The sequence below is a fragment of the Heterodontus francisci genome, chromosome 27 (genome assembly GCF_036365525.1).
Source record: "Heterodontus francisci isolate sHetFra1 chromosome 27, sHetFra1.hap1, whole genome shotgun sequence".
NCBI classification, from domain to species: Eukaryota; Metazoa; Chordata; class Chondrichthyes; order Heterodontiformes; family Heterodontidae; genus Heterodontus; species Heterodontus francisci.
Window position 1 is genome coordinate 51,368,204 of NC_090397.1, and position 144,179 is coordinate 51,512,382.

General features: G+C 43.7%; 1 protein-coding gene across 1 annotated transcript; it reads right to left on the minus strand.

The window, feature by feature from the left end:
* Positions 1-58,707: 58,707 nt before the first annotated feature.
* LOC137385022 (C-type lectin BjL-like) lies at positions 58,708-100,321 on the minus strand. Its single transcript, XM_068059762.1, has 7 exons — positions 100,285-100,321; positions 90,999-91,078; positions 75,359-75,436; positions 67,430-67,566; positions 62,948-63,088; positions 59,640-59,742; positions 58,708-58,875 (listed from the first exon to the last, which is right to left on the minus strand). The coding sequence occupies exons 2-7, from the start codon at positions 91,075-91,077 to the stop codon at positions 58,802-58,804; spliced, it is 612 nt and encodes a 203-aa protein (XP_067915863.1). The 5' UTR covers position 91,078; positions 100,285-100,321; the 3' UTR covers positions 58,708-58,801.
* Positions 100,322-144,179: the final 43,858 nt, after the last annotated feature.

The window sequence follows — 144,179 nt, forward strand, 5'->3', positions numbered from 1 at the left end:
GTTCACTAGCTCCACAGCTACACTGGGGAGAGAAGTTATTTTCTAAAGTGGGGGAAACAGGCTCATCTCCTCATTGTTAAGCAGCTGACTGGGATATATGCTGCTCTCTGTGATTGTTTTAAATTTACACAACAGTGAGGAGCATGGGGAGATGAAGTGGAAAGAACAGCATCCCTCAGGTTTGTAAATCCTTCACATTTACCTCAAATTGGAGACAGACTTGAAGGGGAGAGAATTGCAGGGTTACAGGGAAAGAGCAAGATAGTGGGACTAATTGGATAGTTCTCTCAAAGAGCCAGCACAGACATGATGGGCCAAATGCCCTTAATCTGTATCATCACATTCTCTGACTCCATGATATAGCTCTAAATTAACAACCACAAGCTCAGCCCCTTCATAACTGACCCGTGAGTGTCACATGCCCATTCTGATAATTACAGTGATCAGAAATGAGCATCTGTAAGCAATACTTTAATTTCTCGTGCTAGTTACAGTGTGAAAATAAACATGTGAAAATTACCTGCTTTTACTACAATCAGTAATGTAAAGATTGCCTGATTTTATGACAATAGTTCATTAGAAAGATCCGTCTTAGTCAGCCCACTTGTCAGTGTGAAACAAGATCTTTGCCAAAACAAACTCATCCACTGTAGAGCAGCTCAGAATCTCAAATTTCAACTCTCCATGAGCTTTGCTTAACCCTTTCCACATGCTCCCACTATGAATCCTTCACACTTCAGTACTGAAATAATTCTTGGTGATGTCAGCCGGACCCTGAATCTGTCCCTATCACACTCCAACATTCACTGCTGTGATGGTGGCCCTGACTCAGTTAAAATAGAAGGATTATCTTCTATGCTGATATTGTGGAGAGAGGAACTTGTTAACTGTTTGTCCTCCTAATATCACCAAGAGTAACTTGATGCTTTTATCTTTCCCTTGTGTACAAACTGCTGCATACGCATGGAATTGGCTGAAAGTAGCAATTGAAGAATTAACAGGAAGAGTAGACACAGGCAATGGAGTTAATGTGGAAACATGGAGGGTTAAATTGGACACTTTTTAGGTGCTATGAAGCCTCTTAAACTTGTGCACAAACTGTAGCCTCCAGGCATGGGTGGCATAGTAAAGCTTCCTCTTGACATTGAGCATGACTGAGCAAGTGAGCAGAGGGAAAGACAAAACAGGGAACAGCAGGCCAGTTGGACTGACATCATTCATTGGGAAAGTGCTGCAAACTTTTATTGAGAAAGTACCAATAATGTACTTAGGAAAACAGAGCATGATTCGCAAAAGTCTACATGGTTTTAAAAAAGGGCACAGGAACACAAGAAATCGGTACAGAAGTAGACCATATGGCCCATTGAGCCTGCTCCACCATTCAATACAATCATGGCTGATCTTGGGCTTCAATTCCACTTTTCTGTCAGCGTCCTATATCCTTTGATTCCCCGTGAGACCAAAAATCTATCTATCCCAATCTTAAATGTATACAACATTGGAGCATCCATGACCATCTGGGGTAGAGAATACTAACGATTCACAACCCTTTGAGTGTAGTAATTTCTCCTCATCGCAGTCCTGAATGTTTGGCCCCATATCCTGGGACTGTGTCCCCATGTTCTAGATTTCCTGACCAGGAGAAACAATCTGTCATTTGCTAACCTATCAAGCCCTTTCAGAATCTTGTAGGTCTCAATTAGATCGCCTCTCATTCTTCTAAACTCCAGAGAATATGGGCCCAATTTACTCAGCCTCTCATCAACAGACAACCCCTCATCCCAGGGACCAATTTAGTAAATCTTCGCTGCACCGCCACCAGTGCAAGTGTATCCTTTCTTAAATGTGGAGACCAAAACTGCACACAATATTTCAGGTGCGGTCTCACCAAAACCCTGTACAGTTTTAGTAAGACTTCTTTATTCCTGTACTCCAATCCTCTTTGACAAATTTATCAGAGTTTTTGAGGATGTAACTCTAGTAGGATAGATAAAGGGGAACCAGTAGCTGTAGTATACTTGGATTTCCAAAAGGCATATGATAAGATTCCACACAAAAGTTTAATGCACAAGATGGAGTTGAGGGTGATATATCAGCATGGACATAGGTTTGGTTAATGGACAGGAAATAGAGAGTCGGGATAAATGAGGATTTTCATGTTGACAAGCTGTGACTAGCTGAGTGCCATAAGTATCAGTGGTGGGACCTCAGCAACTTACGGGCTATATTAATGACTTAGATGAAGAGACAGAGGGTTGAATTTTACTGTGCAGGGTGGAATGGGAGTGGGGCCCGTCCACTGGCTGAAAAGTTGGTCAAAAGCCTGCCTCTGCCAGGCTTGAGGATCCATACCTAATTGTACAGTCCCCAGGACCTTACTTGGTCTTGGGCAGGAATTCCACCGTATTGAGGTAGTAAGCTCTGCCTCTTGGACTGTCGTCCAATCAGCAGGATGGCAGCTCTTTGGGTTTCCGGTGGTGCTGCTGGGACTACACCCTGCTGCAGGTGGAAGATGGCCCCAGAAAAAAGGTAAGTTTTTACGGCCTCGCCAGGGTCAATCAGTCGGGCCCTGGCGAGGCAAGAGGGGTTGGTTAGGGTGTTTGGTTAGGGGGGGTGGAGGGCATATTGTGCGTTGGAGGCAATTGGTGCTGCAGGGACAGCCCTCCGTGGGGCACAGGATGCCAATCAGGACGGCCCCCCACCCACCCAGAAGGCTGCCTCGTTTTATCAGGTGTGTTTGCTGAGGCCTCAGCCGCCCGCCAGCCAAATGTAAAATCCTTGTGGTGGTGGGCAGAGGCCCTGAAGTGGCAGTTCATTGACCTGGTGCGGGCAGGCCATTTCTCGCCATGCCCACCCTATGTAAATTGGCAGCAGAGGTGGGGGTAGGTCGGGAAGGGCCCCTCCCCACCAGCCTCCCGCTCTATTTTACACCACCCACCACCCCCACTACCAGCCTGCTCTTTTGGGGGGCGTAAAATTTGAGCCAGAGTGTAATATATTTAAGTTTGCTGACTATACAAAGCTAGGTGGGAATGCAAGCTGACAGGAGGAAAGAAAGAGTCTGTAAAGAGACATAGACAGGTCAAGTGAGTGGACAGCAATGTGGCAGATGGAGTATAACATGGGAAAATGTAAGGTTATTCACTTTGGTAGCAAGGATAGGAAAGCAAAGTATTTTTAAAATGGCATGAAACTTGTCAATGTTGATGTTCAGAGAGACGTGGGTGTGCTCATACAAGGAACGCAGAAGGTTAGCATGCAGGCACAGCAAGCAAATAGGAAGGCAAATGGCATGTTGGCCTTTATTGCAAAGGGAGTGGAGGACAAGAATAAGGAAGTCTTGCTACAATTGTACAGGGCTTTGGCGAGACCACACTTGGAATACTGTGCAGTTTTATTCTGCTTATTTAAGGAAGGATATTTTTATATTGGAGGCAGTACAACATAGGTTCACGAGATCGGATCCTGGGATGAAAGGGTTGTCCTGTGATGAGAGACTGAGTGAATTTGGTCTATACTCTCTGGAGTTTAGAAGAAGAAGAATAAAATTGGTCAGACCATGCAGTATCAACCGAGGCACTGGAAACGACAAAGGTTCACTCTTGTTACGGAAACGTGTTATTCCAAACGATGATTATTTTTGAACCACAGGCTGGAAACCTGAATTAAATTTTAGAAAAAGAAAGAAGGAACAGATAAAAGGTGACTTTACTAGCAGCTACGATGTCCGCCGCGTCACTACACCCTACCTTCCAATAAATCGAGTTGGAGACGCAATGTCTGCCCAGTCCCGGCAGGAACAATTGCCTGGGGAATTTGAGTGAACTACCTAGCCTGATCCCATTAGCAAGGCATTAAGGCAATCACTTGGGACATTAAATTGGTGGAGATAAACCGTTCAAACCTAATCACTTGAACAATGGGACACTGGTTGAGAGAAAGGAATTCCTAGACATAAGCTGATTAAGTTGCAAGAGGGAATACGCACTGATAGCAGCCATGTTGAATCACTGGCTGGTGATCATGTGACAGGCCCACCATCTGTGTGTTTAAGATGGGGTTTTCTCTGCAGCAACCAGATAAGCAGCTAGACCCAAATGGGGTCCCTCCTCTCTCTCCAGTCCCTCTTGCAAGCTTCATACCCTGCCTTCTGACCATAACCACCTAGGCCTATCACTGCTGCAGACAGAGACCCCATGAAGGTATTCATCTGCATCACTCTGTCCAGCCAAACCACTGAACCAGCTGTCCACATCGGCAAACCGTAAGCCTCAGGACCACCGAGTTCAGCCTGAAGCCAGCTGAGTCACCAAACTCCACAGACTGTATACCCCTTTTTATTGTTCCAGACAATAAATTGTCACTAGTATAGGTAGGTGGTAAGGAAATATAGGGACAGGTGGGGATGTTTGGTAGGAATATAGGATTAGTATAAATGGGTGGTTGATGGTCGGCACAGACTCGGTGGGCCGAAGGGCCTGTTTCAGTGCTGTATCTCTAATCTAATCTAATCTAATCTAATCTATCCTTCCCCACTCTGTAATCTATTTGTGTGTGTGTGTGAAAGTTGGAGCATCATTTATTGTTTTACTTAGATTGGCTTAAGTACAATAAAGCTAACCTCTTTCTTTGTTCAACTCAAGAAAACCTGTCTAATTGGTTCTTCTATGATTAAAACATGTGAATAGTGTTATAGCCAGGCAAGAAAGGTGTCTAGAGGTCTTTTACAGTCTTCACCTGGTCGTATTACAACAAGATTTGATTTTTAAACACATTGTGTTTTGAGCTCCTCCTTTGTGAATCCTTGTTCACAGCTTTCCAATTATCAGGCAAAGAAATGAGCATAAACAGGCCTTCTTAGGTTTAAGGAAGAAAAGCGAAATTTATTAAACCTTAAACTTAAATTCTAATATGGTTAATGCCTTAGGATATGCAACACGCCCTCACTAGCATGCACACATGACACACACATGCACATAAGGACAGAAAAGAGCAGAAGAAAAATCGAATGGAGGGGTTTGAGGCAATCTCTAAAGGGAGTTTCTTGTTACTGTTTCTGTTGTTCCAGCTCGCTGTAGAGTTCTTGATTGTAGACAGCTCTTACTTTTTGTTGGGGCCCGGAATTCTTCTTAAACCTTGTTCACTGCAGGAGAATTTTCTCTCTTGCTTTTCATAGGTCTTCAATGGATTCCAAAGCTGGTAAGAGCTGGATGAGACCAGACAGGAGAGAGATGCTCTCAAACCAGGAGCCAGGAGTTTTCTGACTTCAAACACTGTTTTTTCCAATTTAAAACTCTCAGTTCAAACCTCTGCAACAGCCAGTTGTTCATGTGACTAAAACTAGCCTGACCACTTCTTCTGTGTATTGGGAAGCAACAACTGGTCCACATTGTTCCAACACTGTCTGTCACTATACAAATGTCTTTCCTGTCAGGGGCTTGCAATTTTTAAGTTTTAATGTTCATGTGGTGAAATAATGTGTGCCTCAGTCTTGGCAGGTGGGGGGTTTGCCTGACAATAGTTAAACACTCACTGAATTGGCAAGTATAGCCACTTTAAAGGAGAAATAAACCTGCTGTGGTCAAACAAGGAGCAGGACAAGAGGAGAGGCCTTCGAACCCTCCACACCTGATTTTAACACCCTGCCCAGTCGCTCCAGCAAATTTTTAAGTATGTCATTAAGTGGATATCTGTATATATCATCAGGCAGGATATGATGTCATCTGTCACATGATGCCATAGTTGGAATATGTTAGTTGACCAAGCAAGATGTACTGGTAAGAGCTGTCCAGAAATGATTATATACGACTGTAATCTTCAAATAAAGGTCTCACAGTATAGTTTACCAGTCCTACTTGAGTGATTGGTGAGTTTGTGTTTGAAGGATAGAAAGAAATACAACAAATTCCTCCTTATTTACATTTGGGGACTTGTGTCAAAATTGGGAGAGCTGTCCCACAGACCAGTTCAGAAACAGCCTGGCATATTTATACTCAGCATATCATATCTTACGGCCAATGACCCAAGCTCATCCATCACCATCTCTGGGCATATCCTGTCCCACCAGCAGGACAGACACACCAGAGGTGGCAACACAGAGGTATACAGTTGGGAGGGAGGGAGGGCCCTAGGACTGCTCAACATTGAATCCCAAGAAGTCACAGATTATCATGTCAAAAATGGGCAAGTAAACCTCCTGATGATTATCACCTACCGCCCTCCCTCAGCTGAGGAATCAGTACTTCTCCATGTTGAACACCACTGGAAAGAAGCACTGGAGGTAGTAAGGGCACAGAATGTACTCTGGGTGGGGGACTTCAATGTCCATCATCAAGAGTGGCTCGGTAGCACCACTAATGACCAATGGCTGCATCCTGAAGGACATACCTGTCAGGTGATAAGCGAACAAACAAGAGGGAAAAACCTACTTGACCTCACCCTCAGATGCATCTGTCCATGGCAGCATTGGTAGAAGTGAACACTGCATAGTTCTTATGGAAACAAAGTCCTGTCTTAACACTGAGGATACCCTTCATCAGGCTGTATGGCACTACCACTGTGCTAAATAGGATATATTCAGAACAGATCTAGCAGCTCAAAACCAGGTATTCAATGAGGCACTGTGGACCATCATCAGCAGCAGAATTCTACTCAACCACAATCTGTAACCTCATGGCAGGGCATATCCCTCACTCGACCATAACCATCAAGCCAGGGGATCAACCCTGGTTCAATGAAGAGTGCAGGAGAGCATGCCAGGAGCAGCATGAAGCATACCTAAAAGTGAGGTGCGAACCTATTGAAGCGACAACACAGGACTACGCGCATGCTAAACAGCAAAAGCAGCATGTGATAGACAGAGCTAAGCAATCCCAGAAACAATGGATCAGATCAAAGCTCAGCAATGCTGCCACATCCAGTCGCAAATGGTAGTGGGAAATTTAACAGCTAATGGGAGGAGAAGATACTTGAATATCCCCGTCCTCTACGATTGTGGAGCCCAGGTGTTGAGACAGGCCTGAAGAATTTGCAACCATCTTCGACCAGACGTACCAAGTGGATGATCCATCTCGGCCTCCCCCTGAGGGCCCCAGTATCACAGATGCCAGTCTCCAGCCAATTCGGCTCACTCCACATGATATCAAGAAAAAAGCTGAAGGCACTGGATACAGCAAAGCTTATGGGCCCTCACAACATCTTGGCTGTAGTACTGAAGACTTGTGCTCTAGAATTAGCCATACCTCTAGCCAGGGTATTCCAGTACAATAGTGGCATTTACCCGACCATGTGGAAAATTGCCCAGGTATGTCCTGTACACAAAAAGCAGGTCAAATTCAATCCGGCCAATTACCGCCCCATCAATCTACTCTCAATCATCAGCAAATGGTGGAAGCTGTCATTGACAGTGCTGTCAAGTGGCACTTACTCAGTAGTAACCTGCTCATAGATGCTGAGTTTGGGTACTGTCAGAGCCACTCAGCTCCAGAGCTCATTACAGCTTTGGTCCTAACATGAATAAAAGAGCTGTGTTCAAGAGGAGATGTGGGAATACTGCCCCCGATATCAATGCAGCATTTGATAAAGTGTGTCATTCGGGATCCCAAGAAAAATTGAAGTCAATAAGAATCAGATGGGAAATGCTACTCTGGTTTGAGTCATACCTAGCACAAAGGAAGATGGTTATGGTTGTTTGCGGTCAACCATCTCAGCTCCAGGACATTGCTGCAGGAGTTCCTCAGGGTGGTGGCCTCAGCCTAACCATCTTCAGCTGCTTCATCAATGCCTTCCTCCATCATAAAGTCAGAGGGGGAATGTTCACTGATGATTGCAATGTTCTGTTCATTTCCCAGCTCCTCAGATACTGAAGCAGTATGTGCCTGCACGCAGCAAGACCTGGACAACATTCAGGCTTAGGTCGATAAGTGGCAAGTAACATTCCAGTTAAGCAAATGCCAGCCAATGACCATCTCCAACAAGAGAGAATCTAACCATCTCTCCTTGACGATCAATGGGATTACCATCACTGAATTGACCACCATCAATATCTTGGGGTTACTATTCACAGAATCACAGAATCACAGAATAATACAGTGCAGAAGAGGCCCTTCGGCCCATCGAATCTGCACCGATGCATTAAAACACCTGACCTGACTATTGACCAGAAACTGAACTGGACTGACTATATGAATACAGTGGCTACAAGAGCCGGTCAGAGGCTGGGAATTCTGCAGCGAGTAACTCACCTCCTGATTCCCCAAAGCTTGTCCAATATCTGCAAGGCGCAAGTCAGGAATGTGTTGGAATGCTCTCCACTTGACTGGATGAGTGCAGCTCCAACAACTCTCAAAAAGCTCGATACCATCCAGTACAAAATAGTGCACTTGATCAGCATCCCATTCATCATCTTATACGTTCACTCCCTCCAGCACCAGCGCACAGTAGTAGATGCACTTGTAAGCCTCCTTAGACAGTTCCTTCCAAACCAGTGACCTCTTCCACCTAGAAGAACAAGCACAGTAAAGGTAGGGGAACACCACCATCTGCAAGTTCCCCTTCAAGTCAGATACCATCCTGACTTGGAAGCACATCGCCATTTCTTCACTGTCGCTGGAACTCCTTTCCTAACAGCACTCTTGGTGTACCTACACCACATGGGCTCCAATGGTTCAAGAAGGTGGCTTACCACCACTTTGACAAGGGCAATTAGATAAGGAAAATAAGTGCTGGCCTTGCCAGTGACCCACACATCCCATGAATGAATTTAAAAAATAATCAGAGACTGAGAGTTGGGTCACAGCAGTGGAGGTACCACTGAATGCCAATGGAATTGGTGAGTCTTTTCTTCTTAAAGATGGTCATTACCTGCCATTGATGTGGTGGAAATGTTGCCTGTCTTTTGTAAACCCATGTCTGGACACAATTCAGGTTCCCCTGGAGGCTGGTATGGGCTGTTTCATTATCAGAGGAGTTGCAAATGAAGCTGAAGAATGTGGAATCATCACTGAACAGCTACTCCTAACCTCATGACCTGGAGGGTGGATCATTCAGGAAGAAGATGAAGATGTTTGTGCCGATGCTGCTTGGCTGAGGAAGTCCTGCACTGATGTCCTAGGTCTGCGATAATTGGCCTTTGATAATCAAACTTCTTTGAGTCCAGTGTGGCTCCAGTCACTGGAGAGGTTTCACTTTGATCCCCATTGACCACAGTTTTGCTCAGGCTCCTTGGTGCCACACTCAGTCAAATGCTGCCTCTATATGTTGACTAGCTCCTCTCACCTTTCCCCGGCACTCAGATCTTCTGACCATGACTGGATCAAGGCTCTGAGAAGGTCTGGAGTCTCTCAGAGTGAAAGAGGATGGAAGTGCAGACCCTGCTGAATGATGTTTCAGTTATTGGTTTGATGTATCTGCGGGCAGCTAACTGGCCGAGAATGCAGATGATTTGTATGTTATGGAGACAGAAAAGCTGAGAGGAAGTGACCTGGACTACAACTGGCAGTGCCATCCCTGGGGTATCTGTGGGTTAAAAATTAATGTTGATTAACCAACACTAAAATGTGAAGGGTTTATAGTGGGAGCATATAGAAAGGGTAAAGCGAAACTCATGAGAATTTGAGTCGACAGATTTTGATTTGAAGTTGAGCCTGCTTAGATGGTGATGGCTCTTTGTCTATTGCATTGACAGCAGCTCATTTTCATAAAATCTTGTGTGCAACTTGATTCCTTGTTGTAAGAGGACCAGCCTGTATGGATACATATAACAGGTTGTGTGAATGATGTTCCACCTCTTGCTCACGCAAGGACATTTTTCAAGCAGAAATATTTTGGTTTCTGTAAAATTGCCAGTTGAGTGACAATTCCTTAGTCGATTGTTCTGCTAAGATTATTTATTGCTGATTCTTATTAACTCGGAATAGCTTCAGGGCACTTTCCCAGCTGCTGATCTTGGTAAATACATAGGCCACAGTCATGTTATACTGGGTGATGTGGCTGTCTCAGCGATAGGGTTAGAATCATGAGGCATTATTTTAACCCCTTCTCCACCTGGCACTAACAGTACAGGCGTGGGTGAGGCGTAAGATGATAACATGATTTCATGCCAAATTGCCAATTCACTCTTGCCCCCCAACATTGTAACTCTCCTGAATCAGGGGTGGGAAGGCCACCTATCCCAGAGGAGAGGGGGTCCTAGTTTAAATAGCAACGTGGCATCCTGATTATAACATTGAAACATGCCCGCCATTTTAACCATGGGCCTGACTAAGGCCCATGCAGTCACAAACACACCAGATAAAGCTGGGAGCAATAAAGATCCTGGGAACAGGAGGCCCTGTAAAAGATAGTTTTAGACTTTTACAGGTTTCTTATTGGTCATGAGAATCTGGAGTGCCCCGCCTCACCCCACAAGGAGACCTCTGACCTCCACTGCCACAGGCTTTACCCCTCCCCCAACCGCGGACCATTTTCCCCACAATTCCTTTCTTCATACTTCTGGGCAACAGTTCTGTGGGGACAAAGAGAGAGACAGACAGAGAGTAAGACGGAGAGACAGAGAGGGAGAGACAGTCGGCAAGATGGAGAAACAAAGAGTGAGAGCGAGAGAGAGACGGAGAAGAACAGAAATAGAGAGAGAGAGAGAGAGAGACAGGGCGACAGCAAGAGACAGTGAGATGAAAAGATAGAGAGACAGATATAAAGAGAGAGAGTGTGACAGACAGAGAGAAAGAGTGACAGATAGACAAAGACAGAGCGAGAGAGATACAGGGAGACAGAAAGAGACAAAGAGACACAGACAAAGAGAGACAGAGAGAGACAGGGAGAAATAGTGACATAGAGAAAGAGAGGGACAGAGAGCATAGAAACACAGAACATTTGCAGTACAGAAGGAGGCCATTCAGCCCATTGTGTCTGTGCCAGTCAAAAAAGAGCTATGCAACCTAATCACACTTTCCAGCTACTGGTCTGTATCCCTCTAGGTTACGGCATTTCAAGTGCATATCCAAGTATTTTTTAAATGTGATGCGGGCTTTTGCTTCCACCATCCTTTCAGGTAGTGAGTTCCAGATCTCCACCACCCTCTGGGTAAAAAAATAACTTCTCCTCATCTCCCCTCTAATCTTCCTGACAATTACTTTCAATCTCTTCCCCCTGGTTATTGACCTCTCTGCTGAGAGGAATCAGTCTTTCCTATCCACTCTATCAGGATGCCTCATAATTTTATACACTTTCATTAAATCTACCCCAGAACTGTATGTGGTACTCTAGCTGCAGTCCAACTAACCTTTTATGCAGTTCTCGCGTAACCTCCCTCACATGTGACACAGGAGTAAATCCAGAGATTATTGCTTTCCAGGTCCTACTTTTTAATTTCTTATTTAGCTCCCTAAAATCTGCCTGCGGGACGTCATCCCTCTGTCTACCTATGTTATTGGTACTGATATGAACCACGACTTCTGGCAGTTCACCCACTCGTCTCAGAATGCTTTGCAGCTGTTCAGTGACATTCTTGCTGGCACCCGGGAGGCAACTTATCAAATTAGAATCATGTCTGTGTTGCAGAAGTGCCTGTCTGTTCCTCTAACTAATGAATCCTTTATTACTATTGCTTTTCTGACCTTCCTCCTACCCTCCCACTCCTCTGACCATACTGCTGAGTTACCTATGGTGCCCTGGCCTTGGCTCTGGCTGTAGTCCCCAGAGTAAATACTGGTCAGAGAGAAAGATGCATTAAGGAACCTCTGCACTACTCTCTACTTCTCCTTGTCTATCTGGAGGTCACCCATTCCCTCTTTGCCTACACACTTTTAAGCTGTGGGGTGACCACCTTCAGAAATGAACAATCAGTGTAGCCCTCAACCTTGCGGATGCACTGCTACGATGTCAGCTGCTGCTCAAGCGCTGAAACCCGGAGCGCGAGCTGCTTCAGTTGATGACACTTCCTGTGCGTGTTTGTCCAGAGTGTGAGAAGCATCCTGGAGTTCCCACATGGAATAGGATGTGCTATCGATGGGACTGAGCTGCCTGCCATGCTTCTATTTATTGCACGATTAATTACCTTACCATAAATAAGTGGAAGATCATAAGATCATAAGATCATACGAACTAGGAGCAGGAGTAGGCCGTCCGACCCCTTGAGCCTGCTCCGCCATTCAATAAGATCATGGCTGATCTTTTCGTGGACTCAGATCCACTTACCCGCGCTCTCACCGTATCCCTTAATTCCTTTATTGTTCAAAAAGATATCTACCTTAGCTTTAAAAACATTTACTGAAGAAGCGTCAACTACTTCACTGGGCAAGGAATTCCATAGATTAACAACCCTCTGGGTGAAGAAGTTCCTTCTTAATTCAGTCCTAAATCTACTCCCTCTAATCTTGAGGCTATGCCCTCTTGTCCTAGCTTCACCTGCCAGTGGAGACATCCTCTCTACTTGTATCTTATCTATTCCCTTCATAATTTTATATGTTCTATAAGATCCCCCCTCATTCTTCTGAATTCCAATGAATATAATCCCAATCTACTCAGTCTCTCCTCATAAGCCAACCCCCTCAACTCCGGAATCAACCTAGTGAACCTCCTCTGCACCCTCTCCAGTGCCAGTATATCCTTTCTCAAGTAAGGAGACCAAAACTGCACACAGTACTCCAGGTGCGGCCTCACCAGTACCTTATACAGCTGCAACATAACCTCTCTGCTTTTAAACTCAATCCCTTTAGCAATGAAGGACAAAATTCCATTTGCCTTCCTAATTACTTGCTGTACCTGCAGACCAACCTTCTGCGATTCATGCACAAGGACACCCAGGTCCCTCTGCATAGCAGCATGCTGCAACTTTTTACCATTCAAGTAATAATCCTTTTTACTGTTACTCCTAACGAAATGAATGACTTCACATTTATTAACTTTTATTAAATCAATTATTTTATTAAATCAATTATTTTAGTTTTATTGTCATTTTATTAATTAATTAGTTTATCTGGTTATCTAGTTTAAGTTATGAATTTAATGAAGTAGTTTCTAGGCTCTGAGTTTAACCCACTGCCCCAGCTTGGAGAGCAAAATATATCCTGGAATAATCACCAACCACTTATCTTGTGATGTTACTCCTTGATTTTATTTTGTAGTTTTTGAATTCTCCGAATATTTTCTGCCATCGCTCAAGAGAGAAAGTGGAGTAACAGAGAGAGAGAGAGAGAGAGACAGAGAGCATGAGCAAGAGCCAGACAGAGTGCTGAATTTTACCAGCTCTTTGGAGATGACCTGGAAGGCAGAAGGTCTCGTAAAACGGTGGCAGAAAGCATCAGGAGGGGAGCTCGATGTCTTCCAGGCATCATGGCTTATTCTCAATGGTGGGAATGTCAGCGGGACGGCTACCTGCCAACTGGATACGGACAGCCAATTAAACAAACTAAATGGCCAATTAACAGCCACTTCATGCCCCCAGCATCGGAACCAGCCCCCTCCACACGGGGAGACCTCCAGGTAAACCCTGGTGGCCTCTAAGCGGGTTCCCAGTGGGAGGCCTTCCTTAATGGCTGATCCATGAATCACGGAGCTGGCCCTTAATGGTAATGTTTGCTGGATGGTTCACCCCTCCCAATCACCAGGACCTGCCTGCCTGGCCCCAGCACAGGAAAGAAAAATTTAACTGGCCTTCGAGGGCTCCTCAACATGGAGACACCCTCTCCCTCTCTCTGCAGCCTCAACAGCGGTCACCTTTATCAGTGGAGCTGCCGAGACTGCTGAGCTGCTGTCCCTCTGATTGGACAGGCAGCTCTGAAAGGCAGGTTACCACCCTCAATTGGACGGTGGTCCCGGCGGCCCCAGCGGCTGCCTCTTAATTGGCCACAGCTGGTCAAATCCCACCCAGGGTTTCGCCATCTATCCGTGCAGGCTTAGGACCCAGTTTCTGTCCCGGTGGCTGGACTTCCGAGATTCCTAGAGAACAAGATAGGGAGTGAAAAACAGAGAGAGAGAAAGAGACAGAGAAAGAAAAACAGACAGACAGAGGGACAGGCAGACAGATGGACAGACAAACAGCGAGAGAAAGGCAGAGAGAATGAGAGGGACAGAGAGTCACAGAGAGAGGCAGAAAGAGAGAGAGACAGATAGACAGAGAAACAGAGAGACACAGGGATTGAGATACAGAATGACAGAAAGAGAGAGTCATATAGAAAGAGGCAGCAAGAAAGAAGAGAGAGACGGAGAGGGAGACAGAGAGAGGGAGAGAGAGAGAGAGAGTGTGAGAGAAGCAGAGTCAGAGAAAGAATGATAGAGAGAGTGAGAGAGAGGTAGCAAAGAGTGAGACAGAGAGACAGCCAAAGAGTGAGAGAGAGACAGACAGGTAGCGAGAGAGAGAGGCAGAGGGACAGAGAGGGACTGAGAGAGACATGGATAAACAGAAAGGTAGACAGATAGAGAGACAGAGAGAAACAAATAGACAGAGAGACTGAGATCGAGAATGACAGAGAGAGGGAGCGAGACAGACAGAGGGAAGATAGAGAGCGGCAGTGACAGAGAGAGAAGAATAGAGTTAGAGGGAGTGATTGAGAGAGAGATGGAGAGAGGGAGAGAGAGAGACAGAAAGGTTCAGGACAGGACAGAATTACTCTGGGAACTTCTCACATACCAGTAACAAAGAATTGAAAACTCTTTACTCTTCTAACATGTTGGCTCTGATTTGTAGCCTTGTTAACTCATGTTTACCGATTCTGACAGAAATTCTTTGCTTTATAATTTCTCTTTTTCCCAGAATTAAGCAGGAATGTAAAAATTCAATTCTGAGGACATCTTTATGACACTTCTTCGGATCACATAAAATTACATAAAATTCGGCCCAACTAGCCTATGTCAGTGCTTATGCTCCACACGAGCCTCCTCCCAGTACAGGCCCTGCTCAGTGATGTATCAGTTACCTGTTTGATGTATCTGCGGGCAGCAAACTGGCCGAGACTACAGATGATCCGTATGTTAGTCTGGAGGCAGAAAAATTGAAAGGAGGTAATCTTGACGACAGCTGGCAGTCCATCCCTGTGATGACTGTGGGTTAAGAATTCATCTGAATAACCAACAGTTATTTCCACACTAAAGTGTGAGGGCACAAAGTGAGAGCATGTGGAAAGGGTTAAGGCAAACACTTGGTAATTTGGGTCGATAGATTTTGGGTTGGCTCAGTTTGTTTTTGGTGACAAAATTGTTTCTGACTGGCAATTAACCATCTGCAACAAAAGGACGCCCCAATATGCTCCCCACAAGTTTCAGTTGACACCATCACTGCTGAGTCCCCGGCATCAACAGCCTGGGGGTCACCATTGACCAAAAGTTTAATTGAATAGAGACTGGAAAGTCAGTGAGGAATCATTCACATCCTGATCCCTCATAGACCCTTCACCATCTACAAGATTCAGGTTAGGTGTGTGATGGAATACTCACCACTTGACTCGCCAGGTCCAGTTGCAGCAACACGAAGATCTCTACGTGCTGCCAATTCTGGCAGCTTGAGCATTCCCAATCTTAATCGCTCCATCATTGGGGGCTGTACATTCATCTGCCAAGGTCCTAAGCTCTGTCCTTCCTTTTCTAAGCCTCTCTGCTTCTCGTTGCTCCTTTAAGACACTCCTTAAATCCCACCACTTTGACCAAGCTTTTGGTCATCTGACCTAATATCTCCTTATGTGACTCAATGTCAAACTTTCTTTGATCATACTTGTAAAGCAACTTGGGACATCTTATTCTAAAGGCACAAGATGAATGCAATTTGTTGTTACTACTTTGCTACTTACAAATCCCTGTTTCTCTACCCCACTAAGACAATTAGGGCTGGATTTTACCAAGCCCATGACATCGGGCTCCTTGCCGGGGGAGAAGGGGGGAGGGTGGAAGATGCTTGTGGCAGTGGCCCGCCACGGAGATCTATGTTGGGCGGGCCCGGCCTGATTCTCCCAGCACCGGCGAGGCTCTGTGGTGACCCTACAGTCGCCGGACAACAGGACCTCAATTTCAATATATAAATTATTTTTATTTTTAGATACAGCACTGAAACAGATCCTTTGGCCCACCAAGTCTGTGCCGACCATTAACCACCCATTTATACTAATCCTACATTAATCCCATATTCCTAACACATCTCTACCTTCCCTCAATTTCCCTACCACCTCCCTATACTAGAGGAAATTTATAATGGCCAATTTACCTATCAACCTGCAAGTCTTTGGCTGTGGGAGGAAACCGGAGCACCCGACGAAAACTCACGCGGTCACAGGGAGAACTTGCAAACTCCGCACAGGCAGTACCCAGAATCGCCAGTAGCTAGAAAATTAACGAGAGGAATAAATTTAAATGAACTTACCCGCAATTATCCGGGCCCGCCGTGATCCTTAGTGCAGCGGCCAGCACTGCTGCGCCTTCAATTCCCCGTCTGAGTAAAGCCAACGTGACAGCGGTGGGGGCAGAGGGGGAGCAGTTAAGATTTCCAGTGCGGGGATGGGGGGAGCATGTAGGGAACAGGGTCAAATAAATGTAATGAGTGGAGGGGATGGTGGGAAGGGGTGAACTTTAAACTTTGTACAGTCTGTGGGTGAAGGTTGGATTTAAAAGTTGTGTTTTGGGGGTTGAAGGGGAAATAGTTAATGTAATTGTTATTGCGGGGCGGGGGGAAGTGGTGTTAGAATTTTATTTGATAAATTTTGGGTGCAGGCGTATCTTTAAAAATTTAAACATGCTGGCAGGGATGGCTGGTCTTTAAGTAGGGCACCAGAGCCTGTACACAGGCAGATGACACCGTTGCTGGCATTGGACAGCCCTCTCCCCCATGTGATTGGTGGGTGGGGGGGAGCGGGTCACCCGGCTATTTTTGAGCTCGCTGTCGGGAGTGAAGGTAGGCTCTTAAAATCCAGCCCTGATTTTCCAAGGAATAAGTGGCCTCCTGATAGATCCTGCGAAATTATACCACTTCGCTCTATCTATATTGAAGTTTATGTGCCAATTGTACACCTACATTGCAAGTCTATTTATGTCTTCCTGTATTCTGTTGCAGTCTCCCTCTATATTAACTACACCCCCAATCAGGTGTCATCTGCAAATTTTGAAATTGTAATTCCAGTTCCCAAGTCAAAACCATTTCTGTAAATGGTGAATAACAGGGGTCTCAGCAACCATTCTCGTGAAACACAACTTCCCAACTTTTGGCAACCTGAGTAATGACCTTTAACCCCTACTCTTTGTTTTGTAGCCAGCTTACTATCCATTCCGTTACTTCTCTCCTGACTCCACATATTCTGATCTTAGTAATGAATTTATGTGGTACCATATCGAAAGCTTTTTCACAATCCAAATAAAGTGCATCTACTGATCCAGCATTTCTGCTATTTCCTCAAAGAATTCAACAAGTTTGTTCAAACATGACTTTCCCTGTTGGAATCTATGCTGATTAATCTTTATTATATTTTTAGTTTCTAGATGATTTTCTATGACATCTTTAATTAACAGTTCTCTCTCTTCAAGTGTTATTCCTCTATCCTTTAAATATGCCGTTATCACCTCACTCCTCAAAACACCAACCAAACCTTTACCCCACCCATCCTTGCAAACCACCACCCGATCTCCAACCTCCCTTTCATCTCCTGAAGCATGTTGTTGCCTCCCAAATCCCTGCCTTCCTTCCTGGAACTCCATGTTTGAATCCCTCCAATCAAGTTTCCATCGCTACCACAGTACCGAATCAGCTCTTATCAAAGTCACAGATGACTTCCTATGTGACAGTGAAAAAGGTAAACTTTCCCTCCTCTTCCTTCTCAACCACTCAGCAGCTTTTTGACATGGTTGACCACACTAGGCTCCTCCAACGCCTCTCCACTGATGACCAGCCGGGTGGGACTGCTCTCACCTGGTTCCATTCGTATCTATCTAATTGTAGCCAGAGTAACCTGCAATGGCTTCTCTTCCTACTCCCACACCGTTACCTCTACTGTCCTTCCATAGATCTATCCTTGGTCCCCTCCTATTTCTCATCTAAATGCTGCCCCTTGGCGCCATTGTCCGAAAGCACAGCATTAGATTTCGCCTATATGCTGATGACACCCAGCTCTACCTCACCACCACGCCTCTCAACTCCTCCACTGTTGCTAAATTATCAGACTGCTTATCCAACCTCCAGTACTGCAAAGCCGAAATTATTTTCAGTTAAATATTGGAAAGACTGAAGCCATTGTTTTGGTAACAAAAACAGAAAATGCTCAAAGTACTCAGCAGGTCAGACAGCTGACCTGAAATGTGAACTCTGTTTTTCTCTCCACAGATGCTGCCTGACTAACTAAGTACTTCCAGCATTTTCTGTCTTTGTTTCAGATTTCCAGCATCTGCAGTGTTTTGCTTTTTTACCATTGTTTTCTGTTCCCACTCTAAATTCCGTTCCCTAGCTACCGACTTCAGCCCTCTCCCTGGTAACAGTCTGAGACTAAACCTTGGTGTCATATTCGACCCCGAGATGAACTTCTGACCACATATTCGAGCCATCATTAAAACGCCTATTTTCACCTCATAACATCGCCTAACTTTGTTCCTGTTTCAACTCATCTGCAGCTGAAACCCTCATTCATGCTTTTACCTCTGGACTTGACTATTCCAATGCACTCCTGATTGGTGTCCCACATGCTACCCTCCATAAACCTGAGGTCATCCAAAACTCTGCTGCCTGTGTCTTAACTTATGCCAAGTCCCATTCACCTATCACCCATGTTCTCACTGACCTATGTTGGCTCTCGGTCAAGCAACATCTTGATTTAAAAATTCTCATCCTTGTTTTCAAATCCCTCCATGGCCTTGCCCCTCTCTCTGTAAGCTCCACAAGCCCCACAATCCTCTGAGATATCTGTGCTAATCTAACTTTGGTGTCTTCAGCATTCTCAATTTTGATCACTCCACCATTGTTGGCTGTGCCTTCAGTTGCCTTGGCCATAAGCTCTGGAATTCCCTCTCTACACCTCTTTGCCTCTCTACCTCACTTTCCTCCATTAAGACACTCCTTAAAACCTATCACTTTGACCAAGCCTTTGGTCATCTGACCTAATATCTCCTTCTTTGACTCTGCACTATCTTTTGCTTTAAAATGCTCCTGTGAAGCACCTTGGGATGTTTTATTATGTTAAAGGAGCTATAGGAATACAGGTTTCTGCCATTGTTATAAGGATTCCATTATCTTTCCTACAGCTGATGTTAAGCTAATTGGCTGATAATTTCTTGGGCTTTTCTATCTCCCTTTTGATGTATAGGAATCACATTAGCTGTCTGCTAGTCCTCTGACACTATTCCATTTTCTGATGATATATATGTAATAGTGCCTCTGCTATAGCTTCTCTAACTCCTTTCAATATGCGCAGACATAATCCATCCAGACCTGGGAATTTATCCTCTTTAAGTTTGATTAGTTTATCAATTACCTCTCCACTTTTTATTTTAAATATCTTTATATACTTTTGGATCTCGGTTCACAGTGGGAGCATGTGGAAAGCGTGAAGCAAAGTTTGTGGAGATCTGAAGGGACTGTTTCTGAGCTGGTTTCAGCTTCTCTACAGTGGCTGATATAATATCACTTGATCCTTTGGTATCTGATATATTGTCAGACTCACAGGGCTACAAGTAAAATCAAAAGTAAACATGGGTTTTATTGTACTTTAACTGAAGCACATATGTACAAACAGTTACTGCACAAGCTACATCTAAACATGTCTTGCTCTCTCTGGCTCCACCCACAACTGACTGGTTATGTGTGACACAACATCACTTCCTCTGGTGATCTTCACTTACAGGTCCTCTCTTGAGGTCATCCCGCAACATCTGAGTTTGTTTTGGCAAAAAGATCCTGTTTCCCACTGATAAGTCTCATAACTCCACCTACCCGCTGTGGTCCTATATTCCTTAATACCCTTGTCTAAAAAGAATGTATCAATCTTTATCTTGTAATTTTCCATTCACCCAGGCTTAACAGCTTTCTGGGGAAAGTGTTCCATATGTCCATCACCCTTTATGTGAAGCAGTGCTTTCTGACATCACCCTTGAATGGTTTAGACCTAATTTTAAGGTTTGCCCCCTTATACTGGATGCCCCCCAACAGAAAAAATAGTTTCTCTCTATTCACCCTACTATTTCTTTCAATCATCTTAAGTACCTCAATTAGTTCAAAATGGAGCCTTCTATTCAGAATACAAGACTAATTAACCTCATAATCTTCAGCCAGCAGTGCCGAATGGATGATCCACCTCGGCCTCCTCCAGAGGTCCCCAGCATCACAGATGCCAGTCTTCACCAATTCGATTCATTCCATGTGACATCAAGAAAAGGTTGAAGGCACTGGACACTGCAAAGGCAATGGGTCCTGAAAACATCCCCGCTCTTATACTGAAGACTTGTGCTGCAGAACTAGTTGCACCCAAAGCCAAGCTGTTCAAATGCAGCTACAACTCCAGCATCTACCCGACAATGTGGAAAATTGCCCAGCTATGTCCTCTCCACAAAAAGCAGGACAAATTCAATCCAGCCAATTACCACTCTGTCAGCCTACTCTCGATAATCAGCAAAGTGATGAAAGGAGTCATTGACAGTGCTATCAAACGCTACTTAAACAGCCATAACCAGCTCAATGATGCTCCGTTTGTCTTCCGACAGGCTCACTTGGCTCCTGACCTCATTACAGCCTTGGTCCAAATATAGACATAAGAATTGAACTAAAGATGTGAGGTAAGAGCGATTGTCCTGGATATCAAGGTAGCATTTGACAAGTGTGGCATCAAGGAGCCCTAGCCAAATTGAAGTCGTTGAGAATCGGTGGGGGGTGAAATTCTCCACTGGTTGGGGTCTTCCCTAGCACAAAGGAAGATGGTTGTGGTTGTTGGAGGCAAATCATCTCAGCCTCAGGACATCAAGGCAGGAGTTCCTCAGGGTAGTGTCCGAGGCCCAACCATCTTCAGCTGCTTCATCAATGACCTTCCCTCCATCATTAGGTCAGAAGTGGGGATGCTTCCTGATGATTGTACGATGTTCAGTACCAGTCATAACTCTTCAGATACTCTAGCAGCTTGTGTCCATGTGCAGCAAGACCTGGACAACATTCAGGCTTGGGCTGATAAGTGGCAAGTAACATTTATGCCACACAAATGCCAGGCAATGATGATCTCAAACAAGAGAAAATCTAACCAACATTCAAAGGCATTACCATCGCTGAAGCCCCCACCATCAACATCCTGGGGGTTACCACTGACCACAAACTGAACAGGACCAGCCACATAAATACTGTGGCTGCACAGGCTGGGAATTCTGCAAAGAGTAACTCACTTCCTGACTCGCTAAAGCCTTTCCACCATCTACAAGGTAGAAGTCGGGAGTGTGATGGAACACTCTCCAATTGCCTGGATGAGTCTGGCTCCAACTGTCAGGAAGCTTGACACCATACAGCACAATGCAGCCCCCTTGATCAGTGCCCCACCCACCATCTTAAACATTCACTCCCTCCATCACATGCACACAGTGGCAGCAGCGTGTACCATATAAAAGATGCAGTGCAGAAGCTCACCACACCTCCTTTGACAGCACTTTCCAAACCCACGACCTCTTCAACCTAGAAGGACAAAGGCAACAGACACATGGGAACACCAGCACGTGCAAGTTCCCCTCCAAGTCACACACCGTCCTTATTAGGAAATATATCACCATTCATTCACTGTCACTGGATCAAAATACTGGAATTCTCTCTCAAACAGCACTCTGGGTGCACCGACACCAGATGGACCGCAGCGGTTCAAGAAGGCAGCTCACCACCACCTTCTCAAGGGCAATTAGGGATGGGCAACAAATGCTGATCTTGCCAGCAACACCCACAGCCCATGAAACAAATTTTAAAAAAATTAATCCTTTTCACCCCGGTATCATTCTGCTGCATCTGTGCCGTACCCCTACCAAGGTCAATATATTCTTCCTGAGGTGTGGTGCCCAGAACTGAATGTAGTACTTGAAATGGGTCATGCAATCATAAAATCATAGAATGAACCAGAGCCAAACGAGGCCATTGTGTCTGTTTTGCCTGTGTCAGGACTTAGAAAGAAGTGTCAAATTGGTCCCACTACCCTGCCCTTTCCCCATATTGAAAGGGTTAAGTAGACATAAAATGTGAATTAAGAAGGCAGCTCAGCAGAATATGGTTAAGTCAGGATGGGAAAAAGACAAACAAACTGCGAGGGCAAAGGGCAGAATTAGGGATTGAAGGTTAGAGCTGGGATTCGTCCAGGCTGCACAATCAGCAAACTATGGAATGTTTGACCAGTGTGAAACAAAGAGATGAAGGACCAAGACTGGCGACACCTATTATGAGTACTGATAAGACTAGAACTTTGTATTCATAAAAGTATATGATCAATTATCCATTGTTTGACCATATTGTGTGACAAGAACAGTATATAAGTTTGTATCTATGAGTGTAAAATCATAGTACGACCTCAGACTGCCCAAGGTGGTCTCTCCCTGCGTACGCTTGAATAAACAATCAAAACCTGTACCTGAGTCTCCTCGTGTGGTGATTGAGTTGTCCCACAATAGTTTGGCGTAGTCGGCAGGATACTCGCTCCGGATCATTGGAGCGGCACTGCAAGCAGGTGAGTATATTTATTTACCATCTGTAGTCAGGGCAGTAAGCCTACCTGAGTGAAGGTCTGGTAGAGTGCCCAAAGAATCTAAAGGAGGACTCAAGTCAGGAGGTGCCGGGTAAGGAGGCGGAACCGCGCTGGCAGGACAGTAAGTCCGAAGACGCGCAGAGGTCAGAACCACTTATCGTAAGGTATACAGGACATAAAGCTGTGCTGGTTGGGAGAGACAAGGGGATAGGTGACCATGCTGGGTGATGTCAGGAGGCTAGCAAAATATCAGAGAAGAAGTTGATTAGTGAAATGGACTTTGACTGGGGGCCGGAGGGCTCCATGGCTAAGTAAAAAGACTATGTTTTTAGTGAAATTTCAAGTGAATAAAAAAAAGTTACTGTGTCTTTGTTCGAGTCTGCATGGATCTTGGAAGCTTCCATTTGTCTTTGTAGCTGTGTGCTGTGAAGCTGACAGTCGTTAACTCTTTATTGTCTGGCTTTAATGTTGAAAGCATTACAGGAATCAATTTTTCTAAGTTGTTTGGAATTGAATGAGTGGGAAAGTGATTGTCGAATGTGTTCATTTCAATTTAAGATTGTGCACTCAGGAATGGGATATATATATTGAATTACATTTTAAATTAAAACTTTTATTTTTATTTTAAAAGTTGGTTTTGCAACTGTCAAAAGGCAATGAACAATTTTGTAAGAGATAAGCTTCAGCCTTGAATGTCTGAACATGCCTGGCAGAATGCTGTAAGAATGTTAAATAACTTTTTCTTTAGTTTTTGGTTTTATTACAGTCATTTAAATAGCTGCCTGAAGAAAGAACAAGAAAAAATGACGGAATTTACTTTTCCTTCAAAAAAGCACACACTATTCTGTTCTGTGTGTAGTTATAAGTTAATAAGTCTGAATTAAGTTTATACTATTAAGGTTAACTAACTGTAGCCACAATGAATTCCAAGTATATTATGTCAAGTTTTGAGGGAGGCTTTAATTCTGGATACCTTGCTCATATAACATTGGCAGTTTTGAATTTTAAATGTTTATTGCCGTAAACTGGAATTTGAAATCATCTTGGTTGTATCCAAAAAAAAATCCTTGGTTTAGAAACCTTTTACAAATGATGATAAAAGTTTGGAAACAATTGGAGTTTTATCTAAAATGCCACTTCTGTACATCCCTAGCTCACTGCTAGCCCTGTGTGCAGAGCTTGGGTGCCATCTGCCCTTCCATGCATCTTTCATGTTGTAGGTCCTCAGCATCCTCATAGTCCGAGGAGGAATCCTGTTAATGTCTCTCCTCATCATGCATTTAATGTCTCTCCTCATCTGGCCCCTATTGGGTGCGTAGTTCTGCAGAGCAGCAAAGAAAGGAGCTGGCTTTTTCAGCCCATAGTACAGGGGTATCTATATTACCCTATCCATACAGGCATTGGAGGCGCTCATTCAGCATGCCGATCTCCTGCTCAATGGTGGCACATGTAGCTCTGTGGTTGGTGTTGTATCTCTCCTCTGCAGCAGTGGTGGGGTCTCTCACTGGTCTCGGGATTCACCTCTGCAAATGATAGCCCCTATCTCCAAGAAGCCACCCCTCCATCTGAGCCAGTTCAGTGAACAGCGGTGGCAGCCGGGACTGGCGCAAGACCAAGGTATCATGACAGCTGCCGGAGAAGAGGTCACACATTCGCAGCAAGCATCTGAGGTGATCACATACCAGCTTCACCTAGATTGAGAGGGCTCCTTTAATAGTGACATCAGCAGGTGGTAGCCTGGTAGTAGGCCTGATGGCCACATGAATGCCATCTATGAACATTACAACCTATGGTTCTCTGGCAATGGTGCCAGAACCAATTGCCCTCTGGGCCTGGCTCTGAGAGTCCGTCCTGATGCGGACATACCCACCGGCCCTCCGGTGCAGGGCATTGGTGACCTCCCTGATGCAGGGGTGCACTGCTGACTGTGTGACCCCACAAAGGTCTCTGATGGACCCTAAAAAGCTGCAGAGGTGTCAAACTTGAGAACCGCTGTCACTATCAGGAAAAAAGGCATGGGATGTCCACTGGAGCCCATGGGCTGCAGGTCATCCTTGAGCAGGACACACAAACATGTCACCACCCGCTTTACATGCGCAAACGCATCTGACACTGGTGCACTGACATCCGATGGCATTTCATGTGGGGCCTGTAGATGCACGGCAATCACACTGGCGAGCTCCCCTTGGGGGCTGCTGCTCACGACCGGGGACCTCTACTTGGACCGTACCTGCCTGTTGGTATTGCCTCTGGCGCATAAGGATCCTCACGAGCAGAGGATCAGCCAATGTAGGATGAGCCACATCTATTTCCATGTGATAAACAAAGTTGAACCCTGCATGTATTTGAAGGTTCCTAACAAGGCATGGACTGGTGTCGACGGGTACATCAGCTGCTTTCCTGGATCAACCATGTGGTGTGCCATGGCATTGCCCATCCTGACCAACACTCAGAGTAGCACAGCATGACCACATCACGATTCTACCAGCTGAATTGATTACTCCCACCATCCATATATCCTTAATGCTCCTGCCCTTTCTGACTTCCTCCCCACAGGTGCCTGGTGTACCATTGCCCCCTCACAAACACAAACAAACACAGAGCGTACACTGTTAACAGAGGGCTGGTACACAGTACCTCCCTTCATTCCAGAAAGATTTCCCTCCAGTAATCCCAGACCCCCTTCATTTAAGAATGCAGAGTGAGACCCCTGTGTATTCCCCCTCCCACCCCCCTTCCAGTATGCAGAGTGAGACCCCTGTAAGGCCCCTGTAATGCTCCCCTCCCTCCTCCATTTAAGAATGAAGCGTGAGACCCCTGTGTATTCCCCCTCCCTTCTCCCTTCCAGTATGCAGAGTGAGACCCCTGTAGTGCCACCCTCCCTTCTCCCTTCCAGTATGCAGAGTGAGACCCCTGTGTATCCCCCCTCCCTTCTCCCTTCCAGTATGCAGAGTGAGACCCCTGTGTATCCCCCCTCCCTTCTCCCTTCCAGTATGCAGAGTGAGACCCCTGTGAATCCCCCCTTCCTTCTCCCTTCCAGTATGCAGAGTGAGACCCCTGTGTATCCCCCCTCCCTTCTCCCTTCCAGTATGCAGAGTGAGACCCCTGTGAATCCCCCCTTCCTTCTCCCTTCCAGTATGCAGAGTGAGACCCCTGTGTATCCCCCCTCCCTTCTCCCTTCCAGTATGCAGAGTGAGACCCCTGTGTATCCCCCCTCCCTTCCAGTATGCAGAGTGAGACCCCTGTGCATCCCCCCTCCCTTCTCCCTTCCAGTATGCAGAGTGAGACCCCTGTGTATCCCCCCTCCCTTCCAGTATGCAGAGTGAGACCCCTGTGTATCCCCCCTCACTTCTCCCTTCCAGTATGCAGAGTGAGACCCCTGTGTATCCCCCCTCCCTTCTCCCTTCCAGTATGCAGAGTGAGACCCCTGTGAATCCCCCCTTCCTTCTCCCTTCCAGTATGCAGAGTGAGACCCCTGTGTATCCCCCCTCCCTTCTCCCTTCCAGTATGCAGAGTGAGACCCCTGTGTATCCCCCCTCCCTTCCAGTATGCAGAGTGAGACCCCTGTAGTGCCACCCTCCCTTCTCCCTTCCAGTATGCAGAGTGAGACCCCTGTGTATCCCCCCTCCCTTCCAGTATGCAGAGTGAGACCCCTGTGTATCCCCCCTCACTTCTCCCTTCCAGTATGCAGAGTGAGACCCCTGTGTATCCCCCCTCACTTCTCCCTTCCAGTATGCAGAGTGAGACTCCTGTAATGCCCCCCACCCTTCTCCCTTTAGGAATGCAGAGTGAAACCTCTGAAAATAGACTTACTTTCTGCCGTGTAGCCTTCTGCCTCTGTGGACCCACCAGCTTTTCCAATCATGAACAGGACGGCACGTGACAGCCACCCGTTCATCGAAAAATCAGGAAGTGTCAGTGGAGAGGCAGCGGGCTGTATAATCAGTAAAGGTAAGTACCGTTTACCATATGCTAATTGTGGTGCTGCTACCATGCGGCGAGGGGGCCGCACCGAGGTCCCCCCACCGCCAGTAATTTGTGGTGGGCCCTTCTCGACACTGTGGGTCGAGGCGGGCTTCTCTCTGCAGCATTTTACCGACCCCCGCACTGCAATCCACGGCGTCGAGGAGCTGGTAAAATTCCGCCCAAGGTTTTCTTTTGCTGTTCACACTGTGTTTTAAAACCTACCATGTGAAACTTCTGATTAACTACCTCTAACCATTAACTTTCAATCCGAGCACCTTTCCCTGTCCCTTGCCCATAACCTGCTGTAATGCGGCAACCAGAAATTTGAAACAAAAACAAGAAATGCTGGATTCACTCAGCAGGTCTGGCAGCATCTGTGGAAAGAGAAGCAGAGTTAACGTTTCAGGTCAGTGACCCTTCTTCGGAACTGACAAATATTAGAAAAGTCACAGATTATAAACAAGTGAGGTGGGGGTTGGGCAAGAGATAACAAAGGAGAAGGTGCAGATTGGACCAGGCCACATAGCTGACCAAAAGGTCACGGAGCAAAGGCAAACAATATGTTAATGGTGTTTTGAAAGACAAAGCATTAGTACAGATTAGGTGTGAATATACTGAATACAGAACATCAGCAAGTGCAAACCTGAAGAAAAACAACCTGAAAAAAACAGTGGGTAAGCAAACTGAACAAACTAAGATGAAATGAAATAAATGCAAAAAAAGATGGTAAAAAATGTAAAAAGGAATGCAAAAAAAAAAAGGAAGAAAAAATAACTAAAAATGACTAAAAATGAAAGTAAAGTGGGGGGCTGTCATGCTCTGAAATTATTGAACTCAATGTTCAGTCCGGCAGGCTGTAGTGTGCCTAATCGGTAGATGAGATGCTGTTCCTCGAGCTTGCGTTGATGTTCACTGGAACACTGCAGCAATCCCAGGACAGAGATGTGAGCATGAGAGCAGGGGGGAGTGTTGAAATGGCAAGCAACCGGAAGCTCAGGGTCCTGCTTGCGGACTGAGCGGAGATGTTCCGCAAAGCGGTCACCCAGTCTGCGCTTGGTCTCCCCAATGTAGAGGAGACCACACTGTGAGCAGCGAATACAGTATACTACATTGAAAGAAGTACAAGTAAATCGCTGCTTCACCTGAAAGGAGTGTTTGGGGCCTGGGATAGTGAGGAGAGAGGAGGTAAATGGGCAGGTATTACACCTCCTGCGATTGCAAGGGAAGGTGCCCTGGGACGGGGACGAGGTGGTGGGGGTAATGGAGGAGTGGACCAGGGTGTCGTGGAGGGAACGATCCCTTCGGAATGCTGACAGGGGAAGGGAGGGGAAGATGCGACTGGTAGTGGCATCACGCTGGAGGTGGCGAAAATGGCGGAGGATGATCCTTTGGATATGGAGGCTGGTGGGATGAAAAGTGAGGACAAGGGGAACCCTGTCACGGTTCTGGGAGGGAGGGGAAGGGGTGAGGGTAGAGGTGCGGGGAATGGGTCGGACACGGTTGAGGGCCCTGTCAACCACACTGGGGGGAAATCCTCGGTTGAGGAAAAAGGAGGTTATATCAGAAGCACCGTCATGGAAGAAGACTGGGTCTTCTACTCGCTCTTTCTCTGCCTCTACTGCCCACAGTTAGAACAGGAGAAAAGGGAATCAGAGAACAGGCCGAGTGACAGAGAGGCTGAGGGATTCCCACTTCCTGGTTTCCCACCTTTCGGAGACTTACACTCCCTACTCCAGTGTCCCGTTTTCCCACAATTGAAACATGCCTGGGATCTGTCCACATTATCATCTTCTTGCTTCCACTCCTTTCGACCACTCACGTTTCCCTTTATTTCAAGCACCTTTCCTTTTTGTTTATTCTCCTTCCCCCAGTCAGATTTAAAAACCAGAGTCAGTTTCCTCAATACACCTGCCTCTGTATTTGTCTCATCCTCAGGGTCAAACCACGATTCTGCCCTTGCCCTGATCCGTGGCAAGCTGTTAGCCAATAGGGTCCTCAACCAATGATTCCTGGGAGCCCCTATCAGCTGCGCTCGGGCTGGCTTTCACCAAGTAACTTTCATATATTTGGGCCATAACCTATCCACAAACGCCTCCGGTGCCTCGCCTGCTAGCTGTCTGGTCTGATCAACCTGCAAGAATGGACTCCCCTTATTATGTCCCAGCGCCACTAAGATTTCATCCTTCAAACTGTCCGTGGTTCCCCGTCCCAACTTAATAGCTGGAGACAGACTCTGAAACAGCTTCCCAACTAGGGTGAACAGGATCAGTTTCTTCATTTCCTCATCACAGTTATTAATTCCCCAAATCTGCACTATGTGAGCAAAATGGACAGAGGCATCACTCCCACTCTTCGGTTTCAGCACACTGGCCAGCATTTCCTGCAACTGAAGGGTCATATAGGGGAGCACAGAATCACTCTACAACAGCGCTGGACCACTACCTGCCGAGGGTGGACTCGAGTTTTGCTGTTGCAGGGGGCACATTGGTCTCGGTGGTCCCAGTATCTCGGGTGCCGGCTGACACACTCTATACTGGGTCCCATCATCTGACATCCTTCTCTCCACATCTCAGTCTTACCCAATTTCCCCTGCTTCCATAAGACAAGCCATGTCCCTGGCGCCAGATAATGCTAGGGTCTGTTTACAAATTTCCTGGTTACATAACCGTTGATCAGCCTCGTCAAGTATCCAACTCTGAGCTACCCTGTATGCCACCTTGATATCCTTCAGTTGCCCCTCAGCCTTGTCAGCTTTCTCCAAGGTCTTGGTACTTTCCTCGTGCTGAGCCTGACACTCCCTTTTACTCTCTGTGACCACCTGGCATTATAAGTACTCTATCGTATTCTTGAACATTTCTTCCTGCGCCTTCCTCCTGCCTTTCCTTACTTAGATCTGCCATTAGCCGATTCACTACAGCCTCTCTGTTACTCGCCCTGTTCTCTGATTCCCTTTTCTCCTGTTCTAACTGCTCAACCCTTTCTGTGAGAACCTGAATTTGTTTCTGCATACACAGTAACCAAATTGCTTTTCCATTTGATTTCTTGTACTTGCTCCTACGCTTCCACTCTGCTGTCCTCTCCTGGGGATTGCCAGAATGCATAATTACCAGCACCCATGGCTCATAAAGGTTTAACTTCCCATACACATACTGATATACCCTATCTTCCATTGAGGGTTTCTTGCTTATGACCGTGTCCATAGTTTTAATTTTGTTCCCAATTTTGTAAAGACCTGCCACGGTCGCCGATTCTGTAAGAGGTTCTGTTCCCCTACCCCCTCACAACAGTGCTTGAACTTTAGGAATTACTTTAGGTATTCTAAGTGTGTCACGAATAATACTCACGCTGAGCCTCTGATAATCCTCACTCTGTGTCTGCTTATCCTCAATCTGTGCCACAAATAATCCTCACTCTGTGTCACTGGTAATACTCAATCTCTGTCCCTGATAATCCTCAAATTTTGGTCTGATAATCCGCACTCTATGTCACTGATAATCCTCATCTATGTCACTGATAATCTTCACTTTGTGCATCTGAAAATCCTCGCTCTGTGTCTATGATAATCCTCCCCCTGTCACACTAATAATCCTCAAACTGTATGCCTCTGATAATCCTCACTTTGTGTCACTGACAAACCTCACTCAGTGTCACCGATAAAACTCACTCAGTGTCACTGATCATCCTCACTCTGAGACACTGATAAACCACACTCAGTGTCACTGATAAAACTAAGCCAGTGTCACTGATAATCCTCACTCTATGTCTTGGACAAACCTCATTCTGTGTCACTAATAATCCTCACTCTGTGTCACTGATAATCCTCGCACACTGTCTCTGATAATCCTCACTCGGTGTCACTAATAATCTTCAATCTGTGTCTCTGATAATCCTCACTCTGTGTCCTTGACAATTCTGACTCTGTGTCACTGATAATCCTCAATCTGCTTCACTAATAATCCTCACTCGGTGTCACTAATGATCCTCACTCTGTGTCTCTGATAATCCTCACTCTGTGTCTCAGATAATCCTCACTCTGTGTCTCAGATAATACTGACTCGGTGTCAAGAATAATTCTCACTCTGTGTCTCTGAAAACCTTCACTCTGTGACTCTAATAATCCGTACCTTGTGTCTCTGAAATTTCTCTCTCTGTGTCATTAATAATCCTTGCTCTGTTTCTCTGATAGTCCTCACTCTGTGTCACTAATAATCCTCACTCTGTGTTTCTGATAATCCGCACTCTGTGTCTCTGATAATCCTCACTCTGTGTCTCTGATAATCCTCACTCTGTGTCTCTGATAATCCTCACTCTGTTTCTCTGATAGTTCTCACTCTGTGTCTCTGAAAATTCTCTCTCTGTGTCTCTAATATTCCTCACTCTGTGTCTCTGATAATCCTCACTCTGTGTCTCTGATAATCCTCATTCTGTGTTTCTGATAATCCTCACCCCTTGTCAGTAATAATCCTCACTCTGTTCCTCTGATAGTCCTCACTCTGTGTCTCTGATAATCCTCACTCTGTTTCTCTGATAGTTCTCACTCTGTGTCTCTGAAAATTCTCTCTCTGTATCAAGAATAACCCTCACTCTGTTTCTCTGATAATCCTCACTCTGTGTCTCTGATAATCTTCACTCTGTGTCTCTTATAACCCTCACTCTGCGACTCTGATAATCCGTGCATTGTGTCTCTGAAAATTCTCTCGATGTGTCAAGAATAACCATCACTCTGTGTCTCTGATAATCTTCACTCTGTGTCCTTGATAATCCTCACTCTGTGTCTCTGATAATCCTTACTCAGTTTCACTAAAAATCCTCACTCTGTCTCTCTGTAATCCTCACTCTGTGTCTCAGATAATACTGACTCGGTGTCAAGAATAATTCTCACTCTGTGTCTCTGATAATCCTCACTCTGTGTCTCTGAAAACCTTCACTCTGTGACTCTAATAATCCGTACATTGTGTCTCTGAAATTTCTCTCTCTGTGTCATTAATAATCCTTGCTCTGTTTCTCTGATAGTCCTCATTCTGTGTCACTAATAATCCTCACTCTGTGTTTCTGATAATCCTCATTCTGTGTCACTAATAATCCTCACTCTGTTCCTCTGATAGTCCTCACTCTGTGTCTCTGATAATCCTTTTCTGTGTCTCTGATAATCCTCTCTCTGTGTCTCTGAAAACCTTCATTCTGTGACTCTAATAATCCGTACATTGTGTCTCTGAAATTTCTCTCTCTGTGTCATTAATAATCCTTGCTCTGTTTCTCTGATAGTCCTCATTCTGTGTCACTAATAATCCTCACTCTGTGTTTCTGATAATCCTCATTCTGTGTCACTAATAATCCTCACTCTGTTCCTCTGATAATCCTCTCTCTGTGTCTCTGATATTCCTCACTCTGTGTCTCTGATAATCCTCACTCTGTGTCTCTGATAATCCTCATTCTGTGTCACTAATAATCCTCACTCTGTTCCTCTGATAGTCCTCACTCTGTGTCTCTGATAATCCTCACTCTGTTTCACTGATAGTTCTCACTCTGTGTCTCTGAAAATTCTCTCTCTGTATCAAGAATAACCCTCACTCTGTTTCTCTGACAATCCTCACTCTGTGTCTCTGATAATCCTCATCTATGTCACTGATAATCTTCACTTTGTGCATCTGAAAATCCTCGCTCTGTGTCTATGATAATCCTCCCCCTGTCACACTAATAATCCTCAAACTGTATGCCTGTGATAATCCTCACTTTGTGTCACTGACAAACCTCACTCAGTGTCACTGATAAAACTCACCCAGTGTCACTGATAATCCTCACTCTATGTCTTGGACAAACCTCATTCTGTGTCTCTGATAATCCTCACACAGTGCCACTTATTATCCGCACTCTGTGTCACTAATAATCCTCACTCTGTGTCACTGATAATCCTCGCACACTGTCTCTGATAATCCTCACTCTATGCCATCAATAATCCTCACTCTGTGTCACTAATAATCCTCACTCTGTGTCACTAATAATCCTAAATCCGTGTCACTAATTATCTTCACACACTGTCTCTGATAATCCTCACTCTATGCCATCAATAATCCTCACTCTGTGTCACTAATAATCCTCACTCGGTGTCACTAATAATCTTCAATCTGTGTCTCTGATAATCCTCAATCTATGCCATAAATAATCCTCACTCTGTGTCTCTGATAATCCTCACTCTGTGTCCTTGACAATTCTCACTCGGTGTCACTGATAATCCTCAATCTGCTTCACTAATAATCCTCACTCGGTGTCACTAATGATCCTCACTCTGTGTCTCTGATAATCCTCACTCTGTGTCTCAGATAATACTGACTCGGTGTCAAGAATAATTCTCACTCTGTGTCTCTGATAATCCTCACTCTGTGTCTCTGAAAACCTTCACTCTGTGACTCTAATAATCCGTACATTGTGTCTCTGAAATTTCTGTCTCTGTGTCATTAATAATCCTTGCTCTGTTTCTCTGATCGTCCTCACTCTGTGTCACTAAGAATCCTCACTCTGTGTTTCTGATCATCCTCACCCCTTGTCAGTAATAATCCACACTCTGTTCCTCTGATAGTCCTCACTCTGTGTCTCTGATAATCCTCACTCTGTTTCTCTGAAAATTCTCTCTCTGTATCAAGAATAACCATCACTCTGTTTCTCTGATAATCCTCTCTCTGTGTCTCTGAAAACCTTCATTCTGTGACTCTAATAATCCGTACATTGTGTCTCTGAAATTTCTCTCTCTGTGTCATTAATAATCCTTGCTCTGTTTCTCTGATAGTCCTCATTCTGTGTCACTAATAATCCTCACTCTGTGTTTCTGATAATCCTCATTCTGTGTCACTAATAATCCTCACTCTGTTCCTCTGATAATCCTCTCTCTGTGTCTCTGATATTCCTCACTCTGTGTCTCTGATAATCCTCACTCTGTGTCTCTGATAATCCTCATTCTGTGTCACTAATAATCCTCACTCTGTTCCTCTGATAGTCCTCACTCTGTGTCTCTGATAATCCTCACTCTGTTTCACTGATAGTTCTCACTCTGTGTCTCTGAAAATTCTCTCTCTGTATCAAGAATAACCCTCACTCTGTTTCTCTGACAATCCTCACTCTGTGTCTCTGATAATCCTCATCTATGTCACAGATAATCTTAACTTTGTGCATCTGAAAATCCTCGCTCTGTGTCTATGATAATCCTCCCCCTGTCACACTAATAATCCTCAAACTGTATGCCTGTGATAATCCTCACTTTGTGTCACTGACAAACCTCACTCAGTGTCACTGATAAAACTCACCCAGTGTCACTGATAATCCTCACTCTATGTCTTGGACAAACCTCATTCTGTGTCTCTGATAATCCTCACTCAGTGCCACTTATTATCCGCACTCTGTGTCACTAATAATCCTCACTCTGTGTCACTGATAATCCTCGCACACTGTCTCTGATAATCCTCACTCTATGCCATCAATAATCCTCACTCTGTGTCACTAATAATCCTCACTCTGTGTCACTAATAATCCTAAATCCGTGTCACTAATTATCTTCACACACTGTCTCTGATAATCCTCACTCTATGCCATCAATAATCCTCACTCTGTGTCACTAATAATCCTCACTCGGTGTCACTAATAATCTTCAATCTGTGTCTCTGATAATCCTCAATCTATGCCATAAATAATCCTCACTCTGTGTCTCTGATAATCCTCACTCTGTGTCCTTGACAATTCTCACTCGGTGTCACTGATAATCCTCAATCTGCTTCACTAATAATCCTCACTCGGTGTCACTAATGATCCTCACTCTGTGTCTCTGATAATCCTCACTCTGTGTCTCAGATAATACTGACTCGGTGTCAAGAATAATTCTCACTCTGTGTCTCTGATAATCCTCACTCTGTGTCTCTGAAAACCTTCACTCTGTGACTCTAATAATCCGTACATTGTGTCTCTGAAATTTCTGTCTCTGTGTCATTAATAATCCTTGCTCTGTTTCTCTGATCGTCCTCACTCTGTGTCACTAAGAATCCTCACTCTGTGTTTCTGATCATCCTCACCCCTTGTCAGTAATAATCCACACTCTGTTCCTCTGATAGTCCTCACTCTGTGTCTCTGATAATCCTCACTCTGTTTCTCTGAAAATTCTCTCTCTGTATCAAGAATAACCATCACTCTGTTTCTCTGATAATCCTCACTCTGTGTCTCTGATAATCCTCACTCTGTGTCTCTGATAATCTTCACTCTGTGTCTCTTATAACCCTCACTCTGTGACTCTGATAATCCGTGCATTGTGTCTCTGAAAATTCTCTCGATGTGTCAAGAATAACCCTCACTCTGTGTCTCTGATAATCTTCACTCTGTGTCCTTGATAATCCTCACTCTGTGTCTCTGATAATCCTTACTCAGTTTCACTAAAAATCCTCACTCTGTCTCTCTGATAATCCTCACTCTGTGTCTCAGATAATACTGACTCGGTGTCAAGAATAATTCTCACTCTGTGTCTCTGATAATCCTCACTCTGTTCCTCTGATAATCCTCACACTGTGTATCGACTAATCTGGACTCTGTGTCTCTGAAAATTCTCTCTCTGTGTCACTAATAATTCTCACTCTGTGTCTCTGATAATCATCACTCTGTGCCACAAACAACCCTCACTCTGAGTCTCCGATAATCCTCAGTCTGTGTCATTAATAATCCTGAGTCTGTGTCTCTGATAATTCTTACTCTGTGTCATTAATAATCCTCGCTCTGTGTCCTTGACAATCCTCACTCTGCATACCTGATAAAACTCACTCTGTGTCAGTAATAATCATCACTGTATTTCTCTGATAATCCTCACTCGGTGTCACTAATAATCCTCACTCTGTGTCTCTGATAATCCTCTTTCTGTGTCCTTGATAATCCTCACTCTGCATCACTCATAATCCTCACACTGCGTCACTGATAATCCTCATTCTGTGTCACTAATAATGCTCACTCTGTGTCTCTGATCATCCTCACTCTGGCTCTTTGATAATACTCATTTTGTGTCTCTAATAATCTGGAGTTTGTGTCTCTGAAAACTCTCTTTCTGTGTCACTAATAATCCTTACACTCTGTCTCTGATAATCTTCACACAGTGTCTCTAATAATCACACTCAGTGTATCTGAAAATTCTCGCTCTGTGTCACTAATAAACCTCACTCAGTGTGACTGATAAAACTCACTCAGTGTCTCTGATAATCCACACTCTGTGTCATGGATAAACCTCATTCTGTGTCTCTGATAATCCTCACTCAGTGCCACTTATTATCCGCACTCTGTGCGACCAATAATCCTCACTCTGTGTCACTAATAATCCTCGCTCTGTGCCACTAATAATCCTCACACTTTGTCTCTGATAATCCTCACTCTGTGTCACGGATATTCCTCAATCTGCGTCACTAATAATCCTCACTCTGTGTCACGGATATTCCTCAATCCGCGTCACTAATAATCCTCACTCTGTTTCACTGCTAATCGTCACTCTGTGTCTCTGATAATACTCACTCTGTGTCAAGGATAACCCTCACTCTGTTTCTCTGATAATCCGCACTCTCTGTCACGGATAATACTCACTCTGCGTCACTAAAACTCCTCACTCTGTTTCTCTGATAATACTCACTCTGTGTCAAGAATATTCCTCACTCTGTGTCTATGATAATCCTCACTCTGTGTCTCTGATAATCCTCACTCTGCGTCACTAAAAATCCTCACTCAGTTTCACTGACAATCCTCATTCTGTGTCACTGATAATCCTCACTCTATGTCTCTGATAACCCTCACTCTGTGTCTCTGATAATACTCACTCTGTGTCAAGAATAATCCTCACTCTGTGTCTATGATAATCCTCACTCTGTGTCTCTGATAATCCTCACTCTGCGTCACTAAAAATCCTCACTCAGTTTCATTGACAATCCTCACTCTGTGTCTCTGATAATCCTCACTCTATGTCTCTGATGATCCTCACTCTGTGTCCTTGATAATCCACACTCTGCGTTACTAAAAATCCTCACTCAGTTTCTCTCATAATCCTCACTCTGTGTCTCTGATAACACTCACTCTGCGTCAAGAATAATTCTCACTCTGTGTCTCTGATAATCATCACTCTGTGCCACTAATAACTCTCACTCTGTTTCTCTGACAATCCTCAGTCGGTGTCATTAATAATCCTGAGTCTGTGTCTCTGATAATCCTCAATCTGTGTCTCTTATAACCATCACTCTGTGTCACTAATAATTCACACGCTGTTTCTCTGATAGTCGTCACTCTGTGTCTCTGAAAATTCTCTCTCTGTGTCATGAATAACTCTCACTCTGTTTTTCGGATAATCCTCACTCTGTGTCTCTGATAATCCTCACTCTCTGTATTTTATAATCCTCACCCTGTGACTCTGATAATCCGTGCATTGTATCTCTGAAAATTCTCTCTCTGTGTCAAGAATAACCATCACTCCATTTCTCTGATAATCCTCACTCTGTGTCTCTGATAATCCTCACTCTGTGTCTCTGATAATCCTCATTCTGTGTTTCTGATAATCCTCACCCCTTGTCAGTAATAATCCTCACTCTGTTCCTCTGATAGTCCTCACTCTGTGTCTCTGATAATCCTCACTCTGTTTCTCTGATAGTTCTCACTCTGTGTCTCTGAAAATTCTCTCTCTGTATCAAGAATAACCCTCACTCTGTTTCTCTGATAATCCTCACTCTGTTTCTCTGATAGTCCTCACTCTGTGTCTCTGATAATCCTCACTCTGTTTCTCTGATAGTTCTCACTCTGTGTCTCTGAAAATTCTCTCTCTGTATCAAGAATAACCCTCACTCTGTTTCTCTGATAATCCTCACTCTGTGTCTCTGATAATCTTCACTCTGTGTCTCTTATAACCCTCACTCTGCGACTCTGATAATCCGTGCATTGTGTCTCTGAAAATTCTCTCGATGTGTCAAGAATAACCATCACTCTGTGCCTCTGATAATCTTCACTCTGTGTCCTTGATAATCCTCACTCTGTGTCTCTGATAATCCTCACTCTGTGTCTCAGATAATACTGACTCGGTGTCAAGAATAATTCTCACTCTGTGTCTCTGATAATCCTCACTCTGTGTCTCTGAAAACCTTCACTCTGTGACTCTAATAATCCGTACATTGTGTCTCTGAAATTTCTCTCTCTGTGTCATTAATAATCCTTGCTCTGTTTCCCTGATAGTCCTCATTCTGTGTCACTAATAATCCTCACTCTGTGTTTCTGATAATCCGCACTCTGTGTCTCCGATAATCCTCAATCGGTGTCATTAATAATCCTGAGTCTATGTCTCTGTTAATTCTCACTCTGTGTCATGAATAATCCTCACTCTGTTTGCCTGATAGTCCTCACTCTGTGTCTCTGAAAATTCTCTCTCTGTGTCAAGAATAACCATCACTCCATTTCTCTGATAATCCTCACTCTGTGTCTCTGATAATCCTCACTCTGTGTCTCTGATAATCCTCATTCTGTGTCTCTGATAATCCTCACCCCTTGTCAGTAATAATCCTCAATCTGTTCCTCTGATAGTCCTCACTCTGTGTCTCTGATAATCCTCACTCTGTTTCTCTGATAGTTCTCACTCTGTGTCTCTGAAAATTCTCACTCTGTATCAAGAATAACCATCACTCTGTTTCTCTGATAATCTTCACTCTGTGTCCTTGATAATCCTCACTCTGTGTCTCTGATAATCTTCACTCTGTGTCTCTTATAACCCTCACTCTGCGACTCTGATAATCCGTGCATTGTGTCTCTGAAAATTCTCTCGATGTGTCAAGAATAACCATCACTCTGTGTCTCTGATAATCTTCACTCTGTGTCCTTGATAATCCTCACTCTGTGTCTCTGATAATCCTTACTCAGTTTCACTAAAAATCCTCACTCTGTGTCTCTGATAATCCTCACTCTGTGTCTCAGATAATACTGACTCGGTGTCAAGAATAATTCTCACTCTGTGTCTCTGATAATCCTCACTCTGTGTCTCTGAAAACCTTCACTCTGTGACTCTAATAATCCGTACATTGTGTCTCTGAAATTTCTCTCTCTGTGTCATTAATAATCCTTGCTCTGTTTCTCTGATAGTCCTCATTCTGTGTCACTAATAATCCTCACTCTGTGTTTCTGATAATCCTCATTCTGTGTCACTAATAATCCTCACTCTGTTCCTCTGATAGTCCTCACTCTGTGTCTCTGATAATCCTTTTCTGTGTCTCTGATAATCCTCTCTCTGTGTCTCTGAAAACCTTCATTCTGTGACTCTAATAATCCGTACATTGTGTCTCTGAAATTTCTCTCTCTGTGTCATTAATAATCCTTGCTCTGTTTCTCTGATAGTCCTCACTCTGTGTCACTAATAATCCTCACTCTGTGTTTCTGATAATCCTCATTCTGTGTCACTAATAATCCTCACTCTGTTCCTCTGATAGTCCTCACTCTGTGTCTCTGATAATCCTTTTCTGTGTCTCTGATAATCCTCTCTCTGTGTCTCTGATATTCCTCACTCTGTGTCTCTGATAATCCTCACTCTGTGTCTCTGATAATCCTCATTCTGTGTCACTAATAACCCTCACTCTGTTCCTCTGATAGTCCTCACTCTGTGTCTCTGATAATCCTCACTCTGTTTCACTGATAGTTCTCACTCTGTTTCTCTGAAAATTCTCTCTCTGTATCAAGAATAACCCTCACTCTGTTTCTCTGACAATCCTCACTCTGTGTCTCTGATAATCCTCATCTATGTCACTGATAATCTTCACTTTGTGCATCTGAAAATCCTCGCTCTGTGTCTATGATAATCCTCCCCCTGTCACACTAATAATCCTCAAACTGTATGCCTGTGATAATCCTCACTTTGTGTCACTGACAAACCTCACTCAGTGTCACTGATAAAACTCACCCAGTGTCACTGATAATCCTCACTCTATGTCTTGGACAAACCTCATTCTGTGTCTCTGATAATCCTCACTCGGTGCCACTTATTATCCGCACTCTGTGTCACTAATAATCCTCACTCTGTGTCACTGATAATCCTCGCACACTGTCTCTGATAATCCTCACTCTATGCCATCAATAATCCTCACTCTGTGTCACTAATAATCCTCGCTCTGTGTCACTAATAATCCTAAATCCGTGTCACTAATTATCTTCACACTCTGTCTCTGATAATCCTCACTCGGTGTCACTAATAATCTTCAATCTGTGTCTCTGATAATCCTCAATCTATGCCATAAATAATCCTCACTCTGTGTCTCTGATAATCCTCACTCTGTGTCCTTGACAATTCTCACTCTGTGTCACTGATAATCCTCAATCTGCTTCACTAATAATCCTCACTCGGTGTCACTAATGATCCTCACTCTGTGTCTCTGATAATCCTCACTCTGTGTCTCAGATAATACTGACTCGGTGTCAAGAATAACTCTCACTCTGTGTCTCTGAAAACCTTCACTCTGTGACTCTAATAATCCGTACATTGTGTCTCTGAAATTTCTGTCTCTGTGTCATTAATAATCCTTGCTCTGTTTCTCTGATCGTCCTCACTCTGTGTCACTAAGAATCCTCACTCTGTGTTTCTGATAATCCTCACCCCTTGTCAGTAATAATCCACACTCTGTTCCTCTGATAGTCCTCACTCTGTGTCTCTGATAATCCTCACTCTGTTTCTCTGATAATCCTCACTCTGTTTCTCTGATAGTCCTCACTCTGTGTCTCTGATAATCCTCACTCTGTTTCTCTGATAGTTCTCACTCTGTGTCTCTGAAAATTCTCTCTCTGTATCAAGAATAACCATCATTCTGTTTCTCTGATAATCCTCACTCTGTGTCTCTGATAATCCTCACTCTGTGTCTCTGATAATCTTCACTCTGTGTCTCTTATAACCCTCACTCTGTGACTCTGATAATCCGTGCATTGTGTCTCTGAAAATTCTCTCGATGTGTCAAGAATAACCCTCACTCTGTGTCTCTGATAATCTTCACTCTGTGTCCTTGATAATCCTCACTCTGTGTCTCTGATAATCCTTACTCAGTTTCACTAAAAATCCTCACTCTGTCTCTCTGATAATCCTCACTCTGTGTCTCAGATAATACTGACTCGGTGTCAAGAATAATTCTCACTCTGTGTCTCTGATAATCCTCACTCTGTGTATCGACTAATCTGGACTCTGTGTCTCTGAAAATTCTCTCTCTGTGTCACTAATAATTCTCACTCTCTCTGATAATCATCACTCTGTGCCACAAACAACCCTCACTCTGAGTCTCCGATAATCCTCAGTCTGTGTCATTAATAATCCTGAGTCTGTGTCTCTGATAATTCTTACTCTGTGTCATTAATAATCCTCGCTCTGTTTCTCTGATAGTCCTCACTCGGTGTCAAGCATAATCCTCACTCTGTGTCTATGAGAATCCCCCTTCTATGTCATTAATAATCCTCACTCTGTGTCCTTGACAATCCTCACTCTGCATACCTGATAAAACTCACTCTGTGTCAGTAATAATCATCACTGTATTTCTCTGATAATCCTCACTCGGTGTCACTAATAATCCTCTTTCTGTGTCCTTGATAATCCTCACTCTGCATCACTCATAATCCTCACACTGCGTCACTGATAATCCTCATTCTGTGTCACTAATAATGCTCACTCTGTGTCTCTGATCATCCTCACTCTGGCTCTTTGATAATACTCATATTGTGTCTCTAATAATCTGGAGTTTGTGTCTCTGAAAACTCTCTTTCTGTGTCACTAATAATCCTTACACTCTGTCTCTGATAATCTTCACACAGTGTCTCTAATAATCACACTCAGTGTATCTGAAAATTCTCGCTCTGTGTCACTAATAAACCTCACTCAGTGTGACTGATAAAACTCACTCAGTGTCTCTGATAATCCACACTCTGTGTCATGGATAAACCTCATTCTGTGTCTCTGATAATCCTCACTCAGTGCCACTTATTATCCGCACTCTGTGCGACCAATAATCCTCACTCTGTGTCACTAATAATCCTCGCTCTGTGCCACTAATAATCCTCACACTTTGTCTCTAATAATCCTCACTCTGTGTCACGGATATTCCTCAATCTGCGTCACTAATAATCCTCACTCTGTGTCACGGATATTCCTCAATCCGCGTCACTAATAATCCTCACTCTGTTTCACTGCTAATCGTCACTCTGTGTCTCTGATAATACTCACTCTGTGTCAAGAATAACCCTCACTCTGTTTCTCTGATAATCCGCACTCTCTGTCACGGATAATACTCACTCAGCGTCACTAAAACTCCTCACTCTGTTTCTCTGATAATACTCACTCTGTGTCAAGAATAATCCTCACTCTGTGTCTATGATAATCCTCACTCTGTGTCTCTGATAATCCTCACTCTGCGTCACTAAAAATCCTCACTCAGTTTCACTAACAATCCTCACTCTGTGTCTCTGATAATCCTCACTCTATGTCTCTGATGATCCTCACTCTGTGTCCTTGATAATCCACACTCTGCGTTACTAAAAATCCTCACTCAGTTTCTCTCATAATCCTCACTCTGTGTCTCTGATAACACTCACTCTGCGTCAAGAATAATTCTCACTCTGTGTCTCTGATAATCATCACTCTGTGCCACTAATAACTCTCACTCTGTTTCTCTGACAATCCTCAGTCGGTGTCATTAATAATCCTGAGTCTGTGTCTCTGATAATCCTCAATCTGTGTCTCTTATAACCATCACTCTGTGTCACTAATAATTCACACGCTGTTTCTCTGATAGTCGTCACTCTGTGTCTCTGAAAATTCTCTCTCTGTGTCATGAATAACTCTCACTCTGTTTTTCGGATAATCCTCACTCTGTGTCTCTGATAATCCTCACTCTCTGTATCTTATAACCCTCACCCTGTGACTCTGATAATCCGTGCATTGTATCTCTGAAAATTCTCTCTCTGTGTCAAGAATAACCATCACTCCATTTCTCTGATAATCCTCAATCTGTGTCTCTGATAATACTCACTCTATGTCTCTGATAACCCTCACTCTGTGTCTCTGATAATCCTCAAACTGTGTCTCTGATAATCCTCACTCTATGTCTCAGATGATACTCACTCCGTGTCTCTGACAACCCTCACTCTGTGTCTCCGATAATTCTCACTCTGTGTCATGAATAATCCTCGCTCTGTTTCTCTGATAAGCCTCACTCTGTGTCTCCGATAATCCTCAATCTGTGTCAAGAATAATCCTCACTCTGTGCCTTTGATAATCCTCACTCTGTGTCTCTGATAAGCCTCACGCTGTGTCTCTGATAATCCTCAATCTGTGTCAAGAATAATCCTCACTCTGTGTCTCTGATATTCCTCACTCTGTGTCTCTGATAATACTCACTGGGTGTCTCTGATAATCCTCACTCAGTGTCACTGATAATCCTGACTCTGTGTCTCTGATAATCCTGACTCTGTTTCTCTGCTAAACCTCACTCTGTGTCTCTGGCAATACTCACTCTGCATCACTAAAAATCCTCACTCAGTTTCTCTGATAATCCTCACTCTGTGTCTCTGATAATCCTCACTCGATGTCTCTGATGATCCTCACTCTGTGTCCTTGATAATCCTCACTCTGTGTCACTAAAAATCCTCACTCAGTTTCTCTGATAATCCTCACTCTGTGACTCTGATAATCCTCACTCTGTGTCTCTGATAATACTCACACTGTGTCTCTGACAACCCTCACTCTGTGTCTTCGATAATCCTCAGTCGGTGTCAATAAAAATCCTCGCTCTGTTTCCCTGATAGTCCTCACTCTGTGTCACTGATAATCCTTGCTGTGTCTCTGATAACCCTCACTCTGTGTCTCTGATAATTCTCAGTCTGTGTCTCTGATAATGCTCACTCTGTGCCTCTGATAACCCTCACACTGTGTCTCTGATAATCCTCACTCTGTGTCTCTGATAATCCTCACTCTGTGCCTCTGATAACCCTCACTCTGTGTCTCTGATAATCCTCACTCTGTTTCTCTGATAATCCTCACTCTGTGCCTCTGATAACCCTCACACTGTGTCTCTGATAATCCTCACTCTGTGTCGCTGATAACCTTCACTCTGTGTCTCTCATAATCCTCACTCTGTGTCTCTGATAATCCTCACTCTGTGCCTCTGATAACCCTCACACTGTGTCTCTGATAATCCTCACTCTGTGTCGCTGATAACCTTCACTCTGTGTCTCTCATAATCCTCACTCTGTGTCTCTGATAATCCTCACTCTGTGTCTCTGATAATCCTCACTCTGTGTCTCTTATAATCCTCACTCTGTGACTCTGATAATCCGTGCATTGTGTCTCTGAAAAATCTCTCGATGTGTCAAGAATAACCCTCACTCAGTTTCACTAAAAATCCTCACTCTGTGTCTCTGATATTCCTCACTCTGTGCCTCTAATAATCCGGACTCTGTGTCTCTGAAAATTCTTACTCTGTGTCACTAATAATCCTCACTCTGTGTCTCTGATAATTCTCACTCTGGTTCTCTGATAATCCTCACTCTGTGTCTCTGATAACCCTCACTCTGTGTCAGTAATAATCCTCACTCTGTGTCCATGATAATCCTCACTCTGTGTCAATAATAATCCTGACTCTGTGTCTCTGATAACCCTCACTCTGTGTCTCTGATAATCCTCACTCTGTGTCCTTGATAATCCTCACTCTGCGTCACTAAAAATCCCCACTCAGTTTCTCTGATAATCCTCACTCTGTGTCTCTGATAATACTCACTCTGCGTCACTAAAAATCCACACTCAGTTTCTCTGATAATCCTCACTCTATGTCTCTGATAATCCTCACTCAGTTTCACTAAAAATCCTCACTCTGTCTCTCTGATAATCCTCACTCTATGTCTCTCATAATCCTCACAATGTGTCTCTTATAATCCTCACTCTGTGACTCTGATAATCCGTGCATTGTGTCTCTGAAAATTCTCTCGATGTGTCAAGAATACCCTCACTCTATTTCTCTGATAATCCTCACTCTGTGTCTCTGATAATCCTTACTCTGTGTCTCTGATATTCCTCACTCTGTGCCTCTAATAATCCGGACTCTGTATCTCTGAAAATTCTTACTCTGTGTCACTAATAATCCTTACTCTGTGTCACTGTTAATCCTCACTCTGTGTCTCTGATAATTCCCACTCTGGTTCTCTGATAATCCTCACTCTGTGTCTCTGATAATCCTCACACTGTGTCCTTGATAATCCTCACTCTGTGTCAGTAATAATCCTCACTCCGTGTCCATCATAATCCTCACTCTGTGTCAATAATAATCCTGACTCTGTGTCTCTGATAATACTCACTCTGCGTCACTAAAAATCCTCACTCAGTTTCTCTGATAATCCTCACTCTGTGCTTCTGATAATCCTCACTCTGTGTCACTGATAATCCTGACTCTGTGTCTCTGATAATACTCACTCTGTTTCTCGGCTCAACCTCACTCTGTGTCTTTGATAATACTCAATCTGCATCACTAAAAATCCTCACTCAGTTTCTCTGATAATCCTCACTCTATGCCTCTGATAATCCTCACTCTGTGTCGCTGATAATACTCACTCTGTGTCAAGAATAATTCTCACTCTGTGTCTCTGATAATCATCATTCTGTGCCACTAATAACTCTCACTCTGTGTCTCTGATAGACCTCACGTTTTGTGTCTAATAATACTCACTCTGTGTCACTGACAAACCTCACTCTGTGTCTCCGATAATCCTCACTCTGTGTCATGAATAATCCTCACTCTGTGCCTCTGATAATCCTCACTCTGTGCCTCTGATAATCCTCTCTCTGTCTCTCTGATAATCCTCACTCTGTGTCTCTTATAACCCTCACTCTGTGACTCTGATAATCCGTGCATTGTGTCTCTGAAAATTCTCTCGATGTGTCAAGAATAACCCTCACTCTGTGTCTCTGATAATCCTCACTCAGTGTCCTTGATAATCCTCACTCTGTGTCAATAATAATCCTGACTCTGTTCCTCTGATAGTCCTAACTCTGTGTCTCTGAAAATTCTCTCTCTGTGTCAAGAATAACCCTCAGACTGTTTTTCTGATAATCCTCACTCTGTGTCTCTGAGAACCCTCACTCTGTGTCTCTCATAATCATCACTCTGTGTCTCTTATAACCTTCACTCTGTGACTCTGATAATCCGTGCATTGTGTCTCTGAAAATTCTCTCTCTGTGTCAAGAATAACCCTCACTCTGTTTTTCGGATAATCCTCACTCTGTGTCTCTGAGAACCCTCACTCTGTGTCTCTCATAATCCTCACTCTGTGTCTCTGAGAACCCTCACTCTGTGTCTCTTATAACCCTCACTCTGTGACTCTGGTAATCCGTGCATTGTGTCTCTGAAAATTCTCTTGATGTGTCAAGATTAACCCTCACTCTATTTCTCTGATAATCCTCACTCTGTGTCTCTGATAATCCTCACTCAGTGTCTCTCATAATCCTCACTCAGTTTCACTAAAAATCCTCACTCTGTCTCACTGATAATCCTCACACTGTGCCTCCAATTACCCGGACTCAGTGTCTCTGAAAATTCTTACTCTGTGTCACTAATAATCCTCACTCTGTGTCTCTAATAATCCGGACTCTGTGTCTCTGAAAATTCTCTCTCTGTGTCACTGATAATCCTCACACTATGTCTCTGATAATTCCCACTCTGGTTCTCTGATAATCCTCACTCTGTGTCTCTGATAACCCTCACTCTGTGTCTCTGATAATCCTCACTCTGTGTCACTGATAATCCTCACACTGTGCCTCTAATAATCCGGACTCTGTGTCTCTGAAAATTCTCTCTCTGTGTCACTAATAATCCTCACTCTGTGTCACTGATAATCCTCACTCTGTGTCTCTGATAACCCTCACTCTGTGTCTCTGATAATCCTCACTCTGTGTCCTTGATAATCCTCACTCTGTGTCAATAATAATCCTGACTCTGTGTCTCTGATAACGCTCACTCTGTGTCCTTGATAATCCTCACTCTGTGTCAGTAATAGTCCTCACTCTGTGTCCATGATAATCCTCACTCTGTGTCAATAATAATCCTGTCACTGTGTCTCTGAAAACCCTCACTCTGTGTCTCTGATAATCCTCACTCTGTGTCTCTGATAATCCTCACTCTGTGTCAATAATAATCCTGACACTGTGTCTCTGATAAACCTCACTCTGTGTCTCTGATAATCCTCACTCTGTGTCTCTGATAATCCTCAATCTGTGTCCTTGATAATCCTCACTCTGTGTCCTTGATAATCCTCACTCTGTGTCAGTAATAATCCTCACTCTGGGTCCATGACAATCCTCACTCTGTGTCAATAATAATCCTGACTCTATGTCTCTGATAACCCTCACTCTGTGTCTCTGATAATCCTCACTCTGTGTCCTTGATAATCCTCACTCTGTTTCTCTGCTAAACCTCACTCTGTGTCTCTGATAATAATCACTCTGTTTCTCTGCTAAACCTCACTCTGTGTCTCTGATAATACTCACTCTGCGTCACTAAAAATCCTCACTCAGTTTCTCTGATAATCCTCACTCTGTGCCTCTGATAATCCTCACTCAGTGCCTCTGATAATCCTCACTCTGTGTCTCTGATAATACTCACTCTGTGTCATGAATAATCCTCACTCTGTTCGTCTGATAGTCCTCACTCTGTGTCTCTGAAAATTCTCTGTCTGTGTCAAGAATAACCCACACGCTGTTTTTCTGATAATCCTCACTCTGTGTCTCTCATAATCATCACTCTGTGTCTCTTATAACCTTCACTCTGTGACTCTGATAATCCGTGCATTGTGCCTCTGAAAATTCTCTCTCTGTGTCAAGAATAACCCTCACTCTGTTTTTCGGATAATCCTCACTCTGTGTCTCTGAGAACCCTCACTCTGTGTCTCTCATAATCCTCACTCTGTGTCTCTGAGAACCCTCACTCTGTGTCTCTTATAACCCTCACTCTGTGACTCTGGTAATCCATGCATTGTGTCTCTGAAAATTCTCTTGATGTGTCAAGATTAACCCTCACTCTATTTCTCTGATAATCCTCACTCTGTGTCTCTGATAATCCTCACTCAGTGTCTCTGATAATCCTCACTCAGTTTCACTAAAAATCCTCACCATGTCTCACTGATAATCATCACACTGTGCCTCCAATTACCCGGACTCAGTGTCTCTGAAAATTCTTACTCTGTGTCACTAATAATCCTCACTCTGTGTCTCTAATAATCCGGACTCTGTGTCTCTGAAAATTCTCTCTCTGTGTCACTAATAATCCTCACACTGTGTCTCTGATAATTCCCACTCTGGTTCTCTGATAATCCTCACTCTGTGTCTCTGATAACCCTCACTCTGTGTCTCTGATAATCCTCACTCTGTGTCCCTGATAATCCTCACACTGTGCCTCTAATAATCCGGACTCTGTGTCTCTGAAAATTCTCTCTCTGTGTCACTAATAATCCTCACTCTGTGTCACTGATAATCCTCACTCTGTGTCTCTGATAACCCTCACTCTGTGTCTCTGATAACCCTCACTCTGTGTCTCTGATAATCCTCACTCTGTGTCACTGATAATCCTCACACTGTGCCTCTAATAATCCGGACTCTGTGTCTCTGAAAATTCTCTCTCTGTGTCACTAATAATCCTCACTCTGTGTCACTGATAATCCTCACTCTGTGTCTCTGATAACCCTCACTCTGTGTCTCTGATAATCCTCACTCTGTGTCCTTGATAATCCTCACTCTGTGTCAATAATAATCCTGACTCTGTGTCTCTGATAACGCTCACTCTGTGTCCTTGATAATCCTCACTCTGTGTCAATAATAATCCTGACTCTGTGTCTCTGATAATCCTCACTCTGTGTCCTTGATAATCCTCACTCTGTGTCAGTAATAGTCCTCACTCTGTGTCCATGATAATCCTCACTCTGTGTCAATAATAATCCTGACACTGTGTCTCTGATAACCCTCACTCTGTGTCTCTGATAATCCTCACTCTGTGTCTCTGATAATCCTCAATCTGTGTCAGTAATAATCCTCACTCTGTGTCCATGATAATCCTCACTCTGTGTCAATAATAATCCTGACACTGTGTCTCTGATAACCCTCACTCTGTGTCTCTGATAATCCTCAATCTGTGTCCTTGATAATCCTCACTCTGTGTCCTTGATAATCCTCACTCTGTGTCAGTAATAATCCTCACTCTGGGTCCATGACAATCCTCACTCTGTGTCAATAATAATCCTGACTCTATGTCTCTGATAACCCTCACTCTGTGTCCTTGATAATCCTCACTCTGTTTCTCTGCTAAACCTCACTCTGTGTCTCTGATAATAATCACTCTGTTTCTCTGCTAAACCTCACTCTGTGTCTCTGATAATACTCACTCTGCGTCACTAAAAATCCTCACTCAGTTTCTCTGATAATCCTCACTCTGTGCCTCTGATAATCCTCACTCAGTGCCTCTGATAATCCTCACTCTGTGTCTCTGATAATACTCACTCTGTGTCATGAATAATCCTCACTCTGTTCGTCTGATAGTCCTCACTCTGTGTCTCTGAAAATTCTCTGTCTGTGTCAAGAATAACCCTCACACTGTTTTTCTGATAATCCTCACTCTGTGTCTCTGATAATCCTCACTCTGTGTCTCTGAGAATCCTCACTCTGAGTCTCTCATAATCCTTAGTCAGTGCCTCTGATAATCCTCACTCTGTGTCTCTGATAATACTCACTCTGCGTCACCAAAAATTCTCACTCAGTTTCTCTGATAATCATCACTCTGTGTCTCTGATAATCCTTACTCTATTTCTCCGATAATCCTCACTCAGTTTCACTAAAAACCCTCACTCTGTCTCTCTGATAATCCTCACACTGTGCCTCTAATAATCCGGACTCTGTGTCTCTGATAATCCTCACTCTGTGTCTCTGAGAACCCTCACTCTGTGTCTCTCATAATCCTCACTCTGTGTCTCTTATAACCCTCACTCTGTGACTCTGATAATCCGTGCATTGTGTCTCTGAAAATTCTCTCGATGTGTCAAGAATAAATCTCACTCTATTTCTCTGATAATCCTCACACTGTTTTTCTGATAATCCTCACTCTGTGTCTCTGATAATCCTCACTCTGTGTCTCTGATAATACTCACTCTGCGTCACCAAAAATCCTCACTCAGTTTCTCTGATAATCATCACTCTGTGTCTCTGATAATCCTCACTCTATGTCTCTGATAATCCTCACTCAGTTTCACTAAAAACCCTCACTCTGTCTCTCTGATAATCCTCACACTGTGCCTCTAATAATCCGGACTCTGTGTCTCTGATAATCCTCACTCTGTGTCTCTGATAATCCTCACTCTGTGTCTCTGAGAACCCTCACTCTGTGTCTCTCATAATCCTCACTCTGTGTCTCTTATAACCCTCACTCTGTGACTCTGATAATCCGTGCATTGTGTCTCTGAAAATTCTCTCGATGTGTCAAGAATAAATCTCACTCTATTTCTCTGATAATCCTCACACTGTTTTTCTGATAATCCTCACTCTGTGTCTCTGATAATCCTCACTCTGTGTCTCTGATAATACTCACTCTGCGTCACCAAAAATCCTCACTCAGTTTCTCTGATAATCATCACTCTGTGTCTCTGATAATCCTCACTCTATGTCTCTGATAATCCTCACTCAGTTTCACTAAAAACCCTCACTCTGTCTCTCTGATAATCCTCACACTGTGCCTCTAATAATCCGGACTCTGTGTCTCTGATAATCCTCACTCTGTGTCTCTGATAATCCTCACTCTGTGTCTCTGAGAACCCTCACTCTGTGTCTCTCATAATCCTCACTCTGTGTCTCTTATAACCCTCACTCTGTGACTATGATAATCCGTGCATTGTGTCTCTGAAAATTCTCTCGATGTGTCAAGAATAAACCTCACTCTATTTCTCTGATAATCCTCACTCTGTTTCTCTGCTAAACCTCACTCTGTGTCTCTGATAATACTCACTCTGCGTCACTAAAAATCCTCACTCAGTTTCTCTGATAATCCTCACTATATGTCTCTGATAATCCTCACTCAGTGCCTCTGATAATCCTCACTCTGTGTCTCTGATAATACTCACTCTGTGTCAAGAATAATACTCACTCTGTGTCTCTGACAACCCTCACTCTGTGTCTCCGATAATCCTCAATCGGTGTCATTAATAATCCTGAGTCTATGTCTCTGTTAATTCTCACTCTGTGTCATGAATAATCCTCACTCTGTTTGCCTGATAGTCCTCACTCTGTGTCTCTGAAAATTCTCTCTCTGTGTCAAGAATAACCCTCACACTGTTTTTCTGATAATGCTCACTCTGTGTCTCTGATAATCCTCACTCTGTGTCTCTGAGAACCCTCACTCTGTGTCTCTCATAATCCTCAGTCTGTGTCTCTTATAATCCTCAGTCTGTGTCTCTTATAACCCTCACTCTGTGACTCTGATAATCCGTGCATTGTGTCTCTGAAAATTCTCTCGATGTGTCAAGAATAACCCTCACTCTATTTCTCTGATAATCCTCACTCTGTGTCTCTGATAATCCTCACTCTGTGTCTCTGATAATCCTCACTCAGTGTCTCTGATAATCCTCACTCAGTTTCACGAAAAATCCTCACTCTGCCTCACTGATAATCCTCACACTGTGCCTCTAATAATCCGGACTCTGTGTCTCTGAAAATTCTTACTCTGTGTCACTGATAATCCTCACTCTGTGTCTCTGATAATACTCACTCTGCGTCACTAAAAATCCTCACTCAGTTTCTCTGATAATCCTCACTCTGTGCCTCTGATAATCCTCACTCAGTGCCTCTGATAATCCTCACTCTGTGTCTCTGATAATACTCACTCTGTGTCATGAATAATCCTCACTCTGTTCGTCTGATAGTCCTCACTCTGTGTCTCTGAAAATTCTCTGTCTGTGTCAAGAATAACCCTCACACTGTTTTTCTGATAATCCTCACTCTGTGTCTCTGATAATCCTCACTCTGTGTCTCTGAGAATCCTCACTCTGAGTCTCTCATAATCCTTAGTCAGTGCCTCTGATAATCCTCACTCTGTGTCTCTGATAATACTCACTCTGCATCACCAAAAATCCTCACTCAGTTTCTCTGATAATCATCACTCTGTGTCTCTGATAATCCTTACTCTATTTCTCCGATAATCCTCACTCAGTTTCACTAAAAACCCTCACTCTGTCTCTCTGATAATCCTCACACTGTGCCTCTAATAATCCGGACTCTGTGTCTCTGATAATCCTCACTCTGTGTCTCTGAGAACCCTCACTCTGTGTCTCTCATAATCCTCACTCTGTGTCTCTTATAACCCTCACTCTGTGACTCTGATAATCCGTGCATTGTGTCTCTGAAAATTCTCTCGATGTGTCAAGAATAAATCTCACTCTATTTCTCTGATAATCCTCACACTGTTTTTCTGATAATCCTCACTCTGTGTCTCTGATAATCCTCACTCTGTGTCTCTGATAATACTCACTCTGCGTCACCAAAAATTCTCACTCAGTTTCTCTGATAATCATCACTCTGTGTCTCTGATAATCCTCACTCTATGTCTCTGATAATCCTCACTCAGTTTCACTAAAAACCCTCACTCTGTCTCTCTGATAATCCTCACACTGTGCCTCTAATAATCCGGACTCTGTGTCTCTGATAATCCTCACTCTGTGTCTCTGATAATCCTCACTCTGTGTCTCTGAGAACCCTCACTCTGTGTCTCTCATAATCCTCACTCTGTGTCTCTTATAACCCTCACTCTGTGACTCTGATAATCCATGCATTGTGTCTCTGAAAATTCTCTCGATGTGTCAAGAATAAATCTCACTCTATTTCTCTGATAATCCTCACACTGTTTTTCTGATAATCCTCACTCTGTGTCTCTGATAATCCTCACTCTGTGTCTCTGATAATACTCACTCTGCGTCACCAAAAATCCTCACTCAGTTTCTCTGATAATCATCACTCTGTGTCTCTGATAATCCTCACTCTATGTCTCTGATAATCCTCACTCAGTTTCACTAAAAACCCTCACTCTGTCTCTCTGATAATCCTCACACTGTGCCTCTAATAATCCGGACTCTGTGTCTCTGATAATCCTCACTCTGTGTCTCTGATAATCCTCACTCTGTGTCTCTGAGAACCCTCACTCTGTGTCTCTCATAATCCTCACTCTGTGTCTCTTATAACCCTCACTCTGTGACTATGATAATCCGTGCATTGTGTCTCTGAAAATTCTCTCGATGTGTCAAGAATAAACCTCACTCTATTTCTCTGATAATCCTCACTCTGTTTCTCTGCTAAACCTCACTCTGTGTCTCTGATAATACTCACTCTGCGTCACTAAAAATCCTCACTCAGTTTGTCTGTTAATCCTCACTATATGTCTCTGATAATACTCACTCTGTGTCAAGAATAATACTCACTCTGTGTCTCTGACAGCCCTCACTCTGTGTCTCCGATAATCCTCAATCGGTGTCATTAATAATCCTGAGTCTATGTCTCTGTTAATTCTCACTCTGTGTCATGAATAATCCTCACTCTGTTTGCCTGATAGTCCTCACTCTGTGTCTCTGAAAATTCTCTCTCTGTGTCAAGAATAACCCTCACACTGTTTTTCTGATAATGCTCACTCTGTGTCTCTGATAATCCTCACTCTGTGTCTCTGAGAACCCTCACTCTGTGTCTCTCATAATCCTCAGTCTGTGTCTCTTATAATCCTCAGTCTGTGTCTCTTATAACCCTCACTCTGTGACTCTGATAATCCGTGCATTGTGTCTCTGAAAATTCTCTCGATGTGTCAAGAATAACCCTCACTCTATTTCTCTGATAATCCTCACTCTGTGTCTCTGATAATCCTCACTCTGTGTCTCTGATAATCCTCACTCAGTGTCTCTGATAATCCTCACTCAGTTTCACGAAAAATCCTCACTCTGCCTCACTGATAATCCTCACACTGTGCCTCTAATAATCCGGACTCTGTGTCTCTGAAAATTCTTACTCTGTGTCACTGATAATCCTCACTCTGTGTCTCTGATAATACTCACTCTGCGTCACTAAAAATCCTCACTCAGTTTCTCTGATAATCCTCACTCTGTGCCTCTGATAATCCTCACTCAGTGCCTCTGATAATCCTCACTCTGTGTCTCTGATAATACTCACTCTGCGTCACTAAAAATCCTCACTCAGTTTCTCTGATAATCCTCACTCTGTGCCTCTGATAATCCACACTCAGTGCCTCTGATAATCCTCACTCTGTGTCTCTGATAATACTCACTCTGTGTCAAGAATAATACTCACTCTGTGTCTCTGACAACCCTCACTCTGTGTCTCCGATAATCCTCAGTCGGTGTCATTAATAATCCTGAGTCTGTGTCTCTGTTAATTCTCACTCTGTGTCATGAATAATCCTCACTCTGTTTGCCTGATAGTCCTCACTCTGTGTCTCTGAAAATTCTCTCTCTGTGTCAAGAATAACCCTCACACTGTTTTTCTGATAATCCTCACTCTGTGTCTCTGATAATCCTCACTCTGTGTCTCTGAGAACCCTCACTCTGTGTCTCTCATAATCCTCACTCTGTGTCTCTTATAACCCTCACTCTGTGACTCTGATAATCCGTGCATTGTGTCTCTGAAAATTCTCTCGATGTGTCAAGAATAACCCTCACTCTATTTCTCTGATAATCCTCACTCTGTTTCTCTGCTAAACCTCACTCTGTGTCTCTGATAATACTCACTCTGCGTCACTAAAAATCCTCACTCAGTTTCTCTGATAATCCTCACTCTATGTCTCTGATAATCCTCACTCAGTTTCACTAAAAATCCTCACTCTGTCTCTCTGATAATCCTCACACTGTGCCTCTAATAATCCGGACTCTGTGTCTCTGATAATCCTCACTCTGTGTCTCTGAGAACCCTCACTCTGTGTCTCCCATAATCCTCACTCTGTGTCTCTTATAACCCTCACTCTGTGACTCTGATAATCCGTGCATTGTGTCTCTGAAAATTCTCTCGATGTGTCAAGAATAACCCTCACTCTATTTCTCTGATAATCCTCACTCTGTGTCTCTGATAATTCTCTCTCTGTTTCAAGAATAACCCTCACTCTGTTTTTCGGATAATCCTCACTCTGTGTCTCTGATAATCCTCACTCTGTGTCTCTGATAATCCTCACTGAGTCTCTGAAAATTCTTACTCTGTGTCAAATATAATCCTCTCTCTGTGTCACTGATAATCCTCACACTGTGCCTCTAATAATCCGGACTCTGTGTCTCTGAAAATTCTCTCTCTGTGTCACTGATAATACTCACACTGTGCCTCTAATAATCCGGACTCTGTGTCTCTGAAAATTCTCTCTCTGTGTCACTAATAATCCTCACTCTGTGTCTCTGATAATTCCCACTCTGGTTCTCTGATAATCCTCACTCTGTGTCTCTGATAACCCTCACTCTGTGTCTCTGATAATCCTCACTCTGTGTCCTTGATAATCCTCACTCTGTGTCAATAATAATTCTGACTCTGTGTCTCTGATAATCCTCACTCTGTGTCCTTGATAATCCTCACTCTGTCAGTAATAATCCTGACTCTGTGTCTCTGATAATCCTCACTCTGTGTCAGTAATAATCCTCACTCTGTGTCCATGATAATCCTCACTCCGTGTCAATAATAATCCTGACTCTGTGTCTCTGATAATCCTCACTCTGTGTCCTTGATAATCCTCACTCTGTTTCTCTGCTAAACCTCACTCTGTGTCTCTGATAATACTCACTGTGCGTCACTAAAAATCCTCACTCAGTTTCTCTGATAATCCTCACTCTGTGCCTCTGATAATCCTCACTCTGTGTCTCTGATAATCCTCACTCTGTGTCCTTGATAATCCTCACTCTGTGTCTCTGATAATCCTCACTCTGTGTCCTTGATAATCCTCACTGTGTGTCAGTAATAATCCTCACTCTGTGCCTCTGATAATCCTCACTCTGTGTCTCTGATAATCCTCACTCTGTGTCCTTGATAATCCTCACTGTGTGTCAGTAATAATCCTCACTCTGCGCCTCTGATAATCCTCACTCTGTGTCTCTGATAATCCTCACTCTGTGTCCTTGATAATCCTCACTCTGTGTCAGGAATAATCCTCACTCTGTGTCTCTGTTAATCCTCACCCTGTGACTCTGTTAATCCTCACTCTGTGTCTCTGTTAATCCTCACTCTGTGTCGCTAATGTTCCTCACTTTGAATCACTAATAATCCTCTATCTGTGTCATTGATAATCCTCCCTCTATATCACTGATAATCCTCAATCAGTGTCACTAATAATTCTCACACTCTGTCATTGATAATGTTCACTCTGTGTCTCAAAAAATGCTCACTCCAAGTTGCTGATAATCTTCACTCTGGTTCTCTGATAATCCTCACTCAATATCTCTGATAATCCTCACTCTGTGTCTCTGATAATCCTCAATCTGTGTCTCTAATAATCCTCCATCTGTGACTCTGATGATGCTCCATCTGTGTCATTCATAATTATCACTCTGTCTTTCTGATCATCCTCAATCAGTGTCACTAATAATCCTCATTCTCTGTCTCACATAATCCTCACTCTGTGTCGCTGATAATCCTCACTCTGAGTCTCTGATAATCCTCAATCTGTGTCTCTAATAATCCTCCATCTGTGACTCTGATGATGCTCCATCTGTGTCATTCATAATTATCACTCTGTCTTTCTGATCATCCTCAATCAGTGTCACTAATAATCCTCATTCTCTGTCTCACATAATCCTCACTCTGTGTCGCTGATAATCCTCACTCTGAGTCTCTGATAATCCGTGCATTGTGTCTCTGAAAATTCTCTGTGTGTCAAGAATAACCCTCACTCTATTTCTCTGATAATCTTCACTCTGTGCCCTTGATAATACTCACTCTGCGTCACTAAAAATCCTCACTCAGTTTCTCTGATAATCCTCACTCTGTGCCTCTGATAATCCTCACTCTGTGTCAAGAATAATTCTCACTCTGTGTCTCTGATAATCATCACTCTGTGCCACTAATAACTCTCACTCTGTGTCTCTGATAATCCTCACTTTTTGCCTCTAATAATCCTCACTCTGTGTCTCCGATAATCCTCAATCGGTGTCATTAATAATCCTGAGTCTGTGTCTCTGATAATTCTCACTCTGTGTCATGAATAATCCTCGCTCTGGGCTGAGGCACTGCAGGTCTGCTGGTGCCTGTGGAGTTGCAGGAGAGAGGTAAGTGCTTGAACTAAATAAATAAAGCTGCTGTTAACTTTACTGCAGAACATGTCTTGTCATCAGTAATACCACTGGATAGAGCAGTTCAATAGAGAAGATTTTGATTTTTGATTTTGATTTAGATATACAGCACTAAAACAGGCCCTTCGGCCCACCGAGTCTGTGCCGACCATTAACCACCCATTTATACTAATCCTACACTAATCGCATATTCCTACCACATCCTCACCTGTTCCTATATTCCCCTACCACCTACCTATACCAGGGGCATTTTACAATGGTCAATTTACCTATCAACCTGCAAGTCTTTTTTTTGGCTGTGGGAGGAAACCGGAGCACCCGGAGGAAACCCACGCAGACACAGGGAGAACTTGCAAACTCCACACAGGCAGTACCCAGAATTGAACCCGGATGCAGCTGACCAGGTCGGGAGGTCTCTCCGCCACCTCCAGGTTTGTTGTTTCTTGATGTGTGCTGCAGATAACAGCCTGACTGTACCCACCCCTCAGTTTCTGCTGCCTTGGAGATCCAGGACCCACTGATACACAGCCAGAACAGAAAGCTACTCCCTTGGTCAGACTGTGTGTGTGAGATGCTCCCCAGCCCGTCTGCACATGTGTGCGTGAGTTTGTAGTTTGGTGACTGAACTTGGAGGACTGACTCAAAGCTCAGTAAATAAATAGAAAACAAGAGTGACAAGTGTATATTCCCAGTGGTTAACATTGGAGCAATGTGGCTATTCTTAAAATTTTCTTTAATTCATTCACGGGATGTGGGCGTCACTGGCAAGGCCAGGGTTTATTCCCCATGTTTTATTCCCAACAATATCTTTTTCATCTGTTTCAGTAAATTCTTGTACTCCCAGAGCTCCATTTTCCATGCATTCCTGTGTGGTTTGTTGAACTTTCTTCCCATTTTAATTCCCTGTGCTCTCTGGGACCTTTGTTTAGTTTAGTTATTTTTGGGTGTATATATTCATCTTGCACACTCAGAGCAGGTTTACCTGTGTTCCATCTTCCAATGAAAGTCCTTTCAATAATATTTACCAATTCATTTATTTTCATTTGATTTCATCCCTTTAAAATTTAAAGACATATAGAATCCAACAATGGTATATCAGTGAAGGAAGTCATTCAACCAATTATGTCTGTACCAGCTTTTCTAAGAGCAATTCAGTTCATCCTATGTCCCTGCTCTTCCCCATACCCTTGCAACTTTTTCTTCAAGTATTTCTCGAATTCCCTTTTGAAGGTTACTATTGAATCTCTTTCCAACACCCTGTCATGCAGTGCATTCCAAATCATGGAAAAGTTTTTCCTCATGTTGCCTCTGGTTCTTTTGCCAGTCACCTTAGATCTGTGTCCTCTGGTTATTGATCCTTCAGCCACTGGAATAAGTTTCTCTCTATTTAAATTCTTCATGATGTTAAACACCTCTTGCTAATCTGCTGTTAACCTCCTGCTCCAAGGAGAACAACCTCAGTTACTCCAGTCTATCCTCATCCTTGAACCATTCCAGTAAATACCTACCTTCTCCAAAGCCTTCATATTCTCCTTGAAGTCTGGCCCCTAGAATTGGTCATATCACTCCAGCTGGGGCTGAACAATATATTGCAAGTTAATTTTATGATATCTGTGTCGCTTTCTCCCTAATGCAGTATTGAGTGAAGATGTGGGAAGGAAGCTGCAGTGGGACAGGAAGGCTGTGATAAACTAGACTCACACAGCATTAAACACATCGCTCAAGATGCAATCACATTTATTATTGGCTGAAAGACTAAGTCATTACAGGCTACAAACAAATTAAGACACTGACTCTGCTTCTGAAAGGGATCTGTGGATCATCACTACATTATTTTAACGTCAGTCGTATTTGTAGGAACAAACAAAAGGCAATTTCCATTCACACGGTAGATCATTCCAAAAATCACCACTGCCTGGAAGAGAAAAATTGAATCAAACATTTACTCCTGAGTAAATCAGGCTACTATTTGTGAAATATTTGCATTGGACCAACTTGTTTGAGTCAGTGTCTGTCATGCATTAATTTTACCTCCGTCTTGATCTGAGTTCATTTTGTAAATAGCGTGCGGCATTTGAATCTATAATCCCAATTGCAAGCCATGTGTGCGCCACTGAAAAGGATTTAGCCAGCTCCTGTGTGAAGATGCTGAGCTCACCATGGGCTGGATTTACCTGTGTGGGGTGGACAACAAGGCCTCACACCCAGGGTTAAACAGTCTCCCTCCCCATTGATTGATCCATTAGTTCTGATGAAGGGTCACTGACCTGAAATGTTAACTCTGCTTCTCTCTCCACAAATGCTGCCAGACCTGCTGAGTATTTCCAGCATTTCTTTTTTACTCCTTCCCCATTGCATGGACTTCATACAATTAGAGTAAAGTCTGTGTTTTCTGGAGGTAGAATGTCTGTGTCCTGATTATATCATTTTAAATTTGGGAATTGTACTATACTCCCAGCATGCATTCCTCTATCTGCAGTGCTGCCCAAAATGTATGTTCCTCTATCTGTAGTGTTACAAGCAGTCTGCACAATCCTGCAATGTGTGGGCACTGACTGAGTTGGTTCACATCCTCTGTGTATCATCAGGCTTATTGAGATAACCTCCAGTTCAAATCTGAATGAAGATTAGTTAATCTGTGTCTAAAATTAATTTACCAGTAAACTATGTTACACTTACGAATGTGCACACAGTGTTCCTTTCCCTGGTAATTGTCGGGTTGATTGCTGGCCCATTTGCTGAAACTTAACGAAGAGCCATCTCTCCACTTGAATGTCCCTTCCTGCAAGGTATTAATCAATCTTTATTTCTGTTATAATACTGAATATTTTTTCTATTTCATGAGATAGTGGCCCTGTACTGGGCAAGCAAGGAGCTGTACCACTGGGATGGGCACCACTTGAGCAGGAATGGGACCAGAATCCTAGTGGAATGGATAAATAGGGCTGTGGATAAGACATTAAACTTGTAAAATGGGTAGCAGGATCTGGTGGAAATAACATAATCCAGAGGATAAAAGAAATAGGTGACAGCAAAGGGGTAAGGGGAACATAAAGTGGGAGATACAATTCATAAAAATAAATTGAATTTCCATCGGAACCAAAACAGGAACTGGAGGCAATAATTCATAGCGAGGAATCAGATGTATTAAGAATAACTGAAACATGACAACATGTAGGGAAGGAAGGACAGGAGGCGACATGTGGGAGCTGTGCTAATTATAGATAATATAGCAGTACAAAAGGGACATAATTAACATGTAGTTATAAAGAGATTCTGTATGTATTGAGATAAAGGATAAGGGATTAATCACGTTAATAGGGGTATGCTACAGACCACCTAGTAATGGAAGGGAAGTGTAGGAAGAAATATGTGAGCAAATCTATGAAATGAGTAAAAGACAAAATAATCATGGTAGATTACAACTATCCTTGCCTGAACTGGAAAGATGTGGTCATTAAAGATGCAAATAAGAGGCTTTTACAGTCTGCACAGAACTCCTTTCGTACCCAGTATGTAAGAAGTCCAGCAGGAGAGAAATCACTGCTGGACCTAGTGATGGGAAGTGAACCAGAGCAGATAAAAGAAATACATTTGGGGAGCATCTGAACCATAGGGATCATGACAAACTAAGGTTTAAAATAATGGCAATGACCAAAGCCATAGATTGGAACTAGGGAAGATAAACTTGAAAAAAAAATGGCAAAAGATATTGTGGGAAAGATTTAAAAAGTTGATCAGTTGAGTTCAGGAGAAATAGATTCTGCTACATGCAGAGAACCAATTAGCCAATAATGAAACACTGACTGGATAGAGAGATGAGGGTAAAATTGCAACGAAAGAAAAAGACATACATGAAGTACATGGACAACAAAGGCAACGCAGAATACAAAGGAAAGGAGTCAAAAAATTAGGAAAGCAAGGAGGAGCTGTGACATTAAATTAGCAAAGAATATACAAAAAAAAATTCTGCAGACAAATAAATAACAAAAGAAGAATCAGGAATAGGGCCACTAAGGGACACACAAGATAAACTCAGGTAATGACAGCAAAATGTCAGAATATTGAATAATTACTTTGCCTCCGTCTTTAGCAGTGAGAACAACAAGATCAACATGACAGTAAAAGGAGAGATTATAGACGGTATAATGGCATTGAGATAGAAAGCGGGTGTGGGGTTGGGGGTAAAGATAATTGATAAACTAATCAAACTGAGGATAAAATTGCTGGTCCAGATGGTTTGCATCCACACATTTTACGGAAGCTAGGTCAGAGATAGCAGAGGCACGATTACATATAAAAATTGATTAGAGAAGGGAATGGTGCTAGAAGACTGGCAGACAGCTATTGTTATTCATCATTTTAAAAATGGAGATAGAACAAGTTCAGGGAACAATAGACCAGTTAGCTTAATGTCAATGATAGGAAAGATAATGAGATCTTTACTCAAAAATGTAATAGAAAAAGCTTGAGAATAATAGAACAGGCAGCACTGATTTCAAAAAGGAAGGCCATGCTTGACCAAACTTCATGTTTTTTTGAAGTAACAATAAGCAAGGGTAATGCAGATGTAATATATTTAGATTTTCAACACCTTTTGATAAGGTGCCACATAGTAGACTCAGTTGTAAAGTAGAATGGATAGTAAGCTGGCTACAAAAAAGAAATGTAGTTGCTCAGATGGGCAAAAGTTGGGAAGAATTGCTCGAAAAGGATCAGGGTTGGGACCATCGTTTTGTCTCAAGAATCAAATAAAATTTCAAAATTAGCAGAAGATACTACATTGGGGGTATAGTTAATGAGAAGGACTGCAATAGTATAAAACAAGACATCAAACTTGGCGGCACAGTGGCGCAGTGGTTAGCACCGCAGCCTCACAGCTCCAGCGACCCGGGTTCGGTTCTGCGTACTGCCTGTGCGGAGTTTGCAAGTTCTCCCTGTAACCGCGTGGGTTTCCGCCAGGTGCTCCGGTTTTCTCCCACAGCCAAAGACTTACAAGTTGATAGGTAAATTGGCCATTGCAAATTGCCCCTAGTGTAGGTAGGTGGTAGGGGAATGGTGGGGATGTGGTAGGGAATATGGGGTTAATGTAGGATTACTATAAATGGGTGGTTGTCGGTCAGCACAGACTCGGTGGGCCAAAGGACCTGTTCCAGTGCTGCATCTCTAAATAAAATAAAAATAATAAATAAATGGAGAACGTAATCAGCAAATGAATTTCAATATAGATAAATATGAGGTGGTCCATTTAGTAGGAAGAAAATGATGGCCGCCTAAATCCTTGGAAGATAAGAGTCAAAATGGAACAAAGGGACCTAGGGATGGTAAAATCTAGGGCTACAGGTTAATAAGTTCATATAAATGCAAACAAAGCATTGGGGTTTGTTTCTTGATGGATAGAATTAAAAACAGAGAAGTTATGTTAAACTTGTTGAGACTACATTTGGAATACTGTGCACAGTTTTGGACTCAATATAATAAAAAGGATATTGAGGCACTGGTGAAGGGCAAAAATATTTGCAAGGGGATGATACCAGAACTTAACGGCAAAGATCGACCTGGCTGGGGCCATTTTCTCTTGAAAATAGAAGACTGAGGGGTGATCTGATAGCAGTCATTAAGATTATGAAGGTTCAATAAGGTAGACATCTAGAAGTTGTTTCTACTTGTGCAGGAGACCAATACTTGCACCAGAAATGTAAGATAGTCACTAATAAACACAACAGGAGATTCAGGAGAAATCTCTTACCCCAGAGAGTGTTTAGAATGTGGAACTTGACAACACAAGGAGCAGTTGATGTGGATAGAATTGATGCATTTAAGGGGAAACTAGATAAACACATAAGGGGGGAAAGGGAAATATAATTATACTGAGAGGGTTAGATGAAGTAGAACAGAAATATGCTGGTGTGGAGCACAAATGTTAGCATGGATCTGTTGGGCCAAATGTCTTGTTTCTGTACTTCTATGTAATGTGGAAACTTTACCTTGCATCTGTCACTTAAGCCGATCCAAGCAGAATGATCTGTTATGCCTTTTTGCTCAATCAATTTTCCAAGGAAAGTGTTGTGCTCTTCTGTCATCACTGATGCCAGGTGGGCCGAATGTTCATCATCCTCGCAGTATTTCTTTAAATAAAAGAAATAGTTCATTGTTGAGGATTTGTATTTCAGCATCTTTCATCGTCCTACAAGTGCATCAGTAAATAGTGTGATCCTGCAGTTGGAAATTATGGCAACTCTCATACAGACATATGAAAATATGAATTAGGAGCAGGAGTTGACCATTTGGCCCTTTAAGCCTGGGCCACCATTTGATGAGATCATGATTGATCTGATTGTGGCCTCAACTGTACTTTCCTGTCTACCTGCTGTAACCTTTTGACTCGCTTGTCAATCAAGAATCTATCTAACTCCGCCTTAACAATATTCATTGACCCTGCCTCGACTGCTCTCTGAGGAAAAGAATTCCACAGACTAACAACCTTCTGACAGAAAATTTCTCCTTGTCTCTGTCTTAAATGGGAGACCCGTAATTGTTAAACTGTGCCCCCTAGTTCTAGTTTCACCCATAAGGGAATACATCCTTTCAGAATCCACCCTGTCAAGTCCCTCAGGATATATATTTCAATAAGATCGCCTCTCATTCTTCTAAACTTCAATGGATACAGCCGCAAGCTATCCAAACTTTCCTCATAAGAAACCCTCTCATCCCAGGAATAAGTTGAGTGAACCTCTGAAGTGCTTCTCATGCAATTATATCCTTTCTTCAGTAAAGAGTCCAAAACTGTACACAGAACTCCAGATGTGGTCTCACAAACGCACTGCATGACTGTAGCAGAACTTCCCTACTTTTATACTTGATTCGCCTTGCAATAAATGACAACATTCCATTTGCCTTCCTAATCACTTGCTGTATCTGTTTTGTGATTCATGTACAAGGACATCCAGATCCCTCTGGACTGCAGTGTTCTGCAAGCTCTCTCCATTTAAATATACTGCTGTTCTATTCTTCCTGCCTAAGAGGGCAAGTTCACATTTTCACACATTATACTCCATCTGCCAAAGTTCTGCTCACTTTCTTAACCTATCTACATCCCTTTGCAGACTCCTTATGTCCTCTTCACATCTTAGTCTCCTACCTATCGTTGTGTCATCAGCAAATTTAGCAAGCATACGCTCAGTCCCTTCATCCAAGTCATTAATATAGATTGTAAAAGTTGAGGCCCCAACACTGATCCCTGTGGCACTCCACTAGTTACAGCTTGCTACCCTGAAAATGTCCCATTTATCCCTACTCTCTGCTTCATGTTAGCTAACCAATCCTCAATCCATGCTACTGTGTTACCCCCTACACCACGAGCTCTTTTGTGTACTAACCTTTGATGTGGCACATTACCAAATGTCTTTTGAAAATCCAAGTACATCTACATCTACAGGTTCTCCTTTATCCAACTTGCTTTTTCCTTCCTCAAAGAACTCGAATAGTCATGCGCCATTTCCTTTCAGAAAACCAATGTTGACTTTGTCTGATTGTATTAAGAATTTCTAAGTGCCCACCTATAACCTCCTTAATGATAGATTCTAGCATTTTCCCTATGACACATGTTAGGCTAACAGGCCTGTCATTTCCTGCTTTCTGTCTCCCTCCTTTCTTGACTAGAGGAGTTACATTTGCTATTTTCCAATGTGATGGGATCTTTCCAAGGAATTTTGAAAAATTGCAATCAGTGCATCTACTATTACAGAATCAAAGAATTGTTACAGCACAGAAGGAGGCCATTCGGCCCATTATGTCTGTACTGGCTCTCCGAATGAGCAATTCACTTAGTGCCATTTTCCCGCCTTCTCGTAACCCTGCACATTCTTCCTTTGCAGATAACCGTCTAATTCCCTTTTGAATGCTTCAATTGAACTGCCTCCATGATACTCAGGCAGTGCATTCCAGACCTTAACCACTTGCTGTGTGAAAAAGTTTTTTCTCATGTTGCTTTTGCTTCTTTTACCAATCACTTCAAATCTGTGCCTTCTCGTTCTCGATCTTTTCATGAGTGGGAACATCTTCTCCCTATCTACTCTATCCAGACCCCTCATGAGTTTGAATACTTCTACCAAATCTCTCAGCTTTCTTTTCTTCAAGGAAAAGAGTCCTAACTTCTCCAATCTATCTTCATAATGGAAGTTCCACATCGCAGGAACTATTCTCATGAATCTTTTCTGCACTCTCTCCAATGCCTTCACATCTTTCCTAAGGTACGGCACCTAGAACTGAATGCAATACTCCAGCTGAGGCCGAACTAGTGTCTTATACAAATTCAACATAACCTCCTTGCTTTTGTACTCTATGCCCCAATTAATAAAGCCCAGAATACTGTGTGCTTTATTAACCGCTCTCACAACCTGTCCTGCCACCTTCAATGATTTTTGGACGTATACACCCAGGTCCCTCTGCTCCTGCACCCACTTTAGAATCGTACCCTTTATTCTATATTGTCTCTCCATGCTCTTCCTACCAAAATGTATCACTTCACATTTCTCTGCATTGAACTTCATCTGCCATCTGTCCACCCATTCCACCAATTTGTCTATGTCCTTTTAAACTTCTACACTATCCTCCTCACAGTTCACAATGCTTCCAAGTTTTGGGTCATCTGCAAACTTTGAAATTTTGCCCCATATACCGAGATCTAGATCGTTAATATATATCAGGAAAAGCAAGCGTCCCAACGCTGGGTCTCTGGGGAACTCCACTACAAACCTTCCTCTAGCCCGAAAAACATCTGTTAACCACTACTCTTAGTTTCTGTCACACAACCAATTCCGTATTCATGTCGCTACTGTCCCTTTTATTCCATGAGTTTTTTTTTATTCATTCATGGGATGTGGGCGACGCTAGCCAGGCCAGCAGTTATTGCCCATCCCTAATTGCTCTTGAGAATTGCCCTTATAACTTTGTTCACAAGTCTGTTTTGTGGCAATGTATCAAACGCCTTTTGGAAGACCAAGGCCGGGATCTTGTTCTCCTCCATGTTGGGCTCCGTGGCGGGGTGGGGCTGGAAGTTCGGAGTGTCGGTAGCCCACCACAGAACCCGACGCCAGGATTGCCAGGACCAATCTTCCCGGCTGTGGGGAAGCTCCATGACGGGCCCTTCGTCGCTCTGCGACTGGACCTGACTTTACATATTTAAATTACCTGTTTGCACGAGTTAAAATGAAAACCAGAGCAATCTTGCATGCAGTTCCGAATCCTCAGCGTGACGTGCATCGCTCACGCACTTTCACTTTCCCGTCCAGGGAAAGCTGATGCCACTGATATGGGAAGGGGAGAACACTGCATTTGTATTGTCACAGTAGTGGCATGGAGGTGGTGGGGAGGTGAGGGGTGATGTCTGCATTTGTTGTGTAGTGGGGTGGTTGGGGGGGAAGGGGTCAACTCTGCAGTTTCTTTGTATGTCTGCCAGCCCTTTAAAAATGACACCAGCGCCTGCGCAGAAACAGTTGACTGTTCATGCCATTGCCAAGCATGCCCCCCACGTGATAGTGGTGGGGGGGTGGCCTCCCTGCATGTGGTAATGATCCACTGGCCTCAAGATTGCAGTGGCGTGGCAGCTGGTGGCCTGTGCGTGCCAGTTGCAATCTTTCATGCTCACCCGGGACCACAAGATTCAACCCCAAATCTCAGTAACTACTTCTTTTAAGACACTTGGATGCATGCCATCAGGTCCTGGGGGCTTGGCATCCACTACTTCTAACTCTCATTCTCTTAAAAAAAGAGTTCCCGCTGTTGAAACTATTTAGGTGGCAGAGCCAAAATATATATAAACATGCAGCTTCCCCAGACTCAGCAATATTTCACCTGTTAATCTGATCAGTAGAAACTGGTGCCCATGGTTCCATTGATACACATCCAGAAACTTATGGACACATTGCAGGCCTGGGTTGAGCACACAAATCATCCAGAAACAATGAATGAATGGGAATGAGCTAATTTGGGGACCAGTATTCCCTGGCCCTCCTGGAGCAATTCACCTAAAACTTCAGTTAAAGCAATCTGGATATACTGGGTATCCACAGGCATCCCTACCAGAGGGTGAGGCTCTGGGGGCTCCCTATACCTCACTAGGATTTGGTGTAAATGAATGATGAATATAAAGTATTTATATCACAAAACTATGTACATCATGCTATCAATTGTAGCTGATAGCACTCTGGCCACTGGTCAGGGGCTCATGTCCCACTCTAAGATTGGAGAATATGCTGACATGGAGGCAGTACTGGTGGAGTGCTGTACTGTCAGTTATGTTTTGGATGAGATGTTAAACTGAGACCCCATCTGCCTTCTTAGACAGAAATGAATCTATGGCCACTAATCAAAGAGCAGGAGAGTTTTCCTTGGTGTCCTGGTCTATATTTATCCCTTAACAAACATTAGTCATAACTGATTATGTGGTCATTGACTCAGGGACTTACCTCAGCAGTTTTCCAAGATTCTTTGTCATCGAAAACCTGATAACAGGAGGATAGTGCAGCAAAATTAACCCAGCCTTCGTCACAGGGTCCTTGCTTGGGGTTTGCTTGTCTCTTAGCTGGCTGCTTCCACAAGGTTCCTTTCAGAGAATCAATTAAAGAGAATTTGGTTAAAACAGGTTCTGTAAATCACAACAGCAATCCCCAAACCTTCAGTTTATTTCTGGTTTGTGGGCCTGGAAATTTGATGGTCACACAAAGGGTGGGCCCTGTGCAGGGAGACAGTACACTGGGGAGGGCACACAGGTGCAGGATTTACAGGGGAGAGATCCACCATTGACATGCTGTTCTGCCTTCACCAGCTATAGGAGAAATGCCGCGAACAACAGATGCCCCTCTACGTTGCTTTCATAGATCACACCAAAGCCTTTGAACTCATCAGCAGACGTGGACTCTTCAGACTGCTAGCAAAGATCGGATATCCAAAGCGACTAAGTATCATCACCTTATTCCATGACAATATGAAAGGCACAATTCAGCAGAGCGGTGCCTCATCAGACCCCTTTCCTATCCTGAGTGATGTGAAACAGGGCTGTGTTCTCGCACTTACACTGTTTGGGATCTTCTCCCTGCTGCTCTCACTTGCGTTCAAGTCTTCAGAAAAAGAAATTTTCCTCCACACATGATCAGATGGTAGTTTGTTCAACCTTGTCCATCTAAGAGCGAAGACCAAAGTTCGGAAGGTCCTCATCAGGGACCTCCTCTTTGACGATGCTGCATTAACATCCCACACAGAAGAGCGTCTACAGAAACTCATTGACAGGATTACGGCTGCCTTCAATGAATTTGGCCTCACCATCAGCCTCAAGGAAACGAACATCATGGGACAGGACATCAGAAATCCTCCATCCATCAATATCGGCGACCACGCTCTGGAAGTGGTTCAAGAGTTCACCTACCTAGGCTCAACTATCACCAGGAACCTGTCTCGAAGCAGAAATCAACAAGTGCATGGGAAAGGCGTCCGCTGCTATGTCCAGACTGGCCAAGAGAATGTGGGAAAATTATGCACTGACACGGAACACAAAGGTCCGAGTGTATCAAGCCTGTGTCCTCTACTGCAGCAAGGCCTGGACAACGTATGTCAACCTAGAGCGACGTCTCAATTCATTCCATCTTCGCTGCCTCCGGAGAATATTGTAATATTGATCACAAGTCATGGGAGTCAGTTGCCAGTGATCGCCAGAGCTGGCGGACAGCCATAAAGGCGGGGCTAAAGAGTGGTGAGTCAAAGAGACTTAGCAGTTGGCAGAAAAAAGGACAGAAGCGCAAGGAGAGAGCCAACTGTGTAACAGCCCCGACAAGCAATTTTATCTGCAACGACTGTGGAAGAGTCTGTCACTCTAGAATTGGCCTTTATAGCCACTCCTGGCACTGCTTCACAAACCACTGACCACCTGCAGGCACTTACCCATTGTCTCTCGAGACAAGGAGGCCAAACAAGAAGAAGATGCAGGGGGCAGGTGGGGAGGCAGCCCATGGGGGAGAGGTTGGCGTTAGGTGCTTTGGGTAGAGTGGCGTTCGGGCAGGGAGGGGGGTAGTGCATACAGGAAGGAGCATGCAGAGGAGAGGTGTGCAAGGTTGGGGCATGTCGGCTGGAGGTGCGCATGGGAGGGTGGCAGGGATGTGGTGCAGTGTTGGGTCATGTGGGAGGGTGCACAGGCAGAAGGACACAGGTAGGACGATGCACAGGATGGGTAATGAAAACAAAAAGTGCTGAAAATACTGAGCAGGTCAGGCAGCATCTGTGGAGAGAGAATCAGAGTTAATATTTCAGGTTTAGTTTAGTTTTAGTTTTAGAGATACAGCACTGAAACAGGCCCTTCGGCCCACCGAGTCTGTGCCGACCATCAACCACCCATTTATACTAATCTTACACTAATCCCATATTCCTACCACATCCCCACCTGTTCCTATACTTCCCTACCACCTACCTATATGAGGGGCAATTTGTAACGGCCAATTTACCTACCAACCTGCAATTCTTTTGGCTTTCATCAGAACTTTGTGTTTTTCTTTCAGATTTCCAGCATCTGCAGTATTTTGCTTTTATTACAGGATGGGTACATGGGTTAACAAATGTCTTAAATTTAACAATTGATTCAGCATCAATTGCCGTTTGTGGAAGAGAATTACCAACTTTTACCACCCTTTGCATGCAGAAGTGTTTCCTAATTTTACTCCGGAAAGGTCTGTCTTTAATGCTTAGACTGTGTCCCAGTCCTGGATGCCCAACCTAGTGGAAGTAGTTTCTCTTTGTCTGCCCTATCTATTCCCCTTAATACCTGAGAATCTTCATTCAAACCTTCACCTTCCATATTCCAAAGAATACAACCCTTGTTTGTGTAATCATCTCTCATAACTTAATGCTTGGAGTTCAGGTATCATTCTGGTAAATCTACACAGCACTCCCTCCAAGGCCAATATATCCTTCTGGAGGTGTGATGCCCAGAACTACTCACAATACTTCAGGTATGGTATAATCTGTGCATTATATAGTTGAAGAGTGATGTCTACCCCTCGCATTCTATCACTCTAGATATAAAGGCCAGTGTTTCATTTGCCTTTTACATTATTTTCTGTACTTATTCATGGCATTTTAATCATCTATGTAGTTGGAACTTCAAGACTCTTTGGACTGCCATGGTTTTTAGCTTTTCACCATTTAGCACATAACCTTTTCTATCCTTTTTAGGTGCAAAGTGAAGGACCTTGCATTTACCTACATTTTCCACAGTTTATCCTATTCACTTAATCTATGAATATCTCTTTGAAAAGTTACGTTTCCGTCTACTCTGCTTATCTTTGTGTCATCGACAAATTTGGATATGTGCTTTCTATTCCATCATCTAAATTGTTAATACATACCTGGAATAGTTGAGACCCCAACACAGATCAATAATTGGCCTTCAATTCCATGAGTTTCAACTTTATCCAAAAGCCTCTTATAAGGGACCTTATCAAATGCCCTCTGGAAGTCTATATAAATAACATCCATCCTGCCCACTACTTTCGTCAGCTCTTCAAAAAATTCGATCAGATTTGTCAGGCATGACCTACCCTTTACAAATCCATAATAAAAACAGAAAATGCTGGAAACACTCAACAGGTCAGGCAACATCTGTGGAAACATTTAACTTTTCAAGTCGATGACCTTTCATCAAAACCCTTTTTATAAAATTGGAAATTGAACAGCAGGAGACAGAGAGTTTGGATAATGGGCAGGACTCTACTTGATAGAATGTGACTAGTGGTGTCCTGCAAGAATCTGTATTAGGGCCGCAACTAATCACTATATTTATGAAAAGGTCATCGACCTGAAACGTTAACTCTGTTTCTCCCCAGATACGGCCTGACCTGCTGAGTGTTTTTCTGTTTTTATTTCAGATTTCCAGCATCTGCAGTATTTTGCTTTTGCAAGGTATTCAGTCACCCCGATCCTGAATTATAGACTAGTAATTTCCTGACAACCGATATTAGGTGAACTGGTCTATAATTCACTGCTTTCCCTGTGTCCTTTTTTAAATAGTAGGGGGACATGCAGAATTTTCCAATTTAAAGGAATGGTTCATGAATCGAGAGAACTTTGGAAGATTCTTGTTCGAGCATCTGCAATGATCTCATCAACTTCCTTCAAAAACCTGGGATGGAAACCATCTGGTCCTGGGGATCTGTCACTCTTTAGTACTTTAGTGCCGCTATTTTCTTCATTACTGTCATTTTGCTTACGTTAATTTGGGTGAGCCCTGTCCCTGATTCAATATTAGTTTCCTTGGGATGTTTGGCATGCTGACCTCTTCCTCTACTGGAAATACAAATGCAAAGGAATTATCCAACATGTCCGCCATTTCTTTTTTTCATTGAAAATCAGTCATCAGTTTTTAAGGGGCCTGTGCTAATTTTGCATTTTTGTGTGCTTTCACTTTTATTTTTATGATGTTCCTTAGCTCTTTAGTTATCCATGGCTGTCTTATGGGAAATAGAGATCTTGCCTCTTAAGAGTATAAACTTGTGCTGTAGCACATTAAATTCTTTTTGAACATCTCCCCCTGATCTTCTGTATTTTCCCCCCTGCTTCCCACTCGATTTTATGTTCCCCCCCCCCCAACCTTCCAGCTCACTCCCAGGGTTTGGGTGGGGTGGGACCAAGAATTCTGCCTGTTGTTGCAGAAAACTATCCCACACACTCAGGAAATTCACTATCTTGCTGAAATGTGCGAGCTGCTTATCCCAATCTATATGAATTAAAACCACTCTGCCTTTGCTACATGCTTGTCTAATCTCAGCATTTATACAATGTACCACCTCACAGCTGTTACCGGGGGCCTCTACAAAACTCTCACGACAATTTAAATCCTTTTCTGTTTCTCAATTCTATTCATAAAGTCACCAGTGCCTGCTTACCACTCATTATATCCTCACTTATAAGTGAGTTCATCCTTAAACATTAAGACTGCTCCATTTTCCCGATCTTTTCTGTCAACCTTATAAATTGGTATATTTAGTTCCTAATCCTGACCACTGTGCTGTCATGTCTCTGTAATGGTGACCATATCATACTCTCCAAGTTGAATTTGCACCCGCAATACATTCAGTTTGTTTCTTATACTCTATGTTTATATAAAGAATGCTTATTTGAGCCACACACCCTACCTGTGCTTCTGCTCTAATGCGGTACTCACACATTTTTAGTTTTCGCTCCTGGTTTAATTACTTAACATCTTTTAGTTTCTTTTACCTGTAATGTCTAAAGCACAATATCTGATCATTAATTTACTCTGCCAATTTTTTTTGTGGACCCTAACCTCCCCGTCCACCTCACTTACTAATTTATTGTGACTGCCCTATTATCATTTCCGCTGGAACCGTGATTCCAGTCCGGTGTAGATGGAGCAAGTCCAACAGTACAATTTTGTCCTGTCCCAGTACTGCTGCCAGTGTCACATGAAATGGAACCCCTCGTTCCCATACCATTCCTTCAACCCCGTGTTCACCTCCCTAATCTGTTTATCCCAACACCAATTTACACATGGCTCTAGTAATAATCCAGAAGGGCCTTTTCTTTAATTGAGATCCTAGTTCCTGGTACTCTGCAAACAAGACTGTTTGCCTATGCACTGGTCCTCACGTGGATTTCAATGACTGGATCCTCCCCTTCCTCTCCAATATCCTTTCAAGTCAGTTCAAGATGTCCCTCACCAGGAAGGCAACATACCCCGTGGGATTCTCCATCCTGATTACAAACGATGCTGTCTGCACCCTGCCCCGCCCACCCACAGCAGCTAATTGATGAATGTAATAAACTACCACTCAAATTACCACAATAATATAATAAAAGCAAAATACTGCGGATGCTGGAAATCTGAAACAAAAACAAGAAATGCTGGATTCACTCAGCAGGTCTGGCAGCATCTGTGGAAAGAGAAGCAGAGTTAACGTTTCGGGTCAGTGACCCTTCTTCGGAACTAAAATTACCACATTGGGTTTTGCTCCTCTTCCTCCTGCCTCCCTTTTGGACAGCCTCCTGCTCAAAGGTACCAGGGTCCACATCTTCACAGCCCCTCCAACAGTCTTTATCCTTACTATAGAATCATAGAATGGTTGCAGAACTGAAAGGCCATTCAGCCCATCTTGTCCTTGCCAGCTTTCCACTAGAGCCACTCTGTCAGTTCCACTCCTCCACCCTTTCCACATAGCCAGCATTTTTTTTTTGCTCTTCAGGTACTTAGCTAATTCCCTTTTGAAAGCCGTAATTGAATCTGCCTCCACAACACTCACAGGCAGTGCATTCCAGATTGTAACCACTTGCTGCATAAAAATGTTTTTCCTCATGTCATTGCTTCTTTTGCCTATCACCATAAATTGGTGTCCTTTGGTTCTCGACCCTTGGGACAGTTTCTCCCTGTTTACCCTGTCGAGATTCCTCAGAATTTTGAAGACCTCTGTCAAATCTTCTCAACCTTCTCGAAGGAGAACAACCCCAACTTCTCCAATCTATCCTGGTAGCTGAAGTCTCTCATCCATGGAACCATTCTTGTGAATCTTTTCTGCACCCTCTCTGAAGCCTTCACATCTTTTCTAAAGTGCAGTGCCCAGAATTGGACACAATAGTCCAGTTGAGGCCAAACCACTGTCTTATAAAAGTTCATCATAACTTCCTTCCTTTTGTGTTTTATGCCTCTATTTCTAAAGCCCAGGATCCTAAATGCCTTTTTTAACCACTTTCTCAACCTGCCCTGCTACCTTCAATGAATTGTGTACAAATATCCTCAGGACCCTCTGTTCCTGCACCCCCTTCAGAATTGTAATTTTTAGATTGTACTATCTCATTCTTCCAACCAAAGTATCACTTCAGACATCTCTGTTTTAAATTTCGTCTGCTATGTGTCCACCCATTCCTCCAGCTTGTCTATATCCTCTTGAAACATATCACTATCCTCCTCACAGTTTACAATACTTCCAAGTTTTGTGTCATCTGCAGATTGAGATTATGCCTTGTACAACTAAGTCTAGGCCATTAATATATATCAAGAAAAACAATGGTCCTCATACCAATCCCTGGAGATCCCCATTGTATACCTTCATCCAGTCGGTAAAACAACTGTTCACCACTACTCTCTATTTCCTTCACTCAGCCAACTTCGATTCCATGTTGCCACTGCCCTTTTAATCCATGGGCTTCAAATTTGCTGACAATCCTATGACGTGGCAATTTATCAAATGTCTTTTGGAAATCCATGTACACAACATAAACCCCATTACTCTCATCAACCCTCTCTGTTACCTCATCAGTAAAACTCAATCAGGTTAGTTAAACACAATATACCTTTAACAAACCTCTGCTGTCTTTCCTTATTTAATCCACATTTCTGTTCATTTTAACCCAGATTATTGGTGCTAAAAGATTTCCCACCACCAGGGTTTAACTGACTGGCTTGTAGTTGCTGGGTTTATTTTACGCCCTTTTTAAACAAGGGTATAACATTTGCAAATTGCCAGTCCTCAGGCACCACCCCTGTATGAGGAGGATTGGAAGGTTATGGCCAGTACCTCTGCAATTTCCATCCTTACTTCCCTCAGCATCCTCAGTGCATCCTATCTGCTTCTGGCGATCAACTTTAAGTACAGCCAGCCTTTCTAATAACTCCTGTTTATCAATTGTTCGCCCAATCATTCTCACAGGTTGCAAGTATATCATACAGTTGGATCGGATCCATTTCTGAGGTTCCTCATTCTCCAGCTCACCTGGGTTCCCCTTACTCTGCACACTATCAGTCACACCAACCTCGTTCTGAACTTGCTTCTCTCCACAAAGTCTGGAGCAAACTGTCTAGATACTGTGTTAGAGTGTCTCCAACTTGCACTCCAGCGTAATGACTCTGAGCCAGAGATTGGAGACAGAGACAGCAACTATAGATGTGTTCGCTCGGCAGGGTCATGCTGTACACAAACTCACACATGCTGCAGTCCAGTCATGCAACCTGCTCTGCCATATCTTAGTCCAGATTATTTATATTATTTATATCTACTTTTTCATTTGCTGTAAGTTTTTTTTTCTACACTCTAACTTGCACGAAGCACCAAAACACTGGACAAAAGTTTTAAATATTTATTGCCTCAAGCTTACATGATCAATACAAGTACTGGAGGCAAAAAGCAGCACCTCCTTCCCCCGCTACACCAAATTCCTGCTCTCACCTAATTCCCAACTTTTGCACTCTATTCATGCTGCACTCTTTTCATAACCATTCTGTGGTCTTACCTAAGCCCTTTATAATTGCAGTAAGGCTCCTTACTCTTATACTCCAACTCTTCATTATTCATTATTAACAGTACTATATTTGTAATAATATTAGAATCACTTGCCCCTACCTGCCACAGCACTGGCAAGCAATGCACTCAGCAGCAAAACCTTTACTAGCAACATATCTGCAGTGAAGTTCCTCAAACCTGAAATACAAGAAAAAGATACATCAGTTTCAAGGTTTCAAATTAAAGGTGGGGACTTCCTGCTCCCATTCCTACCTCTCTCTCTCTCTCCCAGTTGTCTGATGCGATGAGGTTTCGAGTATTACTGCTTATATATAAAAATAGCGCAAATCTTGAAACTATTGAAATCAGATCCAATTGGCTGGACCAGTAATGATGTCAACATTTATGCTGACCAATGAGTGATTGACATCTCAGAACAGGACAGGCTGACGACATGGGACTATTTTGTGAGCTGCATGTGAGTCTGTACAACGTGGCACTGTAACTGCTCACTGGGAAGTGGAAATTGCATTGTTGGTTCTTGACGCCATTAATCAGACTGTAAGAGAATGCACTGATGATATCAAAATTTAATTAATATTATCAATGAGGATTTGGTGAAGATTATATTCAGGTGAAATTGCCAAAATAAAGAGCTAACAGCTACAAAATCAAGATTTTTATACCATTCAATCCCTTTTGTAATAAAACTGCACCCCATCATGTCACCCTGTCTCACATCATGTCGGAAGGTCTCCTTCATGCACTGGCTGCAGTGAGATTGTTATCCATTTGTAAAAAGAAAAAAGTCAATTAGGTATCATTATCACCATTGATAAAGGAGCTGGGTCGATGTCTCTTGAAAAGTCGACTCAGGGATGTTGAGATAACAGAATTCCTTGACGTTTCTCCAGGCACAGAACCAATAGGTGGTGTGGGAGAGAATCCATGATGGAATAATGAGACCTGGACCTGGAATGGAGAGGGGGCAAGAAGCCAGCATGGGCCTTGAAGCTATGTACATAAGCCTTACATGTTGTGTGCCTCATTTTAGGGAGAAGTCAGTTTCTGACATTTTGAAGACAACACTGGTGCTCAGTACATTGGCTCACAGCCAAAGTGTGTCTCCCAGGGACTGAAATGAATCCGTCACATAAAAACCAAAGGCTGTAGCAATCTTCACTGATACTAGCTGGGAGGTGTAGGCAGACATCACAGCAAGTCCACTTCTATCAGAGAGACCACTGAGTTACATGATTTTTTTGATTTGTTTCATGGGATGTGAGCATCACTGGTAAGGCCAGTATTTGTAGTGCTTGTCTAATTGCTCCTGACAACTGATTGGCTTGCTAGGTCATTTCAGAAGGCAGTTAAACATCAACCAAATTGCTGTGGGTCTGGAGTCACACATAGACCAGATCAGGTAAGGAGCGCAGATTTCCTTCCCTAAAGGGCATTACTGAACCAGATGGTTTTTTTATGACATTCATTGATAGTTTCATAGCACTTTTTCTGAGACTAGCTTTTAATTCCAAATTTTTAATTAATTAACTGCATTTATTAATTAATTGAATTTAAATTCCACCAGCAGCTGTGATGGAATTTGAACCCGTATCCCCAGGGTATTACCCTAAGCCTCTAGATTACTAGTTCAGTGACGGTACCACTATGCTACCATCTTCCCTTGATGCCAGTAAGGTGCACAGGGAGCTAAACTACAGCTTCCCCATAGATGGTAGGATATTCATTCGATTTTGTCCCACCATCAGTTATATGCTTCTCATGTCAACTTTTCTGAAGACAGCAGGGTGGTATCTTTGGATTATTATACATTTTCCTATGGCCCAATAACCCTGAAGACAGTGAGAAATGTTATTGAAATATTGGAATAACTTTCCAATCAGCACATCAGGAGCAGCCCCTCCATCCATTCTGCACAGTACCTTCATTTAAGTATTTTGAAAAATCTCCCTGACGTATTGTCCAGTCCATCCTATGAGTTTCACATGTTGCTGAACAGACTGGGTAGAATCACAAGTTTGCTACTTTACTGATAAATGGTTCAGAGAATGACTGCCGGTTAATAATGTCATTTTTATACCTCTTTTTAAAAACTTAATAAGCTTCCGGTTAGCCCAAAAGGGAGGAACTAAGTACCCCTAATGTAGGGGCACCATTAAGTGTCAGTAACAAAAACCCAAAAATTGAAAGGAAACTTAAAAATTAAAATTAAAATAACATTTCTTGGGCTGTTGATGCAGTCCAGTCCCCCTGTTTCCCCTCCCCAGTCACAGAGCCTTCAAGTGTAACAGCAGTCACCGCATGCTCCTTCTCCAGGGACACACAGGCAAGGCGGTAACTGGAGAAGAGAGGCAGGCAGGTCGGCCGAATGACCTTCCCCAACCGCCTGCTGCCCGGACCTGTTGATGGCAACCTTGGCCAGGCTCAGGAACAATCCCACGAGGAGGTCCTCTGATCTGCCTCTTCTGTGTACCAGGTTGCCAAAGGTCAGGAATGTGGAACTGGAGTGCAGCCAGAATTTGAGAGCAGCCCCCTCAGATAGTCAAATGGGCTGTAACCTTGTGCGTTTGGTATAAATATGAAACACAATCTGCTCCTGGTAACAGAAATTACAGGCCATGAATCAACTTAACCATCTATTGCACAGGACTGCCGCATGCAACACCCTCCAGGCCAAGTTACCAATAGACAATGGGAGGACTCCTATATAGAGTGCCTCCCACTGCGAACACCCGCCTCCTCGACACAGCAGGACAGAGCGCTATGGCGTGTCCGAATGACCAATGAGGGTGAGGAAAAGAACAGCACGCAAGGGCAGCCTGTACAGGAATACCCTCCATGCAGAGTTGAATGGCACAAAGGGAATTTCCGAGAGATGGCTCAGGTTGTGGTGCTGAAGATCCCAAGGAAGGTTTCGGGACCTGGCACCGATGAGAAATCCTGTCTGAATGCAGTCCAGCTCTAACGGGAGCACTGCACCTGCCCTAGCTACCTCAGCACCTTGTGTACAGTCAGGGAAGAGTACCACATTTTTAAGATTCTGTCTGGCTTTGGCCCCGAGCTGGAAGCTAATCAAGGATGCACGTTGTGTCAGTTCTTCCCACAACATCCAGCCTATTCCTCCACCATCCAGAACATCCCTGACTCTGGTCACCTTGGAACCAGTGCTTCTCCTCCACCAGCCTGATGAGCTGTACTGAAGGAGGTGCGGATTCCTGCGCAGTGGCTCCAGGAGGATAGCAATCACTCCTGACGGGGGAAGACTCCAGATGGAGATCACCAAGTTCCATGATCCTGCTAAAAGACATTTAGCCCCCACAAGGAGCTATGTCATTGATATATGATGGGCGAGGTTGAGTAGTGGAAATAAAAAGCTGGTCTCAGTAAAAATGACCGTGAAGCTATTGGATTGTCATAAAAACTCAGCTGATTCAATAAAGTCTTTTAGGGAAGGAAGCCTCATGTGCTTACCTAGTCTGGCCTATTTGTGACTCTAGCCCCTCACTAACATGGTTGACCCTGAATTGACCTCAGAGATGGCTTAGCAAAACACTCAGATGTGTCAAAAACTGTATCGCCTCATTCTCAAGGCAACGAGGGATGGACAGAAAAGTCTGGCCATGCCAGCAATGCCCAAATCATGCGAATGAATAAAAAAATGCTAGTTACAGTGGAAAAATAAACAAACTGACAACCATGTGATAACAGAAGGAGGTGAGCTACGTAGAATAATCTTATGCAAATTAACTGTTGTTAGTACACCAGATGAAGGTCAGTCTTGGACTTTTTAAATCAGCTTAGAAACTGTCCAGTCAGCTCCCCATGAGCTTTGCTTAACCTTTTCCACATAATTCCCACAACTTCACACTTTGGCACTGAAATATCCAATAACACTGGACCTGTGCCTATCACAATCCATTATCCACTGCTGTCATTGAGGTCTTGATCCAATTAAATTGATTATCTCCTGTGCTAAAATTACAGAGAGAGGAATGTATTAAACATTTGTCCCACTAATAACACCAACAGGCTTTTAACTCAGGCTTTATCTTTCTTTTGATACAAACTCATGGGATTGGCTGAGAAAAGCAATTGACAAAGTAACAGAAGGAGTCATCAAAGGGAACACAATAGATGTGGAAACATGGCTTTTCAAATGGCCTTTGATAATGAATGATGACAAAGGTCATGGTGTGTGGAGGCAGGGACAAGGAGGAGAATAGATTGAAAGATGGTTGTAAAATAGGAAACAGAGGGTAGGGGTAAAGGGCAATTTATCGGATTGGCAGAGATGCGAAGCAGCAGAAATTTGGACTCAAATATTTGAGGTATGCTGTTGAATTTCCAGATGATACCAACTTAGGCATCATCGATAATAATGTGGAGGAATACCTCAAAATAAAGAAAGCTATCAACTGCAGAGTGGGTGGATAAAGTGCTGGAAAATCTCCACACTCTAATGTTCCTGAACAGGACAGCTGAGGAGGGTGACATCACTGACTAACTGACTGACACTAGATAGAAAATTTACTTTCATTCCTCAGTTCTCACTTTTCATTCCTCAGTTCTCACTTTTCATTTTTCAGTTTTCACTTTTCATTCCTCAGTTTTCACTTTTCATTCCTCAGTTCTCACTTTTCATTCCTCAGTTTTCACTTTTCATTTCTCAGTTCTCACTTTTCATTCCTCAGTTCTCACTTTCCATTCCTCAGTTTTCACTTTTCATTCCTCAGTTCTCACTTTTCATTCCTCAGTTCTCACTTTTCATTCCTCAGTTTTCACTTTTCATTCCTCAGTTTTCACTTTTCATTCCTCAGTTCTCACTTTTCATTCCTCAGTTTTCACTTTTCATTCCTCAGTTCTCACTTTTCATTCCTCAGTTCTCACTTTTCATTCCTCAGTTCTCACTTTTCATTCCTCAGTTCTCACTTTTCATTCCTCAGTTTTCACTTTTCATTCCTCAGTTCTCACTTTTCATTCCTCAGTTTTCACTTTTCATTCCTCAGTTCTCACTTTTCATTCCTCAGTTCTCACTTTTCATTCCTCAGTTCTCACTTTTCATTCCTCGGTTCTCACTTGTTCTTTAACAGAAGATGTAGAATTAGAAATATAGAAAAACTTATGGCACCGAAGGAGGCCATTTGGTCCATCATGTCCATGCTGGACTTTCAGTCACTGCTTAAAGGCAAACCAGATCTGGCCAATCGATTGCGTAAGGCGATTAGCTGGAACTGAAATTCCAGATTTGATTCCCGATCATGGAAAGGGACATATTTTTTTAATCTGTTCTCAGAATGTGGGCATTGCAAGCATGGTTGCATTTATTGCCCATCCCTACTTGCCCTGGAAAGGTGGTGGTGGGCCTTCTACTTGAGCATGTGGTGATGGTGCTCCCATAATGGAGTAGGTAGAGAATTGCAAGGTATTGATGCAATGACTATGAAGAAATGGAGGTATATGTAAAAATCAGGATGGTTTGTGAGACTTGAGAGGAACTTGGAGGCGATGTCCCACAACAATGCTGTTTGTGTCCTTTTCAGTGGTAAAGGCCACAGGGGATGGAGATACTGTTGAAGTGGCCCTAGTGTGTTGCTGCATCCTGTAGATCACTGTAATCACAATGTGCTGATGGTGGAGTGGGTGGATATTGATTACAGTAGCAGGGGTACTGAACAATCATACTACTTTAATAATAAAAGCAATAGTACTACTTTGTCCTGCATGATGTTTGGATTTGGTTGAAGCACATAAAACACTATTAGGTCCTGTTCTCCTCTGCTAAAACTGCTCACTATTTCAGGATCATCCTGAAATGCAAAGATAACCCCGGCTTCTTTTCTATACAAACCATTTTTCAAGCCCCTGTCCCCTGCACCCTCATCTCCAATAACAAGTGTGAGGAGCTCATGGATTTCTTTGTCACTAAGATTGATATCATCCGTTCAGCTGACCCTCCCTTCCCCTAGACCACCTGGCTAAACTTCCTCTAAGGTTCTCCCTGCCCTAACCCTGAACTCTCATCTTTGTCTAGTTTCTCTCCTATCTCCCCGTGTGCCATCTCTGAGCTCATCTTGTCCATGAGACCCACCTCTTCCTCCCTCAATTCTATTCCCATGAAACAGCTGACCATCCATCTCCTCTTAACGACCCCCATGTCAGCTGATATTGTTAATAGGTCCTTCTCCTCAGGTACTGTCCCCCTCCCCTTCAAATATGCGATCATCAGCCCTCTCTGAAAATCCCTTGCAAACTAGCACCCCATCTGCAATCTCCCTTTACTCTCCAAAGCTCTTGAATGTGTTGTCACTTCACAAATCCAGACCCATCTTTCCCTGAACTCCATGTTTGAACTCCTCCAGTTTTCTACCTCATCCAAAACTCTGCTGCCCATATTCAAACTCACGTCAAATACCACTCACCCATCACCCATGTGCTCGCTTACCTACATTCTCTCCCATTACAGAAATGCCTCGATTTTACAATTCTTATCTTTGTTTTTGAATTTCACGATGACTTTGTCCCTCAGTATCTCTGTAATCTCCCCCAGACCTACAACGCTTTGAGATATCTGTGTTCCTCCAGTTCTGGCCTCCTGCGCATCGTCGATTTTAATCGCTCCATTATTGGCAGCCATGCCTTAGCTGCCTCTGTACCTCTCTTTTCCTTTAAGACACTCTTTATAATCTACCTCTTTAACCAAGCTTTTGGCCATCCGTCCTAATATCTCTTTCGAGTCATAGAGTCATTTGTGTGTCTTGGCATCAAATTTTGTTTCCTAACACTCCAGTGAAGCGTGTTACGATGTTTTCTCACATTAAAGGCATAATATAAATGCAAGTTTTTGTTGTTGTGGTTGATGTTGAGCTTCTTGAGTGTTGTAGCTGCTCCCATTAGGTGAATGGTGGGTTATTAGAACCTCAGTGAGACCATTAACTTTAAAACACGATATATGAACTACTCAGACCAATTTAATGAATTACCTGACAAGATTTCACATTTTAAGACTTTCATTAGAACAACTAAATGAAAAATCACCATTAATTAAACAGCACTTTGTAAGTAGTTAATACTCCAAACTACAGAGAAAGGCATTTTTCCTTCATTTATTAAAAACATTTGAAAACCCCACACCACGTTTATATGTTACACAGTCCTCCCTTGAAATGACATCCTTGCAGCTAAAAGTCCCAAACTCCTCTCAGTTGCATTGCATTGGACCTCCCAGTCCTTCACAAAATCAATGTCCTCTCCGCTCACTTTTTCCGAGCACGTTCAACCTTGATATCCGTGAATACGGTGATTTCTGGTGATCCTGTTTGTCTTTTCTTCTCTGCAAACCACGACTTTCAAATTTTGTTCAAGTCTTTGCCGCCTTTCGTTGTGTCAGTGTTCAGAGAGGAGGTGTTCCCTCTCTCTCTCTCTATCTCTCTCTCTCTCCTCCCCTCTTCCGAGGCTGCCATCTTTGCCATCTGTCTTTGTCTTCTGCTTTTCCTTACAGCCTGCAGATTTCTCAAAATCTGTAGAATTTATCCAGAAGTAAAAGTCAGTAGTCATTTGCTTTTTCAATCTGCAGAGCCCACAAGTCTGGTGACAGCAGAATCACCTGGGTTTTGTTTCCAGATGTTAGCAATTGCAACTCGCATTGACATTTTCAGATCCATTGACTCCTTGTTTACGATCTGAAAGTCTGGGAGGCCTAGCAAGTCACTCAGTTGTACCTAAACGCTACAAAGTCTGTAAAAAGGAATGAAACCGGACGGACCACACGGCATCGACCTCGGCACCAGAAACGACAACGGCAAACCCAGCCCTGTCGCCCCTGCAAAGTCCTCCTCAATGATATCTGGGGGCTTGTGCCAAAGTTGGGAGAGCTGTCCCACAGACTAGTCAAGCAACAGCCTGACATAGTCATACTCACGGAATCATACCTTACAGCCAATGTCCCAGACTGCCATCACCATCCCCAGGTATGTCCTGTCCCACCGGCAGGACAGACCCAGCTGAGGTGGTGGCACAGAGGTATACAGTAGGGTGGGAGTTTCCCTGGGAGTCCTCAACATCAACTCAGGACCCCATGAAGTCTCATGGCATCAGGTCAAACATGGGCAAGGTAACCTCCTACTGATTACCACCTACCGCCCTCCCTCAGCTGATGACTCAGTAGTCCTCCATGTTGAACACCACTTGAAGGAAGCACTAAGGGTGGCAAGGGCACAAAATGAACTCTGGGTGGGGGACTTCAATGTCTATCACCAAGAGTGGCTCGGCAGCACCACTACTGACCGAGCTGGCCGAGTCCTAAAGGACATAGCTGCTAGACTGGGTCTGCGGCAGGTGGTGGGGGGAACCAACACGAGGGAAGAACATACTCGACATCGTCCTCACCAATCTGCCTGCTGCAGATGTACCTGGTGAAGCTACAACCCAGGACTACTTGTATGCCAAACTGCGTAAGCAGCAATGCGATAGACAGAGCTCACCGATCCCATAACCAACGGATCAGATCTAAGCTCTGCAGTCCTGCCCCATCCAGGCGAGAATGGTGGTGGACAATTAAACAACTAACTGGAGGAGGTGGCTCCCCAAATATCCCCATCCTCAATGATGGGGGCGCCCAGCACATCAGTGCGAAAGATAAGGCTGAAGCATTTGCAACAATCTTCAGCCAGAAGTGCCGAGTTGATGATCCATCTCGGCCTCCTCCTGAAATCCCCAGTATCACAGATGCCAGACTTCAGCCAATTCGATTCACTCCACGTGATATCAAGAAACGACTGAAGGCACTGGATACTGCAAAAGCTATGGGCCCTGATAATATTCCAGCAATAGTACTGAAGACCTGTGCTCCAGAACTTGCCGCGCCCCTAGCCAAGCTGTTCCAGTACAGCTACAACACTGGCATCTACCCTGCAATGTGGAAAATTGCCCAGGTATGTCCTGTACACAAAAAGCAGGACAAATCCAACCCGGCCAACTACCGCCCCATTAGCCTACTCTCAATCATCAGTAAAGCGATGGAAGGTGTCATTAACAGTGCCATCAAGCGGCACTTGCTTAGCAACAACCTGCTCAGTGACGTTCAGTTTGGGTTTCGCCAGGCCCACTCAGCTCCTGACCTCATTACAGCCTTGGTTCAAACATGGACAAAAGAGCTGAACTCAAGAGGTGAGGTGAGAGTGACTGCCCTTGACATCAAGGCAGCATTTGATCGAGTATGACATCAAGGAGCCCTAGCAAAACTGGAGCCAATGGGAATCAGGGGGAAAACCCTCCGCTGGCTGGAGTCACACCTGGCGCAAAGGAAGATGGCTGCGGTTGTTGGAGGTCAATCATCTGAGCTCCAGGACATCACTGCAGGAGTTCCTCAGGGTAGTGTCCTAGGCCCAACCATCTTCAGCGGCTTCATCAATGACCTTCCTTAAATCACAAGGTCAGAAGCGGGGATGTTCGCTGATGATTGCACAATGTTCAGCACCATTCGTAACTCCTCAGATACTGAAGCAGTCCGTGTAGAAATGCAGCAAGACCTGGACAATATCCAGTCTTGGGCTGACAAGTGGCAAGTAACATTCGCGCCACACAAGTGCCAGGCAATGACCATCTCCAACAAGAGAGAATCTAACCATCTCCCCTTGACATTCAACGGCATTACCATCGCTGAATTCCCCCACTATCAACATCCTCGGGGCTACCATTGACGAGAAACAGAACTGGAGTAGCCATATAAATACCGTGGCTGCAAGAGCAGGTCAGAGGCTAGGAATCCTGAGGCGTGTAAGTCACCTCCTGATTCCCTAAAGCCTGTCCACCATCTACAAGGCACAAGTCAAGTGTGTGATGGAATACTCTCCACTTGCCTGGATGTGTGCAGCCCCAACAACACTCAAGAAGCTCGACACCATCCAGGACAAAGCAGCCCGCTTGATTGGCACCCCATCTACAAACATTCACTCCCTCCACCACCGACGCACAGTGACAGCAGTGTGTACCATCTACAAGATGCACTGCAGCAATGCACCAAGGGTCCTTAGACAGCACCTTCCAAACCCGCAACCTCTACCAACTAGAAGGACAAGGGCAGCACATACATGGGAACGCTGCCACCTGCAAGTTCCCCTCCAAGTCACACACCATCCTGACTTGGAACGATATCGCCGTTCCTTCACTGTCGCGAGGTCAAAATCCTGGAACTCCCTTCCTAACAGCACTGTGGGTGTACCTACCCCACATGGACTGCAGCGGTTCAAGAAAGCAGCTCACCACCACCTTCTCAAGGGCAGTTCGGGATGGGCAATAAATGCTGGCCTGGCCAGCGACGCCCACATCCCACGAATGAATAAAAAAAAAAATTGTCTGTCAGGTGTTATAACATTGCCTTCTGCCTTTCAAACAGGTCTTTGCTATGGGAGGTGGTGGCATGGTGGCAATGTCACTAGACTAGTAATTCAGAGCCCCAGACTAATGCTTGGGGGACAGGGGTTTGAATCCTACCATGGCAGCTGGTGGAATTTGTATTGAATTTATAAATGTGGAATTAAAAGCTAGTCTAGTCTGACCATGAAACCATTGTAAATTGTTGGAAAAACCCATCTGGATCACTATGTTTTTGAGGGAAGGACATCTGTCATCCTTACCTGGTCTGGCCTACGTGTGACTTCAGACCCGCAGCAATGTGGTTGACTCTTAAATGCCCTCTGAAATAGCCTAGAAAGTTACTCAGTTGTATCAAACTGCTACAAAGTCTAAGAAAAGGAATGAAACCAGCACTGTTAGTGTATCTGCGGCCCAAGGATTGCAGTTCAATCTCACCACCACCTTCTCAAGGACGATTAGGGATGGACAATAAATGCTGGCCTCGCCAGAGATGCCCACATCCCACGAACAATTATAAAAAAATCGTTCTGGGTCATGGTGTCCTTGTATGATATCAGTGTTGCAGGACTCAGCAAACTGGCTGAGAATACAGATGATCCCTATGTTAATCTGGAGTCAAGAGAGTTGAGAGGAGGTGACCTGGATTACAGCTGGCAGTGTCATCGCTGTGGTGTCAATGGGTTAACAATTCACCTGAGAAACCATCACTGCAATACACTGAAGTGTGAAGGGTTCATAACAGGACCATTTGAAAAGGGTTAAATAAAGCTCATGGAGAGTTGAATGTTTAGATTCTGAGCTGGTTTGAGCTGCTCGACAGCGGCTGAGTTTGTTTTGGCAAAGATCCTGTTTCACACTGACAAGTGGGCAGACCAAGACGGATCTTTCTAATGAACTATTGTAATAACATCAGACAATCTTTACATTACTGATTGTAGTAAAAGTAGGCAATTTTCACATGTTTATTTTCACACTGTAACTAGCATGATAAATTAAAGTGTTTTTTACAGATGCTCATTTCTGATCATTGTGATTATCACAATGGGCATGTGACACTCACAGGTCAGTTATGAAGGGGCTGAGATTATGGTTGTTAATTTGGAACTATCTCATGGAGTCAGATAATGTAACTGGACGGCAGTTGGCCCATCGTGTCTGTGCCAGCTCTTTGACCGAACCATCCAATTAGTCCCACTAACTTGCTCTTTCCCTGTATCCCTGCAATTCTCTCCTCTTCAAGCCCATCTCCAATTTGAGGTAAATGTGAAGGATTTACAAACCTGAGGGATGCTGATCTTTCCACTTCATCTCCCCATGCTCCTCACTGTTGTGTAAATTTAAAACAATCACAGCAGAGCAGCTTATATCCCAGTCAGCTGCTTAACAATGAGGAGATGAGTCTGTTTCCCCCACTTTAGAAAATAACTTCTCTCCCCAGTGTAGCTGTGGAGCTAGTGAACGACTGTAGCCGAAATGTAGTGTGCAATAACAACAACAAATTACATTTATATAGCACCTTTAAGCTAATAAAACATCCCAAGGTGCTTCACAAAAGCATTATAAAACAAAATATGACAGCAAGCCTAATAAGGAGATATTAGGGGAGAAGCAGGCTTGGCACTCTTGATTATTTCAGGGGTAATGTTGTCCTTCCCAGGGGCTTTTCCGCTGGCTAGAGAATCAATGGCATCACTGAGTTCCGATTTGGTTGGCTGTATGTCCAGCTCATCCATGACTGGAAGAGGCTGGGCTGCATTGAGGGCAGTCTCAGTGACAGCATTCTCCCTGGAGTACAGTTCTAGATAGTGCTCAACCCAGCGGTCCATTTGTTTGTGTTGGTCAGTGATTATGTCCCCTGATTTAGATTTGAGGTGGGCGATCTTCTTGATGGTTGGCCCAAGAGCTCTCTTCATGCCATCATACATTCCTCTGATGTTTCCGGTGTCTGAGGCCAGCTGAATATGACTGGATAGGTGTTGCCAGTAGTCGTCTGCGCAGCGCCTAGCTGTTCTTTGTGCAGTGCTTCTGGCTGCTTTAAGTGCTGCGGATGTTAAATCGCTGGGGGCTTTCTTGTAGTTCAACAGTGCGATGCGCTTAGCGGCTATGACAGGTTCCAGCTCTTCATTATGAGATTGAAACCAGTCTGCATTTCTCTTCGCACTTTTGCCGTAGGTGGTCAAAGCTGACTCATAGATGGCATCTCTGATGTGGGCTCACTTGGTCTCAGCATCCCCTGTGGGAGTGTTTTGAAGGGCTGTTACAAGTGAATTTAGAAATTTTTGTAACAGCTGTGGATGAGAAATTCTGCTCGTGTTGATGCGCGGGTGGCCCTTCTGCTTGGAATGATGCAACTTCTTTGGTCTGAGTCTAACCTTGCTGCACACCAGGGAGCCTGCTATACTCTCAGCACTGCATGAACTGCTATGCCTGTGCTGGGACGAGGGAGCAGTACCTCAGGACATGCGCGATGCCAATATCATCACCCTCTATAAAAACAAAGGTGACCGCGGTGACTGCAACAACTACCGTGGAATCTCCCTACTCAGCATAGTGGGGTAAGTCTTTGCTCGAGTCGCTCTGAACAGGCTCCAGAAGCTGGCCGAGCGCGTCTACCCTGAGGCACAGTGTGGCTTTCGTGCAGAGAGATCGACCGTTGACATGCTGTTCTCCCTTCGTCAGATACGGGAGAAATGCCGTGAATAACAGATACCCCTCTACATTGCTTTCATTGATCTCAACAAAGCCTTTGACCTCGTCAGTAGACGTGGTCTCTTCAGACTACTAGAAAAGATTGGATGCCCGCCAAAGCTACTACGTATCATCACCTCATTCCATGACAATATGAAAGGCACAATTCAACATGGTGGCTCCTCATCAGAGCCCTTTCCTATCCTGAGTGGTGTGAAACAGGGCTGTGTTCTCGCACCTACACTTTTTGGGATTTTCTTCTCCCTGCTGCTTTCACATGCGTTCAAGTCCTCTGAAGAAGGAATTTTCCTCCACACAAAATCAGGGGGCAGGTTGTTCAACCTTGCCCGTCTAAGAGCGAAGTCCAAAGTATGGAAAGTCCTTATCAGGGAACTCCTCTTTGCTGACGATGCTGCTTTAACATCTCACACTGAAGAGTGCCTGCAGAGTCTCATCGACAGGTTTGTGGCTGCCTGCAATGAATTTGGCCTAGCCATCAGCCTCAAGAAAAAGAATATCATGGTGCAGGACGTCAGAAATGCTCCATCCATCAATATTGGCGACCACGCTCTGGAAATGGTTCAAGAGTTCACCTACCTAGGCTCAACTATCACCAGTAACCTGTCTCTAGATGCAGAAATCAACAAGCGCATGGGTAAGGCTTCCACTGCTATGTCCAGACTGGCCAAGAGAGTGTGGGAAAATGGCGCACTGACACGGAACACAAAAGTCCGAGTGTATCAGGCCTGTGTCCTCAGTACCTTGCTCTATGGCAGCGAGGCCTGGACAACGTATGCCAGCCAAGAGCGACGTCTCAATTCATTCCATCTTCGCTGCCTCCGGAGAATACTTGGCATCAGGTGGCAGGACCGTATCTCCAACACAGAAGTCCTCGAGGCGGCTAACATCCCCAGCTTGTACACACTACTGAGTCAGCGGCGCTTGAGATGGCTTGGCCATGTGAGCCGCATGGAAGATGGCAGGATCCCCAAAGATACATTGTACAGCGAGCTCGCCACTGGTATCAGACCCACCGGCCGTCCATGTCTCCGCTATAAAGACGTCTGCAAACGCGACATGAAATCCTGTGACATTGATCACAAGTCGTGGGAGTCAGTTGCCAGCGTTCGTCAGAGCTGGCGGGCAGTCATAAAAACAGGGCTAAAATGTGGTGAGTCGAAGAGACTTAGTAGTTGGTAAGAAAAAAGACAGAGACGCAAGGGGAGAGCCAACTGTGCAACAGCCCCGACAAACAAATTTCTCTGCAGCACCTGTGGAAGAGCCTGTCACTCTAGAATTGGCCTTTATAGCCACTCCAGGCGCTGCTTCACAAACCACTGACCACCTCCAGGCGCGTATCCATTGTCTCTCGAGATAAGGAGGCCCAAAAGAGGGGAGAAGACCAAAAGCTTCAGTCAAAGAGGTAGGTTTGATGGAATGTCTTAAAGGATGAAAGAGAGGTTGGAGAGGTGTAGGGAGGGTATTCCAGAACTTAGGGCCTTGGCAACTGAAAGCACGGCCACCAATGGTCATAGAGTCATAGAGTCGTACAGCATAGAAACGGGCCCTTTGGCCCACCGCGTCCATGCCACCCATAATGCCTATCTATACTAATCACACCTGGCTGCATTAATTCTATATCCCTCTATGCCTTGCTCATTCAAGTACCTGCAGAGATTACATCAGGGATGCTCAAGAGGCCAGAATTAGAGGAGTGGAGATATCTCAGAGGGTTATCAGGTGGAGGAGATTATAGAGATAGGGAGGGTTGAGGCCATGAAGGGATTTGAAAACAAGGTTGAGAATTTCAAAATCAAGAGATTACTTCACTGGGAGCCAATGTAGATCAGCGAGCACAGGGGTGCAAGTGGTCATCTGTGTGGAGGATCACATGTAGCAGGCAACCAAGTGCAGGCTTGCCGTGACCAATGACCTGCACACTCAGTCTGCCACTTTACACAGGATGGAGAAGAGTCTCACCTTGGCCACTCAGCACCTCCCTGACCTGCAGCAAAGTGATCTCCTTCTCCCAGCTAGCAGGAAAGTGTGGGTGAACCATGAGGGGGAAGATGAAGAAAGGGCACATGGAAATGGGGACTCTACTCCCAATTCTCATCCCTAATACCCCCAGCCTCAGTCATGCTGTCTCCTGCCCTATTGATTGTGTCTGCCCCTGCACAGGAACAGGTAGGGGCATCTTTGGTGCAGCTGTCATTGGCCTCGAAAGCAGTGGATCTCTGCCATGGGCATCTCAGCTTTTGGAGCAGGGGAACGAGCAGCCTGCCTCTAGCTCTGCTGAAACCGCAGGGGTTGCAGCTCATAGAAATAATAGGGAAAGGAAGGAAAATACTTTTTTCACTTGGATTTATTTGGTATCTTATGAAAATGTCAGTGTGATAATGTATTGCAAAATGTTAATAAATGCAGCACTTTATTTCAAGGCTCCATTGTCCAGTCATCTCCAATCATCCTGCCTTCTAAATGGACAGTAGTCTTGAGGAGAATGACACCCAGATTGGAATGGGTGTGAATGAGATGGTGGGTTTTTTGACTCTGGGAATCATTTGTATTGTGGAGTGAGGGGGAGGTGGTGGATGCGGGGGCTGGTGGTGGGGGGCAATGGGTTAAACATTGTTGTGTCATGAGGCTTCACACACTCAAGTTATCTGAATTGTACCTGATTGCGTCCGTCGCGAGCTTCTCTGGCAGCTGGGTGAGTGGCTGCAGGCGCCTGGACACACCAGGTTTCTCCTCATCCTGCAAGGCACAGCAGACCATTACCATTCTGGAGACACTTGCTGGTACATACTGAAGATCTATCCAAGCACCTGAATTGAATTTTTAGCAACCCAATAGCTTTCGCTCTGAGTGTCTTCGTGCTCATGTGACTCTGGTTGTATCTTTTATCTGCTTCACAGGTAGGCTTACTCACTGGTTTTATCAGCCAGGTCGTCCTTGGGTAGACCTTGTTTCCAAAGAGCCATCTATTCACTCTGTGAAAACCTGTGGGAAATGTGACTGGCGCAGAATGAAGGCATCATAGAATAATAAGCATCATGGTAGCTTCCACGATATCTTGCACAGACATGCATGGAAAGATTCCAGTGATTGCATGTCAGCTATTGTCAGGCAAACACCCCACCACCCCCCCACCTGCCAAGAGTGAGGCCCACATTATTTCGCCACATGAACAGAAACTTAAAATCGCAAGCCTTGACTTGAAGGACATTTGCATAATACCAGACAAATAGTAAAACAATGGTGGCCCCAGCAGTTGCTTCCCCAATACACAGAAGTGGTCAAACCAGTTTTAGTCACATGAATAGCTGGCCGGAGTTTTGAATTTGAACTTCCAACAAAGATGAAGCAGAAAAAGCCTCAATGAATGCTCATTGAGTAAAGACCTCTCCTGGGACTGAGAACTGCTCCTCTCCTGTCTGCCTGCCTTCATCTCTTTCCACAGAACTGAATCTTGTGAAAACACGTGAAACTCAAGAGAGAACCGTTTCCAACATCAACAAGGCTTTTAAAGATGAATACTGGGCCCCAAAGAAATGCAAGACCATATCTTCAATCAAGGACTACAGCAAGCTTGAGAAACAGTAACAAGATATTGCCTCAGCCTGTTCTACTTCTCTTTTTTTCGACTCTTTTCTCTCCCTATTTTGCATGTTTATATCATGAAGTGATATATGACTATAACCCCTTGTAGGGACTAAACCAAATCAGGAGTACATTACCACAAATCTCCCTTAAACAGGTACAAACGAGACAAATTCTCAGACATGATTTGGGTCCAAAGAATTGCACTAGCTTTCCCTAAAAGAAAGAAAACCAACAGAGAATTTTACCACCTTTCGGATGGCCTATTTCTAATATTTTTACGGCTAAGTCATAACTATCCCAGATATTATAAGGGTCTGGGAACCTCTCTTCAATACATATCTCTCCACTTCAAGAGATACAGAGAAGAGGGTTCTTGTAGTTGTATACAGAATACTATGAGAAGATTTATTAATTTTTATATATTTATTAAAGAATTTAGCATGAAATAAACTTCTTAAGTGGATAAGTATACCACAATATCAAATATTACTGAGAGATGTAACACATATTCTCATTTCTGTTATAGAATCCAAAAGTTTAACCTTGCTAATGTTACAACAAAATTATCTTAGAGTATCCAGAATATCCATCAAAATTTAAAGTAAATTTGTACCTTAAATCCCCGAATAAGGCATGGGATGAGAAGTGCTGTTGAGGATTTGACACTCCTAAGTGTTTGCTTCAGAACCTTGTATTTTTATACTACTTCTAAGTTGTCATATGACTTTTACATTGGATGTGACTTTCCTTTGTTCCTCTTAAAATCCATATCTTTAATGATTTACTGGAATTTGAAGTTGTGAGCTTTTATCTGGTCAAAGTGTTTATAATTGTCTTTCCTTGATCTCACTTGTTCCTGTGAGTGCATTCCATTTCTTGTTAATTACCCTTTCCATGGCACTCCAAAGCAACCTCTGGAGCTGATCTGTCTGAACAGCAACTCTATAAACCAATTAGGTTTTGTTGCTACCTTTTACTGAGGTCACACAGGATATTTCAATGTGTATGTTTATCTTCCAAACCCCTGACAATAGCAGTTCTATTCTAACAGAGACCTTGAAATGTTTAACTCTACCATCTTAAAGAGGAACTTCAGTGAGCTCTGAAAAGTAACCATTATTCAATCTTTAACTCTCGAGGCATAATACACTAACTATTTCCAAATTCTACTTAATCAAGCCTACTATACCTATATTCCATTACACCCCACTCTTGATGTGTATAAAGACAAGAAACAAAGATAGGTTGTTTAACTAAACAATGCCTAAAATGTAAACATTCAGTAAAATGTTATAACCTATTATGTGTAACAGGACAATAATACAAAAGAATACATTGACAGCAATCATGGTCCGCATTTTTACATGGATCATCTAAATTCTCCCAAAATAAATCTTGTAATTCCAGTACGCAGTTCCGAATAAAACTATGGGGAGCGTCCACGATCTGAGGTCGCAAAATGTTCAATAAGATGACTGCAGCTCGACATGTCAAGCATCAAGGAACAATTGATGAAATTACATAGAGATGTAGTGAAGTAAGGATCCATAGCTGCCACTCGATCTTGAACCAATTAAGTCCTGTTGCGATAAACTAAAATGTGCTTGCGTCTATTGTCAGTAACATTCCAGCCAATGTCCTCATACCAGGAATAAAATGAAAAGAGATTAACATCAGGGAATTCTAAGGTCACATGGATAGAAGTGTTATTCAGAACCTGAGTATCTGTATAACAAGTGTACTTTCCATCAGAAGTTAACTTGGCGATACAAAGAAAAGCCATTCCACCATGTTCTCCTTGGTACCAGCACACTTTTCCAATGTTGCGATGAATAAGAACATTAGTTGCATTGCCTCCCCTCCAAAAGTCACTCAGGGCAAATGCAGTAAAATGTTTTATTCCGGCTTCTCTGCAAGAACTCGCATAGGGTAAGGTGTTCAAGTAGTAAGACATCTCTGGCATGTCACATGCACTGCTTGCATCCAGAAGATCTTTAACAAAAGAGTCTAGCAGTACCTTAATCGTTGCTTTACTCAAGAGCAAGTCTTATCACTGAGAGTCCGCAGTACGTCATTCCATTCCCATAGTGCTTCCTCCTTTTGTCATTGTGACTTAACTATCACTCATTGGTCCGAGTGTGGTTCCCTGTGAAATCCACCTTTGAGGTGCTGTGAGGTCCTGCATGGGTGAGGAACATATGTTGACGCAGTTGGTTTCAGTTCGATTAGCCCGTTTGTGATGCCAGCCTCCAGGCTGGATCCTGAAAGCCAGTGTACAACTGCACCTTGTACTGTTCCTCCATGCCTGTACCCTTCAGGACAGCTCTTCAGGTTAGCTACAGAGACAATTTTAAAAGAGTTCTTGCCATTTGGCTGGTTAGCAAAGATTTTGGCTATTATTTCATTAATAACAGAATGTATTTGAATAGGTTTCTTCCACTTAGGTCTCAAACCAGGTTTCTGTTCAAATTTTCTCTCCTGAACCCACTCCCCAGTTACTGGTTGCCAAGCTTTGTTAGTTATCTGTTTTTGTCTATTCTTCTCTCTGATCCTCTGATCAATTTCATGAATTTGATCTATTTCATGTTTCAAATCTAATTGTTGCTGCTGAGTCAAGGAGTCAGAAAGCATAGGGGCAATAAAACAACTGCGAGTAAGTGGTGTATGCATTTCAACACCATACGTTAAATAATATGGTGTTCTAGGGAACACTGTCCCTGATGTGCACATGGGCACATTATTTAGTGATAACTATATTTCTGGAATGATGGCAGCCCACTTATTCCCTCTGATTCTCAACAGTTTGGTCAATAGCTTTTTTACTTCCTGGTTTTTACATTTCACCAGTCCCGCTGATTGCGAATGATATTGTGTGCTGAACTTAAACCCAATCCCCCTTTGCACACAAAGTTCCGAAGAAGGGTCACTGACCCAAAACGTTAACTCTGCTTCTCTTTCCACAGATGCTGCCAGATCTGCTGAGTGAATCCAGCATTTCTTGTTTTTGTCCCCCTTTGCACACAATGGTCTTTAAAAACCTTGGAAACAAAGGCTCCGCTTTGATGAGAGTGTAGGATTTTGGATACACCAGCTACAGTAATAATATCAGTAATAGCATTGACAAGTGTGGTTTCTGAAACAGTTTTTTTGGGGACCAGCCAGCAGAAAGAAGTGCAGGCATCAACACAAATGAGAACATGTTTATACCCCATTGATGGGGGTCGTGGTCCAATGAAATCAACAAAACATTTCTCCGTTGCTTTATTCGGCTTCACAGGAGCCAATGGTGGCAGTTGAAGAAGTGGTGATTTGTTGATCAAATTACATGGCTCACAATTAGCCACATATGTTTCACAGGCTTTAAGCATGCCTGGCCACTAATATAAAGGAGTCAATTTACAGAATAATAATAATAAAAGCAAAATACTGTGGATGCTGGAAATCTGAAATAAAAACAAGAAATGCTGGAACCACTCAGCAGGTCTGGCAGCATCTGTGGAAAGAGAAGCAGAGTTAACGGTTCGGGTCAGTAACCCTTCTTCGGAACTGCATCAATTTACAGAATGTTGTTCGGGCACCACTATTTGCCTGACCTATACCTGCGTGAGCTTCTTTTACAAGCTGTTCTCGTGTGTGATTCAGGGGTACCTCCTGGAGATCCCTGGGCTACCTAACCAGTACAATACCAGTCGGGGTCTCCGGACAGAAGTACTTTGATGGATATTCTTTTGGATTCTCTTTTGTCAGCTCTAATAGCTGAATCAGTTCCTCAGCCTGGTTAGCTGCCCTTTCTGCCCAGTGATTATATTAACTATGGCAGGCCCCTCTCGAGGGGGTGTCATGCATACTGAATGTTTTGCTTGTCCAGTGGCAAGACTGTTGCCCTTTGAGTGTACTGAACCAGTGGTATGCCCGGGTACATGAATTACCTGACAATTATGTTTCTCCTTCTGCAAATGGAAAATATCTTCCAGCAATGACTTGTGTTTTATGGGTTTACCTTTATGATTGGTAAAACCTGTTTGCTCCCAGAACACAAGGTTTTGATTGTAAGCCCATTTACAATAGTCACTATCTGGACAAATTAATGCAACCTTAATAGGGTCTGCCTTTTCTAAAGCATACCCCGTAATGCTACAGCTTCAGCATACTGTGCTGTCTGTTGGCCAAGGGGTATGGACAGTAATTCTTCTGGATAGAAAGAACAAGAATCCCAAAACGTACCTATTACTATTCCCATCCCAGCTGAGGATGGTTGGGATATCCCTTTTTTAATCATCATTGATGACCCATCACAGTAAATAAACTGATGATAATCTATAAGTGGTTTCAGAGGTACTTGTTTAACTCCTCCCTCAGTATCATGATCTTCCAAATCAGGGAGGTGTTCTAAGTCCATTTCTGAGGATAGAAATTTAAAAATGAGCGTATGATCATTCAAAAAGGAGGCCCAGTTGTCTTTTCGGATTTGAGCGGCCCTTCTCTCATCAGAGGCCATTCGCAAAACTGATCTCAAATCTGGTACTTCAGTATAAATTGTAATGGGGTGTATCCCTTGAAGCGGTTGTGCATTAATGAGGCACTGAACTATCATCGTCATAACCCTTTCCTTTTTATTGTACCGTGCAACATCGAGGGCCGAAGGGCCTGTACTGCGCTGTAATGTTCTATGTTCTAAGGAATAGTGTATGTCAGATGGTTTCACAGGTCGGTGCAACATCGAGGGCCGAAGGGCCTGTACTGCGCTGTAATGTTCTATGTTCTATGTACCGTCTTTCAACATTGGAAAAATTATAAGAATGAAACTGAACCAGCACAATTCGATCCTCATTGTAAAAAACTGCAATTGCTACTTTCGGAGATGTTTTAACATGAAGATAAAGTGGGACATGCACGGCCCTTTGTTCCAAATCTACAGCCTTCTGTACATCATGGCACAGCTGTTGCAATTTCAAGTAATCATCTGGCGAAAAAATGAACTGGCCTTTTACTCTCTCGCCTACTCTAGCATACAGAGATGCTGAGAGCTCAGCAAAGGTCAGGGTAAATGATCGAGCAAAGTTCAGGAGTCCTAAACTGGCCTGCAAATGTTTCAAAGTTTGGAGATTTTGAATTGTATCTAATTTCTCTTTATGATTTGAATAGGCCACTGTTTCCTGGGCTTGTGTCAGACTACATCAAGAGAATGAGGTTCTATATCTACCTTGCCACATTGATTTGAATGACGCTGTAGATAAGGATAGTACTTGTTTAGCAGCTGTTCCAATAGACCTTTATCACCCTCCTTCTAGGCAGATGCGGTCTAGCTGTGCCTGACTATTTCTGTTGGTTATCCTGGTCCGTGGATGCTTCCACAGGCCTGAATGTGATCTTAAGGAAGTATTTAATATCAGGTTGTCCTATAATAAGAGGGCAAACCAAATCAGGCACTAAACCCACCTCCAGGATGGCTGTAATACCGTGAATAGTAACAGGAATTGCATAAAAGGCAATTCGCTGTGCCTTACACTGTGTAAATCCCCCTGATGATAAGTGATAAAGCGGGCTTCCCAAATCTGACCACTGAGATTTTATGAGTACAGGATCCATGAATGAGTAATCAGCTCCTGTATCAAAGAGTGACTACCTGTTCAGCAGTGGGCAGTGTTGCCAGGGCATCGGGGAATTCAAGAGACCCTGGCTGGGTGCCAACCGTTCACTGTGGAGAGTCAAATGCTTCTGAGTCCTGACTATCAGCCCTGCCTTGATTTCTGATGACTTTAACTGAAGTCTGCCTCTCCCTTTTAGGAGTCTCATGCTTTACCGATCCCTTAGGTGGTCCATCAGAAGGTTTACAGTCACAACGATCGCCCCCTTGGAGTGGATGCCAAATCTGTTGGGAGTCTTTCAGATCCCTGCCTCTGTCAGCACTGGAACCTCCCATTACTGTATGATAGGAAAGGCCAGTGTAAAATTAGGGCAGCACAGTGGTGCAGTGGTTAGCACCGCAGTCTCACAGCTCCAGCGACCTGGGTTCAATTCTGGGTACTGCCTGTGTGGACTTTACAAGCTCTCCCTGTGACTGTGTGGGTTTTTGCCGGGTGTTCCGGTTTCCTCCCACAGCCAAAGACTTGCAGGTTGATAGGTAAATTGGCCATTATAAATTGCCCCATGTTTAGGTTGGTGGTAGGGGAAGGTGGGGATGTGGTAGGAATATGGGATGAATGTAGGATTAGTGTAAATGGGTGGTTGATGGTCGGCACAGACTCGGTGTGCCGAAAGGCCTGTTTCAGTGCTGTATCTCTTAAAAAAAATAAAAATAAAGAAATAAAATTTATCCCATGGGGATTCCAGCTGACCCTGCTATCTCTGTGAGGTGTAATGCTAGACTGTTCCCACCATTCTGAGGAAATATGCTCCTGGCGAGATGGCAGTATAGTCCAACCAGAGCGCCCATTCAGGGGCCCAAAGGAACAAATCTGCGGGCAACTGGAACGAGAAGGAGTACATGTCCTATTCTATCCCTGTGTGCATGAAACAGAGACAATGTCCATATTATTTTTAACCTTAGGATTCGGTTGGACCACAGGTTTAGTATGGGGCAGATCCAGCAAGGCACGGTTAGATCGGATAATGCGTTCAAAATTGTCCCACCTCTGCTGGTCATCGGGATAAGCAGACAATGTCCCTTCATAGGCTAGTTTAAGCGCAGAATTCTGATACTGGTTAGCCAGGAAACCGTGAACAATTTCCCAGTTGCCATCTGTAAGGTCCTTACCTAATCGATAGGCAGCTAACAAACCATTCGACTTAACATTATATTGAAGGATTTCTTTGATTGAGCCCATTACATGCCCTCCCTGAGTTGTGATCAGGAGTTGGGAATATCTTTGTATCCAGCTGTTGCACTTATTAATTGGGGGGACGAGGTCAGAGTTTAACATCATCGAGAGGAGCTGCCATAAATGTGCAGCACTCCAGCCTTGACAACAAGTGTCAAGTCTATCAAGTTATTTAAAATCCACCTTGTTTTATCTTTGTTAGTGGAACTGGGCTTGCCACACATGGCGGATATAGAGTTAAGATTCACATTGCCTCAACGTGTAATTTGAGTCTGCACTGGCTGTCCCACAGACAGAGGAAAGCCTGCAGCACCATCATTAGCAAAAGCCTGGAGAAGTGCCTGTTTCATTTGAAGGTGATGTATCAGAAGCTGTCTATAATCCTCCCACAAATTCTGATCCGAACCTCACTGTGAGGAAGCCATCTAATCCAAAACCCATGGCCACCACGAACATAGGGAGACCCAGGACCTACAATTCTACCATGGATACCCCCACCCTGTCGTGCACCAGTCATTAGGCCACCCAATTGTGCAGGTGTGCACTTTATCATGAAGGAATATCGTGGGTCCGGGGTATCAGTCTGATTATCCCACTGAATACGTGCTGTCCCTTCCTCCTGGGGGGGTCAGCCACAATAGTACCATCGGCATCAAAATCATCTATCTCAAAGACTACCACCTGATCTGCCTGTGGCAGTGGAATGGGATTCTGTAATCCACTAAAACAAGTTGTTGGATCACCCAACAGAAAAATTAAACCAATCCCTTCTTCATTAGCCATACTCTTGGAACGGAACCTGAATTAGGAATTAAAATATGTCAGGACCTAATCTCAACTAGGATTTAAAGTGAACTTTAAAGGAAATTTCCAAAACTCAAAAGTAGAATGAAGGAGTTCTGATTTAAGATCCACAAACCATGATCAAGAGTTTGCCATCTCTAGATACTTAAATCAGTGTCTTAATACCACAGACAGAAAACATTCCTTCCGTACTTACAAATCTAAAATATCCATTAAAGACTAACCGAAAAGTACAGGATTCTGTTAATAAGACCATGTTTTTGGGTGCCAACTGAAGTGATAAATGACTTTAACCCCTTGTAGGGACTAAACCAAATCAGGAGCACTAGCTTTCCCTCAAAGAAAGAAAACCAACAGAACATTTTACCATCTTTCGGATAGCCAATTTCTAATATTTTTATGGCTAAGTCATAAATATCCCAGATATTATAAGGGTCTGGGAAACTCTCTTCAATGCGTATCTATCCAGTTAAAGAGACACGGCGATGGGGTTCTTGTAGTTGTATACAGAATACTACATGAGCCATTTTATTAATTTTTATATATTTGTTAAATAATTTAACATGCAATAAGCTTCTTAAGTGGATAAGCATATCACAATATCAAATATTACTGAGATGTAACATATATTCTTATTTCTAACAGAATCCAAAAGTTTAACCTTGCTACTGTTACAACAAAATTATCTTGGAATATCCAGAATATCCATCAAAATTTAAAGTAAACTTGTACCTTAAATCCCCGAATAAGGCATGGGATGAGAAGTGTTGTTGAGGATTCAACACCCATCAGTATTTGCTTCAGAACCTTGTATTTTTATACTATTTCTAAGGTGTCATATGACTTTTGCAATAGATGTGACCTTCCTGTGTTCCTTTTAAAATCCATATCTTTAATTTAATGATTTTCTGGTCAAAAGATTTATAGTTGTGTTTACTTGACCTCACTTGTTCCTGTGAGTACATTCCATTTATTGTTAATTACCCTTTCCATGGTACTTCAAAACAAACTCCAGAGCTGACCTGTCTGAACAACAACTCCATAAACCAATTAAGTTTTATTGCTACCTTTTACTGAGGTCACACAGGATATTTCAATGTGTATGTTTATCTTCCAAGTCCTTGACAACAGCACTGCTATTCTAACAGAGACCTTGAAATGTTTAACTCTACCATCTTAAAGAGGAACTTCAGTGAGCTCTGAAAAGTAACCATTGTTCAATCTTTAACTCTTAAGGCATAATACACTAACTATTTCCAAATTCTACCTAATCAAGCCTATTATACCGACTTTTCTTCACAGCGTGTGCCTGCTAACGTGGGCGCGTCGTAAATCCGTAGGCTTGAACCGTATTAAAGTTTAAATTTCATCTTTCTGCGTTAAACCAAAGAAAGCTTGTTTGTGCTCATTTTTTTGCCTTATAATTGGAAACGGTGAACAAGGATTCACAAAAAAAAGGAGCTCAAAACACAGTGTGTTAAAAATAAAACCCTGTTACAATAAGACCAGGTAAAGACAGCAAAAGATCCTTAGACACATTGCTCACCTGTTTGTAACAGAAATTGGGTGCTCGCATCCGGTTTGTGACCCACAGACAAACGAGTGAAATTTGAAGTGGGAAGCCAAATTGTTCCCAATCAAAAAGAGCAAATCAGTACAGGTTTTCTTGTGGTTGTGTGTGATTGAATCTGCAACTGAAGCAAGTAGCTCTCCAAGCCAGGGTGAAGTAACTTGGGATAAGTTAAAAGCACTGTCTATGGAGGAGTTGAGAAAAATGGCTGAGCAGTGTGGGATCACTGTATGTAGCAAGACTAGGAAGTCTGAACTCCTGAGACTAGTGGCCCACCATTTTTCCCTTGAATCTGAAGAAGTAGAAACAGGCTTAACAGCAGAATCCGACAGGGTAGTGTTAGCAAAGATACAACTAGAACAGAGGAAACTTGAATTAGAGGAAAGAGAGAAGGAGACAGGCAGGAGAGGGAGAAAGAGCCTTCCAGAAGGAATGTGAAGAAAAACAAATACAGGAGAGGGAACGAGAGAGAGAGGAGAGAGATAAAAGAAGACAGGAGAATGAAAAAAAGAGATAGAGAGAAAGAAAATTCTGGAAAGAATCTGAAGAGTGAGAGCTGAAGCGGCTTGAGTTAGCTAGGGGGCGACAGAGTAACCCCAGTGAAAGCATGGCCATTATGGAGGATCAGAATTCAGGACTGGGTACAAGATTGCGAAAACTTGCCCAGCTAATCCCAAAATTCAATGAGGAAGATGTGGAAATGTTTTTCGTGTCCTTCGAGAAACTAGCAAGGCAGCTAAAATGACCAGCTGACACCTGGTCTCTTTTACTGCAAAGCAAACTAACTGGAAAAACCCATGAGCTCTATTCCTTGCTGCCAGATGAGAGTTCATCAAACTATGAACTGATCAAAAAATGCTATTCTCGGGGCACATGAATTCGTATCCGAAGGCTACCGCCAGAAGTTTAGAACCCTCAAAAAAGCAAGTTAATCAAACTTATCTGGAGTTTGAAAGAAGCAAGCAGCTGGCTTTTGACCAGTGGCTGAGGGCTTTAAAAATAAAGCTCAGCTATGAGACTCTCAGAGAAGTAATCCTGTTGGAGGAATTGAAAAACTCTCTCCCATTCTCAATAAAAACTCATGTTGAGAAGCATCAGGTTCAGGGAGCCCGGCAAGCGGCCATTCTGACTGATGAGTTTGCTTTAACGTATAAATCAGTTTCTCAGGGGAGAACCTTTCCCAATCACCCCCACAAATCCAAAAAAGAGAAAGGTGGGAAGGTGATATCTGCCCAGGCAGTCCTGGAAGAGAAAAGAAAGCAGGAGACACAGGGGGCACTCCTTCAACCAAAAAGGAAGATGCTGTGAGCAAGAGTGAGACCCAGAGACCTGTGTGCTTCCATTCTAATAAGGCAGGATATTTAAACACCGACTGCTGGAAATTAAAGGGGAAACCGGTAGGGTTAATCAGGGCACAACTGCTCAATGAAGATGAGGGCCTGATGGAAAACACGGAACGGGCTGTGGCTTTGACTGCAGTAAGGGTACAACCCAGGAGGCTTACCACGGCCAGTGCAGCAAACGTTGATAGGATTCCTGAAGGTTATCAGGGTTTTGTATCTGAAGGGAAAGTAACCTCATCCCTCGAGTGGGGCAAGCAAGCCCATAGTGATTCTCAGGGAAACAGGGGCCACCAGATCCGTTTTACTGGGAAAAGGCCTGACCTTTCCCCCAGGAGTGCATTGAACACCAAAATGGTGGTGAATGGTATTGGAGGGCAGTGTATGTCTGTACCTGTACACCGGGTGCACCTGGAGTGTGACCTAGTTTCGGCACCGGTGACTGTAGGGATTGTCTCTAGTTTGTCTGTGGGCTGGGTTGACCTGCTGCTATGTAATGATCTGGTGGGGGTGAAGGTGGTAGCACCCCCAGGAATGAAAGAAAGACCGCAGGAGGTCAGAGAGACAGGGCGGTGGCAGGAGACGATCTCCTGCAGAGTCCGCGAATGTGTAGTGGGTCAGGCCATGATCAAACCATCTCCCCCAGAGGAGACTGCATTGACACTGCAGGCAAATGACCATGAGGTCTGCCGAGCCGTTACTTTCTTTGGAAAGTTAGGAGACCCAGGGAATTAATTAAATGAATTTTCCCATGTGAGGTTTAGTGAGCCGACCCAGTAGTGTGAGGGTTAGCACTGGCTGCCCAATCTGAAAGTGAAGCAGAAGGAGTCCCTGATTGCTACTTTTTAAACAATGAGGTACTGATGCGGAAATGGAGTTCTCCTCACAGACCTGAGGGCCAGGAGTGGACAGTAGTTCACCAGTTAGTGGTGCCACAGAAGTCCCGGGGTGAAATATTAAGAAAGGCCCACGAGACTACAGTGGCTGTACATGCTGGTAAATGAAAGACCAAAACCCGCGTACGGCAATAATTTGACTGGCCACAACTCCACAAAGATATGGTGGAGTACTGCAAGAGTTGCCACATGTGCCAGGTTGAGGGAAAACCCCAACGTACAGTGAAACCTGCACCCCTAAATCCTGTACCGGTGTTAGGAGGACAGTCCAGCAGAGGGCTGGTGAACTGCAAGGGACCCCTGCCGAGAACAAAAGGGGACAGGCAGGAACATGGCTGGTAAAAGTTTAGAAAGATAAGAGGAAAAAGCGACCCAGAGGGCAGGTTAAAGGAAGTCCGGGAAAAATCCGGGTTGAGAGCCCCTCCCACCCGGTCAACCAACCCAGAAAAATGTGAAAAGTTAGACCTCACATTCTCCGATACATTGATGGAGTGGACTCCCTTCTGATTGTCAAAGACTGCTACTGGATCTGAGAGCACCTTGATTGCCACATGTGTCCAGTCCATGACTCCCTGTACCTGTGGGAATCCAACCACTACAGCAAATCTGAAAACCCTTTGTATCTGACCGGCCTGATCAGTAGTAGCAAAGTGGACATAATTGTCAGCTCTGGCAAACATGGCTCGTGGGCAGATGATTGTGAAATCTTGCAGATTTCACCAGCAGATCCCTGAAAGGAGCCGGAGGTGAAGAAATTCAGAGCGGAGGTGACCTTGATGACCATTGGTATTGCGTGACTACCTGGTCCACTGGGAAGGAGGAGACCAGAACGTCAGTGTAAAAGACAAGGCTGAAACCTTTGTAACCATCTTCAGCCAGAAGTGCCAAGTGGATGATCCATCTCCTCCTGAGGTCCTCAGCTTCACAGATGCCAGTCTTCAGCCATGCAGTAACAAGAAATGTCTGGAGGCACTGGATACAGCAAAGGCTATGGCCCTGCTGACATCCCGGCTGATGCACTGATGCACTGAAGACTTGTGCTCCGGAACTAGCTACATCCCTAGCCAAGCTGTTCCAGTACAGTTACAATACTTGCATCTACCCAACAATTACCCAGGTATGTCCTGTACACAAATCAGGACAAATCTAATGTGGCCAATTATCACTCCATCAGTCTAGTCTCGATCATCAGTAAAGTGATGGAAGGTGTCGCGACAGTGCTATCAAGTGGCACTGATTTGGCAATAACCTGCCCACCATTGTTCAGTTTGGGTTCTGCCAGGGCCAATTGGCTCCAAACCTCATTACCACCTTGGTCCAAACGTGGGCAAAAGAAGTGAATTCAAGAAATGAGGTGAGAATGACTGCCCTTGACGTCAAGGCAGCATTTGACCGAGTGTGACATCAAGGAGCCCTAGCAAAATTGAAATCAAGGGGAAAACTCTGCACTAGTTAGAGTCATATCTAGCACAAAGGAAGATGGTTGTGGTTTTTGGAGGCCAATTTTCTCAGCCCCAGGACATCGCTGAAGGAATTCCTCAGGGTAATGTCCTCGGCCCATCTATGTTCAGCTGCTTCTACAATGACCTTCCCTCCATTAGAAGGTCAGAAGTGGGGATGTTTGCTGATGATTGCACCATTGAGAGTTCTCAGATACTGAAGTAGTTCCGTGCCCCCATGAAGCAAGTCTTGATGACTTTCAGGCTTGGATTGATAGGTGAGATGCTGATTGAGTTCTACAGGCTGTTGCTGAGTTAGTAGAAGTGGTTGGCAGTTTGTACTGCTATTTAAAGTTGGTGAAGTCTGGAGGAGGTGACATAGCATGTGGTGAAGGCCTTGGTTTTCACTTCAAGGGTTGTGTTCAGGCGACCTTCTCCCAGTCATGGGTGCTGTATTTTCTATCCCCCTTGCCCTACAGCATGACAGGGAGACTGAGAGGAGGACAAGCTTCTTGAAGAGGTAGGAGGAGGAGAATGGGTTAGAAGGGCTCTCAGCAGGAGGCCATATTCACCCAGGCTCTTCAAGGAACAATTCTCCTACCTCAACTTCGGCGAGGAACAGCGTGTATCATGTCCCCACTTCATAAGGATCTGCTCACTGAAATCTAGCGCTAATTGCAGGCAGATCTGCAGAGTCAGGGCAGGGTGTGGATGGCATTGCCAGTGGCTGGTTCTGGTTGTGTGCCATCTTGTCCTGCAACAGGGAGAGAACTGTGTCATTGAGTGTGGTGCAATGTGTTTCGATGATATGGCTGTCATGGTTGAATAGCTGGTAGTTTGTGCAAGCTGTGAGATGTGGGTGTGCGGCTTATACCAGTGCTCCATGTGTGAAGGTGAGGTGCAGCGATGAATGTGAGACTTGAGTCATGGTTGACAGAGACAGTTGGCACGTGTGTAATGGAGGAGGTGGGGAATTGAGCACTGTATGCAGCTCGTGGTTTGGTTGTAAGGTTGTGGTATTGAGGATGAATTCACTGACCTTGGCCACTCATGTGAGGTCACTAAACATCTTCCTGTACTGCGCCCAGGTCCTCGGGGCCAGACTGCTTGCGTTGACAGTGACAACTATCTGCTCACAATGCCTTTGCAGTTGTTGTCTGAAGGGACCCCTGGAGGGCCACAAATTGGCACGGCCTTTGAGCACATTCCAGCTCCAGGGTATGGGGAGTGAGCCTGAAAGTGTGATTAGATTAGGTGAGATATTAAAGGGTTTGGGGAGTGAGCAGGGGAGTGTGATTAGTCTGGATTGGCTGACTTGCTTGATATTTTTTCTTTTATTCATTCATGGGATATGGGCGTCGTGGTAAGGCCAGCATTTACTGCCCATCACTAACTTTCCTTGTAAAGGTAGTGGTGAGCTGCCTTCTTGAACTTCAGCAGTCCATCTGGTGTAGGTACACCAACAGTGCTGTTCAGAAGGGAGTTCCAGGATTTTGACCCAGTGATGGTGAAGGAACGACGATATAATTCCAAGTCAGGATGGTGTGTGACTTGGAGGGAAACTTGCAGGTGGTGTTGTTCCCATGCATCTGCTGCTCTTGTCCTTCTAGGTGGTAGTGCTCGCAGGCTTGGAAGGTGTTGTCAGAGGAGGTAAGGTGAATCGCTGCAGTGCATCTTGTAGATGGTACACAGTGCTGCAACTTTGTGCTGCTGGTTGAGGGACAGAATGTTCAAGAGGGTGGATGATATGCTGATCAAGCGGACTGCTTTGACTTGGATGGTGGTAAGTTTCTGGAGTATTGTTGGAGCTGCACTCACCCAGGCAACTAGAGAGTATTCTATCATACTCTTGACTTGTGCCTTGTAGTTGGTGGCAGGCTTTGGGAATCAGGAGGTGAGTTAATCACGCAGCATTCCCATCATCTGACCTGCTCTTGTGGCCACAGTATTTATATGGCTGGTCCAGTTAATTTTCTGATCAATGGGCACCCCCTCACCCCACCCACTCCCCCCTCCCCAGAATGTTGATAGTGGGGGATTTCAGCGATGGTACTGCAGTTGAATGTCAAGGGAAGCTCACTCTTGTTGGAAATGGTCTTTGCCTGGCAAGTTGGCAAGTTTGTGGCACAAATGTCACTTGCCACTTATTAACCCAAGCCTGAATACTGTTCAAGACTTGCTGCATGTGGATATGCATTACTTCAGTATCTGAGGAGTAGCAAATGGTACTGAACATTGTGAAATCATCAGTGAACATCTCCACCTCTGACCTTACAATAGAGGGAAGGTCATTGATGAAGCACTTGAAGATGGTTGGCCTTAGGACACTACCCTGAGGAGCTCCTGCAGTGATGTCCTGGGGCTGAGATGGCTGGCCTCCAACAACCACAACCATCTTCCTTTGTGCATGATATGACCCCAGCCAGTGGAAATTTTCCCCACAATTTCCATTGACTTCAATTTGGCGAGAGCTCCTTGATGCCACAGTTGGTCAAATGCTGTTTTGATGGCAACGGCATTCACTCTCACCTCACCTGTGGAATTCAGCGGTTTGGCCCATGTTTGGACAAGGGCTGTAATGAGGTCAGGAGCTGAGTGGCCCTGTAGAAACCCTAACTGTCCATCGGCGAGCAGGTTGTTGCTGAGTAAGTGCTACTTCATACAAATGTCGGAGGCACCTTCCATCACTTGGCTGATGATTGAGAGGTGACAGATGGGGCAGTAACTGGCCAGACTGGATTTGTCTTGCTGTTTGATTCTGTGCTGGAACTCTCCAGTGAGAGACTTATCAAACACTAGGTTTAGTAGATGAAGAAATCAGCTGACTGATGCCATTCATCACTTGACTGTATCTCAATTTTCGTCATTTCTTCAGTTGCTGCTGCTTTCTGTTCCCTGTAATTTACACAGCAGGTAATCCACTAACTCCTCACCTCACAGCACTAACCTGTCCTCACACATCATGTTTGATTGACCCTAACTGTCACATAATTGACGAGGAAATCACCAAAACCATCACCAGCATCATGTCTGCAGTGAAAATCCTTTCCTCAAACATGAAACACAGCAAATAGATTCAACATTAGTGTCAAAGTTACAAATTAAAGGTAGGGATTTCCTGCACCCATACCTACCTCGCTCTCTGATAATCCTCTCTCTGTGTCTCTGATAATCCTCACTCTGTGTCTCTGATAGTCCTCACTCTGTGTCTCTGATAATCCTCACTCTGTGCCCCTGATAATTCTCACTCTGTGTCTCTGATAATCCTCACTCTGTGTCTCTGATAATCCTCACTCTGTGTCTCTGATAATCCTCACTCTATGTCTCTGATAATCCTCACTCTGTGTCTCTGATAATCCTCACTCTGTGCCCCTGATAATTCTCACTCTGTGCCCCTGATAATCCTCACTCTGTGCCCCTGATAATCCTCACTCTGTGTCTCTGATAATCCTCACTCTGTGCCCCTGATAATTCTCACTCTGTGTCTCTGATAATCCTCAGACCATCTCTGATCATCCTCACTCCGTATCTGTGACAGTCAGGAATCTGTGTCTCTAATAATCCTCACTGTGTATCTCTGATAATCCTCACCCAATGTCCCTGATAATCCTCTCTCTGCGTATCTGATAATCCTCATTCTGTATCTCTGATAATGCTCACTCTGTGTCTCTGATTTAGTTTTTTTTCATTCATTCATCTGATGTGGGCATCGCTGGCCAGGCCAGCATTTATTTCCCATCCCTAATTGCCCTTGAGAAGGTGCTGGTGAGCTGCCTTTTTGAACCACTGCAGTCCATGTTGGGGAGGTGCAACCACAGTGCTGTTAGCCTTACTTCGGTTGTGGGTAAAATGTTGGAAAAGGTTATAAGAGATAGGATTTATAATCATCTTGAAAAGAATAAGTTCATTAGCGATAGTCAGCACGGTTTTGTAAAGGGTAGGTTGTGCCTCACAAACCTTATTGAGTTTTTCGAGACGGTGACCAAATAGGTGGATGAGGGTAAAGCAGTGGATGTGGTGTATATGGATTTCAGTAAGGCGTTTGATAAGGTTCCCCATGGTAGGCTATTGCAGAAAATACGGAGGTATGGGGTTGAAGGTGATTTAGAGCTTTGGATCAGAAATTGGCTAGCTGAAAGAAGACAGAGGGTGGTGGTTGATGGCAAATGTTCATCCTGGAGTTTAGTTACTAGTGGTGTACCGCAAGGATCTGTTTTGGGGCCACTGCTGTTTGTCATTTTTATAAATGACCTGGATGAGGGTGTAGAAGGGTGGGTTAGTAAATTTGCGAATGACACAATGGTCGGTGGAGTTGTGGATAGTGCCGAAGGATGTTGTAGGGTACAGAGGGACATAGATAGGCTGCAGAGCTGGGCTGAGAGATGGCAAATGGAGTTTAATGCGGAAAAGTGTGAGGTGATTCACTTTGGAAGGAGTAACAGGAATGCAGAGTACTGGGCTAATGGGAAGATTCTTGGTAGTGTAGATGAACAGAGAGCTCTTGGTGTTCAGGTACATAAATCCCTGAAAGTTGCTACCCAGGTTAATAGGGCTGTGAAGAAGGCATATGGTGTGTTAGCTTTTATTAGTAGGGGGATCGAGTTTCGGAGCCACGAGGTCATGCTGCAGCTGTACAAAACTCTGGTGAGACCGCACCTGGAGTATTGCGTGCAGTTCTGGTCACCGCATTATAGGAAGGATGTGGAAGCTTTGGAAAGGGTGCAGAGGAGATTTACTAGGATGTTGCCTGGTATGGAGGGAAGGTCTTACGAGGAAAGGCTGAGGGACTTGAGGTTGTTTTCGTTGGAGAGAAGGAAGAGAGGTGACTTAATAGAGACATATAAGATAATCAGAGGGTTAGATAGGGTGGATAGTGAGAGTCTTTTTCCTCGGATGGTGATGGCAAACACGAGGGGACATAGCTTTAAGTTGAGGGGTGATAGATATAGGACAGATGTGAGAGGTAGTTTCTTTACTCAGAGAGTAGTAGGGGCATGGAACACCCTGCCTGCAACAGTAGTAGACTTGCCAACTTTAAGGGCATTTAAGTGGTCATTGGATAGACATATGGATGAAAATGGAATAGTGTAGGTCAGATGGTTTCACAGGTCGGCGCAACATCGAGGGCCGAAGGGCCTGTACTGCGCTGTAATGTTCTAATATTCTAATATAATCCTCGCTCTATGATTCTGAAAGTCCTCACTCTGTGCCATGATAATTCTCACTCTGTGCCTCTGATAATTCTCACTCTGTGCCTCTGATAATCCTCATTCTGTGTCTCTGATGATCCTCACTCTTTGCCCCCGATAATCCTCATTCTGTGTCTCTGATAACCCGTAAACTCTGTGTCACAGATAATCTTCACTTTGTGTCTCTGATAAATTCAATCTGTGTCACTGAAAATCCTCACTCTGTATCACTGATAATTCACAGTCTGTGTCTCTGATATTCCTCACTCTGTGTCTCTGATAATCCTCACTCTGTGTCTCTGATAATCCTCATTTTGTGTCTCTGATAATCCTCACTCTGTGTCTCTGATAATCCTCACTCTGTGTCTTTGATAATCCTCACTCTGTGTCTCTGATAATCCTCATTTTGTGTCTCTGATAATCCTCACTCTGTGTCTCTGATAATCCTCACTCTGTGTCTTTGATAATCCTCACTCTATGTCTCTGATAAACTTCACTCCGTGTCTGTGATAATCCTCAATCTCTGTCACTGATAAACCTCACTCTGTGTCTCTGATAATCATCGAACATAGAACATAGAACAGTACAGCACAGTACAGGCCCACGATGTTGTGCCGAACCTTTAACCTACTCGAGGATCAAACTACCTACATACCCTTCATTTTGCTATCATCCATGTACCTATCCAAGAGTCGCTTAAATGTCCCTAATGTATCTGCTTCTACTACCACCACTGGCAGTGCATTCCACGCACCCACCACTCTCTGTGTAAAGAACCAACCTCTGACATTTCCCCGAAACCTTCCTCCAATCACCTTAAAATTATGCCCCCTGCTGATAGCCCTTTCCACCCTGGGAAAAAGTCTCTGGCTATCCACTCTATCCATGCCTCTCATCATCTTGTACACCTCTATCAAGTCACCTCTCATCCTTCTTCGCTCCAATGAGAAAAGCCCTAGCTCCCTCAACCTTTCTTCGTAAGACATGCCCCCCAGTCCAGGCAGCATCCTGGTAAATCTCCTCTGCACCCTCTCTAAAGCTTCCTCATTCTTCCTATAATGAGGCGACCAGAACTGAACACAATATTCCAAGTGTGGTCTAACCAGGGCTTTATAGAGCTGCAGCATAACCTCACGGCTCTTAAACTCAATCCCCCTGTTAATGAAAGCCAACACACCATACGCTTTCTTAACAACCCTATCAACTTGGGTGGCAACTTTGAGCGATCTATGGACATGGACCCCAAGATCCCTCTGTTCCTCCACACTACCAAGAGTCCTGTCTTTGAGCCTGGATTCCGCATTCAAATTCGACCTTCCAAAATGAATCACTTCACACTTTTCCAGGTTGAACTCCATCTGCTACTTCTCAGCCCAGCTCTGCATCCTGTCAATGTCCCGTTGCAACCTACAACAGCCTTCCACACTATCCACAACTCCAACAACCTTCGTGTCATCAGCAAACTTGCTAACCCAGCCTTCCACTTCCTCATCCAAGTCATTTATAAAAATCACAAAGAGCAGAGGTCCCAGAACAGATCCCTGCGGAACACCACTGGTCACCGAGCTCCAGGCTGAATACTTTCCATCTACTACCACCTTCTATGGGCCAGCCTATTCTGTATCCAGACAGCCAACTTTCCCTGTATCCCATGCCTCCTTATTTTTCTTATTAATGAGTCTACCATGGAGAACCTTATCAAACGCCTTGCTAAAATCCATATACACCACATCCACTGCTCTTCCTTCATCAATGTGTTTTGTCACATCCTCAAAGAATTCAAAAAGGCTTGTGAGGCATGACCTGCCCCTCACAAAGCCATGCTGACTGTCTCTGATCAAACTATGTTTTTCCAAATAATCATAAATCCTGTCTCTCAGAATCCTCTCCAATAATTTGCCCACTGCCGACGTAAGACTGACTGGTCTATAATTCCCAGAGTTAACCCTATTCCCTTTCTTGAATAAGGGAATAACATTTGCCATCCTCCAATCATCTGGTACTACTCCAGTGGACAGTGAGGACGCAAAGATCATCGCCAAAGGCGCGGCAATCTCTTCCCTCGCTTCCCATAATAACCTTGGGTATATCCTGTCTGGCCCCGGGGACCTATCTGTCCTCATGTCTTTCAAAATTTCCAGCACATCCTCCCGCTTAACATCAACCTGTTCGAGCATATCAGCCTGTTTCACGCTGTCCTCACAAACGACCAGGTCCCTCTCACTAGTGAATACTGAAGCAAAGTATTCATTTAGGACCTCCCCTACCTCCTCCGACTCCAGGCACAAGTTCCCTCCACTATCCCTGATCGGCCCTACCCTCACTCTGGCCATCCTCTTGTTCCTCACATAATTGTAGAACGCCTTGGGATTTTCCTTAATCCTACCCGCCAAGACTTTTTCATGTCCCCTTCTAGCTCTCCTAAGTCCATTCTTCAGTTCCTTCCTGGCTACCTTGTAACCCTCTAGAGCCCTGTCTGATCCTTGCTTCCTCAACCTTAAGTAAGCTTCCTTCTTCCTCTTGACTAGCTGTTCCGCATCGCTTGTCATCCAAGGTTCTTTCACCCTTCCATCCCTTCCCTGCCTCATTGGGACAAACCTATCCAGCAGTCACAGCAAGTGCTCCCACAACAACCTCCACATTTCTGTCGTGCATTTCCCTGAGAACATCTGTTCCCAATTTATGCTCCCCAGTTCCTGCCTAATAGCATTGTAATTCCCCCTCCCCCAATTAAATATTTTCCCATCCCGTTTGCTCCTGTTCCTCTCCATGACTATAGTAAAGGTCAGGGAGTTGTGACCACCGAAATGCTCTCCCACCGAGTGATCTGCCACCTGGCCTGATTCTTTGCCAAGCACCAAATCCAACATAGTCTCCCCTCTAGTCGGCCGATCTACATATTGAGTCAGGAAACCTTCCTGGATACACCTGACAAAAACTGCTCCATCCAAACTATTTGCACTAAGGAGGTTCCAATCAATATTAGGGAAGTTGAAGTCACCCATGACAACAACCCTGTTACTTCTGCACCTTTCCAAAATCTGCCTCCCAATCTGTTCCTCCATGTCTCTGTTGCTATTGGAGGGTCTATAGAAAACTCCCAATAAAGTGACTGCTCCTTTCCTATTTCTGACTTCCACCCATAATGACTCAGTAGACAAACCCTCCCCGACGACCTCCCTTTCTGCAGCTGTGATACTATCCCTGATTAGCAATGCCACTCCCCCACCTCTTTTACCTCCCTCCCTATTCCTTTTGAAACATCTAAACCCCGGAACATCCATTATCCATTCCTGCCCCTGTGATATCCAAGTCTCCGTAATGGCCACAACATCGTAGCTCCAAGTACTGATCCATGCTCTAAGTTCATCACCCTTATTCCTGACACTTCTTGCGTTAAAATAGACACACTTCAGCCCATCATACTGGCTGCAACTTTGCCCTGTCAACTGTCTAACCTTCCTCACAGACTCTCTGCACTCTGTATCTGCCTGTTCAACAGCTACCCCATCCACTGATCCGTAGCTCAGGTTCCCATCCCCCTGCCAAACTAGTTTAAACCCTCCCGAAGAGCTCTAGCAAACCTCCTGCCCAGGATATTGGTGCCTCTCCAGTTCAGATGCAACCCGTCCTTCTTGTCCAGGTCCCACCTTCCCCTGAAGGTATCCCAATGATCCACATATCTGAAGCCCTCCCTCCTACACCAGCTCTGTAGCCACGTGTTCAGCTGCACTCGCTCTCTGTTTCTAGACTCACTAGCACGTGGCACCGGTATCAATCCTGAGATTACTATCCTGCTCGTTCTGCCTCTTAGCTTCCAACCTAACTCCCTATATTCACTTTTCAGGTCCTCATCTCTTTTCCTAGCTATGTCATTGGTACCGATGTGTACCACGACTTCTGGCTGCTCCCCCTCCCCCTTAAGAATCCTGCAGACTCGATCCGAGACATCCCTGACCCTGGCACCCGGGAGGCAACGTACCATCCGGGAGTCTCGTTCGCGACCACAGAATCTCCTGTCTGTTCCTCTAACCATTGAATCTCCTATCACTATCGCTCTCCTATTCTCCCCCCTTCCCTTCTGAGCCACTGAGCCAGGTTCAGTGCCAGAGACCTGGCCACTGTGGCTTTGCCCTGGTAGGTCGTCCCCCACAACCGTATCCAAAACGGTATACTTACTATTGAGGGGAACGGCCACAGGGGATCCCTGCACTGTGCGCCTATTCCCTTTCCCTCCCATGACGGTCACCCAGCTACCTTTATCCTGTGACTTAGGTGTCATTACTTCCCTATAACTGCTCTTTATCACCCCCTCAGCCTTCCGCATGATCCGAAGTTCATCCAGCTCCAGCTCCAGTTCCCTAACGCGGTCTGTGAGGAGCTGGAGTTGGGTGCACTTCTCAAAGGACACAAGTGGTGACCCTTACTTCTCACATCCTGCAAGAGGAGCATGCAACTGCCCTAGCTTCCATCCCCTCTGCTCTAAATTGACAACAGAGAATAAAAACAAATAAAGGAAAACCTTACCTTACCAAACCCTCCACACAAGAGTCCTTTTTTTTTGGTTAGAGGAGGAGGATGGGTGGGAGACACTACACGTGAAGTGTTTCGGGTTTAGCCACTGCCCGAATATATAAATTCACTTACCCAGCAGTCCCCGTGTCCGCGTCCGCCGAATCGCGAGGTAACTTTATAGTGAAACTTACCTTCCCGGCTGCCCCCCGGCTCGCACTCTCACTGCTACCGCTGATCAAAAAGAAGCTGCCGAATCGCTAGGTAAGTACTTTATAATGAAACTTACCTTCCCGGCTGCCCCCTGGCTCGCAATATCACCGCTACCGCTGATCAAAAAGAAGCTGCCGAATCGCGAGGTAACTTTATAATGAAACTTACCTTCCCGGCTGCCCCCTGGCTCGCAATATCACCGCTACCGCTGATCAAAAAGAAGCTGCCGAATCGCGAGGTAAGTACTTTTATAGTGAAACTTACCTTCCCGGCTGCCCCCTGGCTCGCACTCTCACTGCTACCGCTGATCAAAAAATCCTCACTCTGTGTATTTGATAATTCTCACTCTGTGTATTTGATAATCCTCACTCTGTGTCTCTGATAATCCTCACTCTGTGTCTCTGATAATCCTCAGTCTGTGTCTGTGATAATCCTCACTCTGTTTCTCTGACAATCCTCAATCAGTGTCTCGATAGTCCTAACACTGTGTCTCTGATAATCTTCACCCTGTATCTCGCATAATCCTCACACTGAGTCTCTGATAGTCCTCACTCTGTGTCTCTGATATTCCCCAATCTGTGTCTCAGATAATCCTCACTCTGTGTCTCTGATAATCCTCACACCATCTCTGATCATCCTCACTCTGTATCCCTGATAGTCGTGAATCTGTGTCTCTAATAATCCTCACTGTGTGTCTCTGTGTAATCTCTCTGCCAACAGTGTAACAGCCCCGACAACCAATTTTATCTGCAGCACCTGTGGAAAAGTCTGTCACTCTGGAATTGGCCACTCCAGGTGCTGCTTCACAAACCACTGACCACCTCCAGGCGCTTAACCATTGTCTCTCGAGACAAGGAGGCCAAAGAAAAAAGAAAGTATCTCAGATAAACCTCACACTAACGTAAATTTATAAATAATGCCCGTATAACTGAACAATTGGTCAACAAAAACTTTAAAAAATCTTTTCACAATTGCAAGGCAGTTTAAGAGCAAAGATGACAGGAAAAAAAAGGTTCTTGGGGAAACAACGGTTTCAACTAACATAACTGTTGCCAACACATCAGCAGTACTCCGCCAAGATGCACTCGCTGCATGACCAGTCAGTCCGCAGTGCATCGTCATCACTGGTCAAGTTCTACCAGACTCCAGATTCAACAATGATCATGTCTCACAGGACATGTTTAAAAAAAATCTACAGCCTTTATCGTCTAACTTCATCATATACCACGATCACCTGTGTACAAAGAACTTTTTAAAATTATCAGTGTCCCTGATAATTCTCTCTCCGCGCATCTGATAATCCTCACTTTATATCTCTGATAATGCTCACTCTGTGTCTCTGATTTTGTTTTTTTTCATTCATTCATCTGAAGTGGGCGTCGCTGGCCAAGCCAGCATTTATTGCCCATACCTAATTGCCCTTGAGAAGTCGCTGGTGAGCTGCCTTCTTGATCCGCTGCAGTCCATGTGGGGTAGGTACACGCACAGTGCTGTTAGGAAGGGAGTATCCAGGATTTTGACCCAGCGAAAGTGAAGGAATGGCGATATAGTGCCAAGTCAGGATGGAGTGTGACCTGGAGGGGAACTTGATGTCTGTGATAATCCTCAATCTGTGTCACTGATAATCCTCACTCACTGCCTCTGATAATCCTCTCTCTGTGTCTTTGATAATCCACACAAAATGTCTTTGATAATCCACAATCTGTGTTTCTGATAATCCTCACTCTGTGACTTTGATAATCCTCAATCCGTGTCACTGATAATCCTCACTCTGTGCCTCTGATAATCCTCTCTGTGTGTCTTTGATAATCCACACAAAATGTTTTTGATAATCTTCAGCCTGTGTCTCTGATAATCCTCACTCTGTGTGTATGATAATCCTCACTCCGTGTCTTTGATAATCCTCACTCTGTGTGTCTGATAATCCTCACTCTGTGTCTCTGATAATCCTCACTGTGTATTTGATAAATCGCAATTAGTGTCACTGATAATCCTCACTCTGTGCCTCTGATAATCCTCTCTGTGTGTCTTTGATAATCCACACAAAATGTCTTTGATAATCTTCAGCCTGTGTCTCTGATAATCCTCACTCTGTGTGTATGATAATCCTCACTCCGTGTCTTTGATAATCCTCACTCTGTGTGTCTGATAATCCTCACTCTGTGTCTCTGATAATCCTCACTGTGTATTTGATAAATCGCAATTAGTGTCACTGATAATCCTCACTCTGTGTGTATGATAATCCTCACTCCGTGTCTTTGATAATCCTCAGTCTGTGTCTCTGATAATCCTCACTGTGCATTTGATAAATCTCAAACTGCGTCACTGATAATCCTCACTCTGTGTGTATGATAATCCTCACTCCGTGTCTTTGATAATCCTCACTCTGTGTCTCTGAGAGTCCTCACACTGTGTCTCTGATAATCCTCACTGTGTGTCTCTGATAAGGTTCACTGTGTATCTCCAATAATCCTCACAGAGTGTCTCTGACAATCCTCACTCTGTGTCTCTGATAATCCTTACATTTTGTCACAGATAATGCTCAGTCTGAGTCTCTGGAAAGGCTCAATCTGTGTCTCGATTATACCAAAACTCTGTCTCTGCTGATCTTCACTCTGTGCCTCTGATAATCCTCACACTCTGTCCCTGATAATCCTCACTCTATGTTCCTGATAATCCTCCCTCTGTGTCTCTGATAATCCTCAGTCTGTGTATCTGATAATCCTCAGTCTGTGCCTCTGATAATTCTGACTCTCTGTCTCTGATATTGCTCATGCTGTGCCTCTGTATTTTCTCACTCTGTGTCCCTGAGAATCCTCACTCTTTGTCTCTGATAATCCTCAATCTGTGTATCTCATAACATGCATTCTGTTTCTCTGATAATCCTCATCCTGTGTCTCTGATAATCCTCACACTGTGTCTCTGATAATCCTCACACTGTGTCTCTGATAATCCTCACTCTGTGCCTCTGACTATCCTCACTTTGTGTCTCTGATAATCTTCACTCTGTGTCTCTGACAATCCTCACTCTGTGTCTCTGATAATCCTCACACTGTGTCTCTGATAATCCTCACACTGTGTCTCTGACAATCCTCACTCTGTGTCTCTGATAATCCTCACTCTGTGTCTCTGACAATCCTCACTCTGTGTCTGTGATAATCCTCACTCTGTGTCTGTGATAATCCTCACTCTGTGTCTCTGACAATCCTCACTCTGTGTCTCTGATAATCCTCACTCTGTGTCTGTGATAATCCTCACTCTGTGTCTCTGACAATCCTCACTCTGTGTCTCTGATAATCCTTACATTTTGTCACAGATAATGCTCAGTCTGAGTCTCTGGAAAGGCTCAATCTGTGTCTCGATTATACCAAAACTCTGTCTCTGCTGATCTTCACTCTGTGCCTCTGATAATCCTCACACTCTGTCCCTGATAATCCTCACTCTATGTTCCTGATAATCCTCCCTCTGTGTCTCTGATAATCCTCAGTCTGTGTATCTGATAATCCTCAGTCTGTGCCTCTGATAATTCTGATTCTCTGTCTCTGATATTGCTCATGCTGTGCCTCTGTATTTTCTCACTCTGTGTCCCTGAGAATCCTCACTCTGAGTCTCTGATAACCCGCAAACTGTGTCTCTGATAATCTCACTCTTTGTCTCTGATAATCCTCAATCTGTGTATCTCATAACATGCATTCTGTTTCTCTAATAATCCTCATCCTGTGTCTCTGATAATCCTCACACTGTGTCTCTGATAATCCTCACACTGTGTCTCTGATAATCCTCACTCTGTGCCTCTGACAATCCTCACTCTGTGTCTCTGACAATCCTCACTCTGTGTCTCTGATAATCCTCACACTGTGTCTCTGATAATCCTCACTCTGTGTCTCTGACAATCCTCACTCTGTGTCTCTGATAATCCTCACTCTGTGTCTCTGACAATCCTCACTCTGTGTCTGTGATAATTCTCACTCTGTGTCACTGATAATCCTCACTCTGTGTCTCTGACAATCCTCACTCTGTGTCTCTGATAATCCTCACTCTGTGTCTGTGATAATCCTCACTCTGTGTCTCTGACAATCCTCACTCTGTGTCTCTGATAATCCTTTGTCTGTGTCTCTGATAATCCTTTGTCTATGTCTCTGATAATCCTCACTCTGTGTCACTGATACTCCTCACTCTGTGTCTCTGATAATCCTTTGTCTGTGTCTCTGATAATCCTCACTCTGTGTCACTGATAATCCTCACTCTGTGTCTCTGATAATCCACACTCTGTGTCACTGATGATCCTCACTCTGTGTCTTTGATAATCCTTTGTCTGTGTCTCTGTTAATCCTCACTCTGTGTCACTGATAATCCTCACTCTGTGTCTCTGATAATCCTCACTCTGTGTCACTGATAATCCTCACTCTGTGTCTCTGATAATCCACACTCTGTGTCACTGACAATCCTCACTCTGTGTCTCTGATAATCATCACTCTGTGTCTCTGATAATCCTCACTCTGTGTCTCTGACAATCCTCACTCTGTGTCTCTGATAATCCTTTGTCTGTGTATCTCATAACCTGCATTCTCTTTTTCTGATAATCCTCATCCTGTGTCTCTGATAATCCTCACTCTGTGTCTCTGATAATCCTCATCCTGTGTCTGTGATAATCCTCACTCTGTGTCTGTGACAATCCTCACTCTGTGTCACTGATACTCCTCACTCTGTGTCTCTGACAATCCTCACTCTGTGTCTCTGATAATCCTCACACTGTGTCTCTGATAATCCTCACTCTGTGTCTCTGACAATCCTCACTCTGTGTCTCTGATAATCCTCACTCTGTGTCTCTGACAATCCTCACTCTGTGTCTCTGATAATCCTCACTCTGTGTCTGTGATAATTCACACTCTGTGTCTCTGACAATCCTCACTCTGTGTCTCTGATAATCCTTTGTCTGTGCATCTCATAACCTGCATTCTCTTTTTCTGATAATCCTCATCCTGTGTCTCTGATAATCCTCACTCTGTGTCTCTGATAATCCTCATCCTGTGTCTGTGATAATCCTCACTCTGTGTCTGTGACAATCCTCACTCTGTGTCTCTGATAATCCTCATCCTGTGTCTGTGAGAATCCTCACTATGTGTCTCTGACAATCCTCACTCTGTGTCTCTGATAATCCTCACTGTGTATTTGATAAATCGCAATTAGTGTCACTGATAATCCTCACTCTGTGTGTATGATAATCCTCACTCCGTGTCTTTGATAATCCTCAGTCTGTGTCTCTGATAATCCTCACTGTGCATTTGATAAATCTCAATCTGCGTCACTGATAATCCTCACTCTGTGTGTATGATAATCCTCACTCCGTGTCTTTGATAATCCTCACTCTGTGTCTCTGAGAGTCCTCACACTGTGTCTCTAATAATCCTCACTGTGTGTCTCTGATAAGGTTCACTGTGTATCTCCAATAATCCTCACAGAGTGTCTCTGACAATCCTTACATTTTGTCACAGATAATGCTCAGTCTGAGTCTCTGGAAAGGCTCAATCTGTGTCTCGATTATACCAAAACTCTGTCTCTGCTGATCTTCACTCTGTGCCTCTGATAACCCTCACACTGTGTCTCTGATAATCCTCACTCTGTGTCTCTGACAATCCTCACTCTGTGTCTCTGATAATCCTCACACTGTGTCTCTGATAATCCTCACTCTGTGTCTCTGACAATCCTCACTCTGTGTCTCTGATAATCCTCACTCTGTGTCTCTGACAATCCTCACTCTGTGTCTGTGATAATCCTCACTCTGTGTCTGTGATAATCCTCACTCTGTGTCTCTGACAATCCTCACTCTGTGTCTCTGATAATCCTCACTCTGTGTCTGTGATAATCCTCACTCTGAGTCTCTGACAATCCTCACTCTGTGTCTCTGATAATCCTTACATTTTGTCACAGATAATGCTCAGTCTGAGTCTCTGGAAAGGCTCAATCTGTGTCTCGATTATACCAAAACTCTGTCTCTGCTGATCTTCACTCTGTGCCTCTGATAATCCTCACACTCTGTCCCTGATAATCCTCACTCTATGTTCCTGATAATCCTCCCTCTGTGTCTCTGATAATCCTCAGTCTGTGTATCTGATAATCCTCAGTCTGTGCCTCTGATAATTCTGATTCTCTGTCTCTGATATTGCTCATGCTGTGCCTCTGTATTTTCTCACTCTGTGCCTCTGACTATCCTCACTTTGTGTCTCTGATAATCTTCACTCTGTGTCTCTGACAATCCTCACTCTGTGTCTCTGATAATCCTCACACTGTGTCTCTGATAATCCTCACTCTGTGTCTCTGACAATCCTCACTCTGTGTCTCTGATAATCCTCACTCTGTGTCTCTGACAATCCTCACTCTGTGTCTGTGATAATCCTCACTCTGTGTCTGTGATAATCCTCACTCTGTGTCTCTGACAATCCTCACTCTGTGTCTCTGATAATCCTCACTCTGTGTCTGTGATAATCCTCACTCTGTGTCTCTGACAATCCTCACTCTGTGTCTCTGATAATGGTTACATTTTGTCACAGATAATGCTCAGTCTGAGTCTCTGGAAAGGCTCAATCTGTGTCTCGATTATACCAAAACTCTGTCTCTGCTGATCTTCACTCTGTGCCTCTGATAATCCTCACACTCTGTCCCTGATAATCCTCACTCTATGTTCCTGATAATCCTCCCTCTGTGTCTCTGATAATCCTCAGTCTGTGTATCTGATAATCCTCAGTCTGTGCCTCTGATAATTCTGATTCTCTGTCTCTGATATTGCTCATGCTGTGCCTCTGTATTTTCTCACTCTGTGTCCCTGAGAATCCTCACTCTGAGTCTCTGATAACCCGCAAACTGTGTCTCTGATAATCTCACTCTTTGTCTCTGATAATCCTCAATCTGTGTATCTCATAACATGCATTCTGTTTCTCTGATAATCCTCATCCTGTGTCTCTGATAATCCTCACACTGTGTCTGTGATAATTCTCACTCTGTGTCACTGATAATCCTCACTCTGTGTCTCTGACAATCCTCACTCTGTGTCTGTGATAATTCTCACTCTGTGTCACTGATAATCCTCACTCTGTGTCTCTGACAATCCTCACTCTGTGTCTCTGATAATCCTCACTCTGTGTCTGTGATAATCCTCACTCTGTGTCTCTGACAATCCTCACTCTGTGTCTCTGATAATCCTTTGTCTATGTCTCTGATAATCCTCACTCTGTGTCACTGATACTCCTCACTCTGTGTCTCTGATAATCCTTTGTCTATGTCTCTGATAATCCTCACTCTGTGTCTCTGATAATCCTCACTCTGTGTCTGTGATAATCCTCACTCTGTGTCTCTGACAATCCTCACTCTGTGTCTCTGATAAACCTCACTCTGTGTCTGTGATAATCCTCACTCTGTGTCTCTGACAATCCTCACTCTGTGTCTCTGATAATCCTTTGTCTATGTCTCTGATAATCCTCACTCTGTGTCTCTGTTAATCCTCACTCTTTGTCTCTGATAGTCCTCACACTGTGTCTGTGATAATCCTCACACTGTGCCACTGACAATCCTCACTCTGTGTCTCTGATAATCATCACTCTGTGTCTGTGATAATCCTCACTCAGTGTCTGTGACAATCCTCACTCTGTGTCTCTGATAATCCTCATCCTGTGTCTGTGAGAATCCTCACTATGTGTCTCTGACAATCCTCACTCTGTGTCTCTGATAATCCTTTGTCTGTGCATCTCATAACCTGCATTCTCTTTTTCTGATAATCCTCATCCTGTGTCTCTGATAATCCTCACTCTGTGTCTCTGATAATCCTCATCCTGTGTCTGTGATAATCCTCACTCTGTGTCTGTGACAATCCTCACTCTGTGTCACTGATACTCCTCACTCTGTGTCTCTGATAATCCTCACTCTGTGTCTCTGACAATCCTCACTCTGTGTCTCTGATAATCCTCACTCTGTGTCTCTGATAATCCTCACACTGTGTCTCTGATAATCCTCACTCTGTGTCTCTGACAATCCTCACTCTGTGTCTCTGATAATCCTCACTCTGTGTCTCTGACAATCCTCACTCTGTGTCTCTGATAATCCTCACTCTGTGTCTGTGATAATCCTCACTCTGTGTCTCTGACAATCCTCACTCTGTGTCTCTGATAATCCTTTGTCTGTGCATCTCATAACCTGCATTCTCTTTTTCTGATAATCCTCATCCTGTGTCTCTGATAATCCTCACTCTGTGTCTCTGATAATCCTCATCCTGTGTCTGTGATAATCCTCACTCAGTGTCTGTGACAATCCTCACTCTGTGTCTCTGATAATCCTCATCCTGTGTCTGTGAGAATCCTCACTATGTGTCTCTGACAATCCTCACTCTGTGTCTCTGATAATCCTTTGTCTATGTCTCTGATAATCCTCACTCTGTGTCACTGATACTCCTCAGTCTGTGTCTCTGATAATCCTTTGTCTGTGTCTCTGATAATCCTCACTCTGTGTCACTGATAATCCTCACTCTGTGTCTCTGATAATCCACACTCTGTGTCACTGATGATCCTCACTCTGTGTCTTTGATAATCCTTTGTCTGTGTCTCTGTTAATCCTCACTCTTTGTCTCTGATAGTCCTCACACTGTGCCACTGACCATCCTCACTCTGTGTCTCTGATAATCATCACTCTGTGTCTCTGATAATCCTTTGTCTGTGTCTCCGATAATTCTCAATCTGTGTCTGTGATAATCCTTTGTCTGTGTCTCTGATAATGCTCACTCTGTGCCACTGATAATCCTCACTCCGTGTCACTGATTATCCTCACTCTGTGTCTCTGATAATCCTTTGTCTGTGTCTCTGATAATGCTCACTCTGTGTCACTGATAATCCTCATTCTGTGTCTGTGATAATCATTTGTCTGTATCACTGATAATCCTCACTCTGTGTCACTGATAACCCTCACTCTGTGTCTCTGATAATCCTTTGTCTGTGTCTCCGATAATTCTCAATCTGTGTCTGTGATAATCCTTTGTCTGTGTCAATGATAATCCTCACTCGGTGTCTCTGATAATCCTCACTCTTTGTCTTTGATAATCCTTTGTCAGTGTCAATGATAATCCTCACTCTGTGTCACTGATTATCCTCACTCTGTGTCTCTGATAATCCTTTGTCTGTGTCTCTGATAATCCTCACTCTGTGATACTGATAATCCTCATTCTGTGTCTGTGATAATCCTTTGTCAGTGTCAATGATAATCCTCACTCTGTGTCACTGATTATCCTCACTCTGTGTCTCTGATAATCCTTTGTCTGTGTCTCTGATAATCCTCACTCTGTGTCTCTGATAATCCTTTGTCTGTGTCTCTGATAATCCTCACTCTGTGTCACTGGTAATCCTCACTCTGTGTCACTGATAATCCTCACTCTGTGTCTCTGATAATCCTTTGTCTGTGTCTCTGATAATCCTCACTCTGTGTCTCTGATAATCCTCACACTGCGCCTCTGCTAATCCTTTGTCTGTGTCTCTGATAATCCTTTGTCTGTGTCTCTGATAATGCTCACTCTGTGTCACTGATAATCCTCACTGTGTCTTTGATAATCCTTTGTCTGTGTCACTGATAATCCTCACTCTGTGTCACTGATAATCCTTTGTCTGTGTCTCTGATAATCCTCACTCTGTGTCTCTGATAATCCTCACTCTGCGTCTCTGATACTCCTTTGTCTGTGTCTCTGATAATGCTCACTCTGTGTCACTGATAATCCTCACTGTGTCTCTGATAATCCTTTGTCTGTGTCTCTGATAATGCTCACTCTGTGTCACTGATAATCCTCACTGTGTCTTTGATAATCCTTTGTCTGTGTCACTGATAATCCTCACTCTGTGTCACTGATAATCCTTTGTCTGTGTCTCTGATAATCCTCACTCTGTGTCTCTGATAATCCTCACTCTGTGTCTCTGATAAACCTTTGTCTGTGTCTCTGTTAATCCTCACTCTGTGTCTCTGATAATCCTTGGTCTGCGCCTCTGATAAACCTTTGTCTGTGTCTCTGATAATCCTCACTCTGTGTCACTGATAATTCTCACTCTGAGTCTCTGATAATCCTTTGTCTGTGTCTCTGATAAACCTTTGTCTGTGTCTCTGATAATCCTCACTCTGTGTCACTGATAATTCTCACTCTGAGTCTCTGATACTCCTTTGTCTGTGTCTCTGATAAACCTTTGTCTGTGTCTCTGATAATCCTCACTCTGTATCTCTGATAATCCCCGCTCTGTGTCACTGATAATCCCCGCTCTGTGTCACTGGTAATCCTCACTCTGTGTCACTGATAATCCTCACTCTGTGTCTCTGATAATTCTTTGTCTGTGTCTCTGATATTCCTCACTCTGTGTCTCTGGTAATTCTCACTCTTTGTCACTGATAATCCTCACTCTGTGTCACTGATAATCCTCACTCTGTGTCTCTGATAATCCTTTGTCTGTGTCACTGATCATCCTTACTCTGTGTGACTGGTAATCCTCACTCTGTGCCTCTTATAATTCTCACGCTTTGTCTCTGATAATCCTTTGTCTGTGTCTCTGATAATCCTTTTTCTGTGTCTCTGATAATCCTCACTCTGTGTCTCTGATAATCCTTTGTCTGTGTCTCTGATAATGCTCACTCTGTGTCACTGATTATCCTCACTCTGTGTCTCTGATAATCCTTTGTCTGTGTCTCTGATAATGCTCACTCTGTATCACTGATAAACCTCATTCTGTGTCTGTGATAATCATTTGTCTGTGTCACTGATAATCCTCACTCTGTGTCACTGATAATCCTCACTCTGTGTCTCTGATAATCCTTTGTCTATGTCTCTGATAATGCTCACTCTGTGTCACTGATAATCCTCACTCTCTGTCTTTGATAATCCTTTGTCTGTGTCACTGATAATCCTCACTCTGTGTCACTGATAATCCTCACTCTGTGTCTCTGATAATCCTTTGTCTGTGTCTCTCATAATCCTCACTCTGTGTCACTGATAATCCTCACTCTGTGTCTCTGATAATCCTTTGTCTGTGTCTGAAAATCCTCACTCTGTGTCACTGATAATCCTCACTCTGTATCTCTGATAATCCTTTGTCTGTGTCACTGATAATCCTCAATCTGTGTCTCTTATAATACTTTGTCTCTGTCTCTGATAATCCTCACTCTGTGTCACTGATAATCCTCACTCTGTCTTTGATAATCCTTTGTCTGTGTCACTGATCATCCTCACTCTGTGTCTCTGATAATCCTTTGTCTGTGTCTCTGATAATGCTCACTCTGTGTCACTGATAATCCTCACTCTGTGTCTTTGATAATCCTTTGTCTGTGTCACTGATAATCCTCACTCTGTGTCACTGATAATCCTCACTCTGTGTCTCTGATAATTCTTTGTCTGTGTCTCTGATAATCCTAACTCTGTGTCTCTGATAATCCTCAATCTGTGTCTTTGATAATCCTTTGTCTGTGTCACTGATAATCCTCACTCTGTGTCACTGATAATCCTCACTCTGTGTCTCTGATAATCCTAACTCTGTGTCTCTGATAATCCTCAATCTGTGTCTTTGATAATCCTTTGTCTGTGTCACTGATAATCCTCACTCTGTGTCACTGATAATCCTCACTCTGTGTCTCTGATAATCCTTTGTCTGTGTCTCTGATAATCCTCACTCTGCGTCTCTGATAATCCTTTGTCTGTGTCTCTGATAATCCTCCCTCTGTGTCTCTGATAATCCTTTGTCTGTGTCTCTGATAATGCTCAGTCTGTGTCACTGATAATCCTCACTCTGTGTCTTTGATAATCCTTTGTCTGTGTCACTGATAATCCTCACTGTGTCACTGATAATCCTCACTCTGTGTCTCTGATAATCCTTTGTCTGTGTCTCTGATAATCCTCCCTCTGTGTCTCTGATAATCCTTTGTCTGTGTCTCTGATAATGCTCAGTCTGTGTCACTGATAATCCTCACTCTGTGTCTTTGATAATCCTTTGTCTGTGTCACTGATAATCCTCACTGTGTCACTGATAATCCTCACTCTGTGTCTCTGATAATCCTCACACTGCGTCTCTGATAATCCTTTGTCTGTGTCTCTGATAATCCTCCCTCTGTGTCTCTGATAATCCTTTGTCTGTGTCTCTGATAATGCTCAGTCTGTGTCACTGATAATCCTCACTCTGTGTCTTTGATAATCCTTTGTCTGTGTCACTGATAATCCTCACTGTGTCACTGATAATCCTCACTCTGTGTCTCTGATAATCCTTTGTCTGTGTCTCTGATAATCCTCACTCGGTGTCACTGATAACCCTCACTCTGCGTCTCTGATAATCCTTTGTCTGTGTCTCTGTTAATCCTCACTCTGTGTCACTGATAATCCTCACTCTTTGTCTCTGATAATCCTCACACTGCGTCTCTGATAATCCTTTGTCTGTGTCTCTGATAATCCTCACTCGGTGTCACTGATAGCCCTCACTCTGCGTCTCTGATAATCCTTTGTCTGTGTCTCTGTTATTCCTCACTCTGTGTCACTGATAATCCTCACTCTGTGTCTCTGATAATCCTCACACTGCGTCTCTGATAATCCTTTGTCTGTGTCTCTGATAATCCTCACTCGGTGTCACTGATAACCCTCACTCTGCGTCTCTGATAATCCTTTGTCTGTGTCTCTGTTAATCCTCACTCTGTGTCACTGATAATCCTCACTCTGTGTCTCTGATAATCCTCACACTGCGTCTCTGATAATCCTTTGTCTGTGTCACTGATAATCCTCACTCTATGTCTCTGATAATCCTCACACTGCGTCTCTGATAATCCTTTGTCTGTGTCTCTGATAATGCTCAGTCTGTGTCTCTGATAATCCTCACTCGGTGTCACTGATAACCCTCACTCTGCGTCTCTGATAATCCTTTGTCTGTGTCTCTGTTAATCCTCACTCTGTGTCACTGATAATTCTCACTCTTTGTCTCTGATAATCCTTTGTCTGTGTCTCTGATGTTCCTCACTCTGTGTAACTAATTATCCTCACTCTGTGTCTCTGATAATCCTTGGTCTGCGTCTCTGATAATGCTCACTCTCAGTCTCTGATAATCCTTTGTCTGTGTCTCTGATAATCCTTTGTCTGTGTCTCTGATAATCCTCACTCTGTATCTCTGATAATCCCCGCTCTGTGTCACTGATAATCCCCACTCTGTGTCACTGGTAATCCTCACTCTGTGTCACTGATAATCCTCACACTGTGTCTCTGATAATCCTTTGTCTGTGTCTCTGATATTCCTCACTCTGTGTCTCTGATAATTCTCACTCTTTCTCACGGATAATCCTCACTCTGTGTCACTGATAATCCTCACTCTGTGTCTCTGATAATCCTTTGTCTGTGTCACTGATCATCCTTACTCTGTGTGACTGGTAATCCTCACTCTGTGCCTCTTATAATCCTCACTCTTTGTCTCTGATAATCCTTTGTCTGTGTCCCTGATAATTTTTTTTCTGTGTCTCTGATAATCCTCACTCTGTGTCTCTGATAATCCTAACTCTGTGTCTCTGATAATGCTCACTCTGTGTCACTGATAATCCTCATTCTGTGTCTGTGATAATCATTTGTCTGTATCACTGATAATCCTCACTCTGTGTCACTGATAATCCTCACACTGTGTCTCTGATAATCCTTTGTCTGTGTCTCATATAATCCTCACTCTGTGTCTCTGATAATCCTCACACTGCGTCTCTGATAATCCTTTGCCTGTGTCTCTGATAATCCTCCCTCTGTGTCTCTGATAATCCTTTGTCTGTGTCTCTGATAATGCTCACTCTGTGTCACTGATAATCCTCACTCTGTGTCTTTGATAATCCTTTGTCTGTGTCACTGATAATCCTCACTCTGTGTCACTGATAATCCTCACTCTGTGTCTCTGATAATCCTTTGTCTGTGTCTCTGATAATCCGCACTCTGTATCTCTGATAATCCCCGCTCTGTGTCACTGATAATCCCCCTCTGTGTCACTGGTAATCCTCAGTCTGTGTCACTGATAATCCTCACTCTTTGTCTCTGATAATCCTTTGTCTGTGTCTCTGATAATCCTTTTTCTGTGTCTCTGATAATCCTCACTCTGTGTCTCTGATAATCCTTTGTCTGTGTCTCTGATAATGCTCACTCTGTGTCACTGATTATCCTCACTCTGTGTCTCTGATAATCCTTTGTCTGTGTCTCTGATAATGCTCACTCTGTGTCACTGATAATCCTCATTCTGTGTCTTAGATAATCATTTGTCTGTGTCTCTGATAATCCTCACTCTGTCTCTGATAATCCTCATCTGTGTCTCTGATAATCCTTTGTCTGTGTCTCTGATAATCCTCACACTGTGTCACTGATAATCCTCACTCTGTATCTCTGATAATCCTTTGTCTGTGTCACTGATAATCCTCAATCTGTGTCTCTTATAATCCTTTGTCTCTGTCTCTGATAATCCTTTGTCTGTGTCTCTGATAATCCTCACTCTGTGTCTCTGATAATCCTCACTCTGTGTCTCTGATAATCCTCATTCTGTGTCACTGATAATCCTCACTCTGTCTTTGATAATCCTTTGTCTGTGTCACTGATCATCCTCACTCTGTGTCTCTGATAATCCTTTGTCTGTGTCTCTGATAATGCTCACTCTGTGTCACTGATAATCCTCACTCTGTGTCTCTGATAATACTTTGTCTGTGTCTCTGATAATCCTAACTCTGTGTCTCTGATAATCCTCAATCTGTGTCTTTGATAATCCTTTGTCTGTGTCCCTGATAATCCTCACTCTGTGTCACTGATAATCCTCCCTCTGTGTCTCTGATAATCCTTTGTCTGTGTCTCTGATAATGCTCACTCTGTGTCACTGATAATGCTCACTCTGTGTCACTGATAATCCTCACTCTGTGTCATTGATAATCCTCACTCTGCGTCTCTGATAATACTTTGTCTGTGTCTCTGATAATCCTAACTCTGTGTCTCTGATAATCCTCAATCTGTGTCTTTGATAATTCTTTGTCTGTGTCCCTGATAATCCTCACTCTGTGTCACTGATAATCCTCCCTCTGTGTCTCTGATAATCCTTTGTCTGTGTCTCTGATAATGCTCACTCTGTGTCACTGATAATGCTCACTCTGTGTCACTGATAATCCTCACTCTGTGTCATTGATAATGCTCACTCTGTGTCACTGATAATCCTCACTCTGTGTCATTGATAATCCTCACTCTGTGTCACTGATAATTCTCACTCTTTGTCATTGATAATCCTCACTCTGCGTCTCTGATAATCCTTTGTCTGTGTCTCTGATGTTCCTCACTCTGTGTAACTAATTATCCTCACTCTGTGTCACTGATAATCCTCACTCTGTGTCACTGATAATCCTCACTCTGCGTCTCTGATAATCCTTTGTCTGTGTCTCTGATGTTCCTCACTCTGTGTAACTAATTATCCTCACTCTGTGTCACTGATAATCCTCACTCTGTGTCTCTGATAATCCTCACTCTTTGTCATTGATAATCCTCACTCTGCGTCTCTGATAATCCTTTGTCTGTGTCTCTGATGTTCCTCACTCTGTGTAACTAATTATCCTCACTCTGTGTCACTGATAATTCTCACTCTTTGTCATTGATAATCCTCACTCTGCGTCTCTGATAATCCTTTGTCTGTGTCTCTGATGTTCCTCACTCTGTGTAACTAATTATCCTCACTCTGTGTCTCTGATAATCCTTGGTCAGCGTCTCTGATAATGCTCACTCTGTGTCACTGATAATTCTCACTCTGAGTCTCTGATAATCCTTTGTCTGTGTCTCTGATAATCCTCACTCTGTGTCTCTGATAATCCTCACACTGCGTCTCTGATAATCCTTTGTCTGTGTCTCTGATAATCCTCCCTCTGTGTCTCTGATAATCCTTTGTCTGTGTCTCTGATAATGCTCAGTCTGTGTCACTGATAATCCTCACTCTGTGTCACTGATAATCCTCACTCTGTGTCTCTGACAATCCTTTGTCTGTGTCTCTGATAATCCTCACTCTGTGTCTCTGATAATCCTTTGTCTGTGTCTCTGATAATCCTCACTCTGTGTCTCTGATAACCCTCACTCTGCGTCTCTGATAATCCTTTGTCTGTGTCTCTGTTAATCCTCACTCTGTGTCACTGATAATTCTCACTCTTTGTTTCTTATAATCCTTGGTCTGTGTCTCTGATAATCCTTTGTCTGTGTCTCTGATAATCCTCACTCTGTATCTCTGATAATCCCCGCTCTGTGTCACTGATAATCCCCGCTCTGTGTCACTGGTAACCCTCACTCTGTGTCTCTGATAATCCCCGCTCTGTGTCACTGATAATCCCCGCTCTGTGTCTCTGATATTCCTCACTCTGTGTCTCTGATAATTCTCACTCTTTGTCACGGATAATCCTCACTCTGTGTCACTGATAATCCTCACTCTGTGTCTCTGATAATCCTTTGTCTGTGTCACTGATCATCCTTACTCTGTGTGACTGGTAATCCTCACTCTGTGCCTCTTATAATCCTCACTCTTTGTCTCTTATAATCCTTTGTCTGTGTCTCTGATAATTTTTTTTCTGTGTCTCTGATAATCCTCACTCTGTGTCTCTGATAATCCTTTGTCTGTGTCTCTGATAATGCTCACTCTGTGTCACTGATTATCCTCACTCTGTGTCTCTGATAATCCTTTGTCTGTGTCTCTGATAATGCTCACTCTGTGTCACTGATAATCCTCATTCTGTGTCTGTGATAATCATTTGTCTGTATCACTGATAATCCTCACTCTGTGTCACTGATAATCCTCACACTGTGTCTCTGATAATCCTTTGTCTGTGTCTCTGTTAATCCTCACTCTGTGTCACTGATAATTCTCACTCTTTGTCTCTGATAATCCTTTGTCTGTGTCTCTGATGTTCCTCACTCTGTGTCACTGATAATTCTCACTCTGAGTCTCTGATAATCCTTTGTCTGTGTCTCTGATAATCCTTTGTCTGTGTCTCTGATAATCCTCACTCTGTATCTCTGATAATCCCCGCTCTGTGTCACTGATAATCCCCGCTCTGTGTCACTGGTAATCCTCACTCTGTGTCACTGATAATCCTCACACTGTGTCTCTGATAATCCTTTGTCTGTGTCTCTGATATTCCTCACTCTGTGTCTCTGATAATTCTCACTCTTTCTCACGGATAATCCTCACTCTGTGTCACTGATAATCCTCACTCTGTGTCTCTGATAATCCTTTGTCTGTGTCACTGATCATCCTTACTCTGTGTGACTGGTAATCCTCACTCTGTGCCTCTTATAATCCTCACTCTTTGTCTCTGATAATCCTTTGTCTGTGTCCCTGATAATTTTTTTTCTGTGTCTCTGATAATCCTCACTCTGTGTCTCTGATAATCCTTTGTCTGTGTCTCTGATAATGCTCACTCTGTGTCACTGATTATCCTCACTCTGTGTCTCTGATAATCCTTTGTCTGTGTCTCTGATAATGCTCACTCTGTGTCACTGATAATCCTCATTCTGTGTCTGTGATAATCATTTGTCTGTATCACTGATAATCCTCACTCTGTGTCACTGATAATCCTCACACTGCGTCTCTGATAATCCTTTGCCTGTGTCTCTGATAATCCTCCCTCTGTGTCTCTGATAATCCTTTGTCTGTGTCTCTGATAATGCTCACTCTGTGTCACTGATAATCCTCACTCTGTGTCTTTGATAATCCTTTGTCTGTGTCACTGATAATCCTCACTCTGTGTCACTGATAATCCTCACTCTGTGTCTCTGATAATCCTTTGTCTGTGTCTCTGATAATCCGCACTCTGTATCTCTGATAATCCCCGCTCTGTGTCACTGATAATCCCCGCTCTGTGTCACTGGTAATCCTCAGTCTGTGTCACTGATAATCCTCACTCTTTGTCTCTGATAATCCTTTGTCTGTGTCTCTGATAATCCTTTTTCTGTGTCTCTGATAATCCTCACTCTGTGTCTCTGATAATCCTTTGTCTGTGTCTCTGATAATGCTCACTCTGTGTCACTGATAATCCTCATTCTGTGTCTTTGATAATCATTTGTCTGTATCACTGATAATCCTCACTCTGTGTCTCTGATAATCCTCACTCTGTGTCTTTGATAATCCTTTGTCTGTGTCACTGATAATCCTCACTCTGTGTCACTGATAATCCTCACTCTGTATCTCTGATAATCCTTTGTCTATGTCTCTGATAATGCTCACTCTGTGTCACTGATAATCCTCACTCTGTCTCTGATAATCCTTTGTCTGTGTCTCTGATAATCCTCACTCTGTCTCTGATAATCCTCACTCTGTGTCTCTGAAAATCCTTTGTCTGTGTCTGATAATCCTCACTCTGTGTCTCTGATAAGGCTTCGTCTGTGTCACTGATAATCCTCATCTGTGTCACTGATAATCCTCACTCTGTATCTCTGATAACCCTTTGTCTGTGTCTCTGATAATCCTTTGTCTGTGTCTCTGATAATCCTCACACTGTGTCACTGATAATCCTCACTCTGTATCTCTGATAATCCTTTGTCTGTGTCACTGATAATCCTCATCTGTGTCTCTGATAATCCTTTGTCTGTGTCTCTGATAATCCTTTGTCTGTGTCTCTGATAATCCTCACACTGTGTCACTGATAATCCTCACTCTGTATCTCTGATAATCCTTTGTCTGTGTCACTGATAATCCTCAATCTGTGTCTCTTATAATCCTTTGTCTCTGTCTCTGATAATCCTCACTCTGTGTCTCTGATAATCCTCACTCTGTGTCTCTGATAATCCTCATTCTGCGTCACTGATAATCCTCACTCTGTCTTTGATAATCCTTTGTCTGTGTCACTGATAATCCTCACTCTGTGTCTCTGATAATCCTTTGTCTGTGTCACTGATAATCCTCACTCTGTGTCACTGATAATCCTCACTCTGTGTCTCTGATAATCCTTTGTCTGTGTCTCTGATAATGCTCACTCTGTGTCACTGATAATCCTCACTCAGTGTCTCTGATAATCCTTTGTCTGTGTCTCTGATAATGCTCACTCTGTGTCACTGATAATCCTCATTCTGTGTCTGTGATAATCCTTTGTCTGTGTTACTGATAATCCTCACTCTGTGTCTCTGATAATCCTCACTCTGTGTCACTGATAATCCTCACTCTGTGTCTCTGATAATCCTTTGTCTATGTCTCTGATAATGCTCACTCTGTGTCACTGATAATCCTCACTCTGTGTCACTGATAATCTTCACTCTGTGTCTCTGATAATCCTTTGCCTGTGTCTCTGATAATCCTCACTCTGTCTCTGATAATCCTCAGTCTGTGTCTCTCATAATCCTTTGTCTGTGTCTGATAATCCTCACTCTGTGTCTCTGATAAGGCTTCGTCTGTGTCACTGATAATCCTCATATGTGTCACTGATAATCCTCACTCTGTATCTCTGATAATCCTTTGTCTGTGTCACTGATAATCCTCAATCTGTGTCTCTTATAATCCTTTGTCTCTGTGTCTGATAATCCTCACTCTGTGTCTCTGATAATCCTTTGTCAGTGTCTCTGATAATGCTCACTCTGTGTCACTGATAATCCTCACTCTGTCTTTGATAATCCTTTGTCTGTGTCACTGATCATCCTCACTCTGTATCTCTGATAATCCTTTGTCTGTGTCTCTGATAATGCTCACTCTGTGTCTCTGATAATCCTCACTCTGTGTCACTGATAATCCTCACTCTGTGTCTCTGATAATCCTTTGTCTCTGTCTCTGATAATCCTCACTCTGTGTCTCTGATAATCCTCACTCTGCGTCTCTGATAATCCTTTGTCTGTGTCTCTGATAATCCTCCCTCTGTGTCTCTGATAATCCTTTGTCTGTGTCTCTGATAATGCTCACTCTGTGTCACTGATAATCCTCACTCTGTGTCTTTGATAATCCTTTGTCTGTGTCACTGATAATCCTCACTCTGTGTCACTGATAATCCTCACTCTGTGTCTCTGATAATCCTTTGTCTGTGTCTCTGATAATCCTCACTCTGTGTCTCTGATAATCCTCACTCTGCATCTCTAATAATCCTTTGTCTGTGTCTCTGTTAATGCTCACTCTGTGTCACTGATAATTCTCACTCCGTGTCTCTGATAATCCTCCCTCTGTGTCTCTGATAATCCTTTGTCTGTGTCTCTGATTATCCTCACTCTGTGTAACTGATTATCCTCACTCCGTGTCTCCGATAATCCTTGGTCTGCGTCTCTGATAATCCTTTGTCTGTGTCTCTGTTAATCCTCACTCTGTGTCACTGATAATCCTTTGTCTGTGTCTCTGATAATGCTCACTCTGTGTCACTGATAATCCTCATTCTGTGTCTGTGATAATCATTTGTCTGTATCACTGATAATCCTCAATCTGTGTCACTGATAATCCTCACTCTGTGTCTCTGATAATCCTCACTCTGTGTCTCTGATAATCCTTTGTCTGTGTCTCTGATAATGCTCACTCTGTGTCACTGATAATCCTCATTCTGTGTCTGTGATAATCATTTGTCTGTATCACTGATAATCCTCAATCTGTGTCACTGATAATCCTCACTCTGTGTCTCTGATAATCCTTTGTCTATGTCTCTGATAATGCTCACTCTGTGTCACTGATAATCCTCACTCTGTGTCTTTGATAATCCTTTGTCTGTGTCTCTGATAATCCTCACTCTGTCTCTGATAATCCTCACTCTGTGTCTCTCATAATCCTTTGTCTGTGTCTGATAATCCTCACTCTGTGTCTCTGATAAGGCTTCGTCTGTGTCACTGATAATCCTCATCTGTGTCACTGATAATCCTCACTCTGTATCTCTGATAACCCTTTGTCTGTGTCACTGATAATCCTCAATCTGTGTCTCTTATAATCCTTTGTCTCTGTGTCTGATAATCCTCACTCTGTGTCTCTGATAATCCTTTGTCTGTGTCTCTGATAATGCTCACTCTGTATCACTGATAATGCTCACTCTGTCTTTGATAATCCTTTGTCTGTGTCACTGATCCTCCTCACTCTGTGTCTCTGATAATCCTTTGTCTGTGTCTCTGATAATGCTCTCTCTGTGTCTCTGATAATCCTCACTCTGTGTCACTGATAATCCTCACTCTGTGTCTCTGATAATCCTTTGTCTGTGTCTCTGATAATCCTAACTCTGTGTCTCTGATAATCCTCACTCTGTGTCTTTGATAATCCTTTGTCTGTGTCTCTGATAATCCTCACTCTGTGTCTCTGATAATCCTCACTCTGCGTCTCTGATAATCCTTTGTCTGTGTCTCTGATGTTCCTCACTCTGTGTAACTAATTATCCTCACTCTGTGTCTCTGATAATCCTTGGTCTGCGTCTCTGATAATGCTCACTCTGAGTCTCGGATAATCCTTTGTCTGTGTCTCTGATAATCCTCTGTCTGTGTCTCTGATAATCCTCACTCTGTATCTCTGATAATCCCCGCTCTGTGTCACTGATAATCCCCACTCTGTGTCACTGGTAATCCTCACTCTGTGTCACTGATAATCCTCACTCTGTGTCTCTGATAATCCTTTGTCTGTGTCTCTGATAATCCTCTGTCTGTGTCTCTGATAATCCTCACTCTGTATCTCTGATAATCCCCGCTCTGTGTCACTGATAATCCCCACTCTGTGTCACTGGTAATCCTCACTCTGTGTCACTGATAATCCTCACTCTGTGTCTCTGATAATCCTTTGTCTGTGTCTCTGATAATCCTTTTTCTGTGTCTCTGATAATCCTCACTCTGTGTCTCTGATAATCCTTTGTCTGTGTCTCTGATAATGCTCACTCTGTGTCACTGATAATCCTCACTCTGTGTCTCTGATAATCCTCACTCTGCGTCTCTGATAATCCTTTGTCTGTGTCTCTGATGTTCCTCACTCTGTGTAACTAATTATCCTCACTCTGTGTCTCTGATAATCCTTGGTCTGCGTCTCTGATAATGCTCACTCTGAGTCTCGGATAATCCTTTGTCTGTGTCTCTGATAATCCTCTGTCTGTGTCTCTGATAATCCTCACTCTGTATCTCTGATAATCCCCGCTCTGTGTCACTGATAATCCCCACTCTGTGTCACTGGTAATCCTCACTCTGTGTCACTGATAATCCTCACTCTGTGTCTCTGATAATCCTTTGTCTGTGTCTCTGATAATCCTCTGTCTGTGTCTCTGATAATCCTCACTCTGTATCTCTGATAATCCCCGCTCTGTGTCACTGATAATCCCCACTCTGTGTCACTGGTAATCCTCACTCTGTGTCACTGATAATCCTCACTCTGTGTCTCTGATAATCCTTTGTCTTTGTCTCTGATAATCCTTTTTCTGTGTCTCTGATAATCCTCACTCTGTGTCTCTGATAATCCTTTGTCTGTGTCTCTGATAATGCTCACTCTGTGTCACTGATTATCCTCACTCAGTGTCTCTGATAATCCTTTGTCTGTGTCTCTGATAATGCTCACTCTGTGTCACTGATAATCCTCATTCTGTGTCTGTGATAATCCTTTGTCTGTGTCACTGATAATCCTCACTCTGTGTCACTGATAATCCTCACTCTGTGTCACTGATAATCCTCACTCTGTGTCTCTGATAATCCTTTGTCTGTGTCTCTGATAATGCTCACTCTGTGTCACTCATAATCCTCACTCTGTCTTTGATAATCCTTTGTCTGTGTCACTGATCATCCTCACTCTGTGTCTCTGATAATCCTTTGTCTGTGTCTCTGATAATGCTCACTCTGTGTCTCTGATAATCCTCACTCTGTGTCACTGATAATCCTCACTCTGTGTCTCTGATAATCCTTTGTCTGTGTCTCTGATAATCCTAACTCTGTGTCTGATAATCCTCAATCTGTGTCTCTGATAATCCTTTGTCTCTGTCTCTGATAATCCTCACTCTGTGTCTCTGATAATCCTCACTCTGCGTCTCTGATAATCCTTTGTCTGTGTCTCTGATAATCCTCCCTCTGTGTCTCTGATAATCCTTTGTCTGTGTCTCTGATAATGCTCACTCTGTGTCACTGATAATCCTCACTCTGTGTCTTTGATAATCCTTTGTCTGTGTCACTGATAATCCTCACTCTGTGTCACTGATAATCCTCACTCTGTGTCTCTGATAATCCTTTGTCTGTGTCTCTGATAATGCTCACTCTGTGTCACTGATAATCCTCATTCTGTGTCTGTGATAATCATTTGTCTGTATCACTGATAATCCTCAATCTGTGTCACTGATAATCCTCACTCTGTGTCTCTGATAATCCTTTGTCTATGTCTCTGATAATGCTCACTCTGTGTCACTGATAATCCTCACTCTGTGTCTTTGATAATCCTTTGTCTGTGTCTCTGATAATCCTCACTCTGTCTCTGATAATCCTCACTCTGTGTCTCTCATAATCCTTTGTCTGTGTCTGATAATCCTCACTCTGTGTCTCTGATAAGGCTTCGTCTGTGTCTCTGATAATCCTCATCTGTGTCACTGATAATCCTCACTCTGTATCTCTGATAATCCTTTGTCTCTGTGTCTGATAATCCTCACTCTGTGTCTCTGATAATCCTTTGTCTGTGTCTCTGATAATGCTCTCTCTGTGTCACTGATAATCCTCACTCTGTCTTTGATAATCCTTTGTCTGTGTCACTGATCCTCCTCACTCTGTGTCTCTGATAATCCTTTGTCTGTGTCTCTGATAATGCTCACTCTGTGTCTCTGATAATCCTCACTCTGTGTCACTGATAATCCTCACTCTGTGTCTCTGATAATCCTTTGTCTGTGTCTCTGATAATCCTAACTCTGTGTCTCTGATAATCCTCACTCTGTGTCTTTGATAATCCTTTGTCTGTGTCTCTGATAATCCTCACTCTGTGTCTCTGATAATCCTCACTCTGCGTCTCTGATAATCCTTTGTCTGTGTCTCTGATGTTCCTCTGTCTGTGTCTCTGATAATCCTCACTCTGTATCTCTGATAATCCCCGCTCTGTGTCACTGATAATCCCCACTCTGTGTCACTGGTAATCCTCACTCTGTGTCACTGATAATCCTCACTCTGTGTCTCTGATAATCCTTTGTCTGTGTCTCTGATAATCCTTTTTCTGTGTCTCTGATAATCCTCACACTGTGTCTCTGATAATCCTTTGTCTGTGTCACTGATAATCCTCACTCTGTGTCTCTGATAATCCTTTGTCTGTGTCTCTGATAATCCTTTTTCTGTGTCTCTGATAATCCTCACTCTGTGTCTCTGATAATCCTTTGTCTGTGTCTCTGATAATGCTCACTCTGTGTCACTGATTATCCTCACTCAGTGTCTCTGATAATCCTTTGTCTGTGTCTCTGATAATGCTCACTCTGTGTCACTGATAATCCTCATTCTGTGTCTCTGATAATCCTTTGTCTGTGTCTCTGATAATCCTTTTTCTGTGTCTCTGATAATCCTCACTCTGTGTCTCTGATAATCCTTTGTCTGTGTCTCTGATAATGCTCACTCTGTGTCACTGATTATCCTCACTCAGTGTCTCTGATAATCCTTTGTCTGTGTCTCTGATAATGCTCACTCTGTGTCACTGATAATCCTCATTCTGTGTCTCTGATAATACTTTGTCTGTGTCTCTGATAATGCTCACTCTGTGTCACTGATTATCCTCACTCAATTTCTCTGATAATCCTTTGTCTGTGTCTCTGATAATGCTCACTCTGTGTCACTGATAATCCTCATTCTGTGTCTGTGATAATCCTTTGTCTGTGGCACTGATAATCCTCACTCTGTGTCACTGATAATCCTCACTCTGTGTCACTGATAATCCTCACTCTGTGTCTCTGATAATCCTTTGTCTATGTCTCTGATAATGCTCACTCTGTGTCACTGATAATCCTCACTCTGTGTCTATGATAATCCTTTGTCTGTGTCACTGATAATCCTCACTCTGTGTCTCTGATAATCCTTTGTCTGTGTCTCTGATAATCCTCACTCTGTCTCTGATAATCCTCACTCTGTGTCTCTCATAATCCTTTGTCTGTGTCTGATAATCCTCACTCTGTGTCTCTGATAAGGCTTCGTCTGTGTCACTGATAATCCTCATCTGTGTCACTGATAATCCTCACTCTGTATCTCTGATAATCCTTTGTCTGTGTCACTGATAATCCTCAATCTGTGTCTCTTATAATCCTTTGTCTCTGTGTCTGATAATCCTCACTCTGTGTCTCTGATAATCCTTTGTCTGTGTCTCTGATAATGCTGACTCTGTGTCACTGATAATATTCACTCTGTCTTTGATAATCCTTTGTCTGTGTCACTGATCATCCTCACTCTGTGTCTCTGATAATCCTTTGTCTGTGTCTCTGATAATGCTCACTCTGTGTCTCTGATAATCCTCACTCTGTGTCACTGATAATCCTAACTCTGTGTCTCTGATAATCCTCACTCTGCGTCTCTGATAATCCTTTGTCTCTGTCTCTGATAATCCTCACTCTGTGTCTCTGATAATCCTCAATCTGTGTCTCTGATAATCCTTTGTCTCTGTCTCTGATAATCCTCACTCTGTGTCTCTGATAATCCTCACTCTGCGTCTCTGATAATCCTTTGTCTGTGTCTCTGATAATCCTCCCTCTGTGTCTCTGATAATCCTTTGTCTGTGTCTCTGATAATGCTCACTCTGTGTCACTGATTATCCTCACTCTGTGTCTTTGATAATCCTTTGTCTGTGTCACTGATAATCCTCACTCTGTGTCACTGATAATCCTCACTCTGTGTCTCTGATAATCCTTTGTCTGTGTCTCTGATAATCCTCACTCTGTGTCCCTGATAATCCTCACTCTGCATCTCTAATAATCCTTTGTCTGTGTCTCTGTTAATGCTCACTCTGTGTCACTGATAATTGTCACTCTGTGTCTCTGATAATCCTTTGTCTGTGTCTCTGATTATCCTCACTCTGTGTAACTGATTATCCTCACTCCGTGTCTCCGATAATCCTTGGTCTGCGTCTCTGATAATGCTCACTCTGTGTCACTGATAATTCTCACTCTGAGTCTCTGATAATCCTTTGTCTGTGTCTCTGATAATCCTCCCTCTGTGTCTCTGATATTCCTTTGTCTGAGTCTCTGATAATCCTTTGTCTGTGTCTCTGATAATCCTCCCTCTGTGTCTCTGATAATCCTTTGTCTGTGTTACTGATAATCCTCACTCTGTGTCTCTGATAATCCTCACTCTGCGTCTCTGATAATCCTTTGTCTGTGTCTCTGTTAATCCTCACTCTGTGTCACTGATAATTCTCACTCTTTGTCTCTGATAATCCTTTGTCTGTGTCTCTGATGTTCCTCACTCTGTGTAACTGATTATCCTCACTCTGTGTCTCTGATAATCCTTGGTCTGTGTCTCTGATAAACCTTTGTCTGTGTCTCTGATAATCCTCACTCTGTATCTCTGATAATCCCCGCTCTGTGTCACTGATAATCCCCGCTCTGTGTCACTGGTAACCCTCACTCTGTGTCACTGATAATCCTCACTCTGTGTCTCTGATAATCCTTTGTCTGTGTCTCTGACAATCCTTTTTCTGTGTCACTGATAATCCTCATTCTGTGTCTGTGATAATCATTTGTCTGTATCACTGATAATCCTCAATCTGTGTCACTGATAATCCTCACTCTGTGTCTCTGATAATCCTTTGTCTATGTCTCTGATAATGCTCACTCTGTGTCACTGATAATCCTCACTCTGTGTCTTTGATAATCCTTTGTCTGTGTCTCTGATAATGCTCACACTGTGTCACTGATAATCCTCACTCTGTATCTCTGATAATCCTTTGTCTGTGTCACTGATAATCCTCAATCTGTGTCTCTTATAATCCTTTGTCTCTGTCTCTGATAATCCTCACTCTGTGTCTCTGATAATCCTCACTCTGTGTCTCTGATAATCCTCATTCTGTGTCACTGATAATCCTCACTCTGTCTTTGATAATCCTTTGTCTGTGTCACTGATCATCCTCACTCTGTGTCTCTGATAATCCTTTGTCTGTGTCTCTGATAATGCTCACTGTGTCTCTGATAATCCTCACTCTGTGTCACTGATAATCCTCACTCTGTGTCTCTGATAATCCTTTGTCTGTGTCTCTGATAATCCTAACTCTGTGTCTCTGATAATCCTCAATCTGTGTCTTTGATAATCCTTTGTCTGTGTCTCTGATAATCCTCACTCTGTGTCTCTGATAATCCTCACTCTGCGTCTCTGATAATCCTTTGTCTGTGTCTCTGATAATCCTCCCTCTGTGTCTCTGATAATCCTCACTCTGTGTCTCTGATAATCCTTTGTCTGTGTCTCTGATAATCCTCACTCTGTGTCTCTGATAATCCTCACTCTGTGTCTCTGATAATCCTTTGTCTGTGTCTCTGATAATCCTCACTCTGCGTCTCTGATAATCCTTTGTCTGTGTCTCTGATAATCCTCCCTCTGTGTCTCTGATAATCCTTTGTCTGTGTCTCTGATAATCCTCACTCTGTGTCTCTGATAATCCTCACTCTGTGTCTCTGATAATCCTCATTCTGTGTCACTGATAATCCTCACTCTGTCTTTGATAATCCTTTGTCTGTGTCACTGATCATCCTCACTCTGTGTCTCTGATAATCCTTTGTCTGTGTCTCTGATAATGCTCACTGTGTCTCTGATAATCCTCACTCTGTGTCACTGATAATCCTCACTCTGTGTCTCTGATAATCCTTTGTCTGTGTCTCTGATAATCCTAACTCTGTGTCTCTGATAATCCTCAATCTGTGTCTTTGATAATCCTTTGTCTGTGTCTCTGATAATCCTCAATCTGTGTCTCTGATAATCCTCACTCTGCGTCTCTGATAATCCTTTGTCTGTGTCTCTGATAATCCTCCCTCTGTGTCTCTGATAATCCTCACTCTGTGTCTCTGATAATCCTTTGTCTGTGTCTCTGATAATCCTCACTCTGTGTCTCTGATAATCCTCACTCTGTGTCTCTGATAATCCTTTGTCTGTGTCTCTGATAATCCTCACTCTGCGTCTCTGATAATCCTTTGTCTGTGTCTCTGATAATCCTTTGTCTGTGTCTCTGATAATGCTCACTCTGTGTCACTGATAATCCTCACTCTGTGTCTTTGATAATCCTTTGTCTGTGTCACTGATAATCCTCATTCTGTGTCTCTGATAATCCTCACTCTGCGTCTCTGATAATCCTTTGTCTGTGTCTCTGTTAATCCTCACTCTGTGTCACTGATAATTCTCACTCTTTGTCTCTGATAATCCTTTGTCTGTGTCCCTGATGTTCCTCACTCTGTGTAACTAATTATCCTCACTCTGTGTCTCTGATAATCCTTGGTCTGCGTCTCTGATAATGCTCACTCTGTGTCACTGATAATTCTCACTCTGAATCTCTGATAATCCTTTATCTGTGTCTCTGATAATCCTCTGTCTGTGTCTCTGATAATCCTCACTCTGTATCTCTGATAATCCCCGCTCTGTGTCACTGATAATCCCCACTCTGTGTCACTGGTAATCCTCACTCTGTGTCACTGATAATCCTCACTCTCTGTCTCTGATAATCCTTTGTCTGTGTCTATGATAATCCTTTTTCTGTGTCTCTGATAATCCTCACTCTGTGTCTCTGATAATCCTTTGTCTGTGTCTCTGATAATGCTCACTCTGTGTCACTGATTATCCTCACTCAGTGTCTCTGATAATCCTTTGTCTGTGTCTCTGATAATGCTCACTCTGTGTCACTGATAATCCTCATTCTGTGTCTGTGATAATCATTTGTCTGTATCACTGATAATCCTCACTCTGTGTCACTCATAATCCTTACTCTGTGTCTCTGATAATCCTTTGTCTATGTCTCTGATAATGCTCACTCTGTGTCACTGATAATCCTCACTCTGTGTCTATGATAATCCTTTGTCTGTGTCTCTGATAATCCTCCCTCTGTGTCTCTGATAATCCTTTGTCTGTGTCACTGATAATCCTCACTCTGTGTCACTGATAATCCTCACTCTGTGTCTCTGATAATCCTTTGTCTGTGTCGCTGATAATCCTCACTCTGTCTCTGATAATCCTCACTCTGTGTCTCTCATAATCCTTTGTCTGTGTCTGATAATCCTCACTCTGTGTCTCTGATAAGGCTTCGTCTGTGTCACTGATAATCCTCATCTGTGTCACTGATAATCCTCACTCTGTATCTCTGATAACCCTTTGTCTGTGTCACTGATAATCCTCAATCTGTGTCTCTTATAATCCTTTGTCTCTGTGTCACTGATAATCCTCACTCTGTGTCTCTGATAATCCTTTGTCTGTGTCTCTGATAATGCTCACTCTGTGTCACTGATAATCCTCACTCTGTCTTTGATAATCCTTTGTCTGTGTCACTGATCATCCTCACTCTGTGTCTCTGATAATCCTTTGTCTGTGTCTCTGATAATGCTCACTCTGTGTC

Bases quoted from the DNA above. Each gene is read 5' to 3' on its own strand.
- LOC137385022 (XM_068059762.1), bottom strand. From the start codon at position 91,077: ATGAGGAGAAACCTGGTGTGTCCAGGCGCCTGCAGCCACTCACCCAGC. The intron at 67,567-75,358 runs GTAGGGGCAAGT...ATTCTCTGAAAG, and splicing joins GCTTGCCAGTGCTGTGGCAG to GAACCTTGTGGAAGCAGCCA. The intron at 59,743-62,947 runs GTAAAGTTTCCA...AATACCTTGCAG, and splicing joins GCTTAAGTGACAGATGCAAG to GAAGGGACATTCAAGTGGAG.